Raw genomic sequence first — 127,506 nt, forward strand, 5'->3', positions numbered from 1 at the left:
CCCTTATTTTTGGGAAATAACTTGCACTATAAAATCTTGTCCTGATGCTTCTTCCATGGTCTGTTCCTTCCCCACCTGAACTTGATGCTGCTTAGAGGCCTCCAAGAGCAAATCCTGCATTTGCAGTGCCACAGCACTTGTGTGTTATTTACTGTACCAGTGTTATGCTATACTATACTGGTATAGTAAATACCCAGTTATAACTGGTGTGTTATTTACTTTATTGTACTTCTGCAACATGGTTTTAATGACCTGAAACGCAGAAATATTTCTCTACCACTTTACAAGAGTAATTTTGGTCTGTGGTGATAAAAGGTACCAAGTTTTAGCTGGGATTTCAGCATTGTGAGGTTCACAGTTTGCACATGGGCTAATGCACATGTGAAGATGCAGGATTGGTCTTCCTGGATCCACCCTCAGCTTCCACACAGTGCCAAAAGCAGGGAAGGCTGCTTTGTCAAATTGGAGGGATTTCTTGGGCACACTCTTTGATCAGTATTGCAATGCTGTGATGGCCCCGATGAGGGGAGAGAATGATGCATCTGACTCCATGGATATCAGATGGCTAATTAATTCCTTTATTATTAATTACTTTATTATACTATATTATTCTATACATCTAAAACTGAACCTGCCAAGCACTCAGCCCTGCACACAGCTGCACACTCTGCACTGAATCTTGTGCCTGGCACCCAACAGTCCTGACACACACACACTCTTGGCCCTGATAGGCCAAGGAAGCAAAACACCATCACTTTGGGTAAACCATCTCCATATTGCACTCTACTTTGGCAGAAACACAAGCACAGCAAATGATAAAAATTGTGTTTTCCTTCTCTGAGGTTCCGAGAATGCAAATCTCAGAAATATTCTTGGGAAGATGTGCCCTACATTTCTCATGTGGGGCTGCAGATCAGGAAGCATCCAGCTCAGAACAGCATGCTTTGAACAAGCAGATGAATTTTCATCTGGAGAGAGTGCATGAAAACACCAACCTTGAGGATGCAGAGGGAGCTGATCTCAGCAGTGAGATCTGTGCAGGTGCCGCACACATCAAAAGGAGCATAAACACACAAGAACCTGCTCCTTTTGAAAGCCCGGGAGACTCCAAGGGAATGAGTTATTGTGAACCCGATGCAAACCCCCCCGGCACCATCGCTGCCCCTCCAGGGAGATCCCGGCCCCGCTGTGACCTACATCGCTGTTCCCAGCGCGTTCTGCAGGGCGAGCACGCTGCCCTCGCCTCCCGCAGCACCAACAGCCAGCGCAGCATCATTAGCGCCTCTGGCAGCCCACGGAGCAATAATTGCAGGCATTATGAGGCAGCCACGGCGATGACAGGCTCAGAGGGCAGTGCCATAATCAAGGGAATGTATAGATAAGAACAATAATAGCATCCGGGAACTCGGAGGGAGATAACAAGAGGGTTATTGAAATGTGCTTCGAGGAGGAGGAAGATCAACTCAGATATGAAGGAATTAAACTGGCATTTCTTTTAGTTCAAGTTCGATCTCAGCTGTAATCTGTACATTCAGGGCTAGCTCCAACTCAGACTACCAACAAACACATACACACCCCACTGCTTCACGTAGGGAATTGAGCTAGATCACTTCAGACCTCAGCTGCACTAGAAATATTTTTAAATGTGGATTTATATAAAGTTCCGAAAATATTCAGGAGTAAGTTTTTCTCTGGAAGGTTTTTGTGTTGCTAGGCAAAACTGCAGGAATCATTCTGATTAAACCTTGGACTCAGGGGACAGAACGATGATTTAAATTTCCATTATTGAAATATGTATTTTGTAAGAGATTTTTAAAGCATTGACAATGTTCAGAAATTTTAAAGTTTTACCATACAGGAAGCTACGCATGAGAAAGCAGTAACATCCCTTTAACATTACACCTGTGGCCTCATCAGCTGCACTTGGTGGCAACTTGTGCATGTTTTGATTTTGGGCTGACATACAGCATTTTATGCCAAGCCCCAGAGCCTGCCAGGTTTTGTTGTATCCCATTTGCAGTGGGATATTCTAGACAAACATGCAGCTGAGCAGCATCAGTTCTAGAAGAACCTGCCTTAGAAAAAATAACAGAGGCTAGTTCCTGGGATTTTCTGAGTGCAGGTACACCTCTTGTATGGTCATTTACTGCTTGCTTTCCTCCCCTTCCCCAAAATAAACAGCATGCACTTCAATGTCACATATTCAAATTCCTATAATTCGAATAACCAGGGCAGGACCTACCCAGTAACAGGGCCCAAAGCACAGCTGACCTGAGGTACTGGCACCAGCTGTACCTCCAGGACTCCCCATCCATTTCCCTGCCAGGCTGCAGGAATTCAGAGCCTCTTCCCCAGAGTGAAAAATGACAATCACTTGTTTTTAAAATTTTAAAAGTTTAATAGAAATAAAACGGTTATAGAAATAGTAATATAATTAGAGTAATAAAAATTTGGACAATTAGGATTAGGACAATATGAGACAATAAAAACAAAGAGTCACAGACAGTCCAGGTACCTCTTTCTGGGCAGAACAAGCCCGAAAAAGGACCCACGTTAACAGAGGATTAACCCTTAAAAGCAACAGCCTGTTGCATATTCATACACCTCATCCATGATGCATAAATTCCATTCAAACACAGGATTCTGTCTGGGCAGTGTCAGCTTCTTCCTCTGAATCCTGACGGCGTCTTCAGGGCTGAGCGAGGCAGGAAGAATTAGATAAGAGAGCAATAAATTCTCTTTCTCTGAAAGATTTAGGTGTCCTGTGGCTGCTATCCCGATGCGAGTCCTCTCTTTTAAAAAAAGGATCTAACATAGCACAGTTTCTATTTTAACATTATGTTATAACCTCAAACTCTATTTAACACACTACTTAAGAAAATTACCACAGCATAACTTTTCAACACAACACATACAATATTCATTTCAATAGTTGCGAAAAACCAATCATAAAATCCGCATTTTTCACACCCAGCGCTCGGATTAGCAAGGAGGCTTTTCTACGGCAAAGCCGAAGAGTACGGAAACTGCCAGGGAGGTTCAGAGGAGTTCAGGGCTGGAGTTCGCAGCAGGGGCCGGGCTCGGAGCGCGGCTCAGCCCCGCTGGCAGGAAATGAGTTCTGCGTTCTCCGGGGCTGATGCGCCCAGCGCCCGCCCACGCCCGGCCCCGCGGCCGAGCTTCCAGCTCCATTCGGCTCTTGCCGGCCCCCAGGACGAGCTGGTGGCACCTGGGAGGTGTGGGACAAGCGGCCAGGGGTGCTGCTGGGGTTTTTATTGGAGTTTTTTGGCGCTGTGGCCGATGGCAGCGCCGGTCCCAGCGCCCCCGGTGGTTTCCTGCGCGCTGCTTTCGCTCTTGTGCTCGCCCTGCAGCCAGGGGCTTTCCGAGCTACAGCGCCTTTCAGTAATCTGCGGGGATCCAGCCTCCCAGATGGCAGGGCAAGAGTTTTTAAAAAGGAATATATTGGATTATTTAGGTCAGCGTTAAGCTGCTTGATGCCTTTTGTTCTGCTGTTCCCAAACAGATCCCGTTGTAGCGTTCCCAAAGTGTAACGTGCTGTATCAGAGCATCGCTCCTGCTGAGTTGTCTTAATCAAAACCTCTGACACTGCTCAGGCAAAAATTGCTCCCTATTAAAATAATCTGAGTTGTGCTGGATTTGTGCAGTTGCAGCTCTGAAACAACACCAAAACCAATTTAGTTTGCAGAACCCAGTAGGCTTCATAAAGGTCCAGCAGTGCTTTGCTGTGTCCTTTCTCTCATTTCCTGCTGTAGAGGGTAAGTTACATGTAGAAATGGCTCTTGGAACTCTGCAGAAAAAAGGTAACTGGTATTGTTATGCAGTACAGCAGTAGGCCCACCTAGCTAATTGTGAAAAATGTGTATTTTATGATTGGCTTTTTGCAAATATTAAAATGAATATTATATGTGTAATGTTAGAAAGTTGTGCTGTAATAATTCTCTTAAGTAGTGTGTTAAATAGAGTTTTAGGGTATAACATAATGTTAAAATAGAAACTGTGCTATGTTAGATACTTTTTTTCTAAAGAAAGGACTCACACCAGACAGCAGCCACAGGACACCTAAATCTTTCAGAGAAAGAGAATTTATTCCTCCTTTATCAGGAAAAACTAACTTCTTCCTGCCTCGCTCAGCCCTGAAGACGCCGTCAGGATTCAGAGGAAGAAGCTGACACTGACCAGACAGAATCCTGTGTTTGAATGGAATTGATGCATCATGGATGAGGTGGATGAATATGCAACAGGCTGTTGCTTTTAAGGGTTAATCCTCTGTTAACGTGGGTCCTTTTTCGGGCTTGTGCTGCCCAGACAGAGGTACCTGGACTGCCTGCAACTCTTTGTTTTTATTGTCTCATATTGTCCTAAATCCTAATTGTCCAAATTTTTATTACTCTAATTATATTACTATTTCTATACCCATTTTATTAAACTTTAAACTATTAAACTTTTAAAATTTTCAAAACAAGTGATTGTCGTTTTTCACACTAATTTTGTGTTTCACTATATAATTATAAACATAGGTAGATATCTTCTACAGAGATCTGAAACACTGAACCCAAAGAGCATCCGTGCAGCTCTACTGTGCCAAGTTAAAATTTTCCCAGGGGAAAAACATGTATTTCAGATGATTGCTTTTCCCCTCCTTTTTTTTGTAATTATGTATTTACTACTATAATAATTACTTATTATTTAAAATACATTTAATGCTGTTTCAGATAAAATATGCAGCTTGAAACCAAACATATAATTTGGGTCTTCAAAGACAGCAGTACCAGACTGCTGCTATGAATTATACAATGAAATGAGCTGCAAGGATTTAAAGCTTCTATTACAATAGTTTCTCGTTTACCAGTGATTTTACATATGAAGAGGTGTGTTAACTGAACTGAATGCATCTGTTTACATCACCTGGAGAGCAGGGAGTCCCTTCTGCTTTAAAAGCAGACTCTGTGTTCTTTCACATGACGTGGGAGATTCAGTTGACTCTGCATCTTTTCTGGTGGGCAGCCTGGGGGGTGAATAAAGCAGAGTTTTTCTTGTTTAGTTCAAATCACTGAATATTTGTCTCCAAAGTGACTTCTCTGAGCATTTAAAACAAGGTCTGTCCCTGGTGGTGAAGGACAATTCCCTCAGCTTGCAGGGTGTTTGATGGGTTTTCACAGCAATCTTAATTCGAGTGTGATTTGCATGACGTCCGTTCTCTCCTCCACACATCAACTCAAGGTGACCTCGGAGGGGCTGCACACATCTGGATGAGTGCCAGGGAAACTCACACAGCTGGAGATGTGCTCAGGACCCTTCAGTCCCTCCTCCTCCTTGCATTGCTCTGTCCTGGGACATATTCCTTCCTTGGGCAGTATCCCAGTGAAGAACATTGAAATTAACCAGCCTGACTAGGCAAAGGCATCTGCCATTTCTCATTTGTGACAGACAGCAAAGAAAAGTGACTTTGGCTGGGCTGAGCTCTTCTAGGACTGACTTTGATTCAAGGAAAGCAAATCCTTAAAGTCAATAAGAATCAGAGGATTTTGTTCCATGATATTTGAAGCAAAGACTCCAACTTGTAAAGCGGATTGCAGGGAAATTCCAGCTGGAACAGACTCAGGCCTCATCTAACCTTCATCTCAAAACAAGGTCAGCTGTAAGGTCAGCTGCTCACTCAGGGCTTTAACTGTCCTTGATATGGCATTTTAAATAGGTCAGCAGAACATTCCTTAGTGCTTGTACATCCAGCAATCCCACCCTGCATCACACCACTGCAAACTCTGCAGCTGTTAACCTTGCCAGCAGCCACCACTGCAGGAAATTTGGTATAAAATACATAAACCAGTCGAGATTAGGACATTTTGTTACTTGGTACGTCATGGTGCCTGCCCAGCAGCTTTGCAGAATTGCTTAAATCAAAAGCTGGTGATTGGGAAAAGCCCACCTAAGTCCTGCATCACTGTCCGCCCTCTCAGGGGGCTGAGTTCTCTTGGGGTTGGTGCAGAAAGCTCAGCGTGGCAAAGAGAGGCTGGACATGACAGATGCTGCTCACTGCCTGTAATCCCCTCTGGCAGATGCCAGATGGACAGAGGGACACAAGAGGAACCTCAAGGAACAGCCACACTTGGAACATCCTGCCTAGAATTTGTGCTGCCCAAATCCTGGGAGAGCTGCTGGTGCTCAGGCAGCCTGAAGTATCACAGAACCATGGAATAAGCTGAGTTGGAAGGGATCCATCAGGATCACTGAGTCCAGCTCCTGGTCCTGCACAGGACATCCCAAGAATCCCACTCTGTGTCTCAGCTCCTTCCATAAGGAAAGGGCTAGGAAAGGGTTTGGGTTTTTATTAGCTTCCTTCTGAAGTGTCACTGTGAACTGTTGGTTCTTGATACAAGAAACCTGGCCAGGCACAGACATGGAAATCCAGCAATCAGCAGGCACCAGCAGCCACCTCTGGGGAGGATCAGGCTCCACCTCTGCTGGAGCATTTTCCTGCTGAGGCTCTCAGTCTCTGCACATCCTGACACTGCTCAGAGCAGGAAAGAGCAGCACTGCTGCCAGTAAACTGTCCAGACAATGCATGTCTGTCCCTGAAGAGGTTGTGGGACAGTAGTGGAAGAACCCATCTGCTTTTCTTGGCCTACATTCTCTGGAGACAGATGCTGACAGGAGCAGCCCAGCTGCTGGAGCACTCCTGCCTGCTGCCAGCTCAGCAGCCTGAGAAGCCTTGATAAGGCTCCAAATGCTGTGTGGGGCTTGGCAGTGGTGGCCTGTGACTTATCCAGGCAGCAGCACTCCAGCAGCCAGGCGGGAATCACCACAGCCCAGCCTCCCCCTGTGCTGGGCTTGGTTTTTAAATGAAACTCTGGGTGCAGAGGCCGGGGTGGGAGATCAGGTGTGGTGGATCGTGTGCTGGGTGATGTGGAGGTGGACCTGAAAATTGCAGAGCAATAATTAAGGGATCACTGCTTGTGAGGAGAGCAGTGGGGAGCACAGGAAGGTGAGAAAACCCAACTAGAAAAGGGAATAGGAGCAAGATGGACCCTTAAACAACAAGGTGTCCACACAGTTCCTGGACATCCTCTGAACTGAGGGAGCCTACCAGTTTCTGGAGGAGGGGGAGAGGGACACAGGAGAGATACACTCAGCTCCCAGCAGAAGATTCTACCCCAGGCTCCTGGATTTTTCAGAAGGGAATTTCTCCACAGGTGCATCCACAGGAGCCCACTCCTTGGGTAAGGAGCCTCTTTTCCTTTGTAATCTCCCTGATCTCAAGTGAAATGATGGAAACCTCCTTCCAACAGCACCCAGACCACCCAGCAGCAGCACAGCAGTCAGGGAACTGGAACAAATCCCTTGGCATGAAGAACCCAAAGGCTCTTCCTGAGCAAAGCAGGTCCCCTATTGTCCAGCCACAGCCTGAGAGGGATGAAGCCTCCATCCTCTGGAGATGCTGGTTCTCTCCAGTGCTTTGTCACACTGGGCAAGATGGGAAAGCTGAGGTGGTGCCAGTCCCTCCTGGAGCTGTAGGTCTCCTTTAGGGCTACCAGCATGACCCTTGGCATCTATAGCTCAGGACTTTTTCCTGTTCCCAAGATGCTTTCTTCGAGCCACAGGAAAAGAGGAAGTCCCCTCTCCCTCAGCACCACTGCTGAGTTACTGCTCCATCTGTCCATGGTCAGAGCAGACTTTTAGGCAGATGAAGATGGCATCTGTCCTGCAGCAGGGTGCAACCCCCCAGCACACCCCACTGGGTAGCAGCACCAACATTCACCTGACTAACAATATTTCCTGTCAGCAGCAACCCTCACTTTACCAACTCCCCAGAGCTTTTTTGCCCTACCAGCCTCAAACCCCACTGGCCATGGGATGGTACCACCTGTACATCTCTGTTCTGGAAACATGGGCAGGGGTAGGAGCTCACAAAACAAATTTCTGCTAACTTTGGTTACCTGTGTGTTTGTGGCACACAAAGATGTTGCCTCGTGGCAGGAAATAACTCAAACCACAGAAACATTTCCTTTTCTTTCTTTTCTCTTGAAATTTTAGCAGCATGTTTTGGAGTTAGCCCCTCAGAAATGCAAGTGTCACTCTAAGGTTTGTGCTAGAAAGTAAAATGCATTTTTTTTTACAGGGTGATTATTTAAAAGATTGGTTTTTTGACCTTCAGAAAATTCTACCTGAAAGTAACGCCAAGAGCTGAGCTCAAGAGCCACTCAGTCACTGGAGAAAAACAAAAGAAACAGAGAAATAATTTAATAAAACCCCTTAGAAGAATGAATGCACTTGAGCAAAACCATCACCAACATGCACCAACTGCATATTTGGCAGAACTGAGGCAGCAGATGCAGATTTTTCTTTTTCCCTCAGCAACCATTGCTGTTCAATGATGCCCTACCATCAACACTTTTTGTTTTAACAGATCTTTTGGAACATGACACAGTGTCTGTGCATGCTCAGTAAAAATTTTGGTCCACAGGCAGAGCAGACTAAACACACAGAGTCCATCTGGCTGTTCAGAATTCTCTCATCTGAATCTTTTTGCACTTGAAAAAAGTGGAAATTTTTAATTGTGGGCTTAAGTAGGAGTTCAGACTTATGGATGAAAAGCCTATCAAGAATGAAATTGCTTTGCTAGACTAAGAAAATAACAGATGCTGATGCAAGGAGTGGAAATACCACAAGTTTCTTGTGATATCCCCTATATAGTTTGCTAGGAATATTTAACCTGAGTATGGAAAATTCTTTTAAATTGGACTCCTCACACAAAACTTTGGTTTTGAATGAGACCAAAAGAATCAGATCAAAATCTCTCCATTGCCACAATCTACTTTGTGTTCTTGCATGGATTTTCTTTGGACAAATGTAACAGAAATGTGGGTATGGATGGCTCATGCAGGGAAACTCCACTCATTTCCACTATTTTCTAAGGCAGAGAGGCTGGGAAGCTACAGCTTACAGATATTAATAATTTCTTGACATTTTCCCTATTCCTGTCTTGGTCCAACACTGTCAGTGATCCTTTTGTCTCTGTATCCCACACAGACTGCCAGTTCATAAATCCCATTGTGTCCTGAGACCTTGGAAAGATTTTGATCAGTTTTTCATTTTAAACAGAATCTCCTGTGTTTGGGAACAGAGACCCTGCACAGAACATTTTCTCCTAAAGGGCCCATTGTGCTTTTCCTGAAGCTGGTAGGGTGTGAGCACACACACACACATTACAATTTATTCCTTGGTTCCCACAGACCTTGTTTTTCTTCTTCCTCAGCTCCAGCTATTTTACACCTTTCCCATGACACAGCACAATGCTGGGCGTTGCATCTGGAGGGGATCCACCCTGCCATTTGCTGCTGCCTTTGAGGGGCATTTCCCAGCAATGATTTACTTCTCAATACACAACCATCTGCACAACACTCCAGCCTGAGCATTCCTGAGGGGTATTCCAGAGGATTTTATTTTTAAGCAGTATCCTGGGTGCTGAAGTGCTTGGGTGTTTGTACTGCTGTGCCCTGAGGCTTGCCAGGTATTTTTCCTGCTTGTCCAGTGGCAAAGAGAACATCGAGATGGCAAAAGAGAACAATCCATGGCAAAGAGAACAAGCATTGTGCCACCATCACCTGCCCCCTCCCCTCCCTAGCTCCAGCCACACTATTTTGCCATTTATTGCCATTTATTTATTTTGCCATCAGTGTTTTTGGATAACAACTGAAGGAGATCCTGTTGTGGTGGGAAGAGAATGAGCACACCACCAACACAGGATTGCTTGCAGAGCCCCAGTAAACTCCCAGGGAGGAACAGATCTTCTGGAGCCCAAACCTAATTACTGACAGCCAATAAGCCAAATCACCCTGGCCAAGTGTCATGGTTTAACCTCAGCAGCCAAACAAGCACACACAGCTGCCTGCTCATACCTCCCCCAGTGGAGAATCAGGGAAAAAAAAATGTAAAAACCCCTGAACTCGTGGGCTGAGATAAGAGCAGGTTAATAATTGATAGTGTGACTACTACTGAGGGAGAGAGAAATAAAGCCCTGGGGAAGAAGGGAGGCAGAACACAGCCCAGGCTCTGCCATGAGCTGACAAAAACCTCAACAGGCAAGTGAGGGGATGCTAAGGGAGAAGATTTGGGAAGCCTGGAGGAAAAACATGGATCCCTATCCATGTGCCTACCTTTAAAGATGAATTTAAGGTTTAAAAGACCATGAACAATCTGAACAGTCACCCCCTGCCTCTTTTGAAGCTGTTTTAAGACTAAAATCACCTTGGAAATTGTTCTCCAGATTGGGAAGGAAGCAGTTCCATTAACAGTTCAGTGATGCTTTCAGCTGCTCCAAAGGGCATTTTCAAGAGGAAGAACTGAATTTAACTGGAACATGAAACCTCTATGAAGTTCACAAAATAACAAAAAGACTGTTTCTAAGTCAGTTTGCAATACAGAACCTCAGTCTGTGATGCATCTGTGCAGCACTTCAGTGAAGTTCTCCTCTGGGAGCACTAGCCTTGGCAATGACATTAAAAATCCCCTCTGAGAAAACTTTGTAATGGAAGCATTTCTATTTTCATTCCCTTTAAAGCAGACCTGTAGCCATTTCTATTCTAGTGAGGAACCTCTCCCTAAAAATGAGCTTCCCTTACCTGTTGCAAATTTAGTGCTACTGAAACTCAGTAGCAGGGCTCCAAATTCCAAGGCTTGCAATGGCTGCTCCAAATCTGCACTAGCTGGAGAAGCACTCCAGCTCCTTGCTCAAAAAGGAGCCCTGACTTGTCAGTAATTGTTGTTTATTTATCCAGTGTCTCTGCCTCAGTTATTCCAGCTTTTCAGCAGGTCACCAGTCAAAAAAATAATTTGAAAGAAAAGGTGCTATTTCCTGCAATTCACATTGTATTTTATTGCTTTAAATATTTTTCATAGCTGCATAAAAAATGCTGGGCAGTATTTACTAGATTGTAGTAACTACAATCTGATGGCTGGGAACATTTCAGAGTAAAAAAACCCCAAATTAGTAGTTTTTAGTTACATTATTAGTATTGACTTCAGAGAAGCTGAGAATACTCAGGGCTTGAGCATGTGCAATGTTTTTTGTCCTGATAGGTGAGAGTTATACAGGGAAACCTTCCTGATTTGGGTCTAGTAAACAAATCACAAACCCTTTTGCCTTTAGAGTAACATGGAAGGTAAATTAGGTCTTTTTATTGACTTATTTGCTCTAAAGGTTGCAGGCTGACACTGAGGAAGAGCAATGACTTCATGGCCATGAAGCTGCCCTTCAGCAGATACATAAAATGGAATTATTGCACAATGACAAGGCCCAGATTCCTGGGGGTGCTCAGGGCTCCAGGGCCAGGCTGTGCTGGAGCCTGCAGCCCCCAAGCTCTGCCCCTGCCAGGCTCTGCCTCCACACCTGAACTCATCTCCCTCTGTGCTGGTCAGGTATGTCAAAGGCATGATTTTGGTTATGCAGTTCACCTCTAAAGAAAAAATAAAGGCATAAAAGTGAAAAGGAATGCAGCAAGAAGTTGCAGTAACTTTAAAGTGCTCATTCCCCTTCTCTTCTTCTCCTCTGGCTTTCCTCACACACAATGCTTGGGAACACACAAAACCCAGATGCTCCAATCAACATTAATCGTTTTGACCATGCTAATTCTGCCACCATCTTTGAACCCTTTTGCAACTCTGCTCCTTTTATTTTCAAGGAAGGAATTTACATTTTTGGCTGTCCAAACCCCTCTCTTGTGGAGTCCTCTCATTGCCTACCACTGCTGTGGACTTGTGACTTTACCCCCTTACCCTGAGGTTGCAGTTCCCCAATTCCACCCCTGAGTTAACCAATAAATTGCAGCACTGCCACGTTTTCAGCCTGCAAGTGATTTTGTACAAGCCCTCAAAGAGTGCTTTTATTTCTCTTTTTTTAAAGTAATTACTTGAAAGCTGTCACTGGAATGCAGTGGTTCCCCTCCCTTGCACTGAGATCTGTGTGGAGATTTGGGGTAAGTTTGCCACCACAGCTCCACAAAAGCTCTCCTGACTGCAGAGTACCTGAGAAGAGTGTTTAAATCTTTTAAATCTCTGAAAGATTTTGTTTCCCCCCATGGAACAGAACAACCAAAGCAAATTTTAAGGCCTCACTCAGCACTGCTGCCTCCAAAAATGTCTGGAGCACCCCCTGAGCTGCCAGGTCAGGGAGATCCCTCAATCTCCAGCCTTGCTGAGTATCACTGACTCATCTCTTTAATAACTCAGAGCTTTAGGGTGAAAACAAAAGAAAAAAGGTGACAAGCAGTGGATTCCTTTCTCTGCTGGACTAAGGCCTGCTGAGCATCAAAGCCTGAAGCTGCACCCATGGCTGCCTGCACTCTGCCTCTGGGGACACAGAATCCATCAGGCACTGCCCCTCCCTTGTCCCTGAACTTCCAGTGCCCAACAGGACTGAGCTCCTCACTGCTCCAGGGAGTGGTGGTCACCTCCTCCTCACTTCATTCAGTCACAGAACAGCCAGTCTCAGTTTGCTGAGTGCCTAACTCCTACTCCAAGTCACTTTGGGGAGGTGGAACACATAACCTGGCTCTGTGACTGAGACACTCACTCCCACAACAAGAAGGAAGGTAAGAGTGGGCTATAAAAGGTTCTCACCTCTGAGAATCCAAACACTGGCTGCATTTCTGCCTTCACTCACTCTGAACACAAGGATTTTTCACTTTCCCCATAAACTCCTCGATGAACCAGCTCCATCAGCACTGAACTCCTGGGACCCCTCTCAGCTTCCTACACTGCAGTGTCCACCTGTGGCATGAGAGCCAGGCAGAGCTTTTCTCATTGCTGAGCTCGTTTGTGATGCTCACCTTCGAGGCAGAATTGGCCTGGCACTGGCAGAAAGAAAGATTTCAGCCTAAAAGCCATGGAAAATTCTGTTTCTCAACTTCTCCAGCCACAAGGCTTCCTGGCAGTGACAGCCCTAGATCCAGTCAGGAGGCATTTATGAGTGTGTCTGCACCCCCCTTTTCCTCAGGAGGGCTTTTGGGGCTGGTCCTGCAGCATCACAGGGCTCGCTGAGTTATGTGGGGTCTAAGGGGTTTCACAATAACAGGACTGGGGAAAAAAATGCCAAGTAGCAGAAAATTTACTTTCAACCCAGAGGTAATTTTTTTTTTAAACTTCCTAGCCCTAGAGTGATGGACAAGCCATCAGACTGCCCAGAAAGCCTGACTATCTCAATTTATGGATTCCATCAGCATCCAGAGTAGGTTTAAAAGCTGTTTGTGTTTTCAAGGCTCCTGCAGCCTCATTCATCCCAGCAGCACCCTGCCCTGCAGGTAGCCTGAACACTTCCAGAATCCCCTATACTTTCTCTTCCTGTACCCACTTCCTCACCTCTTTTTGTGGTTTTTTTTTTTTGTTTTTTTTTTCCTTCCCTCTGCCTGTGTCAGCAGGACAAATCCCAGAGACTCTGCAAGGAAAAGCAGTTCAGCACACCTCCAGCACATAACCACAGACAATTTTAGTGCTGAGTTGACGCTGTTCAGGGAATAGCTGGGGACTTCAGTGGTTCCAGCTGGTTGGTGATAAAAAGTTACATTAAAGATGGCAAACATCAGATGATGATGGGAGATCCCTTCCAACTCTACTGTGCTTGAGCAGCTGAGGGAGAGACCTGCAGTCACAAGTGAAAATGTCACACAGGTGACAGCTCTAAAACAGGCTGAGAAGGGAGGAGAAGGTGCTGCCCACCACTGAGGAACAATGATGGCAAAATGAAGCATCTCAGAGAAGATGTCAGCTTGCAGCTGCCACAGCCAGAGCAGCAGCAGAGCCCAGCTGCAGCAGCTGCTCCACATCTCCCCCACTGAGCAGCTGATCAGCAGGACATGAGAAGAACACTCACTGAGGTCCAGGACACCGAGCTCTACAATGTAAATGTTAGAAAAAGTTACATAATGACAGAGTTCAACTGGGATCCAGTCATAAAAGGGAGGAAACTTCCAAAGCTCCTTGACTTTCAGCATCACTGTGACAACCAACCATGCAAGGAAGGCCCTGTGCAATGAAGATGCTGATCACCAGGTATCTGCAGCCTCTTAGGTTTGCCTGAGCTTTTCCAACATCCAGAACCACCCCTCCTCTGCCATATCTTGGAAAATTACATCCATTTCTACTGTACATGTTTTTAATTAAGATTATAAATTTAGACTGACTTGAATATATCTCCTGATGGATCAATTTCAATGGTCTCAAGTGACCACTTCCACTGTGTTCAAGTAAATATTAACAACAGGCTCTTCTGAATGTGCCAAGGCATGGTGTGACAGCACTGATCTAACACACAACTTCCCTCTCCCTTAAGACTCACAGGTAGCATGCAAAAGAAGCCTCATTTCCCAAAATCATTCCTTAAGACAATTAGAGTGATCTTTAGCCTGTTGTTCAAGAACTTTGAAGTGGCCCCAGTTCCTCCAAAATCACTGACTTTCCCCTTTGTACCTTCTCTCCATCACCTCCTGCCCAGCAACAGCCTACAGAATCAGGAATATGTTACAGCCTCAAGAGGAATTGTGAAGTCTTTGGTAAAAAAACAGTTTGGGGAAAATTCCTCTTGCTTCTCATCTTGTTCACCTGCTGAAAACTGAGGGAATCTTCTTGATTTTGCATTTTCTTCACATGACTAGATGTAGAAGACATTGGCAAGTAATATTCAGCACTGGAACTGAGCCCAGTTAAACATTCTGAGAAGAGCCCACGGCAACCCCCACTTTGATCAACCAGAGACCATCTCCCTACCTTTTAATAAACAACTTGAAAAAGCAGCTACCATCCATCTCTTGACACCAGTGGATTGAATTGGTGACACTGTTAGGACACTTAAATCAGAAATGTTTACACCTGGTGCCTAAACACTGCCCCAAGAACAGCAGACCATTTTAGAATCTAGTGATAATCTTATTTTAAAAACCCCAGACCTTTATAACTCACTAAGGCTGCTGCCAAACTTGGCACTGGGACCAAGGTTTGCCAAAAAACAGCAGCAGTGCAGTACAGCCTCAGGGTGTCAAGTGAAGGACATCTGAACAGCTCTGCTCAGGATTCTGCTGTAAGATAAATTGAGGAAACTGTCCTTAGTGCACAGAAACCTCTAATGATCTGCCATGGTAGATCATTGCTTTATTACCAGTATTGAAAATAAGTCATGAACATAAAAGCAGCAAGAGAAGAAGTCAGACTGGCTGCAATTATTTCCCCCCCAGTCTTTCCCTCTCCCTCCATGTTCTCCATGGATACAGAGACCGAAGTGTGTATATGCCATGTGAGAATGTAAATCACATCATACATTTGAAATTAATTTTAATTTATGTACAGCAGTCACCGTTCATGGATGCACACAGTCCCTGCAGTTACATTCTTTATAAGGTTAAGTCTCCACTGTTCTCTACTGCATCTTCTGATGGAGAAACAAAAAGGAGAGGTGGAATCAGGGAGTAAGGAATGATCACAGTCATTAAAAATTTGGGGACTTTGAGCAGTGAATCTCAGAGAGTCTTCTATGAGGTTCCAGAAATAAATGGTGGCAACATGTATGTATTGCAATTTTATTTCATTCGCTCAAACAAAACGTTAGCATGTAAGAAATTTAAAATGACACAATATGATAAAAATAGCAGAGAATGAACTGAGAAACTAAAAAGAAGGTAAACCTAAATGCATGAAAGGTCAACATTCATTAGTGAACAGCTTCAGTCTTTGATTGACACTTGGTAACTTTAAAACAAGGAACTGGAAATCATTGTGACTGTCTGAAGAGATTTCAGCACCAGCACTAAGGGTTTTACATTCAGTTGGTTTGCGGTTGGCTCGGGAGCCACTCGTCTCTAGTGCAGGTTTATCACAGGTCAGGTCACAGTGTTGAGGAAAGCAACGCCCTCCTGGCATTAGGAAGGATCCCTTAAACTGCCCTCAGCTTAAGACATCCGTGTACAAAAGCACAGAACCACCACAATATGGTTTTTAGAGGACTTAGTCACCAGTGAGCAAAGTCATCGTAGCTTCTGCAGTTCATTTTCAATACTGAAATCTCTGGAAACGGTGCAACTGTCAGTAGGTCAGGAAATGTCTACAGTAATCTTTAATTCAATCCAATTTCCTGGAAAGAACCAGTTCTGCAGGTTGGGATTACAGAAAGTATGTGATGTAGAAGCAGCACAAAAAGACAACATCTGTTCCTTTTTCTTTTAAACAGAAATCATGTTAATTGTAGACCAAGGCACAAAACGTTTAGTGCATAAGCCAGTTCCTTGCACAATCTAGAAGTTCAGCCTTTAATTTTGGACCACTTATAGCCATCCATGCTATTCCACTGTGTAACTCCTGAACCCTCCTAGAAACGAATCAAACGTGATTTCTGACAAGGGTAAACATCCTTACTGCTCAAAAGTCTGTGTAAAACAAAAAGCTACATCAACAAAGATGAAAATGCCTCCTCTTGTTTTGAGAAAAACAGTACTTGACAAGCTTACTATGGATTGTTTCTTTTTAATGCCTTCAATAAATGCATGCAGAAAAGTGATGTTGTTTCTCCTTTTTATTAAAAAAAAAAAAATTAATAAATGGAGTTAGGCAATATTTCCACTGTCATCTTCCCTTAGAATCTGAACCTAAGGATCAGGCAACGTTTGAATGGGAAAAAGATTTCCTAGTGAAGCCTTTCTGAAGCTGTTAAGTGCTGTTTTGCTTTGGTGTCCAGCACTCTAGAGAGTCTGCTATTGAAAGCATCTGTGCCACGAATGGAGCTGCCTGTACTTGTAAGCAAATCTCTCCACAAGCTGTAAGTTAACTTTTCTTCTGGATCAGCACAGATTCCAAAGCAAACAGGGCTTGGAAAAATGGACAGTGCAAGGAAAAGGGAAGATTTTGATCCATTTTTTTGTCCAAAGCACTGCAAAGCCAATTTGCAGAATTTTTATTCTACTGAACTTTACCACATTAAAAAACAAAATTAAAAAAAAAATTTACACTTGTAAGATTGAAAACCCTGGGAAAGAGAGAGGTATCACCTCCCCTAAAAATGACTCTCAAATTGTTGAGCACAACCAATAGCATATCATTGCTATTTTTCAGGGTTTGTCTCGTGTGGAGCTGGGGGAGTTTTCCTGTTGGTTTTGAGGTTTTTTGGAAAGGAGGGTGGCAGATAAATCAGGAAGAGAAGGGGCCATTTACTGTGACCTGATCATTCTCAGGTAACTCCTGCTGCTGTGTTTCATTAAACAACCAAATAAAAAAAGGAGTCTCAGAAAAGAGTGAAGCAGAGGGTCATGGTGAAAAGGTGAAGGACAATGCACTTACACAGGGGCATCCTCAGCAACTCAGATGCCTACAACGTTTTTTCTCTCACCGAGAAACGAGTTTGGTTCACCTGGGAGTTTCAGAACCATTACTGGAAGTTATTACTGAATTTCAAATAGAAAACTGAAAAAAGATACAAAAGGATCAAGTACCTGGTTCCATTAACATGGTTACTGATAAAAGTCATGTTTTCCTCATTATTACACATGCATGTAAGATGAAGAAAAAGTGTAGAAAGTAATAAAAATGTGTCACCTTCCCCCTCCCTCTTCCCACATCTTCCTGGGCATAAATTAAGCCTTACAAATGAAAAGGCTACTCTGTGACATGCAATTTCTCTTTTAATTAAAAAGCTGGCTGTGTTGTGTTACATTACAAAATGTCCACATGCATAAATCTAAAAAAAGCCCCAAAATCTACTGTAAATCTACAACATACTAATGATTTACATTTGACTGTTGATTTGCTTTATGTCGAAGTCTTAGATTTGGTAAAGCATCGTAACAATGTAGGAAGGCATCTACATCTTTAAACTCTGGACTGTATTTGCTTTTTTTTTATTTTTTAATTTTCCTAGAAAATTGCATGAAGGCTAACTAGAGAGGCTTCCTATCATAAAAATCCAAAATCTTGATATGTCATCACCGTCTAGGTCACCCTCACTTACAAATATTGCCCTTTCAAAGCACGTGTCTCCAACTGCTCCTTGTCTCGTGAACCGAACTTCTACACATCTGATCTTTTAAATGACTCATGGAAATATCAGATATGATAGGAAGACAAACCTGAGATACATTTGAAGTACAACAGTATAACTTGCTAACTCCTTCATTAATAAAGAAAACCTCTCTGAAAAGCCTTCCCAAGCTTTTCCCTGTTTGTTTTTTTTTTTTTTTTTGTCTCAACAACAAATTCTGAAACATGTGCAATTTTATCTTGACATGAGTAGACTTCAAAGCACTGTGATCTTGTCTGATAGATGTAGGAATTTCTGCATAATCATTACAGTAACTTTAAGAGTCTTTTCCACCCTGCTGTAAAGGTCAGAAAAAAGCTGCAAACTAGGAGGGGAATAGCATTATCACCAGAGTGATGTGTCTGAAGCTTTTCAGAATAGGTTGTTTCTCCCTCCTTCCAAGTGTCTGTCTGTCTGTCTCCGTTTTCTTCTAACAGCTCACAAAACGTAGTCAGTTTTATATCAAGTTAAAGAGTCACATCAGCTTAGTACGAGTCTTTCTATGCAGTATTGGACTTGCTGAGTTCCTGCCTGATAGCTGCAGAGAGACAGAGACAGGGTTAGCAAATCAAATGAAGTATTCTTTACTTTAGGGCAGCAAGCTGGAACACACAATTGACCCCCCAAAGCAGGCTCACCCTGCTCCCACAACACGAAGAACCAGCACCTAAGGCAGCCCCATGTGGCTTCAGACAAGTGGCATTATCAACCAGGCACTACCTTGTTTCTTCCCCTGTAAAATTTATGTTGAAATCTTAATTTTTAGTTCCCACCTCCAGCAAGCCTGTGGGAAACACCACCATTGGGATTTTCAAAGAGATTTTAATTTATTTAAATTTTTTTGTTATTTAAGAGCAGCCTTAGGGTCCTGTTTGCACTCTACTGCTCCAAAAGGCTGTGGTACAACACAGCACAAACAAAACATAGGGAAAAGCACTACATTCTCCTTTGTCCCAAGCCAGCCAGTTCTCTCTACAGTATCAGTTGATGACATTCAATATTTTACCAGCACAGGTATTAGATTAATATGACTTTTTTTCCTCCCCACACTTTGTTTTGGTACATTCCACAAAGCCAAAAAGAACAAAAGGCCCACCAAGGTTGTAAATCATACACAGAGTTTTGCTTAATTCCTGACAGGTGAACCTTTAGGATTATGTTTTCTCAATGATTTCCCTTAAGTACAGAAGACTACATAGGAAAATAGCTTCTGTTAAAATAGAAATGAAAGCTGTGAGACTTTTCTTTGACTCTTATGTTACAGATCAAAGAGGTAACAGAAAGCTGGAAGCACGATTCTCTTCTGAATATTTCTAGTTTTCAGCAGCTCTGGATTACTTAAAAACAACCCACCTACCACCACATGATACTAAGGATAACTTCAAATCACTCCAATACAGCATCACTTCAACCACGCTTAAAAGACACATTGGTGTCAATGTTCCACTAAAACAAAACCCCCAGGAGAGAAATCCCTGAAGCACATCAACTGGAACAGGTCTGGCACCAGTGGTTTGCCACCAGACAAAGAACCAAGCTACTTTTACCAATAAATCACTCTCTGGCTACCAATACATGGCATTTACATTTTAAAGCACCTGCAGCTACTCTGAGCAGCAGCAGTGAGCAGAGCAATACTTACCATCAATGAGTTCTTCCTTTAATTTTGTTAACTCCTTCCTCATTTCATCTAAAATATCCTAAAATGTGTCAGAGCATAAATAACAGATTAGCAAACAGATCAGTTTTGCCACCTGCAAATTTCTGTGGAGAGAAACCCAGAATTATCCCAATACAATTCTTCCCATTAATCCTTAACCCTTCTGAGAAGCATAACCCACCCCTCAGCTTCCAGGTTAATCCTCAAAACCTGAGGCATCCCCAGAACATTATTAGTGCAGGCACAACACAGAACAAACAGTCCCTGGAAGTGCCACAAACTGATTCCTGTAGAATTTATGAGAGGAGAAGGGGTAAGAGTGAGAGAGCTTTGCTACAGGTGAGATGTGATGTGGAATGCAAAGAAAGGAGCTCACTAAACACCACCAGCCAAGAAGTATTCCAAGGGGGAAAAAAAAGGTAATCAAGGTATCAAGGTCCCAGTCCCAGTGGAATGTGATGGAATGAAGACAGAGGGAAGTGCTGTCCCTGCTTGGTGTTTTTTCCATCCTTTCCTCCAAGCTCCTCCAGAACCACTCACCAGGCCAGAAGCCACTTTAGAACTAGCTGTTGAACCAGGACCCAATCCAGAACCATCCAAAACTGATCCACAAACCAACCTAAAGCCAACCACTACGTGGGGACATGGTCTAGAAGCAACTAGAAGCTGCTACAACTGGCTCTAGAATTACCCACTGAGCTGCAGCCTGCACCAGAATCTCTCTCCCCACTTGGGGATGACTGATCCAAACACCCCCTGAAGATCCCTCACCTCCAACTCCACAACTCCCACAGGATTCTTCTGCTCTTGGACTGGAGAGCTGCACAAAATGCAGCATCCCTGGGTGCTCTTCCACCACCAAACTTGTGACCACAGGTGCTCATATTTGATATTGAAACATGGTGGTACTTGTTCTGCTAGAGCTGCCCCAAGGGCTTGGTGTTTGTTTGGGAACAGAGAAGGAAGGAAAGGTTTTCCAGGCAAACTGATTTCCCAGTTCCATCTATAATGCCAACACCATCCTGTGTGTGCTGCCTAATGCAAAAGCAGGAACTTTGTGAGAAACTAATGGGGCTGTCTAAGCCTCCATCCTACAGCTCCAGCTCCTAAGAACACTGACACATGCCTGGGCAAAAATAAAAACTAGTATTTACCAAATCATCAACTTTGCAACTGGCTGACAAAACAGCTAAAAGCTGGTATTGGGCAGCTGCAAGTCCTTATATCCAACTTCCATAGCAAGCTTTTTTCAAGCATTATCCACATACCTGCTTCAATCTGTCATAATCTAGAGCTTCTGACTGTACTCCGTTGGCACTGGGCTGTCCCGTTGGTGTAGATTTTGGTCTGCAGCACAAAAACACATCCATGAGTTACTGGCTGCTCATTATTACAGGACACATAAGAGATTCCCCCATCAAAATTGCTGACATTTGTCTAACAAAAACATAGTAAAAAAAATCAGAATGGAAAACAAAAAAAAAAAATGTTGGGAGTGGGAGGATGGGAAAAATCAAGCAGACCCAAAATACCACACAGAATAGAAAGCAACACCCAAGAATGTTTTCCACACACTGGAAATATTAATTACCATAAGAGTTATTAGTTCAAAACAAGATCTTTCAAAGCAGCAGACAGATTTCACTGTCAGTGGTTTCTGATTTCTTCATAATGGGCATGAAAAGCTGAATGTAACTGCCTGCTCATTCCAAAGAGGGTCTCCCAAGGAAGCACTCCCACTAATGACTGCGTGCTGATGCTGACTGCATGAATGCTGAGCAATCACCCTGGGGGATTTTCAACACTTGACAGACCCAAGCAATGTTATCCAACTCCTCTGCAACCTCTATTATTCCATCAGTTGCTTTCTAAAGCTACTGAAAGCAAATGCTGTAACAGCACCAAGATTTATCAGGTGGCACTTGAGACAAGTTCTAATGTTTTGGACTATGTCATATTTCATGTTTGCTTATGAAAAACTCTCTTTCAGACATCAAAAACATGCTTAGCCAGATCACCTTGCATTTTTAACACAGATTCCAACAGAAGGGGGGTTTTCCTGCCTTTCCACTTCTCTTTCCTGATCCCCTCTTTCATTCAAGGGTAATTCAGACTCATGGACTTACAGAGCTGTGAGCAAAGAAGAGCCTGGATGTTCACAGCATGAGTATCAAGAGAGCTCTCCCAAGAGAGAAATAATTGAAATAATAAATACATTTTACAGCTTGGCCAGCATTCTCCCTCCCTACCTATAAAACTTCAAGCCAAAAAGAAGCTGTGGATAAAATTCCTGACAATTCATCTCAGGGGGTTTCCCTGATGTTTAGAATTATCACAGTATGCTAACTTTAAGGAAGGGCTGAGTATAAAGTAGACTAAGCTGGGTCCTGTTTCATTGCCCATGTATGTGGCATCTCTGGCCTACACTCAGTGTGTCCCTTCAAAATTCCTACACAGGAGAAATTCATTCAGCACTGCATTTTTCTGCATTTGTTACACGAGGCTGCAGACAGATTTACTGCCATGAAGGTGGACAGGAATGAAAAAAGTATTTTATTTCTTTGTTTGTTTTACAAAATCACTACCTTGAGTTTTCATGCATCTTCCCTTACAAGACAGGAGTTAATGCATGAGGAAATTATCCTGTTCTGCTGGTTTTGTTCAGTAAGAGCTGAATGAACCTCACACTAGATTGTCTTGTTGGCTTTTACAACCTGTCAGGAAGAAGAACACTCCGAGTGTGACTCCAACAGAAAAGGGTGCACACATCAAAATGCTGGTTTGACACTTGTTCTTCCCTGGGGATCACAAACCTCAGCTGTAACAGTTTAAATGTAAGCTCCCAGAGAGGAACTGCTAATTACTATTCTTGAAACACGCCAAAATGAAACACACAATCCCCAGAGTAAGACAGAAGATGAAATACTGAGTAACTTGATAGTGAAAGAAGCTGGAAAATAGAATTCACCAGAGAACCTACAGTGTGCACTATGCTATGAAGGCAAACCACAGCTCAGGATCTTTTACAGAACTTTTTATATGTTACAGTGCTAAGTTCACTATGGAAGAGTTCCTTGCTCAAAACCATTCATCAGCTGAGATCTTTGGGCATTGCTGTTTCATCTGGTAGCTGGTATTTAAAGAGTTACTTGCAGTTTACACCTGAAATTGTGAGCCCTGACCTGCTCCAGGCAGAACAGCTGATTTTTTCAGATAGTTCACATACAGTTTCTGATCATTTCCATGGACTGTAGTTCTGTTCCCATGCACTATGGCATGACAGCACTTATCCAACATGACTGAAAAAAATCCTCTTAAATGCAGCTCCTGGCAATGGGTAACAGGCAGTGCCTGCCTTAATGGAAAATCCCAACCAATAGAACACTTTAATTTTTTTTTAAATTACTTATGAGTTTAATATCTTAATAAGATGACTTCAAAGAAAAGCTCTGCACAAACTGATTGCTTCCTTTTATTCATATCTTTAGAACAAAAAGTCAGTTTTACCCACCACAACTATCTACTGCTTCTGTCTGTTAAAAATCTCCACAGGAAAGCTTCTTTATGAACACTGCCCCTCAATCTTGACCATGTGCTCCCTTTTTTCTTTCCAAAATGCAAGACATTCTTAATTCAAACACTGAAACCATAATTAGAAAAATTTCTAATCTCAGGAAAATCTAGCTGTGTTCCTCCCCAAGTTATGCTATTTATTTTTCCTTTTTCAGCCAGAATGCAGTTGTCATTTAGGCAAACATTAGCAACTGAAATTGAGTGAATAAATACATCCCAACTTGGCTAAAGAGCTCTCCCGTGTGGTTTTTCATAGCATTGCCTGACAGACCCTAACACACCTTCAACCAAGCATGCAAAGGAAAGATCTTATCCATGCCAACATGCAGAATACATCACCCAAGATAAGTAGCTAAAAGGGGAACTTTTCATACAAAAAGATTAAGTAATCACCACAACGAGTGCCTTCATGAGAAACAAAGCTGGAATTGGACTCAGTAGTTCTGAGAGGCTCTGGAACACATTTACCTCTGGAAAGCTCTCCAAGCCTGAAGGGTTTCAATGTCAGTACTTTATGACCACTAGAGAGTGAAACTTAAGATTTCCAGCAAAAAAATAGACATGATGTTAACCAACTTGTGAATAAATTCCAAGTAGAAACATTAATTTATGTTTAAATATCTTTAATCAAAAAGCAGATGTGAAAACACACCTTGAAAATTAATTCCTGTTCCTCTGTATCTGTCTGCATCAGTTTTGAAAACCTGCTTCTAAGAATACTAAATCCTGGCATATTCAACAGGAATTTGTATATTTGCAGGTGGAGACTGCCAGAAAACCAGAATTTTATATGAATTCACACCTGGTTCTTAATCCATCTCAATTTGCCTTTGACACCATCTGCTTTTAACCAGTCCAAAAGTGGCCTCAACTGGACAAACAAAATGTGGGGGAGGAGCCTGCTGGTGCATGTGGTGATTACCAACCCATGTAGAAAAAGTCCAACCCTGAACTGGTCAAAGGGGTTGTTAGGAAGTCTCAAATCCCAACAGGATGATACCTGTTTAATGAATCATAGAACCTGTTTTCAGAAGCAAGCAGATTTTTCCATGGAGATTCCCGTCTATTAGGGGGAGAAACACTACCTTTAAAAGCTATTAGAGGTCTTCATTTTGTTCACTTTTAGCACCTTCAACACCAGGGGGTTTCAGCAGATTCAAGAGTTCTACTTGCATGTTTCAGGAAATATTAAAAGCCCACAGCTTAAGTCTTTTCTGTTTGCTCCAAAAAGCACAGGCCTGATTTTAGACAGGACACTAACTTGTTTTAAAATACCTAAAAACATTCACTCTGAGTAACAACAACTTCATCCTCTACCTCTGGGGAAGCTCTGAAGAGAAAACTTTGCTGACTTGCCAGTTTCTTAAGTGTGCTTTGCTTAATCCCTGTGTGTGACTCCCATCCTCCCTGCAGAGGTCAGGAGCAGCTCTCCAGCCCTACCAGGTGAAAAATCCCCTGCTGGCAAAGACAGTGCTAGTGTCTCAAACTGCAGCTCCCCTTGCCTAAACAAAGCTAGTTTAACCAGCTGCTTGCTGAGAGAGACTTGGCAAGTTGGCAAATGCAGAGAGTTAAGAAAAGTGCAAGGATATTTAAGAGAGAATTCTTCTAACAGCTTCTCCTTCTATGAAATTTTCCTCATCCTGGCAGAGCAAGCCACCAACACTGACTAGAAAATTGTATCAGCAGGCCTGAAGTATGTGCTGTGGCACCTTCCAGCAGGTTAGGACAGCACTGGGAAAGAAAACTGACATTAAATAAACACAAGAATTCTTATTTTGGATTAGAGTATATACCCAGGGAAGCTCACACCAAGTTAAATTCTATCTGTGTTTCCCACTGGATGAATGAAGAGAAAAACTTGATGGAGAGAGTGCCCCAGTAAATCTAAGAGATATCTTAAAAATCCTCTGTACTCCTCTAGGTCAGAAAACATTTTTAAACAGACCTCAGCAACCTCTGAATTTCACCAGCTGGAAAAAGATCAGAGAAAGTGGAAGCATGAAACAGTTTACAAAAACCTACTGCAGTAGAACCAAGACTTCAGAACATCCCAGACTCCCCAGAAGAGCTATTGAGAGTTGCCCTACTTATTAATCCCTTTAGCCTATGGATAAGCAATTTGAGCAGAGTATCTACAGCCAAAGGGCCAGGTCAGCAACTGCCTCACACAACATGAACTCTAAAATGCTCTTTAGGACTCCTTACACCAATTATTTCTGTGAAAAGCTCCCCCTCAATGCCACCTTTTGAAGCAGAATCAGCACAAGAGACCTTGGTTAAAGAAGGTCAGAGCTACTGGGGAGGAGGGGGAGAGGGCAGGGGAAAGCCATGGCCAAAGGTGATGCAGTGTTTTGTCACACTGACAGTGTGGCAGAGAGAATACCACCACCAAGGGCACTTGCTTCTTGCCAAAAAACAAAACAAGCAACCAGAACCATGGCTGCAGACACCTCAAACTCCTGGATTTATTCTAGAAGAGAGAAAGATACTGAGAGTGTTTAGTGTTGCATTTTAGAACTGAAGACCCCAAGGGCAACCTCAACTACAAGTGAGGCCACTCAGAGAACAATTGTTTTTAATACTCTGATCACCAAATCTTCCATAGCTGTTTCCAACAGCCAGATTTTAATGGGAATTCAAGGAATTTCAAACACAGCATTCCCAAGTTCAACGTGTTCTCTTGTTTTCTCTCAAGAAATTCAGGTAACTTCCTCAGCTTATCAGGGGTCAGAACACTTTAACCTCTGTGTACACAACACACAGGAATTCTAAATGAACCACAAGCCTTCTGCTTAAAGTAAATGACAATTAAACATACCTCCAAAAACTTGCTAAAGCAGCCATTCCACTTCCTGAAAATGCCTTCCAAAACACTCCCTGCCTACCAGAGCTCCAGCTGACAAGTTACCAAAGATTGGTTGATGCACTGAAGGATGTAAAAAAACCATTTCTATAGTTTTTTAGGATGGACTTTCTAAGATTGGTACGAGAGCTACTGAAAATTGTCACAGAATCAGATCTTACCAAGATAACTGAAATATCCACAAAGGCATTCTGTGAGTGGCAGAGAAATAGAAAGGTCACCTGTTCTCTAGATTTACTACTGAGCATGTGAACTGCAGCACTGAATTTGGTTTCACCTTGCAGGAAATTTCAGACTTCAAATGAAAAATTCAACATTGCTGTAGGCAGATATAGACCTTATTAAAAGAAACTTTTTTGGGTAAAACTTTTGATTTTACTGTCAAAAATTTCTCTTGTTAGCATTCTCCAAAAGTAACCCTTCATTCCTACTTAAAACTGCTAAAAGCAGTTTCACAGCAGCCATTTTAAACCCATAAAGATGATCTTTACTATTCCAGTCCAGTATCTTTAGCAGCATGTGCAACAAGAACAAATGCAAGGAAAAACCAGCTGGTACAAAAAGGAGAGTACCTGGAAATAACAGGTGACTTGCTTCCATTCACTGTATTTGTCCTTTCCCAAGGCTTTCTTGTTAGTTCTGGAAAACAGAGTGAGGAGATGAAAAACTGTCTTTTTCTATCCACTGTGTAATTGATGAGAGGAAACTTCAAGCATCTGGCAACTCAAGTCAGCTGCTTGGTGTTTTGCTCTTTTTATTACATTGCTTTAGCTCTTTCATATTAAGCCACCCCTTTGTATTCATCTGTGAATGCATCAAGTGAGAGCATCCTGGAGTGTCACTGGTCTCCCTTGATCCAGCTGGGAGAAGGTCTGAATTTATTTATTTTGAATTTATTTATAGGTATTTATAGGTCCTGGATGGCTTCAGCTGTGAAACATGGAATTCTGTAACCAGTCAGCTGCAAACACTTGAGGAATATGTTTCTAAGCTAAAGGAGTTTTCCCAAACTCTTAATGATAGAAAATTAATTCAGTGCCAGTTTCAGTGAAGTGCCAGCAGACACAACCTGACACAACTAGAGTATCTTTCAGCAAAAAGAAAGAAGAAGGTTCATTCCTTACAGCTGGATAATGAGAATATCTAAATTGCAGAAGTCTGGCAGCAGAGTCTGTAACCCAGCCAAGTGCAGGCTATTTATGCTAGTAATAAGCCTTAAACTTAATTTTATACACCAGTTTTCAGGACTTGTCCTGCCATAGGAGTTATTTTAGCAGGATTTTAGCTATATCTGCAAAACTGAGAAACTTCTGCCATGGCTGCAGTTTGCTCAAGGATCCTAAGCATTCCTCTAAAACCTGTTCCAGTGATGAGGCTCAGCCTTACCAGAGCATCTCACAGCAAGAAACAAAGAAAATTTTCTCAACTGGAAGGGAATGGTCAAATTCTGAATGCATTTGACATTCTTAACAGGTTTGATGAGGCTTCTTATCATCACCAATTAAAGGAACCACTTCCATTGGTTTTAATTTCCTTCTTTTTGGGCCTGTATTACCAGAAGTGTTCCAAAAGCAGTCATTTTCCCAAGGTAAATGTCCTTTCTGTTTAACAGAATGAAGCAGACTCTCTTAAAAGAAGAGGAAAAAAAGGGATGAGTGTGTGTGCAAACCTTGACTTGTGTGATGTCATTGATTTCCTTGCAGTCTGACTTCTCTAGATGAGTGCCTGTATCTCAATACTAAGTTTGTCAGTTATTTCCATCTGGACACACAACTCCTAGGAGTCCTTTTTATTCCCCAGCCAGGTGTCACCTGGGTTTTGTTCACACCACAGCAGTGGTTAAGGTCTGCACATCATCAAGTGGCTGAATCATCTAGAGAAGTGCACACATGGGCAAGCAATCAGCAGAGGAAGCTGGAACAGACTGAAAGTTGGTGTATTCATTATCCAGTTACTCCCTTTCTGCTTCCACTGCCTTTTGGGGTGACAAGACTGCAGGGTGATATGGCACAGCCCCCTCCTTTTGCAGGTATGTGCTGAGAGGTGCCCAGGGAAACCGAGGGTACAACAAGGTACTACTAAAGGACAGGAAGAGAAAGTCTTGAGAGACAATAATTTACAATGTGAATACATCTGCATGCTGACAATACCTCTTGGCCAACTGCAAAATGTGTAAAATTTCCTACTGACTGTGTTGGCTACACAGCTCCAAACACTGCCTCTTCAGCAGAGGGATCATGGGCAAAAAATTTCAACCCTCTGCATTTATATTCTTTATTCACTTATGTTCTTTTAATCCATCATCTTCTGAACCAGGCCCCATTCTACAGCAAAACCCCAGGCTGTAATCATGGGAGCTCCAAAATTCAGCAGAGCTGACCAAGATTTATCACTAGATTTTAGCCAGAGTTCAGAGACCCAGAGTTCACAAACCTGAGCTACTTACCAGGTGTGCTTGTTGAAGAAACCTTTGAAGATGAAGACTCTGATTCTTCCTGATTAAAATGGAGAAGAGAGGGAATAGGGAGAGAGGAGAGAAGGAGAAAAATAATCTTTATAATCTGTTAGATTCACAAGAATTAATCTCAACTGTTTGAATATTTCAGTTTTTACATATATTTTAAATGGTTCTGCACAACCGTATATAGAAAATGAGCAAGCACTTCACAGAGTAGGGGTTATGTGTATATTGATACAGTAAAGTATAAATAATCTCTTGTACACCACTGGAATCTCTCTGATAATCCTTGTATTGAGTAATGTGAATTAGATAAAATTTCTCAACTCACAGCTTTATCTTCTTTCTGCTCTGGTTCTGTTGATCCCTTTTCAGCAATTCTTCTCCTGTAAGCAGAGACAAAAGTTACCAAGCTCATCATGGCTTTAAGATGGAAGAATGTTGTTTACTGCAATTAAAGGCTTATGGAGCCTCATGAAAATTAGTGTTCTAAGAAGTACTTTCAAAACACCTTCAAAGGCAAAGCCCTCCTGCCAAAGCAACTGTGCAATTTGAAGTCTGCATGCCTTCCCTTACTGCTGCACAAAGGCTTACACAGAAGTACTGGATTACACTCAAATAAAAATGGCTATTCATGAAACACGATCAGCCTCCCAAAGCAACCACGAGCTGCTCTCCATCTGATCCTCAGCCAGCTGCAAGCAGGCACCCCAAACCCCACCTGTGTGATGACTAAGCAGATGGAGCAGAGCAGGAACAGCTCCTCACCTCCTGGCCAGCAGGGCACTCATTTCTTCCATCAACCCACTGCCTCCCAAGGGAAGGGGTCCATTTCCACGGCCACCATCTGTTTTGGATGAAGCAGAGCCTCCTCCTCCTCCTCCTCCACTCGAACTGGAGGAGTCTTCACCCTTCAGAGCACACAAAAAGACAGCACATGTGCCAAAAGAATGAGAGCTGACTTCATGGAACCAGCAAAGTTCACGTGCAAGAAAGGCACATATTGTATTTGCTGGGAATGTCCCGATGAAGGCAGGAATGATGCATCTGACTCCATGTTTTCAGAAGGTTAATTTATTACTTTATTATATTATATTAAAGAATACTATACTACACTAAAGAATACAGAAAGGATAGTTACTCGCTGCTAAAAAGATAATAATGAACTCGTGACTCTTTCCAGAGTCTCGACACAGCTTGGCCCCAATTGGCCAGAGAGTTAAAACAATTCGTACCAGAATCTAATGAAACAATCATCTTAAGGGAAAACAATCTCCAAACACATTCCACATGTGAGCACAACACAGGAGAAGCAAATGAGATAAGAATTGTTTTCCTTTTCTCTGAGGCTTCTCAGCTTCCCAGGAGAAAAATCCTGGGTGAAGGGATTTTTTCAGGGAATGTGAATGCTACAGGCACAAGTGCATGAAGGATGGTATGGGCTGGCAGCACACCCTGTAATGCTTTTTTCTTCATGAATTAAGCCTACCCCAAATACCTTCATACTGCAGTTGACCTTGACCAAAGCTTAGAAGTGGGGACAGGAAGGGGACAAAGAAACCAGAGCTCTATTTACCCGTGAGACTTTCCTAAGTTTGGCTCCAGCGAGTGCAGCTGCTAGTCCAGTTAGAGGGCGATTATCCTCGGCCACGAATCCCGCTGAAAAGCCAGAGGCTGGCAGGGGGGGAGCCGGAGGGGGCAGGGGAACGGGAGGGGCTTGGCTGGGCAGCGGAGGAGGCGGCGGCGGCGGCGGGGGCGGCCCCGAAGGTGGGAGGGGAGGAGGTGGTGGAGGGCCAGGAGGAGGTGGGGCTGCTACTGAAGACTGAGCTGGGCCAGGGGGCAGGGGAGGTGGAGGAGGAGGTGCAGGTGGTCCTTGGACAACACCTAGTGTCAGAGAGAAAACAAAGAGAAGACATTAAGGATTTAGAAAACAAAGGACTTGCTTCCATTGAAAGGGTGGCCCTTTTGCTCAGTGTACGAGACATTAAAACTGGTAAGATACTGGGCAAGAAAACACTGAATTTCAGCAGGAGAGAAGCATTCTTATATAATGTACTAAAAAAATTACACAGTATCCTGTGAGAGATCAGACAGTTCCAGAGACATTGACATGAAACCCCTCCACTCAGGTTCTGTGCTGCAACCAAGAACAGCTTTACACCAGGAAACAGGCAGAGGGTAAAGTCAGGCATGAGCATCATAGCAGGAGGAACAACAGGGTGTGCTCACATGGTGCTGAACAGCATCTCACTGCATTAACAAGCACTGACACATCACCCAAACATCTGAACCCCTGGACTGACCGAGTGCCAATGCTAATTTCTAAGCTGTATGTAAATCTTTCCTTTAAAATAATTCCAGCAATCAACTTTCACAATTTAATACAAACAGCAATTAGTGAGTTAGAAGACTGACATATTTCAAGCTAATGGGAAGAAGCCCTTCTACTTTTTATTTATCATTCTTCTACTTACTTAAATTCACATTGTTATCCAAATACAAAGTGTACTTTGAAAAAAGAATATTCCGATGATCACTGTATTATTATTATTAAGAAATCTTGACATAGACAACAGCTCCACATCTCCACAGATCCTACCTCTGTCTCACCAAAACCACCAAAAGGCAGGAAAAATACTGCACAACTACCTTAATCTCTAAAGGCAGGAATTTCACATATGAGTCTTCTTGGTTTCCTACTCTGCTACCTACTGCAGAAATTCAAAAGCCTGTTATACCCTCCTGGCATCACTCACTGTCCAAGTGCACACTTTTATTCCATACTAGAAGTGAGGCCATTCACTGTAATTCCACTCTATTTTCCTGCTCCCAAAGCAGCTCAGACCTTCATTTCAGACAGGAGGATATAAACAGGGTCCATTCTGCGTGGCTTGTACCAGGCTGCTTATCCCCCAGGAGCCCCTCTGCCCACACCTTTGGAGCTACTGCAGAGTTCAGTACAAAGACCTACATCTACTAAATCCACCTAAATCTGTTAAATCAATATAAAAGCAGGATCTAGGTTAACAAAGACATGTATTACCATGTAAAATGCATTTCTATCATATTGGTGGAGTGTTCATTAAGGCTGTCACCTTCTTAATCAAACTTTTTGTCTAAAGTCTTCTTAGCTACACTGGTAAAATTCTGCAAAAAAACCTGTCTCTCTATATCTAAATACACACATATATATGTATGTGCACACAGCAATGTATCAAAATACAACCACAGCCCAGAAAAAAATGCTGTAGGTGTCACATGGCTTTCTAAATTTGAATTATTCTTCACTGAAGGTCATTTACATGTCCAAGGCCACACATGTGCTCCTCTATGTTGGCTGCCATTAGGAAATGGATGATCTATGAGCTAATGAAGTGGTAACACCACTTCCCAAATAAACCATGACCTCACTGAAGGTCATTTACATGTCCCAAGCCCCACATGCGCTCCTCTATGTTGGCTGCCATTAGGAAATGGATGATCTATGAGCTAATGAAGCAGCAACACCACTTCCCAAACAAACCAACAGTGCAGGGCTTACCAAGCAAGAATGTGACCAACTCTGTTCTCAAAAGGCAAATCCTTAAGAAATCAGGATTTTACTCATGAGAGGCCACAGAACATCAGCTCCTAGGCACAGAGCTCTTGCGTTTCCCTTACCCCAGCAGTGTCTGGCATGAGGATCAGTGCAGCTCAGGAAGAAGCACGGTGCTCATGCCTGGGGGCACTCGGGGCTCTGCCCCTTAGCGCATTAGTAGCAATAACAGAAAGCCTTACCCTGCTGGCTCGGAGCTTCAACCGGCTGAGAGGCTGCCTGCAAGACTGGCTCAGAAGCAGAGGAGTCTCCCAGCACAGAGTTTAGAGAGTTCTCAACAGAGGCAGGGGTAGCTGCAGAGGGAGAAGGGAGAACACTAGGCTTGGATGAGGGAGTCGAGGCATTCGGGGAGTTGGGAGAAGGAGAAGCTTGAGGCCCAGAGAGTGACAGAGGCGGAAAGGAAGGCAGCGGGGGGGGAGGAGGTGGCGGAGGCGGCGTTGGACCTGAGGTAGAAGGTGAAGGAACCGGATAAGCCAGGTTTTCGGGAAGCCCGTTGGGAGCCGTGGGAGACGTGGACGCTTGGGCCACCGCGTTGGAAGCCGACACGGGCAGGACGGGTCTGGGGCCGGCGGCTTTGCCCGGCGGGCTGCTGATCATGACCGGAGGAGACGGGGGCAGGGGGGCGAAGCTGGGCGCGGCCCAGGCCGCCGGCCGCGTGCTGGGAGGCAAAGTGGCCGCGGCGCCCACGGGAGAAGGGGGCCGAGAGCTTTTGTTGACGGGCCGAGGAACCGTGGCGTAATGGGGGAGAACGGGGTGGAAAGCCGAGCCTAGGGATGTAGCAAAACGTGATGCGGAGTGCCTTAGAGGCGGTGTAGGGGGAGTGGAGGTCGGTGGTGCAGAAGTCACTACAGCGTACTCCGGTGTGGCCTCGGCCATTGGCGCTGAGACTGCTTTTGCATATGATGGAGGAGGTGCTGAAGGAGGCTGGCAACTGGAGTATTCAGGAAGTGGAGTGCTATACGGGGAGTTGTCGAAAGATGGAGCTGGACAGAAGATGGAAAGCAGCAGCAAAGGCAGGATAAAAAAGGAGAAAGAGAAAAAGGGAGCTAATGAAGCAACAAAACCAGCATTCGAACAAAATGTAAAAATGTAGACTACAGTTAGTACCAGAGGATTAGGCACAAGTGAAAATACTGTTAGGAAAGTTTTACATATTATCAACAGCTGCTCTTAAATTTTACCAACTCTTTTTGTGCCAACATTTGAATTTACAAGTACGTTCTAGAGAAAGTTTTCTCAAATCCCATCTGTGAGATTGATTGCTCAACCCTGTCTTTTACCAGCTTTTATCTTCTTGTTTGGTTGCAAACTGCAAGCAAATGTAGTGATCTTAACATTTGTTTCAACTCCACTAACAAAACTCTTACCATAGGCAGCAAGTGTCATCTCTCTATTCCCCAGAAAAAGCTGCACAGCAAATATTGAAAGTACTGGGAATAAAACTACCAATAAAACCCTCTGCTCTAAAATGACTTACATAGTATTCCTTGACTTTCACCATGAGCTGACTTATGTAAACTGAGTTTGAGACTGAAGAACAACCAAGCACTTGACTAATGTTCCATAATATTACCAAAATGAGAAAGCTTTCAGTTATCACTGGATACATTTCCACAGGCAGTGCATTATCTTATCTACAAATACATACAACACATTTCACTGAAATGTTACTACAATGATAGATTAAGCAAGGCTTCAGACTGAAAAGCATTTCTCACACTAACATACCTTCTATGTTAACACACTCAACCTGATATCTTTCAGGGGTTTTTTCCCAACTTATGTGATGATAATACATTTGTTGAATAGAGCAAACAATGATAAGGTATTTAGAAAGTTTAACTCATCACACTTCAACCAATGTTGGAGATGCCCAAAATGATTCAAGTTCTTCCACGCAATCAGAGAGTATGGCAACGGAGTGAGCAAAGAATGCAAAAAAAACTATCTTAGAATTAATGGAAAATTATGACAGGAAAGTCAAATATCTTGGACTTCTTGCCATAAAAAAAGGGAAGGAATTCCAGCAAAAAGAAGCCCGAAATACTGACTGCTGCTACACAGCTGTACACCCTTGCCATTTGTTGGTTCTCTCCCACTCCATCACCCAAACACCTCAAGAGCAGTCTGGTGGTAGAACACACTCGGGTTTTGAAATTCTTACCAGCATTTGAAATTCTTCTCTCTCTTTCCCATTCCAACTGTTCCCTTTCCAACTGTTCTTGCCGTTCTCTCTCTTGCCTCTCCCGTTCGAGTCGTTCCAGTCTCTCCCGGTCCTGCCTCTCCTTCTCCAGTCTCTCCCTCTCCAGGCGCTCCTGCCGTTCCCTCTCCTGCCGTTCCCTCTCCAGCTGCTCCTGCTCCAGGCGCTCTCTCTCCAGCCTTTCCCTTTCCAGCCTCTCTCTCTCCAGCCTCTCCCGTTCCATCCGTTCGCGGTCCAGCCTCTCCCGTTCCAGCTCCTTCTGCCTCTGCTGCTCTTGCAACTGTCTACAGTGGTGAGAAAAGGAAAGAGACTAAGCTGCAAAGTGAAAACCAAAAACATCAGGCAACTTTTCAAAGGACAAGGAGATAAACTAATCAACAATCCTGGCAGCAGCCAGAACAAAAGCACAGCATTCGTACCCACCTGGAAGTCTTAATCCTAACATGCCACTTTCCTGAGCTGGGTAATAGTTTTATTATGCTTACAGTAAAAAGAATCACATATCTGATTTCCTCTTAACTAACTGAACATTCTGAGAGACAGACTTCAAGAGGTAATTTACTGCTAATTTACCAACTGATACAATCTTCCCAGTTTGGGATATGGAGTTACATTTGTTCTTTGCATGGTATTTTATACTCAGAGCAGTGAAACAGCAGTAAAATACTCATTAAAAAAAGAAGCACCTCAAATAAATTATGGTTTTTGGATTAACTAGTCAGGTAGAATTTATCCATATTTTATTTTATTCCATATCCATCAAAATGCACACGTGTCCATCCCCACTTGCATCTTAACAGACACACACACAGCTGAACTGGCAACAACATGAGAACACCCTGAAGGCACAGGAAAAATGGACATGGTCAAAAAAATCCAGGGTGCAGCAGCCAAGGAAACACTGCAGGGAGCTGGCAGGGCTTCCAGCTCATGGGAGGCTTTGCAAAGCAAAGCAGAGAGGGGGAAGACGTGAAGAGGAGAAAAACAAGTACAAGCCAGGCAGTGGAAATACCCTAAGGGTAAGAAGAAAGCTTGCAAAATTCTCTGCCAAAGCCACTGGGTTGGCTGAAAGGACTTCCCTGAAAAAAAAAAAAAAAATGCAGTGGGAAAGGCTATATACCACCTGTCTGATCCTTTCTTCTCAACTTGTTCTGTATTTTCTTTAGGGTTTTTTAGGGCTTTTTAAAAGTTATATCTTCCTCGTTGGTTAAAATACAGCTTCTTGATTTTCAAAGCTTTTTCTTCTCTTGGGGATAACTCAGTGATGAAACAAAATTAGGCTGATCCTCCTCCCAGCTGTGGCCAGTATGTTCCTGTCAGTACATGACACTGAAAATGCTGCCAGTTTTTGTTCTCTATTTAATTCTTGTTTCCAAAAAAAAAAAAAAACCACCAAACCATAACAGTTAGAGAGAAAATCTTGTCTACAAAGCACAGATCCATTTTTTCTGCCATGTTTCAGATGCATACTGATGACAGCTTCTCAACAAACACAAAGCACAGCCAGCTCTGAGTTATACAGCAGAGAGGAGACCTGAATTTTGACACCTCAAGCTACCAGATGTGTGTTTTCTATACTATGCCACTGGGCAATTTAATTTGGACAGTCATTGGCAATCCTATGCTGTATATGTAGATTCGTAAGGACAGAATTCTGAAAGGGAAGGGAATTCTGAGGGTAAGGGAAGCTGTTTTACTCTTTTTCATGCTCAGGAAATACCAGCATAACTGCCAACTCCAGTCCATGAACTACTGTTATTGAAATCCATCCCATTTTCAGACCATTGGCTTTCCTTTACAAACAAAAAAAAAAAAATTTGAAATTTATTTCTATAACCAAACAAGTTTCTCTTATGCACAACAAATGGACTTTTCTCACTACTCATTACCCATCAGAAGCAAAAAACCAGTTTTGCTCCTTCACCATTTCCTCCCCAGCCATAAACCAAAGCTGTAAGAGCAGTCACTATGAAACCAGAGCTGCAACCCAGCTTGTTAAATGACTGACTTTTAGCATCCCAAGTCCACTAAAAAGTCTGCTGATTGACCCATACATATTTGGAACAGTAGAGGAGTTCTATAAATATTAAGAGAATACAATACAAACCACAGAAATATTAATTTAATACCTCCAAGAGGTGTTAAAAATATTGTTGATGTTACATTTTTGCTTGTTCTGTACAAAACTAATTTGACTATGTGTTCTTTTTTCCCCTCAGATAAAACCTATTATTAGAGGAAAACAGGGTTTTCATCAAGGCTAACTTCAGCTTGGTCATGTAAAAATTCCTTTTTTTTTTCCCCATAGAGGAGAGGTGGATGCACATGTTTGTATCTAAAAGACTGTTCAGAGCAGAAGACAACACTGACAGACTCCAAAGCAGCTTTGTTTGTCATTCTTTTGCATCCATTTGTCAGAAATGAGCATATTCTACCTAGAAATGTACACTCTGCTCATCCTAAACCTAAAATGTAGATATGGCATTTGGGACCATAAACATTTCACGTTATATTTAGTTTATAATACTGGAAGACATCAATTCCCTGGGGTTTAACAACACATCAAGCAACTGCCAGAAGATTTCTTTTGCTGAAGTTCTTCATTTCTTTACAAAAATAGAAGCTCAATATAGGTCACTCCTCACACAAGGGCAGCATTGCCAAGGTTTTTTTGCAATAAGCCATACCAAGGGTTCTGCCATAATTTCATATTTCCATAAGCAACCTGGAAAGGGAACAGGGAGGTGCTCATCATAAAGCTCCTTAATAATATTTAGTTATTTATGGCAGCAAGGATGATGGCTGATTATAAAGAATTACTGATGGATCTTCTAATTCCAACTAACCTGGGAATAAAACTGGCAAATAAAACTTCACTGAAGAAAGCAGGGCAGAGAGAGGGAAATATCTGCTCAATGAATTTACAAAGTGCTGAACTTTGGGTTGCCTGTGGACCCAGGAGTGAGATATAAGGGTTACAACAACATCCATTCATTGATGTGTCCTGTTCAAAAACCTCAGGCAGATGCTATACATGAGGAAAGGATTATGGAGCAGCACAGAAATAGCACCACCCTGCCTCACAATCCCTGCATCCCTGCTCCCACCTCAAAACAGGAAGAAAATCAGAACTGAAAAGATTCTGAGCAGCAGAAAATTGTTATCAAAAGTACCCAACACCTTCCATCTAAAAATAATTTAGAAAGCTGTAATTCTGCATTCTGGGAAAGACAGTTGGAGCTCTGAGTGATGGGGACACCCATTCACAACAGCTGGGAGAAAAGAGTCAATGCAAGAAATGAGAGCAAAGCTCAAAAGAAAAGAGCAGCCCTGCACACCAGGCAGATGAGCTGTGGAACTCCTTGCCAGAGTGATTCAAAGAAAGAGCAGGAAAAAGCCCACAGGGAAAAAAAAAAAACCAACCCCAACAACCATGGAAATCATTTAGAAAGCAGAAACTCCATCCTGCAGAAGCTGTTGAACCAAGGGATGCCCAGAGGATGGAGAGCAGCAGAGGGAAGCATTCCAGGTGTTTGGCCTGGCCCAGAAGGGTTTGTGTCACAACAAAATGCACCTAAGTGTTTAAATTTAGTCTGAAGCAAAAATTATTTCAACTGGCAACGAACACTATCAAATTATATTGGCCAAATAAGATAAAAGACAGTGAAATAACCACTTTTATCCACACAGGACCTGAATAACAAAGTACTCATTCTTTAGTAAATATTGAGTAAGGCAGTATTTAACTTTTTTTTTTTTTAGGTAAAAGAATCCCCATTTCCCATTTATTCAGAAAATAAAAAGAATAAACCCAGAATTTTTTTGCCAGGAAGAAAGTTAAGCACTTTGCTTACAATACAAAAGCTCTACCAAGAGAGGGCAGCAAAATACCTTGCAAGCATATCTTACACATATGAGATTAAATACACCATTGTTGAGAATAATTCCTCATTATATGTCACTGAAGCCCCCCTTTGTCAACAAAGAAGGAAAAAAAAGAAGCCAAAACAACCAGCAGAAAACCACACCTCATAACTCACTACACTTCTGCTGTCATTTTAGTAGTTTTAATAAACCTTTTGAATGGCAAACCAAAAGGTGCACAGGTCAGATGATCACTATGCCAGTAATACAATCAAGTTGCTTTAACACAACTTAATAAGCAAGGAAGAATTCCATAAGCTACACACTAGATCTTAGCAAGTGTTACAGTTGTATCTAGAAAAGATTAAAACCACATTTGATTCTATATTAAAAAAAAAGGCATTGAATCCCTCTGGCTTTGTTTAGCCAGCATTAGATAGTATAATTTTAATTTTAAATTTTGTCAGAGATCAAAATTATATTAGACAAAAACATGAGCAGATTAAGGAGAGTCATCACACATCAATTAAAGTACCTCTGAATGTCAAGACTGGTAGCTCAAGAACCCTGTGAAAGCAATACCTGAAAATCCTTCAGTCTTAGAAAGCACATCTAGCCACCAGGACAACTTCTGAAAAAGCTAAAGAGGTGCTCACAATGCCCCAGAGAGCTGTCTTGTAGTGAAATGCTTGTTATGCAAAGACAATGTGATTATTCTAACTATTTTAGAAGTGTGACTTATGAAATGTAAGAGCTAATTTCCATGAAATAGCTGAGCCTGCTGTAGAACTGAACATGTCAGTCACACACAAGGTGCTGTTACTCATGGTTAGATTCAGAGCCAAGTTCAGAATCTCAGAATAGCTGGGAGCTCTATCACTGTGACTGCTCATGACACTTTTCTTTGTGGATTTTAATTAGCTTCATGCCAAAAGCATTTTGGGAAACTTCACTTTGGGGTGTTTTGGGAAAGGCTCTTGGTGATTTTTTTTTGTGGTGCTGGTTTTAAATTAGCTACTTTAACACTGCACCAGCTTGTAAAATCATTTCCCCTCTTGCCCTTATACTTTTGTCCAGTTAAGGAGATACTGTCTGAGGATAAAGAATCATATTTACAATACTAACTTGTGACTTAATATGAGCATTAATCCTGCAGTTCTTTGGGCAGCCAAGCAGCAGGAGCATGACTACATTCTTGAAATAACACTTGGGTTAAAAAAAAAATGCAATGAGCAGAATTAAGCACACACTGTTGCATCCCTGCTGGAAAAAATCCCCCCACATTCTGTGATGATGACAATGTTTAGGATTTCTCCTACATGACAACTGCAAAACAGAACTGCAGTTAATTTACTTACTCAGGTATACACAAAGCCTTCCTGGCTTGCTCTTGATCATAAAAAGGAATAAAAATTAAGCAGCCCTGCTGTCTCAGCTCCTGTTATTCTATGAAATGAGCCAGCACCACATGCACACTGAGGTCACTTTCCATTTAGCAAGTAGCACCACTTCATTCAAAGCCCAGTGTGGGTGATGGGTGACTAGGAAGCTATCTCAAATTAATACTATTTATTATTTTTTGATCTGTATTGGGGAGGGAAGGGAAGGGAACAGATGGGTTTTTTAATTTCTGCTCCTGAAGGTGAATGGCTGGGAGATCCTCTGGGCCTTTTGCTGAAGACCTCAACATAGTCAATTAAAAGAATGGAGCCCTCAGTTAATTCTCTTAAAATATGGCCATTACCATACAGGTTGAAGAGAAGACAAAGATCTCAACTAGAATAAGAAACTTCAGTGTTTACTGGTAAAACAATATTCTGTTTCAGAGCAGACTTTATAGCCAGAGGGAATCTGTCCTTTCCTGGGACACTTTCCACATCTAAGCCTCCATATCTTTGTCACCTGCAGCAGAGTTACTGGATTTGTGCAGAGACTCCTTCCACCAGAACCTTGAAAAATGCCTTGAAACATGAAGAAACTCCAATGGTGTCAAAACCCAGAGCTTCTGTCACAAGGGCACCAAGAGAAAAAAAAAAAAAACCTATGAATAACAAACCCAGAGCTGAAACAGTTTGCAAAAGCAAAGAGCTGCCTGCTCTGGCAGGTCACCTTGCTTCCTCAAGTGGAAGTTGTGCTGTACATTCACATAAATCTTCAGGATTCTAACACTAGCTTGCTTTGCTCTTGGCTGTGAGATCAAGCCATTACATTTTTTCCTAAAAAGATGATAGGAAACTGCACTGAGGAGCCCATATATCAACCTGAATAACAGAGTTCAGCCACGAACCTGGAAGGCTTCTTGTCACAAAGCCAGATACATTAAAAACAGAGGTATTTCCATGAACACTACAAAGGCATCTTTGTATCCAAATTCAGGAGGCACTGAGCTGACAGACATTCCAAGATGAACAGAAACTTGTTTGAAGTATTTAATTTGAAAACTCACTGTAGAAAACAAAGATCCAAGACAAAGCCTGCAGAAAACAAAATATCTTGAGGAACAGAGCTGACTGAAGTAATTGCTGCATTGAATGAAGAGGTCAGCTGCAGGCTGATAATTCATAATATTTGACAGCTGTTAGTTGTCATTTATGAACACACCAATTTCATATTTCATTCTTTCTTGGCAGAAAAACTGTGTGTCAAAGCAGGGCATCAAATCACTCAAAGATCAATATGAACACCATCCCTGTTTTGTCTGCCTAAAGATACAAAAAGAAGGCAAATGAGGGAGAAAAAAAAGTTCAATATGTGTATTGAAAGAAGACACCAAAAACCATCACTTGAGTTATTAAAAAACAACTTGGACTTCAAAACATACAATTGAGGGAGATTTTCTGTGTCCCACATGGTGGTTTTTTTGCCTTTTTTTTTTTTTGAAAAATAGTTTCTTGCTTGTGCTGTTACTTTTTCTAAAAAGACAAAGTGTGTCAGAAGAGAGACATAAGGATGACACCCAGAAGGCAGCATGAAGGTTGCCAGACTATTGCTGGCTTCAAGCATTGCAGTAATATTCTGCACTTATTGTTCTGAAAGTGACCATTAAGATAGTCAGTATAAGAAACCAAATGTGGTTCTAAGAAAACACTCAACAGCTTTTGCATCTTTCTGTGCTTCACTAGGGGTTTTTTTAAGTTTTAAAGGCAGGAAATCTAGAAATAACTACAATGCTAAATTTTAAAAGTAAATGTATCACATCAGCTACAATTAAAGCTGGGCTCATCAATGCAAACCAACTGAGTTGTTCAACCTGGAGCCTCAGTGCACCCAGGCTTTTGGGGCTGCCCTGAGCTCCTCTAACCCTGCCTCCAACTGCAGAGCAACAACCAAGCCAGCAATGTTTGGAGTTTTATTCTCAAATGCTGTTAGCCCCAGCATGTGGGCACAGATAGCATTATCTAATCCAACAGTCACTACTCACTAGAACACATCTCACATGATGGCTCTCCTCCTCCCAGCACTGAGTCACTGCAGCAAACACAGCAGCTGGCTGCACACAGGCTACACAACGTCTGCCTGAGCCACAGGCACCAGCACCAGATGCAGGCTGACCTCAGCTCCATCTGAAGCACCTTGTCCTCTACCCTGTGATCACCAGGAACTCACTCTGGACATCCACAGAAGGACATACAGACACAGCCAACCTACTTCAGCCCTGCTGAAACTATTACAGGGGAAAAAAAGATGCTTTGACATGTTATTTTGAACTTAGCTCCTAGCCACAAGCACCAGCACCAGATGAGCTCAGCTCCATCTGAAGCACATTGTCCTCTACCCTGTGATCACCAGGAACTCACTCTGGACATCCACAGAAGGACATACAGACACAGCCAACCTACTTCAGCCCTGCTGAAACTATTACAGGGGGGAAAAAAGGTGCTTTGACATGTTATTTTGAACTTAGCTCCTAGCTTGATTTTTAATAGTTTAATCCTCTGATCATCTTCAGTACAAGTTCAGGAAAGTGTGTCTGTTATGGCCCTTCAAATTTGCAAGAATTTAACTGAGTAATCAAAATGGAGTACCAGCATTAAACTTGCTCTTCCATCTTTAATATTAAATATTTATTCACCACTCCAAAATTCAGCATTTACCACAGAGCTCTCTCTCCTGTATGGTCATGCAAACCTAGTGAATATTTACAATATCTCAGTGCCTACACATTATGTACCATGGAATGAACACACACCACCCCCCAAATTTCATAATTCATGTACAAAGAGAAAATACATCCACATCTTGGAAATTTGCAAGCTGTAGACATCAAACACAGGCAGCCTCCACAGAGAAGAATCTTCACAAGATTCATCTCACAGTCTGAGAATCTTCATAAATAAGAAGTACAGGATGCACCAATAACAGAAGCTCAGCAAAAGTGATCAATATTTAACCTCTCTGCACCTTCCTAAGCAATCTCAGCTGCATAAACTTCACTTTGCATTATCTAAATTAAACTCCTGCTCTAAAACTCTTACCAAGTCAGCTTTATTTTCTGTCAAGTGCTTGACAGTCAGGACTGTTTCTACCTGAGCATAATGCACGTGGTGTCAGAGAAACCCAGACCACACTTAGTCAGCTTGGTACAATGAGCAAGACACAGGGACTCAGAAGATCTGCCAAGTCTGACTGCTAAATGCCAGAGGTTTGTGAAGTGAGTTTATGTATATGCTCTGGAACAGACAATTTCTGCCACTCTGAGCTGTGCTCTGCACCTTTGGTTCTTTCAGCAGCACTGAGAGGTGAGACTGGTTCAAATTATGGTTTGTATCAAACACTTTACACAAGGTGAAAGGATGAAGGCATCTAAGTAACTACATGTATCATGATTTTGAAACACTACACAAATCCAGGTCCTTACAGCTATTTCCAAAGTTCAGGCAGCTTTCTCCTGATCAGTCACCATTGCATGGAACACTTCCAATGTCCATTTGATTTTCCCTGTACACTAATGGGGTCTACAGGTTGGTGGTTTTCCCCTCTAAAAACAGGACACCTACTGTGAACTCTCATTCTATTCTAATCATCAAAATCTGCAATATCATCCAGCTCCTCCTGCTCTCCTTCATTCTCACGTATCTCAACTCACATCAGCAACAAGGACTTGCTCTGTTCAGCAAAACACCAAAAGAAATTTGATTGCAACAGGTCCCATTGGTGCACTCATGCCTGTTCTTGTGCTCCTCACACTTCCACAGCAATTCTCCTCTCTTCCACATGAACTCAAAATTCCTTCTTGGTATCTGTCAACTGCTTTACCAAAGCTTTTCTGCTTTTCTGAAGAAAATACTGTCTGGGTCCAGTTTACTATCCAATGTTTTATCTATCTGTTACCAAAGTCAAATTAACAGGCTTTCATCTCCTTGATCAAAAGGGATTTAAGGTTTAAGAAGAAGCTTTTATGTTACAAGCTAAAAATGCATTAGCTGGAAGTAGCAAGAACTAGGTTTTATCAGTTAAACAAAAATTAGTAGCCAGCCACAATGATAAGGACATGAAGAGACAACTAGAAACCTGAAATGTATCAGGTAGAGGAATTCTAACAGACTAAGGGATCTATTAATGCTCTTGGATCAAACCTCATTAAGCCTAATTTTCCTCATCTCCATCTTTTCAATATATTATCTCAAACTAACAGGACATGAGCTTTCCTGGCAGGAGCTAGATCACAGAAAGACACCTGTACTCATGACATTTTAGAAAAAAGAAGGATCTCAGCAGTAGAAAAACCTACTTTCATTGGCAACTCCCTCTCAGTAGTGTATTCCAGTGAATACAACTGGAACACAATTTCTTAAAAGGGAACACAATAACCAAAAATGTAGAACAACTTGCAACTCCAATCTCATGTCCTGCATGAAACAGAAAAAAGCTCAGAGAACTGAAAGATTTCAAAGCAATTCTATCAATGTCATCAGAATACTGCTTAATGGAAGAGTGGTCTTCTCAACAGATCAATGTTACCAGCAACTACAATTATGCTGTGACCACACAACACCCATTACACCTACCCATAAAGCCAGGTAAGTCTCTGAAAACTTTACTACCAATGGGAAGAAAATGAGACAGGCTAAAAAAAATAAATTAAATAAAAAAAGGGGAAAAGCCCCTTTTGATTCCATCTAAACCATAGCTATGCAAACAATACAATCACATGAGTGGATTCTATTGACCTCTCAAACCCTAAACTAAAATGCCAACAACTCCATCATTTTCAGATGTATCTCAGATGAGAGCTGTGTGCTCAGTTATAATCCAATCAATCCATGTGCCCTTTAAAGAAATCCTACTTCCTTGAAAGAAGCTGTTGGATAAATGGCATGATTTCAGAAGCAAAGGAAACTGGAAGCTGTACATCTGGCCACTATCTAGGGAAAAAATACAGGCTGTGGGAAATCTGTAGAAACAAGGCTACCAGGGACACACAGCCATGGGCAAACTTTTATTCCTTTAAACTACAATAGCTACATTGACACTGAATTGCAGGATTTTCTCTCTTAGCATTTCTACATATGTTTTCAAAACAGCTCAGGAGCATGTAATAATTACTAATTCACAAGGGGGAAAATATTTTACTGTATTTAAAGAACAAGATTAGCAAAACTCAGAAAAAAATTGGTTTAATCTGTAGAATAAAAATCTTTCCTTTGAGTCTCTTAGTAAATAAGAAGCTGCTACATTTGACAGCCTCTGAACTTGCACTAAAACTAAGAATCCTTCCACAGGATGTTACAAAACCCACATCATATCAATACTAAATTCTAGCACAGGCATACACTTTGTTTTCTTTAACAGTATCATCACAAACCAAACTAAAACAAAGCAGATGAAGTATTTAATAATTACAATCCCTCCCAATATTCTGCTGTTGCATTTTCCAAGCCTGCAATGTCTTTGAGTACTTACGAAAGAATTCGGTCGAGTTTTGGTCCATGGCGTCCCTGAAGGGCAGTGGGGGGCTTGTACACCCTCATCATTCCTTACTATCTGTACAGTTCCTCTGCTCCTGGAGCTCTTTATTTATGAAGCAGTGACCATTTTGAAGTTATTTATAAACATTAACTCATTAAATTCCCAAGTGTCATTTTAGATACCAACTCAGTGACTCATATTCCTGACAGTGTATTTACCATGGCTGGGAGAGAAGGTAAATTTACATGCACCAGTAGCACACACAGGCATGCCATGAACTAATCTTGTATTTTAAAATGGTCTTTGGCATTAGGTAACTCTGCAGCTATTAACAAATATGTATGTCAACTGAAGCTGGCTCATTATCAATCGGTGGAATTTATAAACACTGCCTGGCCATCACTCTGACAAAATGAAAAACAACCCACAGAACAAAATATCCCTTCAGTTTTGAGGATCAAAAATGGAAGCTGGAGTGTTTTAAAGCTTGCTATTACTGTACTGAAGTGAGTGCAAATTAAGGAAAATTACAGCTAGCTTCAAGTAGTCCTTGAGAGGGAAAGCATCCACCATGTGCTAGGATTTCTTAAAAGACAGTAACAAAGTCATCAATTCACCAGAAAAAATTACTTCATTACACCTTATGTGTAATCTTGGCCTTATAAAAACCTCAGTTTCAGATGGCACATCTGGTCCTAGCAGCCTTAGAAACTATATCACTGCCCAGTAAGCAATACAAATATTCAAGTAGGAAGCTCTGCAGCAAAATAAACAAAGTAGTTTTACCCAAAATGTAAGGGCATCTAAATCCTTTCTAAACTAGAGAAAAATCTCTGAACCAAAAAAATGTACTTCTGCTGGCAATGAACTAATTTCACCCTTCAATTCCCAATTTTCCCAAGATTCCTGGACACTGGTTATGAAAGCAAAGGAAAACATCAGACCCTGATGGTTGAAGAGCTCTCTTTATTATGCCACTCTTCACTGGTCAGTCCTTTGGCAAAACACTTCTGAAGAAATGTTTCTATTTCTGCCTAGGAAAACCCTGAAGCTCCAAGCCACATAATTTAACTTTGAAATTAGTCCTTCTCTGAGCAGAGGGTTAGACTAGACCTCCACAGGGTCCCTTTAATTTTCATGCAAGCAGATATTTTTCTCCAGCTTAGAATAATTTAAAAAACATTTTCCTGCACTTAACACAGGAGTCAGTTACACACTACTAAACCCAGGCACACCTAAGGAGGGATAGGAGAGCAGAACTCAAAGACAACTATTATCAAGGCACATTTTAAAGAAAACCCCCACCCAACAGACACACATTCCACAAGCCATAGACTTGGCAAAGCCTTTCTCCTGATCCATCACAAACCCCATGTTCCTTCCCACGCAGTAGCATTTATTCCCATTTCTTGCATTCCCTGTAGTCTTACTGCTCCCCACAGGATTCAAGTCTGCCCACACTGCTTTTACCCTTTAGTGAGATTGGAAATGTCACTTGGAGATATGTTAAAAGTAATATATACTTCAACCTTTTCTTCCCAACTATTTACTACTCTCTGCATTATGGTAGTAACTCCTCTTCTTAGAGCCTGAAAGCTGCAAGACAGTTACTACAGAAGAGAAATTCTAGCTTATAGTTAATTGAGCTTTATTATTACCATGTAGTTAGAGGAGTAATGAGACTGAAGAAGCATTTGTGAAATGTTTTAACAAAATTACATGTTCTTCTTAAGCTTAATGACACAGCAGCAATAGTCCTTCCACGGACAATCTGCCTAGCAGCATGAGTAAACACTCATTCCAGGGCTCCATCCTTGTTTCAGGGAAAACAAAACAAACCCAGAACCAGACTTCAAAGAGGACATTGCATTAAATGGAAACAAGTCAAGCACACTGATCAAAAAAGCCAAGCTATAAGAATGCCATCTGATAGGATGTCCTTCACATACCAAAAATTTCAAGAGACTTTCAGAGCTCTTAATATAGGGCAGCACTTATTCTGAGGAGATGCCACTCCACAATGCCTCTCTCAAAAGTATTTCAGCATTATAAATTTCAGATAATGCAGCTTTCTAAAGGAACAGACAGCAAATAAAAATACTAAAAAACACTAATGTAGGACAGAAAAAAAATCAAAAGAAAAAAAGGCTTTTTAAAGTCTGTCAAAAGAAGTGACATAAAAGACTTTTATCATGACAGCAAACTTGCACATGAACACATCAAACAGACAGATTTGTAATGAGGTTCTTGCTATTTGTTCTTAAACAAGGTAACTTTCAGATAAAGTGACTCCTGCTCAGATTTAAGAAGACACAGAAGAAAAGAGACAGACAAGTACGATGCCAATTTTGATGGCAACCCTTTGTTCAACATATAGAGCTTCTTTATCAAATGAATTATTCCTAAATTGGCAATTTGGTTCTGCTCACCTCTTCATAGATATACTAAATACTGAATAGCAAAATAGAAACACCTTCAGTGCTAATTAGACCCAACCTGTTTAAGCACTCTTCCAGTCAGCACAAAAAGCCATAAGGTGCATTTACACCATCAGTCTGGACCACCTCCCATTTATTCAAGGCTCCTGCCCCCTGGATCTGTCCTGCATGTGACCTGAATCATTCCCAGCATCCCTTCAGGAAGGGAACAGCTAATCTCCTGGGAGTATTTTGATGGTAAAATAATCCAGGATTGCAGCACAGGCAGTGTGCTTGGGACAGCCCAAGGTCTTGCTGTTGTCCCTTAGCCCAGTGTGACAGCACTGTCCTAAAGCCTTTGCCATGTCAGACACCCATAACCCACACACTCACCCCACTAAAGTGGGAAGATGGCAGCCACAGAGTTTGTAGAAATTGGGCACTTCATCAATACATAATGATTATTAAAAGGAAGGGGGAAAAAAGTCTTTATGTTCAAAATGCTACAGGTCTGAAAAAAATATCCCACAGGGATAGAAATTGAATGGAACAGCTTAGCTTGGAGAAAGCCCCAGCTGGCCAGGGGAACATAGACCAGTCACTGAGGGCAGCACAGATATAACCAGCAGTGCTCCAGCTGAAAATTAAACTGCTAAAGGCTCCATCAATTTATCCACTAACAGCAGAAAATTAAGGCTTTTTGCTAAAGAATACAGTGTAAAGGCAAACAAGATTTGCAATAGAATGCTCTGATCTAGCACATCCACACTCAGGACAAAAGCCCTGTCATTCATGATGACTCAGTTCTCTGCTTCTGAAACTTCCTTCCTCGCTTGCTGCTTTTTTCGGTGTCAAAAACTAAACACACAGCAGTCACTGGAAAATTAATTAGCCTGGTTGAAAATGACAACAGTGAAATCTCCCAAGGCTTCCCCTCTGATCTTCAACTCTTTCCTGGCATGCCAATTCCAGCTGCATTGTTTGAATGGGTGGAGAGCAGGAACAAGGGACCCAGCAACAAAGTTTTGACAGAGTGGCATTGAAAACTGTGCACATACAAATGCTGCCCTGGTGCAGGAGAGCAATTCTAAGTCCTTGACATTTATTTTCTCCTCATTAAGAGTTATCACTTCCTTGAACTGAACAGCTGTTCACTTTTAATACCATACCTTCTCTGGATTTCCATTTCTTCTTGTGATGGACCATTTTGTACTTGAGAGGGAAGCTGTGAATTCTGTCGAGGCAATGTAGGACCTGAGAGAAAAGACAGATCCTGAATTAATGGTTTGAATTTTTACCATGCAAAAAAAAAAAAAAAAAAAAAAAAGGCACAAAATCAAAGAAAAAGGCCAGCCATCACACATTTTAAGAACTGCTCACTTTTGCTTTTTAAGCCAAACAAGCTCAACAACATAATGCAGCAAATAAAAACTGCAACCTCACATGTACAATGTTACCTCACGCATCCGCAGAATGAATTTATTTCATATGGATGGAAAGGTCTCACAAAAATGCATAACAAACTTTCTGTAGGATGGAATTTGACAAAAGCTTTGAAAAGCACTCTGATTTTTTTTTTTTTCTTAAAACAATGAACAAATACTCTTGGAGGAGCAGGAAAGGCTCAAAAAAATTAAAGCACTCACCTAAATAGAACACTGGAAAAGGGGGAGAAAACAGAAAAAGGAAAAAAACAAAAGAACAGGAGAAAAACCATCAGAACCATACCACCACACTGAGAGAAGGAAGATAAGGCATGTTTCTACAGGTCACACCAAAATTTACTCAGATTTCAGGTCATCAACTTGGATCCAAGACCTTTTCTGCATAGGTAAGCATTGTGTCCAAAGGAATGGGGGCATATTACAAATGTGCAAACTGTGAATTCTGCTAAGCACAGGAGATGCAAAAGGGAAGGTCATGCAAAATAGTCTTCAGCCTTTACTGATGGGAAATTCTGAACCATACAACTTTCAAGTAATTGAGATCTGTATTGTAGAAACAAAAAAAGCTTTACCATTTTAATCACAAATGTACTTACAGCACAAAACTGTGTAAAAAGAAGTGAAGAACAAAGTGTGGAATGGAATACAGGAGACCAAGATTATGGAATTCGTAAGAAACAAGAATTAAAACCTATTAAAACATCAAGTTTTGAAAATGTCCAAGAGCAAAGCAGTGATTTCCCACTGATATTCCACCAAACCAGTTAAGAGTTATGGAGTTGTAATGAGATCTTCCCCCTCTCAAATATCAAAATACAAAATCTTTTCCCATCTGAATTTGTGAAAGTCACCCAAACCCATAAAAAGACCATGTGTGATACACATCAAGGCAATTTGCTTGAGACACAGCAAACAAGTGCCTTGTTTAAAAGCCCTACCAAGGTTAATTTCCTCAGAATGCCACAGTATTGTGTCCACTGTGATCTTTAATCATGAAAATTATAAAAGTGCACACTCTCTATGTACCCTACAATTACAAAAAGTAATGGGACTTAATTGTGGAGGATGAAAGCAGTGTACAACAGAGGTGCTGTCTTCCTGAGTTATTCTTTCAGCAAGCTTTAGGCCCTTATACCTAATGCCTTGATCTTGCTTGGGATGCACTAGTTTTGCTTGAACTATCTCCAAGAGACACTCAAGTAGAAAACCTATAATATTTTACATGCAAAAAAATTTAATTCTTAATTTATCATTGCAGTTAAATGATCATTAAGCAGGAACATCTGCCACATGGCTCATCTGGAAAACTTTTCTGCTTTAAACCTTCTGTAAGACACACACATCCTGCTCTCCTCTCCCCTGTGTGACAGGTGGGAAGCTTTAATGCCCATGACTGCAGCTCCCAGGCAGCTGGGCTATTTGCTGCCTGCAGCAGGCTGCAGCCTTTCATGGCCTTTCACAAGCAGACACAATCCAGCAGCACTGAAAGGTGCTGTAAACACCAGCACTGCTGCTTTGCCATACCCAGCAGAACACTTGGAGTAAGTCAAGGCTCACAGCTTGAGCTGCACACTGCAAGCAACACTTTGAGTATCAGATATGGGATGAAATTCCTGTCTTATTCCTCAGAATGGAACATGCTGACCTGGAAATTAATAATGAAAAACAGAAGTGAAAAGAAACGGTCACAATGTGTCCATATACCAACCAGAACTACTTTGTGCTGAAAATGCCATAGAAATGAAAAGTTCAAGCTTCCACCAATTTAATCTTTAGGAGTATTCAAAAGGCTTTTTTGAAGAAGGCAAGAGACCTTTTCTTATCATGCTGCAGTAGCTGGGTGCAGACCCCACTCTCCAACCTTTTTACCATAATCCTTCTATAGCCAACACCTCCAGAAAGTAAACACCAAACTTCATCTGCTCTGGCTATTCCAACACATCAAGCTGTGAGAAAACCTGTTCTTGCAGCCTTAAACTTTGTTCCAGAGCACTGTCCTGCAGAAAACCACCAATTTATCCATCAATTCTGCACAAGGCAAGCATGAGCAAGCCAAGGCAGCTTTAGCTTGGCCAGCTTGCTCCAGTGATGGGTTTCTTTCACAGCTATGCACACAGAAGAGGAAAAAAAAAATCACCTGCTGGCAATGAACCTGGTGGTTCCAGGACTTCTTACACATTTTTGCCTTAAGGAATTGCAACCTGAGTATACAAAAGGCTTCAAAAAAAGGGAAGTTCAGCTCTCAAGTCATCTGTCCTGTTTTCTCACGAGATTTCCCTCTGCAGCCACCCTGCTAATGAACATTAGGAAGTTAAAGGTACATGCCAGGTGGAAAAGCATGTTTCATCCTAGAAGGTTTATTACAGCAAGCTAAGCCTACCACTTGATTGCTAAAATACAACTGCCTGGGTAGCAGGACAGGTGGTATATTAAATAAACAGGAACTAGCTAACAAAAACCTCTCTCAGAGGCTTCTGAACACTTTAAGATACCTCAGAAACATCAACCCCCATGAGAAATATTCAGATACTGCCTGGAAAAGAACTCTGATCCTTTTACAGAATCAATTTATCTTCAGAAACCAATATAAGCCAAGTGAGAGATGAGGCTGAATGGTCTATTCATTCTGAGTTTTAAAGAAAACCTAACATCTCTCTTTTTCTAAAAAAGCACAGATGGTGCACTCTGCAGCACATTCTGACAGACAGAGGATATAATTTTATACTAATTTGTTCAGCAGCCATTCCAGTTTCAGTGCTTTCTGGTTTTCAGCTTATTTTCACCTTTGCATCACCCTTCCTCTATGACAGTTCAGGCCACTGTGTGCTGAGAGATGGAGTGGCAATCTAACACATTAAAATCTCAGGGAAAAAAGCCTGCATTAAGCATTTCCACCAGCTAGATGACAGCCAGACCTGGTTCTTCATGCAGTCACACAGACAATTAGGGTGGCATCAACATCAGAACACCTACATCACACTGCTGGGGACTGCTTGAACCAAATCAAGCATCTCCAACATCACCCTTTTAAACCACAACCAGAGTTGCAGTTTACCAAACTCCTTAATTTTTTTGGCCCTAACTGGCTGGTTACTTTGTATCTCTGCTCAAAAGCCAAACCAATTTCAGTTGCACAACCCCAAGAAAGCACAACTGGCAAGCTGGGGAAGGAAACACAGGGTTTGTCCTCCCTCAAGGCCTTTTGTTCCTCTGCTGCTTCACTCCTCCAGTTACCTCTTCTCTTTTGGAGTGTCACACCCTACCCCACTTCATTTCATGCCAGCTGCACTGTATGTTATCAGTGTTGACACTGGCTGATATTGAAAATATCACATTCCTGTAGCCCTAAAAAACCCCCCAAGCATCAGCTGTTCAAGATTGGCACAACACATGCCCTGCAAATTACACACTGAGCTGCAGTGGTGTTTTCCTTAGGCTGCACAGGCTCACTTGGGAGCTGGTAACACAAGGATGGATGGAAAGGGGTTTGGGGGGACCAGGGCCAGCCAGATCATGGGAAATCTTCCTCAGAACCTCACATGCCCGAAATCAAGAGAGCAAAAACACACAGAAAACCTCACTCCTATAATTACTGTACTTCAGAGTACAGCTTATTCTCACCCTAATTTTTGACTAAATCTACTAAAGCTGGTCAAATATCACACATAAGAATTTTAGTTTGGGGTAAAGATCTCCATTTTCTCCCCAGAGAAAAAGTTTATATAAACAACTCAGTAACTAAGAAATTCCACCCCTTCACTTCTCAGTATGTTAGTGCCAAAACTAAGCAGTGTTCCAATTATACAGTCTGATATCCAAATCAAAGTGTGACTTGTCTTTTAGAAGTCTTTTCAAAGACTGAAAGTGGACAGCAAATTTATTTATACATTTATATAATATAAACATGAGTGACTGGCTAATTATAATCTTTAGAAAATATTTCTTTAAGGACAGTTGGAATACTCCCACTAAACAAAGCCCACACCCCAGGAAAGAGTTCAAAGCTACAGCCAAAAAGATGTATTTTTGTTAGGGTATATAAGAACTTAAAAAAAAAAAGTGTGTTTAAATGGTTAAAGGTTTTCTGAATGAATGGAAAGCAGGCTTTTCAGAGATTTGTGCAGGAAGCAGTAAGAACAACTGTGGTATCCCTCTTTGATGTGTCTCCAGCTCCCTTCAGAGCCTGTCCTGCTCCAGGCCATGCCAGAACAAAGGCTGGGTTGATTTTCTAACCAGCCTTGAGCAGAACCAAAACCACTTCACTGCTCAAGCCACAGCAATTTATTTAAGCTAACAGAGACAAATTGTCATCTTCAAGTACAGATTTTTGATGCAGTATCATCAAAATACCAATGAGGACAGCATGGGTTAGAAATTTTTAAAACCTAAGCAGATGCACTGAAAGAAACAAAACTAACCATATATAATGCATTGATCATCACATCAGTGTAAGTTTATTTTATGACACATCCCCTCCATAGGTGTTATGGGTTTATATGCAAAACCATGATGGCCAAAAACTAGGGCATTAACTAGTGAAAACATTTCCTCTAGTACCTCTGTTTGGGTGAATCATCTCCCAGCCAAGGCTTCCCTTCCCTTTAAACACCTACTTCCTCACTCACAGCTCCCTTCAGCTGAGTTAATTCACTCATCACTCCAAATTTGAAACTGAACACTTTCCACTTCAATCCACAAGCTCTTGTAACTCGATGGAGGCAATAAAAGGCAATGAGAACAACAAAACTGTTCATGAAAGCACACATGAATTTCAGTAGAGCTAAGCCTCCTATCAGAGCCAGCAGAAGCCCCTATCAGAGCCAGCAGTGCCTTGGAAACCAGGCTCTGATAACCTGGGAGCCAGGCCTGGCTCAGCCCCAGTGTGCTGGGGGACATCAGCAGCTTCCAGTGTCCCTCTGCCATCCTGGCCTGCCCAGGGACACAGCTTCACCAGCAGGGAACTACAGCTGCTGGATGAAACAACAACACCACAAACATAAAGGAGCAAATATTGAAGTTAAATCTGTCAATACCATCCACTGTGGGATATTTAGAGCTCCCCTTCCAGCCTTAGCTGTGCCAAAATTTGTTTAAATAGCAATGTTATTGGTGATGACTGTCACTACTGGGGGATGTGAGCCCAACCAAGGTGTATTTCACAACTATCTTCATGACTTTTATGAAAACACCCTGCTCCCAAAAGGCAGATTTAATCTATCTACAACTTCTACTGATAATATTTTTAAAGACAACACTATGAACCCTCAACTGTAAAATATACTGACATTCCTCTATGTTTGTTAAACAAAACTTTATCCATAAATTAATGTACTTCTATTTGTATTTGCCACGCAGTTTAGACCAGCTACCCAATTTTAATTAAATTCTTCAGGTTGTTCACCTAAAATTTAATACTTTCACATGATACTAATTCTGAAGAACAAAAAAATAAGAAACACCATATGGGCAACCCTTAAAAGTCCGAATAACACTGAAAACTTAGCAACCCTCCCTTCACTTCCCAACACCACAACTCTCACTGATGATGCTTTCAATAATCTTATCTGCAATTACCATGAAGAGGAAATACTCTGTCCAATAAATAGGTAGGACTTCCTGCAGGGTCAGCATTTTGGCACATAAATCAGGATTACCTAATCAGTATCAGCTATTACAAACACCTGGTAACAACCTAAAAAAATTATTTAATCAATCCAACATTTAAAAGGAAGGGAAAAATCTTGTTAGCAAGACCAGAGATATTATCCAACTTTTGACAACACAGGTAATAAAAACACCATCATGTTACTCCTGTTCTGACAGGGAGTGCTGACAGCCTGTTCCAGAGGCTGTAAGAGTACAGGTACAGCATCATTACTTCACTGCTGTAGAATTTTCATTCTCCCAAAACAAGTTTTAGCATGACATGAACCAAACCAGTACAAAGAAAATCACCCCCCAAGCTCCACATATACTTTTCTGATTTCAGTCTTCTGTAGTCTCTCTATATATTCCAATTAGGCATTTCCCAAAGATATTAAATGATCCAACACATTATTTGAGTGCATTCCTCTATCAGCAAGGATTTAATTACCTATCTCTGCTGGAAGAGAAAGGACTGCACATTAATGTACAGCTGTGAATTAAGATTTGTTTATTTAATAACTGGACAACCTAACTTCTAGAGTTACTTATTCAAAAGGAATTCAAAAAACTTGAACCACAGGGGGCTTTTTCCCCTCCAAGGTCAGAAGGATGAAATAATGAGATCTTGGAAACAAAAAAAAACCCCTCTGATTCTTTTTCTTCCTCCCCATTTTCCTATGAATTAAACTGTGATCTAAGGCAACACTAGAACAGATTCACTGAAGCCCTTCATGACCTTGCCTTTATATCCAGAACATTCCAAAATCTTTTCAAGAATCAACATATAACTGCTACAGATTAGCACAAAAAGCATCACAAATCTTACATCTGTGTAATTCTATGAGAAAGAATGAAAATAGACTTATTTACTGTTGTGACATCCTTCCTTCAGTTCTTCTGCTGCTTTCATCTTCTGCAGCAAACGACTCCCAGGACCTGCCCAGGTGCAAATCACACATCTAGAAACCCCACACTTAGTTTCCTATTCTCTTAGCAAGGCTTTCCTGAGGTTGAAGACAGATGCTACACAAAGCAACACTGATTCCAGCTGAACTAGAAGGTGCTTTTTGCAGCAGAACTGGGTATGATGCTCCTTTGTTCCTCCCAACACAAGCTTCCCTTACGTGACCTTATTCCTTCAAAGAAATAATCCATTGTCTCACACATCAGAGAACTCTCAGCTGTCTGATTTCCCTTCATTGAAGCTTTTCTCCCATTCCAGAGCCACTTTGATTGCAACAATGAGCCCTACTTAATGCAGATATGAAAATTTCCTTTGTAATGCAATGCAAAACCTCTGCAGCGAGCTGTCATCTCCAGACAAGACAATTACTGAATATCTGAACACACTGCACACAGCCTCAGAGCCAGAAATCCTCTTCATTTGACCTCTTAAACTTGATGACATGCACTTGTCATTTGATGAAGGTGTCACTTTTGACCATGTCAAACAGTTATTTAATGTAATAATAGTAAGTCTTTCAAAATTTTCCCAAATGAGGGCCAGGAATAAAACCTTGGTTCACTTTTAATGCATTTCTGAAGCAGTGTGGGGCAGGAATCTGCAGTATTTAATTCTTTGAAATTCCAGGACAAAATGCAGTCCTGTGTTGTCCTACTCTTCTGGATTTGCTGGTTGCCTACAATCTGCCCAACTAGCCTGCAGGAAAATAGGGCTTGCTAGTGCAATCATTAAACCAGAACAGAACAAAAATAAAATAAATTCATTTAAATAAGCAGAGTTCAACCATTTGAGAAGTTAGCATGGTTATTTGATCAGCCCTATTACACAGGGGGAGGATAAAATCCTACATCAGCAGAGCATTTGCAGCAGTTTCACTGATAAGGCAGCCTTTGCTTCCCAGCCCTTTGACAAACCTGCACTGTTTTTTTAGCAGAAAGCTGCCACTTGCAGTAAAGCCTTTGCTCTTAACCTCAGAGATTTTCACTCTGCACTCTGAACTCAGAAGGACAAAAAGCCTGTCCCTGTGAGCTCAGCAGAGCCTCAACTCCAGCAGATCCACTAGAGGGAGATCCTAAATTAAACAACCTCCAATTTTGCCAGCAGGCAGCAGAACAGCTGAGGATGCCAACTAAAAGATCAATGACATTTTTCAAATATATGCAAGAGAAGGAGACCATGATTTAATTTTATTTTAAAAAGAGTGAGAGAGCCATGGCCAACACCTGACTTGCAAACCAAGAGGATGTACACAACTTAATCTTTAATATCCCTCAGAAGTCATTTAGATTTCTGTGAACCCTTGCATAAAATTTAAAATTCATCTGCAGCTTTATGAATTTCTGAATAGTATGCTCAGCTAACATTAAAACTGCTTTCCTTTTATGAATAAAATACAACATAAAATAAGCAAGCTAATAAAAGAAATTGCCAAAATGAGAAAGCACAGCAGAAAATAAGGATACTGCAAGAATCTAACTTTAACTGGATGCAATTCTATAATAAAAGGGAAGCTATCTATGTAGGATCTCTTTATTTTTATTTCAGTTGGAGGTTCTATATGCCATTTTGGATACACTGGGAAACACAGCAATTTATTTAAACTAATAGAGACAAGTTGTCATCTTCAAGTAGAGATTTTTGATGCAGTATCATCAAAATACAACCAGGACAGCATGGGTTAGAAATTTTTAAAACCCAAGCAGATAAATTGAAAGAAACAAAACTAACCATATATAATGTATTGATCATCACATATCACTGTAAGCTGATTTAATGACACACACCCTCCCAACACCTTTTCAGAAAGAGTAATTTGTTTATAAAAGAGAGGCAGTTGCAATCCATTTCCTAAAATGAAGAGCTAATATTAGAGCCTCAGAGCCTGTCTAAGTAAATATTCATCTATTTCAGAGATCCTGGCAGGGGGAACCTAACACCAAGGATTCATTTCCAGCTGCACTTTTAAGAAATGATCCCAGCTACAGAGAAACAAAATTCACTGAGCTTTGAGCAAGGAGCACAATTAGTTTGTTTCTAAACTGCAAGCCACTTAGCAACCTGTTTCCATTATTGAAGCAGCATGTTCAGAAAGATACTTCTTACACTGATGCAGGTCAGAAAAATTAAGTAATATCTAGATCAGACAGTGACAAACTTCCCAGTTGATAAAACCTGGGAACACTTGTTGACAGTATCTAACACAGAAATATTATGAACATTTATCTTTAAACATTGTCTGGAAGTGAGATGAGGCTGAGAGAGCAATTCCCTGTGCCTTATTAGGATTTTTTTTTAGAAGCAGCAGTGCAAAACTGTTCATCTGCTGAAACAGTGCTGATGATGTGAAGGTTTGGTTTTATTTCATGCTGATGGAAGCTAGAGCACCTATCTGTCTGTGGCACAGGTGACAGCTCATCTAAAACCAGCACAGCCCTTGGCTGACAGGAGCCAGAGAAGAACAATTATCTCCTTTGCTCACCATTAGCTTGTGATGCAGCTAATTAATGCATTTTGACTTGTGCCTGCTGCTACCACCAAATTAAATTCACAACAAGGAGAAACAAAGTGACAGTGTTGTAATTCAGGAAAAAAGCTTAAAGGTTAACCCAGTCACTTTCAAACATAGTCACAAACCTTAATTTGTGTCATCTCAGAATTGTTGAGAACAAACCAGAGAACAACAGCACTGTAGTCAGCAAACAGGCTGTGGTAAGTCATACACAGTTATGAAATTTTACAGTCATAAAATTTCACTTTTATCCAAGTCTTTACAAACTGAAGTGGCATCTCTCTTTATTAATAAAGTTTCTACTACTGAACAACAGAACAATGCAGCAGCCCACAAACACCTGGCATAAAGTAGCAAGAGAACAAGTCATTAGAGAAACTACAAGCCACAAAATTTTAAAAGGACACAGTGTCTTAACTAAAAAAGGAGCAATGCCAGGCCTGCCTATGTTATTTCATCCTCTCTAGCAGCTCAGGTTCAGTGTTAGGAGGAATTAAATTGAACTACAAAGATGTGTATATGCATAGATACACACTGAAACACAAATTCTTCAAGTACAGGTGATGGGAAAGAACTTGAACCCCTCAAATCTGTGGTAATTACCATCAATCAAGGCTTTTTCATCAAAACAGCACAAACCAACACTCCATATGTTCCTAAATACTGGCTGGGAGACAGGTGATGAAGAGTCAGAATGCATGAAAAGTTTACAACTGAGTAACCCTTAGGGAAAGCAGAACTGAGGGATGCAGAAGAGAAAACACCCAGCTGGGAGGTAGGAGACTGGGAATCACAACTGGGTTATTTTAGCAGGCAAAAAGAAACCTCCTAACTCTAGCTACCATTTCTATTTTGGCCTCCTGTGTTGTGTAACAATGTAAGCACTGCAGAACCCCTCATCCACAGCCTAGACTGATTAGTTTCAAAGGTAAGTCTTTAAAGAACTACCAGAAAAAACACCAACTTGATAAAACCACCTTTTTTGCAGCAGTTGAGACAGCCCTGGTACAGTTATCTACAGCCTCTCTTCTACACAAGAGAAAGAAAACTGGCACACAAGTACTATCTCTTGTTACACAGGCAATCTTTAAAGTTTAATGAGGACAAAAGAATTCTATTTGGTTACAAGAACACAAAAGACTCTTAGTCTCTTAAAAGAAACTCCCTCTGTGTGTGTCACAGTGTTACACTGATCAATTTGCTGTAGAGCCTACCTAGAATATGTTACAGATATCAGCAGGATACTGACAGCCAGGAATTTTTCCACTGCTGTTTTAAAGCCTATGTCACCCTGATCTTCAAACAAATGAAATTATAGACCTGGTGTCTAAATTGTATGTGTTCATCTGAATGTTAGCCCTGGATTCAAGGTCTCTGAGCTAGAAGACTCTGCATGGTAAAAACTGCTAGAGAATTGCAGAGTCTAGAGGAAAAATACCTTCACAATTTTATAATAAACCAGTAATCAGTGAGAAGCAAAAAATACCAACACACAATAGGAACCTGGATGTCTCTAGAAATCCTGAAAAGTATCCACCTTACAAGGTATACATGCTTCTTGGGCAGGTCTTTTTGTTTTGCTTCCTTAAAAAAAAAAAAAAAAAAGGCAAAGCCAGCAGTTTCTGCATCTAATATAGAAATATGTAAATTGATTTACTAGCTAGGAAGTGCAATTACAGAGATGCCAGTTGAGTTGAGAAGCACTAATTAGTTAGACAAAACATCCAAATAATTAAAACACCTAGAGGCTTGCTTATGATTAGAAATAAAACTTACAGACTTTTACACATAAACATTTGAATTTTTCTGTATTTGAACAACCTTAGGGGAAGAAAATAAGTGAAGAGAGTCTTACCAGCTTCCTGTGAATTTAATACTTCTAAGGCATGCATCATGGCACTTGCGAAGACATTGGCATCTTCTTTGCTGCCAAAATTCAGACCATACACTTGCCTAGCATCACGCCACTGGTGGAAGGTCTGTGTTGCCTGATTGTACTTCAGCCCTTTTGGAATGGCACAGTTGATTACCACCTATAATTATTAAAAAAAAAAATTATTTTAAACTTATGTTTAAAATTGCTGTTCTGTCAGAAGTTTCAGTTTTGGGTAGATTTTGTTCCTTCACCACACGGGTTAATTCACGACCCATAATCTGTGAAACACAAGGCTGAAAGCACAAAACATTTCAATTTTAATTCCAACACTGCCTGTAATCAGTGATGGGAATACACAAGGGGACTAATGAGATATTCTGTATCAACTTTTGTAGTTAAAGTGTTCTCACTTCAAAAGATGCAGCCACATTTCCTAACAGCAACGCAGTAACATCAGCAGCTCTGACTTCCAGCAGCAGACTACTGAAACACACATCTGAAACTCAGAAACTCATTTTCCCATGAATTTCATTGGGTATTTGTTAGGTTTCTTTTTTAACCAAGTTATCACCACCTCCCTGTGGCTGCTGCACCCCTTGGCTTGCAGGGCTTTCAGCAGCAGTTTGCTGGATTTGTCCCATGGATCACAGGGTATCATTTGGCAAGATTGCTGTGGCTCACACAAAAGATGAAAATTTGAGCTATTAGGGCAACCATTTACTACAAGCCATCCACTAAGAGGATCCCATTGCACTTGGATAACTATATCCTCTCACCTTTTTCTGCTGAATAGTGGGACAAAAATCCCCCAGATTTACTCTCAGATGAATGCACAGAGACCATTTATTACTTGGAGTAAATATTTAGTAACAAATCACACAGTTTAGGCTTCAGGTGTGTAATAAATGACCAAAAACAGACCAAAAGAATTCTATGAAATGCTGGGAGGGAGGGAAACAAATATAAGAAGCTTTCCCCAAACAAAAGATTAGGTTTTAACCCTATCCCAAGTATCATATGGCAGAGCACATTTACAGAGTGCTAATTTGCCATTCAATCATGATCCAGCAACTTCATCAAGGAAATAAAGATGTAATCCCTGTTACTCCCTTCTCACTCTCTTAAAGTGGTAGATGATCAGCATTACCAAACATCAGAAGGTTTTTTGAACAAAATGACCTGGGGAAATGAGACATCATGCATCCAAGTTTCCATGAGGTAGGAAGAGCTAAAAGAACTGCTGGTGTCTACACAGGCTGCAGCTCACAGTGCAGAGTGGGGGAGAGAAGCTTTCAGGTTGCCACTTTGCCTTAAAAAGAACCAGATGACTTCTGTGTACACCACTAGCCTTTATAAATAGATATCTGTAGGAAGGAATGGCAAAAGGACTATTGCCTTGGGGGTATGCAAAGTGCTTAGATCACAGAGAAAAAGCAATAAAAGTTCTGCTACATCAGTCAAATAACACGATTTTTTTTTTTAATTGGTCCCATAATTTAGCTGAAGCCTTAATATTCTAAATTTTCAGAGATTTCCTCACCTGATGATCCTGAATCTTCCTGCCCACTACTCTGAATGTGTTGTTGCCTGTGTGATGATATATGTGAACTCTGCTGAATCCAGTTGATCCTCCAGCTGGTACCCATTTCTTGTTGGCATCATCGTAGACCATGACAGCAGCTCGTGCTTGGCAGATACTCTGTTCACTGTTAATATACAAAGTGAAGGAGAAAATAAAATTACTTGGGGCAAGGCATCATCTTTCTAGTTAAGTTCTTTTTTTTTAATTTAAAATGCTAAAGCAATAGTCCTTACAACTTGCTGAAACGCCACCTTTCTGAATACAAAACCACCAGGACTTTGATATTTTGCTTATATGAGTTCATTCTGAAAAGCTATGGTCCAGATAGACAGGCCTAACAACTAATAAAAGAGATCAAGAAGGTATTCACTTCTCCTTTTTGCACTTTTTCCCCTTACAGTTATTTTCCCCCCTCCTTTTCCTCACCACCAGCCATGAATTTTCATTAAATGCCATAGCCATACACAAAGCTTGCTGCAAAGAATCTGGAGTTGCATTAGCTTCATACAATCTACACTTCCCAGTGGAAATTACTTCTACAAGAAATGAGAATGGGAGGCCCTTGCACCTTTTAACATATAGACAAGAAAACAAACACAGAGAATAAAGTTCAGCACAAAAATTTCATCAGCTCATAAATGAAACACATTTTGACACATTTTACAACAGTTGACACCCAGATGTAACATTTTTTCCCTGAGAAAAGGTTCTACACATCACCAGAAAGTGCAAATTCATCAGGAGATTGCTATTGGTAGCTAATCCTGATTATGCCAGTCACCTGGAAGCTGAGCTACAGCCTGAAGTCAAAAAGGAGTAAATCATTAATGTCATCATATAAGAAACAGATGAAATCAGACCATACCAGAACCAGACTATTTATTAGGAGAGGAAAGGGTGATACCATGCAGGTTGTCTTTGGGGGGAATGTCCAGATGCAGACAGCAGGCAAAAATAGAAAGGAATGATTTCTTATCAGTAAGTCAGGTTCTGTGAACATACACTCCAGCACAGCCAACATTATAGAAAGCACATGATGCCTGGCTTGCAAGGAATGTGGCCTGCCATTTGGAAAACTGAGAAGGCTGAGGAGACATAGGAAAGCAAAGGAGTATTTCTTCATATTTGCTGAAAGAGGGAAAGGATTCCTCCCCTACCCATTTATCTTGGGGTTTTTTTGAGATTTTTATTGGTTGGTTTGGGAAGGGGTGTGTGTGTCTTTATTGGGGCTTTTTTTTCCAAAGACCATGCTGAATTTCCCAGTATCTTATTCACATCTAATACAAGAAAATTCTGAAGGACATCCAGCTGTTTTGTTAACTTTCAATACAGACATTTTTGAGAAAACAGAATCAATTTCTATCACACTTTCCATGGCATTCTACAAGAGCTCAATACTGGGATGCTCCTTAGAGCTCATGGAGAAGAGAGAACACTGAGATCATGTCTCTCATGCACATGGGAGATTCATGCACAAATGAGGAAATAGGTTCTTAATTTTCAAAATGCACGTGTTCTAACCCCATCACCTATTCAACAACTAAATCAGAATGGGATTATAACCTTTAATTAGGCCACCATTTTTCTAGTTCAATTTAGGAATAATAAAGTAATAATATACATAATTTAAGTGCTTCTTTTCTAAGCACAGTTTATAGCTTAGACTGGAAGGAGCACATCCAAACCAGGAAGACTAAAATGCAAGAAACCAAATTTTGGTACAGCTTTTAGGCATTTTGCAGTCCCATTAAATATATACCACAGTGAAACACAGTTCACTCACATGAGAAGAGGACAGTGCAAGAACCTACTGGATTTCTTTATTTTTAGATATTTTTGGCACACATCTTAAAGTTCAAACCTAGAAACATTCTGTACCGTTCACAAAGTACATGACAAACAGCAGTGGTTTTGCTAAAATGCCTGACAGTAAACTTGGAAAACTTCTGAAGCCACAATAAATTTTTGCTATATTTCAATTTGGATCAATCACAGGCATGATAAACCATAGGTGACAGACCTAGACACTGATTTGGAAGCAGAGCCATGTGGTTTGCAGAGTTCTTGCCAAAAAGTAACTTCCACTCAGTCATGTGCCAGACAGATTTAAAAAAAAAAAAGATTCTATTAAAAATTGAGACTATGATTCTAAGCTAATATGTTCCAATTACAACAGAGGTAGAAGCAGAGAGTAACTGAGTAATGGTACAGTGAGCAGGAGATTTAACAGGCCAGACCATCAAATTTCAGGTGCTCTTATTCAGCCTAAGTTTATAAAACTTCTTACATTATTTTATTTAACATACAAAAAAAAAAAGAAAGAAAGAAAGAAAAAACTATTCATTTTAGAACTATTCAGTATTCGAGTGGCACTCTTCACAAGTGCAAATAAGATGACCTTGAATTTCTGGCTTTTCTTTAACAACTGCTAAACTATTTTTAGTTCCACTTCTCAGGCCATGTCTTATAACTGGAAGTATCAACCAAGTCTAGATCACAACTACTTCATGTTGCATTTAAAAATAAAACAATTTTCATAACACGGAATTAGCCTTATTCATATAAAAATATGAGATCATTCACAAACTTTTAAGAATGACAACTGCAAACAATTCCCAGGTGACCTTTTCAATCACCACATAATAAACCTTCTGCCTTCATTTCATACAAATCCTGTCACTAAAATTTCAGTGTTGCAAGTGTGTAATTTTCATATCCAGGTATCAATTTGAAGGTGACATGCTCCCCTCCTGCCAACAGTTCCCACCACACAGCACTTTGTTTATCAGACTGCAAGAGTAAGATGGAAAAAATGAAAGAAAAGATCCCTATCAGAAAGAAATTAAACCATCACAGGATGCTAGCCTATTTCCAGGGTTCAATAATTATCAGGTGAAAGGGTGATTTATTCAATTACTCTCTCTTAGTAATAAGTTCTCTAAAATGAAGAAAAAAAGAAAAGCATGGAGGCATGAGCTTTAGTGAAAAGAATCTTTAGTTCTGCTCTTCAATGGCAATTTGATAGTTTAGCATCTGAATATAGTAGATTGTACATTATAATTAGACACCATAAAGTATTTAAAAATGCCAAAAAAAAAGGCATACTAAAAATCCATTAACTTCAAAGGGTTACACCAAATCAAAAATCTACACTGTTAGCTCATGACTATCTTTGACAGATCTAATGAAAAATACAGTTTAGGGTTTTTTCCTAAAGATCCACCTTTTTCTAGGAAAATTCTGACTTTAGCATACACACTGTTACTAGAAGCTGAACCAGTCTCTGTATTCTACAATTATATATGAACTTCAGTGCAAAAGGACAAGAGCCAAGTGAATGAGAATGGTATCATTTATTGTATTTCTTGCTTTTCATGCTTATGACACTTCCCTGCTGTACTTGTATAGGGAACAGGTCTTCACCCATCTCAGTATTTATACATAAGCTCCTCACAGTCCCCAGGGCTTGCTGTGACACCTGTGTCCCTCACATGACCTGTGCTAGGATGGTTTCCTTCACTCACTGCACCAGAATCACTTTGGTCTGATCACAAATGCAGATTTTTAACCTATCACCTTACACAGGTGGCAAATACACCAACTGTCTCCAGCTATGTTGCAAGAGGAAAATGCCATGTCATTAGGCCTTCAAAAGCATCCTACTGGGTTTTCTTGCCTATCTACAAATTTTCCATTTCCTGGTGGGGTGTAATGGTTCCAGAAACCATTAGACTTGGATCAGCCTGCCCCTTTTCAATATGTGAGTTGATTAAGGGATGTGGGAGATTGAGCATCTCCAGCTTCACATGCTACTGCCAAAATGCACAGCTGCTCCAAGAACTGATTGCTAGATTATTAGGGGCAGCGTGCTGGGGAACTACAGTGAAATATTAAAAAAGAAAAACTGAGAATTCAGTATGTTCTCAAGTAAACTTACTAAACTAAGTAAATGAAATTACTTGCAGAAACCAGAAAATTCATATGAGGGAAGAGTCATGCAAAAGAAGTGCTTACCAAACCTTAGGAGACAAAGTGTACAAAGCTCTCTTCCCAAAATGTAAAGCTTGACAAATAGCTGGATAAATATATGTTAGGAGGAGTTATTCTCCAGACAAAGATGTAAGGCTCTGATTGTTAAAGCCAGCCATTCTTCTGGGTAAGTCCACCTACAGCAATACCATATAAAGCCAACGACAGGGTGGCTGGTTTTTATTTGGGGTGGAAGAGTGGGGGGAGGTCTGGCACTCAAAAGGCTCACACAAAAAACCACAGTAGTAATGAATCATAAGTATAAGATGATTCTTATGGGAGAATATACTTTCCTCCTCCAGTGATGAGATCATACAAAAAGCTCAAAAACCATAGCAAACTGAACCCTAGCAGACATCATTCTTTTGCCCAGATGGAATGTGTTCATTCTTTCACATCCCAAGTTCTTAAGCTCAATGCACAGTGACACCAATCCAGTCTGCTGACCTAAGCCTTATTTTTTTTCCTCCCTCTCCACAAGAAGTGGATGCTCGGTTTTCCTCCCTCAAGAAGTAAAAAGGATAAACATACTTCAAGGATCAAACTCATATGAAACACAGCACAACTGCACAGAAAAGGTCACTTAAATATTCTAATAAAAGCAAGGGAAAGCTGTGACAGCTCTGATGCTCAACCTTTGCTATTTTTGTCAGTAATGTAACAATGAGGGTTTTGAAAAATTATATCCCATTACCACAGCCTCTGGTGATTCAGGTTGGTTTTTTTTCCTGCTATGCTCTCAATTTACAGAGACATAACAACATGTTCTTAAAATGTGCAGTCTTTGCGGGGCAGAAGGAATGGGAAGAGACACTGATTCATCAAACGCCTGTTTAGGATTTTCAAACCAGTTGGCACAAAGCTAGAAAGAAACTCTAAATATTTCCAATTCTAGCATCTTAAAAATACACATTTTTGAAAAGCAGCTAAATGCTGGTCGAGATATAAAGTTCTCAATCTTAGTGGTGGTGTTTTGCAAGGTAATTTTTCCTGCTTGCTCCTAAACCCCAACTGGCACACCACAGTGAAAATGTGTGCTCTCTGTTTTGCTATTAAAAAGCTAAAACCCAAAACCAAAACAAAATCCCACAGGTACTGTACCACTACTTTCTATTAACTAAATCAGGCACTGTAGACAAAGTTGCCATGTATCCTAAGTTGCTCATCTGGCTTAACAGTTAGGCTATTTTTTAGCATCTTGAAGTGAACACAGAAATATTTCCTATGCCCTCAAATATGCTCCAGACTGAACTCAATTACACAGCTTAATGTTTATTTTTTGGGAGTAGGGGAAAGGGCTTGGCTTTGTTGATGGGGGTGATGTGAGTGAGGAGAGGGGAAGAACTTTGGATTACTTTAGGTTTTTAACTCATAATCAGCTGCTTTAATTTTATTCATTTCTTGAACTTAAGCACTTCAGCCAGAAGAACATCTCAGAGAAGGCTGAGTACAACAATTCTACTCCTCCTTCTGCCAACAAGACATACACACCATCAACAGGACATCATGGAAAAACAGAAACCTTTAGGGCTCTGCAGAGGTGAACACAGCAGTTCAGTAAGTTAAGTTTCTCTAACTCATCCCCAGCTGAAAAGGAAGAATCTCAACTTTCCCTGCATTACTAAAAGCCAGTTAAACATGGGGCTGGCAAGGGAACATCACGTGCTTGGTACAGCAGAAGGAACTAAGCTGTGCTGTGCACTTGTACCCAACTTCAAATGATGCAGCTTGCCCACTCCAACACTTCAGCCAGGACAAAATTCACTTGCTATTTAGGTTTATAACAGAAGACTCAGTTAGGAGCAGCTGATTCATCTGACCTGTTTCCATGCAGATCCTTCTTCAGACTCTACAACCCCCCACAGGACAAGAGTCCTTGCTGATTCCTTCCAGCACACCCAACTCAAACAAGAGAGCCTGTTGGAACAGGAGGTGAATGCAGAGGGAAAAATCCCAGATTGCTTCACTTGCCTGTGCCTGGGAAACTTTTGATTGATAACTGAGAGATTCATTCATCTCTCCCACTTTTCCGTCACTGATAACCGAGAGATTCATTCATCTCTCCCACTTTTTCTTCTCATGAATTACTCAGAATACAGATTAGCTGCAACATCAGAAACCAGCAGAAAATCCTACATGGAAAGTCCTAACTAGAAATAAAACTAGTACTGCTGAGAAGCAGGGGAGACTGAATCATTGGGATTAATAGCTGGCAAAGGAAAGGTGCTTTGCTCTTGGCACAGGGTTCTGTAACACTCCAGAGTTTTAGCTGGTACACAGTTTGCTGAGGACAAACTTTCTTTGCTCAATGAGCATCTTCCACTGAAAGAAAATTGGTTTTCATCTTGTGCATAAAAGCATTTAACATTAATTTAGGAGAAGTCTGCTCTCAGAGCCAGAAAAGTCTCATAAATTTCTTTTGTTGCTATAAATCTGTTCCTTGATGATTTTGCATTTGTAGCTTGTTCCGCAGCAGCAGGTGAATATCAAACAGCTGAAAGAAATCATTGCAGGACATTCAGGCAGAAAGAGAAATATTATTTAGTTTAGAACAGCAGGTTGATGTCAAGTGAAAGCCTACTACTTTTCACACAGAATTCCCAAATTAAAACCCAAAGAAATTTTCTTTACCCAAACGTTTCACATATGCATGTATTTCATGTTTTTATGCAATGGACAAAGCAATTTTGTGTTGGCAATTCAATTTTGTCTCCAGGTTTGTCATATGCTGGTTCACATAAAAATTCACTTATTCCCTCAAAGGAAATCAGAAATATCTAGGAGAGAACACAACAAGTCAAACCAATAAACATTGACTCTACAGAGACAAACCTAAAAAAACCCCAGAAGTATTAATAGGAATTAAGAACAACAGACTGAAAAATGTGGATTTTGAGTAGCATGAAACTAGTTGTATTAACAATGGCTAACTGTACATGCAATATGTAATGTAGGATTAATAAAATATACATATGTGACTAATTTTAGTTACCCTTACATTCAAAAATCCTCTCTGAAGTCCAACCAAAGGTGATATTAAGATACTTCACTTCTCAACTCTCAATTTAAATAGACTGTGCAGTTACCCAAAACCAGATACCAGTTAAGAGAAACAGACACCAAAATCCTTTCATTTACAAAAGTAAGAGTGTTTTTTAAACCATTCCTTCAGCAGACAGAAGGAACAACCATTTGCTGTCTGCTTCCTTTAATAAGTATAGAATCCTGAACTTTTACCATCCATCATTCCAAGCTTGAGACAGAAGAACACGGATATGCTGGAATTCTATATATGCTAGAATTCTATATATAGTAGAATTTTATACACAGATTAGGTCTTTGCCTTGTATGCAAACTTAGTGGTAACTTCATGGAAATACTTTATTAGAAGCCTTCATTATTTTAGCTTGGAGGTAAGATTTTCAATGAAACAACCTGCAAGAGACAAGAGCAACATTTCCCCACTTTCTTCTGCTATTTTCTTTATCTTTTCATCCCACAGAGAATCATGAAGATTTTTTTCCAATAAATATTTCCAACAGATATTTTGAAAAAAAAAAATCAGGACTATACAGAAGCCAAGGATTTCATTATAACACATTTACACTGACAGGGGAAATCTTTCTAGCCATTATTTTTATACTGGTAAAATAAAGTCCTGCATTTAGACTCCACAGAACCATGAAATAAGATAATTCAGTTTATGCTTGCTCCATGCACTCATCCATATCCTTGCTTTCTTTTATCCTCTTACACAGGGGTGTTCCCTTAGACATGGCATTTTTGGTAATTTATCCTGATTTTTTTCCTGAAAAATATTACATTGTTATAATCAAATCCATTTTTCCACTGATTTTTCAAACATAATTCTTCAGGGCATTTACCACTTTGCTTACACTAAAAGGCTGTGCAGAATCCATGCAGTAATTGAAGCAGATTCAATACTGTGGCATCACAAGCCAAAGGTTTTGACACAGTAAAGGCTAATTCTGACTGGGTAGTGATTTTATTCAGCACTACAACAGGAGCAGAAGATTCCTACCATGATCTTTCACCTATCTCAAGACAGATTTTTATCAAAAATCAATTTCTTGGTTTGTCTCTGTTGTCAAAGCTAATGGAAAAAAATCTCTAGAGCAAAATTTGGGAATGAACCAACCTGCAAGCACCAGGGTACCCTGTAATTGAACAAAGCTATCAACCATAAAATCAGTATCTTTACTGAATAGGAACCATCATGATGGATTGTAAAGTTCAAAGCTTTTAACCTGAAGGCCTTAAAAGGCCAGGACCAAAAGCTAGCCAGACATATTAGTCCTACCCTACAAACAGTCTATTTTTCAAGGGTTTGCTGCCTTCTTTGCTGCAATTCCATGAATGTGAGCCCAATATACTGTGGAAAACCTTTTTAAGCAGGTATGAAAAACAACATCTCCAACAACCAGACTGACAGCTGATGACTTCCTGTGAAAAACCACTTAACATCCATACATTTCCTATGTTCTATACATATTTTCACCAAAAAGTGACCTTCTTCTGTTATTGCCTAAGCTTTTGACACATGGTACAAATCACAGCTTTCAGAGCACAGATTCCCCAGGCAATCCCAGTTCCTGAACATGCTGCAACAGAATCCATCATTACATTACCAGCACCACAGATCATGTAACTCATTTTACTTGCAGATAAACAATGCCCAGCTCCTCTTGAACAGCAAGAGAGCAGCGTTTTGACATCACCTATTTAACAGAAGGGCAGCCTCTGATGTAGAGAGCTGTGTAAAGGGAAGGTGGCTAATCTCTGAGTGACACATTCTAGCCCCAGTGTTAACATATGAATATGCAATTCATGGCTCATTACAAGAAAGATTCATTACAAGAAGGAATTGTCTTCCTAAAACTGAATTTCACCTGGAAAGAAAAGCAACTCACTGCCACATTTTGTTAATTTAACACTTGTTTTTAAACACCAGCCTGACATTGACACGAGTGTAGGGCAGGTTGGATTGGGTCTAGGGGGAAGTGTCTGTGCCCATGGCACAGAGGTTGGAACTGGGTGATCTTTAAGATCCCTTCCAACCCAAACCTTCTATGGTTTTATGGATTAATCATGAAAATGTGAGCAGCAAAGTACAAGAAAAGGCTACATATAATTGCCTTGATCTCAAAACCAAGTTTGGTTCCAGAGTTTTCCAGGTTTCTATGAGTATTGCATTGGAGGGAAATAAAGTTAGGGACTCCAGTTTGATGAACTAGATACAGAGAGTCCATCCAACTGAACAGCATGCATCCAACACAGGTGAAGGTACCACGTGGTGACACCATGAGGCCACTCTAACAGCTCTACAGGGTCATCAAGAGAAGTTCCTGCCAGCCTGAAAAAGACAAATGTCATGACCATCCTCCAGCAGACAAGAACCAAGGTTTGAGGAGTCAGAGGCTCAGAGGGGTGCAGGGAGCAGTTTGACATCTACCTGGTAAGCTGTCCCTAGAGCATTTCTCAGGGGGATCAATACCACTACAATGCTGTTTAATGCATTTATCACCAGGAAAATGGGATGCAATGAAAATTCAGCAAGTGGATGTATTTCTGTAAATTGGGATGGACTGGTATGCTGGACAGCAGAGCTGCTGTTTCTGTTTTTTCAGAGGTTTTTCTGTTTCTGTTTTTTCAGAGGTTTCTCAGCAGGCTGGAGAAATCAGGTGACAGAAACCTCAAGAAATCTGGAGGCAAGGGCTAAAACTTGCACCTAGGACAAAATAACCTCAATGATGTAAAAAGTGATTGTCCCTCTCTAATCAGACTGCATCCAGCACACTGTGCCCAATTTGGGCTCCCCAGTAGAAGGAACAACTTGGAGCAAATCAAAAAGAAAACCATTAATGGGGCTAGAGGAAAAGATGCACTGAGAGTGACTTCACAGCTGTGCTTGTTCTGTCTCCAGCAAGGCAGGAACATAATGGCCACTCTCAACTACTCAACAGGGAATTACAGGGAACAAGAGTCACAATCTTCTCAGAAGTGCACTACAGAAAGGTGGGAGATAATCAAAAAGTGCAGAAAAGGAGCTTTCAACCAGGCATGGAGAAGCTGCACCAAGAAATCAGTGAAATACTGGGAGAGGCTACCCAGAGGAGCTGTGGAAACTCCATCCTTTGAGACTTCAAAATTCAACCCAGTCAAGGCGATGGGAGCAGATGAACCCCAAGAACTCCCACCTTGACTAAGACAGTGTGGCTCAAGAAGAAACAAAATTTTCTGAGAACACCCCAGTGAACTGCAGACATAGAAGTACTTTATTTATGACAATTTCTGCCTTAGCACCTCATTTTATTGGAATGCTCTTCCCAAAAATAACAACATGCATTTCACACTTGAAGTTTCAAGCAGCCTCTCCTTCTGTAGCCTTTAAATGAAGATCTTAGAGACTGCTGGTGGTTCTAATATTCAAAGCCTAAAAGTAAGAGGTTTAAATAAACAACATAGTGTTTGTATCACTGATGTGTACTACCAAATAAATGTCTGAATATTTAATAATAAGCAACAAGCCTTACTTCTTTCACACTCTCCTCCCAACAAAACATGTAAGATTGATTCGTGAATTTCTGACATCTCTTAACAAGTCTGTACTACAAAATACTTCAGCTATAAACAGAGCTCTTGACAATCCTGTCCTCATTTCCAAGGGCACCAGGAAAAGGCAAAGTTCTGGGCCTTATTCAAGAAGCTCTAAACAAAGGAATCCTTAAGCAACCCAAGACCTGTCACAGTGTAGTAAGCAAACACTGATGTGTAAAAATTACCCCAGTTACAACAGCTTCCTTGTACAGGAAAATCTAATGAGCATTCTTATGTTGTGCATTCAGCAGAGACATTTATGATAATGTGTAAAACAAAGGAATACTAAATTTCCACTTAAATGCCTCTCTACAGTGAAGGTCTGCTCTCCTCTTTGGGCACAGGTTTCAATACAAATTTCACAAATCAAGGAGAGCTCATCATCATCAAGTTGACACAATCTGGAAGCATTCTGCTTTCACTTCAATTATGGGTTATTTACATTTGCCATTGAATGCAGTCAAAGTTACCACCTATATCGAAATAAGAATTCAATTTTCCTGCCAAACTACTGCATTTACTCATGGAACAGCACATTTTTCTTGTACTCTCCTCTTCTTTGATCCAAATTACTTTTTGGCAAGGCTAAGTCAGTCTCATTTGAATAACTCTGATTTCTTTCCCACATCATTTTATCTCTCAATATCACTTTTTCAACTCCTATTTTTTCACTCCTCCTATACCCTACATATTAGTAATATCCTTCCTGAGGAGGCTGCTCACACTGTTGCTTCAGAAGCTCTTCTTCCAAGTCTGACTGCAAGTCAGTCAAGATTTTAACTTGAAGAAATTCCTGATTCCAACTCATACACCACCCCCCAACTTCCTCCCTTCTTCCAGCAAGGCTTGCTAATACACTTCCCTCAAGGTACTGAGGCTTGCCATTAAAACCTAGTCCCTGAGGTATCATCTCAATTGCACACACTTTTATTAAATGAAGCTTAAATTAACCTATAACCATTCAAACCTGTGATCAGTTTTTCCTCTAAATATCCTTCATGCAGTGCTGTTTCACAATGGTAAAAAATTCTGCACTTCCTAAAGTCTGAATCTTGATTTCATCAGTTAATGACTTTGTTAACAACAAAGTGGTAAAGGTAATATGATCTAAAAATTCTATCACTATTTATACATTTATTTATAAATTAAATGCTTTTTCTGGAGGTGGCAGAAGGATTCAGAGGAATCTGTCCTATCATGCATGTGCTGCTGTAATTCTAGCAGAAGGGACAGGTTACTAATACACTAATTGTTACTTGTACAAGCAACAGGCTTGAAGTGCTCTACTCTTCCTCTCCAGACTAGCAGGCAAAGAACAGCACAAGAAGAAAAAGGAAAATCAATGTGAGAATTCATTGCAAAAGTATTTTGAGACTCAGTGACCCACTTTTAACTTTGAACACCAACAGACGACTGCAGTAACTAATTCAATCTCGTTAATAATTAACATTTACATTTGTGCATTCATTACATCTAACGTTCTGTCCTAGAAAACTGGATGATTTAGATGCACCATGAAACACTGAGTAGAAGCTGTTTGATTTTCCCACAATGTCAGCTATTTCAAGTATCTCTTGCAATAAAAATTAAGCAGAGAGAGTGCAGTGGCAGTAAGCACACAGCCCTTGAACACAAGTGTATCAACACAGATGTGTGCTTCAAACACTTGTTTGGAGGGGTTTTACCCACACAGAGCAGCCAGCACAAATGGACATTTGCACCATCATCTCCATGAGTAAAAACAAAAACTGTTTTTCAACATCTCTCACCTCTCTCATATAGGTCTGTATCAAAATTCTAGCAAAATGGTTACACAGTAAAAATAAAAAAAAATAAAAAAAAATAAAATAAAAAAAAGAAAGAGCAGTCTCACACCAGAGCAGACAACACCCACATAGAAAAAAATTACTAAATCATTATGCAAGGTCATAAAAGTTACTATATTGATCAACATCTTTCTCATGAGCTACACACTGGTTTTTCTTCTTGAGAGCAGCTCCTCTAGTATTTCAAACCTCTTGGCAAAGTAATTATTGCTTCAGACTGCAATACTTTGTTTCCCCCATTTTAGGATGCTTTGCTTGTTAGCTTCTTAAATGTTGTCACTGAGATCTGCCTTCACACCAGAAAAACAGTTACCAAGTTAAACAGTGAGAAACTGTGTTTGCCTTGCTTTCCTGCTCCCAGTTCCTAAGCACTTCAGCTGTCTCTCCAGTTGTTCCCTTTGCTTTGCAAATGCTCATGTTTGGAGACAAAACCTCAATTTTAAGACTCGAAAGGCAACTCTCTTTCACATTTACTTTAATCTTAAATGTGTGTCCCAGCTGGAAACAGGACAAAATGCTAATCTGTTAAACAGTAGGATTTACAGTAACAGGCACATATCCATGCTCTGTTCCATTAAAATACCACCTACCTCTACCCCAAGTTTTAGAACAAATGGCATCACATCTACTGGTGGTAGCAAAAGGAGATTTTATTTCCCAAGAGTCCTTTTATTTTAAACTTCCCCAGACATGACAAATCACACTTTCAAGCATATCTGCATGAACAAATACAAATAATTATTCAACAAATCCAAAACCTCTGCATGTGAATTTCTATCTGTACTTGGGCACAAGACTTGACTCCAGAACAGCCAAAATTTAATTAAAAACATCACTCAGAAGAAAAAGTCTAAAGATTTTTATGCTTTCATATATTATGTTGTACATATAAGACATTATTTTACAAAAAATTCCACTAAGTCCTTTGCACCCAATGGTATTACCAGGTCAGTAAGTCCCTTCAAGTTCTGATAATTTTTTTTTTTTTAAATTTAGGGCAAGGACAAAAGTAGTTCCTGGCTTCCTTTACTAGAAAAACAAGAAAATGAACTTTTCAAAATAGCAATTAGATCCAAAAGCCCCCTGATTTAGCAAGAGTACATTTATTACATTACTATCAAAACTGAAAGATATGTTTAGACATTTTCTTCTAATATTAGTTAGAACTGGATGTCAGCTATTCTATTTCCTCCTTTTCAGGAGCATAACTGACTACACCTTATCTCACCCTAAGAGCCCAGTATTTAAACTGAAAATACTATTACCTTGTACTTAATTTTACTGCTTATCTTTTCTTACCCAAGTTTATTCAGTGAATCATTACATACAAGGAAGTAATTCTCATTAAACTGAAATTAGAAATTCAATCTAGAAAGTAGGAATACAAACAGCCTAAACAGAACAGCAGCTCTAGCCAGTTAAGGCTTTTATTCTGTGGTTTTAAGTATGAAAAATACATCAGAGGAATAAAATGGTAGAAACCTATACTAACCACTATACATTCCAAATAAAAAAAAAATACTTGCAAGCTGCAACTGGGAAAAGAGTATTTAAAAGCAGAGTTATATATTCATTGATTATTTGCACTGATAAATAATTTAGAGGAGAAACTACAACCAAAGGTGAGCTGAAGAACAATTTTGCTCACACTAGAAAATCAAGACTCCTTATCAGCATATCCATTGTTTAGGGTTGTGCTAGCTGCAAGTGCCAGAAAGCTTTATCTGAGCAGGGATTTTCACTGGTTCAGCTAATCCAGCAGTAATTATCAGAAAATGCTCTTTTAACACATAAAGGCAGCACAATCCAGCTGGCATCCAGGGGCCTCTCCCATTGTACAAGACCAGGCTCCAAATGGAACGTGCCTTTCACTGCTCTAGATCAACACTCCAACCATTGTATTCTCTTCCCTCTCCAGCTTTTGGAAACCACCTTTTCCAGGCAACCCTGCCTCGCTGGAACCAGCATTTTAGGATGCTGCTGTCTGTCATACTCATTTCAGGGCTGAGATAACTTAAGATTTATGGCAGAGAACATTTGACTGCTATTTCCAGCCCTTACTCCTAGGCTGGGTTTTTCCAGTGTCACGACACTCTTTCAACAGCTACACTCAGAGGTTTAATCTTTAAACCACACTGGGAGTGTTCTGCAGCTTCCCTCTTCACAGAAACTCTGGGAATCCGACTCTCTAACCAGGGCCTTCAGGTCTGCTTGCAAATAAGGACTTTTGAGGCAGTTTGGGTGGGGTACTTCTGGTTTGGTTTGGGTTTTTCTGCTGTGTTGATGGGCGGTTTTTTGTTCCTTAACTCAAGAATATCTCCATGCTGTAGCACACACATCAGTTTGATAACAGCAGCTACACACTTCACAAGATTTAGTTCTCTTCAGTTGTTACCTGCCTCACAAAAGCCTTTTTTTAGGGAAATGATATACAAGACAAGGGGATTAACACCAAACAGCATTTTCAGACTAGCTATGCATTCATTTCTAGAATACATCATGTGATCAGCTGCTAAGCTAAGGGAAGCAAACAGACTGCACTACCAACCCCAAACAGGTATTTTGCAAGGAGACAGAGGGAAAAGAGAAGTTTTAGTACCAGCTTTCTGCCATATGTGGTTATATGTTAAAACCACAATTCAATTAGCTGGTCCCTGATATAGTCTAATTCAGTTTCCATTTCTGCATATCCAATTGTCCAAATTAATTTCTTAAAAAGCAGGCAATGAAATGTAACGAGAAAATTTGGTTAATGTAATGTGACACAAAGTCAAGAGAACTCAGTTTACACTCTCTGTGCATAAAACAAACAGGTAATGTTCCACAAAACACAACAAGCTTTAAATAGGCTGCAAAAAATTACATACTTTCAACTTTTTTTTCCACTGTGACCTTTTTCCTCCCCTACATCAGCATATTACTTGTGGGGGTTGTTTTGTTTATAGAGTTTATCTTAAAAAGCAAAAAGGTAAACTGCTTGTTCTCCCTCCTCCCATGCACAAAGAACAGCATTCACTGCCTCTATGAAGGACCTAAGGGCTGTGAGTCATTTGTTTTGGAAAAAAGCTCCCAAAGGCTATCAAGCAAGACTGTTGAGATAAAGCCTTTCAAGACTTACATCAGGGTTTCCCAGACACTACGTGTACCAGTAAGTGCAGAGTAATCACATTTTGTCAGACTGCACACTACTTCTGAACCCATCCAGCAGCATGCCAGGGAGGCCAATGTAACCATCAGCTATTAGAAGCACATGCTACTCCATGGAAGAGTTCTGCTGCTGCTGCATCCTCATGCAAGTTGTTCAGAAGCAAAAGCTAATCTTGGAGTGACACATTCTAGCCCCATGAATATGCAACTCATGGTTCATTACAAGAAAGATTCATCACAAGAAGGAATTTCCTCCTAAAACTTATTTCACCTGGAAAGAAAAGCAACCCAGCAGCATATTTTGTTAATTTGATACTTGTTTTTGAACACCAGCTTGACACTGACATGAGTGCAGAGCAGGTTGGATGGGGCTCCGAGCAATCTGGTCTAGTGGAAAGTGTCTGTGCCCATGGCACAGGGTCTGGAACTGGGTGATCTTTTTCACAAAACTGAGACAAGTAGGAAGCAAAACCAAGCAGGGGAGGCTTGGGGTTCCCATTACCACCAAGGGTGAGCAGAAAGCTCACAGAATGAAAAACAAAGCAGAAAGCTGCAGAAAGGCTGCTCCAGGCTGAAGGAGAAAAGAAACCCCAGCAAACTGGTTAGCCACCCCAGCAGCACAATGCTCTGAATTAGCCAAAGTTCTGGTTTGGTTTAAGAACTTTTATTCCAGGCTTCTAAGGCTGCCAGCAACCTAGGCAGCCTAATCAAAGCCAGGCCTTGTTAGAAGCAGTAGTTTGGATGTCAGTAGCTGCTTTCCTTATGGTTCTGTGTCAGACCTACAGCAGCATCTGCACTCAAAGCAGGACAGAGGTTATTTAAATCCAGCTATGGCAACACAGCTCCCTCCACCAGCTGGGACATCAGGCAGTGTTTTTTAACAGCTAATATCTGCTAAATTAAGTGGACACACAGAGAAGTCCACAGGAGTCAGACTTCTCAAAAAAGTAACCCAAAACCAACACAAAAGCACAGGCATTTTGAAGAAAATATTCAAATGAAAAATACAATAACAAGCACCAGCATGCAGTCTTACCTCTTCCTGCCTAACAATGGTCAGAAAAGTAGCCAACACATTATAAGGGAGCATTCAAAGCAAATTGGAAAGTCTGGGAACAGACCAAACACTATTCACAATTCCTCACAAAACACAGCATACAGTGGGAGCCACCAGGAGCACCTGTGTCTCCTTCACCTCAACAGCTAAAGAAACAATTAGAAAAGCCTTCAAAGAGGTAAAGCAGCATCCTGAAACACCTAAAACACTGTTGCATCACATAAAGACATTCAGTTTATGGAACAGCCTCATGGAAAAACAGGCATGTCTTTAATAGTGCAGTGTAAGCCCAGAGGGAACACTTTTATACTGGTTTTTTTTTTAAAAGATAAATAATTGTACTAAGTACAGATGTATCAAAGAATTTCTTCACCTCCAATAAGTAACCAACATTCACACTGCAAGACCTAGTGATATTAACAATGGCTTGGCCAAAACAATCCAAATAGTATTATTACTGCCAAGAGCAGAGGCTTCCTGTTGAGAGGCAAATCCACCTCCAAGTATGAAAAACACGCTCATAAAAACTAAGATTCCCAGTTACCTGTGAATGTTAGATTTACCACTTTATAACCTTTCCTGTGACAAATCCATTGATGAGTAGGTGATGAAACAGTGTGTGGGGGAGGGTGAAATAAAAGCTGTAGCTACAGCTACAGGTCATTTGGGAACTGTTTGTAACAATCTGGCTCAGGTAATGTGGGCACAAACAAGACTACAGGGGAAGTACCACCTTCCTGCCAGGAAAAACCACACAGAAGTGAGAGGCACTGCCTTCCATCATTAGCCAACTTATTTAGGGCAGGGGGGAAGGACTGCATGCTAACTCTATGGTATTGACATCCAGCCATAGAATGCAAAATCTAAAGCATAAAGAACAAGTAACTTCAGTTTGCTTTCTACAAACATGAGCACAAAGAAGCACACTGGGGACTAGAGCAGACACACAAAGTGGGAAAACACTTGGCAAGGCAGAAGTGCATCAAAAAAGACATGGGAGTTAGAAGGTTACAAAATAAAAGAGTAAAGCATTCCACACAAAGGAAAAAAAACCTGAGGATGTACTAATAACATCCCCTATAAACAAGAATAACAGGAAAATTCCTCTAACAGTAACAGCACTGAAATACTAGAACAGACTATGAAGAAATATTGTGAAATCTCACGGAAGAGTCTGAAAAAGTTATTGATGTCAAGATAGGTTTATTGGATTCTTTCTTTTCAAGCTGCTATTTTTGGATCATCCCTGTGCACAGGCAGCCCTTGACCTCACAGCCAGCAGAGCACACCTGCAGGCAGAAGGTGCCAGCCCTCCTTTCTGACCCCTCTGTGGGGAGGGACAGACCCCATCACATGAACCCCTCCAGGCAGTGATGCAATTCCACAGGTATCCATCCCAGGTGAACCCTGGCACAGGAGAGACCAGCACTGGCAGAACAAGGTCAGGATCCAGCAGCAGCAGAGTTACAAAATGTATTGCAGCACTTAGGTGCTGGTTTTATGGCTCCCAGAGCAGCAGGAGGCTGTCTCAGAAGGCACAGAGGAAGAATCAATCAGCCAAATGTATCTGGCTCAGATGCTCCCTGGCCATGGCTCTGCTCCCATGTCTGAGAAACACCCAAGGAGCATGCATAACTTCATTAGGATCCAAAGCTACAGCTCAACTAATTTGCAATTATGGCACCAGCTGGTGGCCCAAAGCACCGTGCTGTGTCATTTGAGCCTCCCAATGTCTGTGGCAGTAAAAAAACCCCGATGACTACAGTGTCCCAACTTCCCTTAACATTCCAGAGACAAAGTTACATGGAGGAAATCAACTGAGCAAGGATCTAAACACTCACTTATCATAGTTTAGGAAATGAGAAATCTTCCCTGAATTCAGAATGTCTCATCAACATAAGTGAGACACAGCTCAGCAGTGTTCTTACTGTTTTTTCTCACACTTCTCCAAGTGATTTTTATTTTGACTTATCTGCCCAGGATAAACAGTCCCTCAAATGCAGCACTGTCTAGAAATGAACCTGGTAAATTATGAGCAGGCATCTGATTAATGCAGAGTCCCAGGATAACAGATTACAGAACAAGCTCTTCATGGTTAGAGCAGAACATTCTGCCTCCTCACACGTGCAACTTCACAACACACAAAGACTCTCAGGTTGCTGACAAAGGAACAAACAACCCCTTCCCACCCAAAAAAAAAGAGGGCAGTGCTTGCATAATAATGATTCTAACTCAGTGTTGCCCATCCGCTGGCAGAGACACTAAATTGTCTGTTTTCAAGCTCAAAAAGCACCGTTTTTCCTTAATATTTCAGACAAGGTATAAGACAAACATTCCAAGTTTCAAATATTACACACGGCAGCACATGCAGAGAGAATTTCTTGGGCAGGGGGGAAGAAAAAACCAGAAGTTCTTCCTGTACCACCATAGGAGGCATTTACTATTCTGAGAACCAGAAACCTGGTCCTCATAAATGATGAGGGACTGTGAAAAGTAAGGCTGAATAATCAACATCAAGTGTTATCTGTTTTTATCATTTCCGGAACCCATTAACCTTTAGCAATAATATTCCTTAAAATGAAACAAAATGAAACCAATAAATCCCTAAATGAAATCAAATTAATCCCCAAGCAGTCTAGAAACAGACTCCTAGTTACAGTTCCCAACAATTTTTAATATAGTAAAATAATAATTTTGTGTTTAGTATTATTCTATTTAAGTTTCAGTGGTTTCAATTATTAAGGTGCCTGGTGAAACTCATTCCACTGTGGTTACTCAAATGGTATTTGTTCCAGCTGATAAGAATATGCAAATTTTTTGGTCAAACAGTCTGGATCTTTATCTGCTTCTTTTAAAAATTCTGGATTACAGATGGTTTTACCAAAGTCCTGAGCATGTCCAGCTTCTCTCCATGTATTGTAGATGAAGAGCTTTGTACAGCTCACGTACAGCTTTGCTGTCTGGAGCATCTCCCTTCTGAGGAAAGGCAGAGGGAGCTGGGCCTGTTCAGCCCTGAGAAGAGACAACACAGAGGAGATGTCAGTGTCATCAATGTCTCAGTATCTGAGGGAGGCTGCCAGGAGGAAGGATCCAGGCTCTTCTCAGTGATGCCAGGCAACAGGACAAGAGGGAATGGGCAGAAACCCATGCACAGGAAGTTTCACCTGAATGTGAGAACACACTTTTCCCTGTGCAGTGCCTGAGCACTGGAACAGGCTGTCCAGAGAGGCTGTGAAGTCTCCCTCACTGGGGATATCACAAGACCCATGTGGACACAATCCTGTGCCATGTGTGCTCTGGGGTGACCCTGCTCGAGCAGGAAGGTTGGACCAAGGGACCCAGTGCTGTCCCTTCCGACCTGACCCGTGCTGTGAAAACATTCTGTGGCACTGAGGTTGTTCTAGAAACCCAAGGATGACAGGCACCACAAACATCTCCAAGTGCCTGGTAATTCCAGCTATGGCAATTTGTGGCTGCTCACCACCTCCAGACATGCATTAGCTTCTCAGATGCTGCAGTCCACATTTAAGGCTAATTTAACTTCCATTATCAACCACTTCAGATGTTTATCCTCCAGCTGCTACTACTTCTGCTGGAGCATTAAGTGACAACAAATGGCCAAGCTGTCAATCTTACCAATGTCCCTGAGAACTTGGTATCACTTGTCCTGTGTAATTCTAGTGTCTGGGTAAATTCTAACACCTTGGGACAACTCTGATAATTAGATTCAAACGACCTGACCACTGAAGGCTGAACAACTATTAAAACATTATTCCTAAAAAGAGAGTTTGAGAATTCTGGGCTTGTGGTATTTGGTGCTGGTTCTAAAATCAGCTTTTGCTCTCTAAAGGTCCAGCCCCTATGAGTGGTCTTTCATGCCAGGACCATAAATACCCATAAAGGATAAAGAGGAGATGATGAACCTTCTCTCCTCCTTTTTGTAACGGATTGGTCTGAATCTGTCTGCAAAAAACCAGAGAAGAAAATTGTGTAGGAAAGTTTGCATGGATATTCTCTGTGCTAGAATCAGGTCGGTGCTATCCATGCTCCCCTTTCATATACAAAGTGACATTTTTAGAAATACTGCCTTAAAGGAAGCTTGGAATTAAAACTTGCACATATCAGCAAATTTGTATTTTTGAAAGTCTTGACTTCAGCATATACAGAGAGGTTATATTTTTAACCAACTGCATTAAAAAAAAAACCTGTCAGACAGTACACAAGGTCTGTTTGCAGAATGACTGCACAAATTCCTGCTCTGTGCATGCCATTTGACTCAAAGTGCAATCCCAAAGACAACAGGTCTCTGTTTTTCACATACCAATTGTTGGCTTGAATCAGTGAATTCATTGTCTGAGCCTGCAGGACCACAGCCATAATGTAATTTAAATAAAGTTCTCATTCCCCAAACTTTTACAAGTACTTTGAATACTTTTTGGTATCATAACATCACTTATTACTCTAAAGCAGCCTCCAGACTTGAAAACTATAAAGCTTTGTGAGGAAACAAAACCCACACTACAGAGCCTCACATGCTTGATTCTGAGGCCTTTTAAAAGAGCTTTTCCATCAAGTCCTATACTTTAAGAGACCTGCACTTGGTTTCTGAAGGTTCTTTAGGACCAGAAGGCAAAGCACTGACTTCTCCCACTGTCCCACATTTCAGGGGGTGCCTGCAGAAACAGTGGCTTATTGCAGAACCTGCAGGGCCTCTCCTGGCAGCCAGGTAACACCAGGGTGTGGCACAGCAGCCAGGACAAAAAGCTCCCTCCAGATCCTTCTCCAGCTGATAACAAGCCTGCAGGGTGCTTACAAAGGAGAACTGCAATACACCAGCCCTTCCTCTGGAGAGAAAGCCACAGCATTATTGAATTATTATTGAATTAATGCATCCTGCAGTATTAAGTGCTGTATTCTAAGTTGAATTTACTAGATTAAGCCTGAATTTAACTCACCCAAAATCTCTATGCTTACATTCAGCTAACAATCCCATGTCATCATTTCCATTTTCATTGGAAAAATCTTTATTCCTGCTTAACACTTTTTGTTCAGTTCCTTTGCTGTGCACAGGGGTGTAGAATCCCAACAGCCAAAAAATGCTGTTCTTTGCAAAATTTATGCTGCAACAACAGCCAGAATCATGTCTAACCTTCATCAATATTCAGGTCTGGGTACTCCAGTGATAAACCAAGTGATTCAGTTGTAACAGCAAGTATCTCTAGACAACATTTCATTATCAATTTGCTGAAATTTATTGCAGTATTTTTGGATTTTAATCTAGGTTCTGTTTTTATTCCCCTATGAAAGCAATTAGCAGAAAAAATATTCATTTATTAAATGGCCCCAAACAAACAGTGAACGCCTTTTTAGAGTTCCATTTCCTAGGACAAAAAAAAAAAAAAAAGAAAAAAAAAAAAAAAAGGCATGTGAAAAAAAGCTATGTTTAAAACACCTAAGTACACTCTGATTTTTGCAGCTAGCCATAAGCAACAATACTGCAGAGAAACAAAACAGCTAAATACAAAGGTGGGTCTCTTAATTGGATCAGAGAGGTAATGAATTAAGTTCATAACTGCTTTTAAAGGAAACACAAGGCAGAGGTTTTCTGTATCAAAATGAATTATCCACCTTAAAATGGGAGTTCAGTTTAAGTTATTTGTAAAGGCAACTCACTGTGGTCAGCAAATATCCTCACTAGGTGTGATTCCAAGAGACAGGACAAGTAAGGCCTTTCCTGCATCATTCACTGTTCCATTTTACAATCCAAAAGAACCTAATTTGGCCTAAATTTAAATTACATAACCTCAGCTCCTTTCAATGGGTGTTTTACAACCGTAAATAAAGACAGCTTTTGGTCCTGACATGGAAACATCATTGAATTTTGAATTAACTAGAACACAAGCACATTTTCTTATACACAGCTACATTCTCTCTTCACAGCCAGCATCTAACAAACAAAAAAATAAGAATTCTGCTGTAACTACCTGCACCTTCTGAGTGCACACTACCTGTGTGAAGGTTTTAAACAGCATTTCGGATTCCCCAGAACAAATCAGAAACTCATCAGTTTCTTGCCTGTACTTCAACACTAGATTGTTAACCTCTTCAATACCTAAAGCCCACAAAATTTCCACCTTCCATCACTGAAAAATTACTCCTACTGCTGTTTATGACAACCGAGGATGTAAGAGAAATCAAGCCCAAAACCTTCATTAGTGTCAGATTAATACTTAAAACATCCAGAATGGCTGTGTGAAAATTCCTGGAGTAATTCACAATACACAGACTATGCCAATCCACAAATATAAGCAGTATGAATGCAATGGCCAGCATACAACTTAAAAGAGGAGTAAAGCATTCAAGCATTTCACTAGACTTGAACCATAAAAGAGGTGCTGGGGGTTTCTTTCAGTCAATATTTCTCTTACACTGAAAAACTTCCATCAGAGTCACAGTATATAGAGTGATGCCACCATAACTTTCTTCTGAGGTCACCATGCTTCAGTTTTACAACTCTCATATCAAGGAGATAAAGGGAAGGCAGGTTAAAGAGCCAGCCACTACTACTGCACCATAAAAACCGACTGACTTTTCTCCTGACATACAAGGGTCCTGTGAATTTAAAGTTTAAGGTCTTAGAACTCACATTCCTGAATTACAGGTTCTAAGCTTAAAATTTTAATAGTCCTCTGTGTCACAGGATTTCTACGCAGTTTTCTGTGCTTTGCTCTAAACACAGCTACCTAGGGACAGCTAAAAAAAGAAAAAGGGGGGGAAGGAAAAAGAAAAACAAGCAAAACTGACCTGTAATCTGAGTAATGAACCAGGTACAGCAGCAGGACAGTGACCTGATGCAAGGAATAGCAGCAGGACAGCCCTGTTCTTGCTCAGTGTAAATCACACACAGGAGCTGAGCAAGTTTCAGGCTCTTCCCTCCAGCCACAGAAATTACGAAACACGCGCTGCCTCTGTGCTAGACACACAAAGAACACTTTTATAGAAACTGTGCCATAAAAATATTACACACTGCTAGAGCAATCACCAAAGTAACCTGTCAAAAAATTGTCAAAATGTTTAGAAAGATATTCCCTTACTAGTGCAGACCTTTATTTGCTAAAAGGAATAAATTGGAAGGTGCTGTTTGGATACTCTAAACTCCTTCATCTGCATATCCACCTAATCCACACTGAGGAAAATTAACAATGCCCTTTTGGAACATGATTGCTCCTCCTTTTCATTTTACTTGCAAAGAGATATATTCACTGTACTGTATTGCATACCATAAACCAGGCTGCTTAAAAGAAACAGAACTCACAATGACAGGGCAAAGGGAAGCAGTTGCAAATTTGAACTTCTGATTTGACTTCACCTAAATAAATCCCTACCACCCTAAAGGTTAAATAGTTACATACAAAAAGATAGTGAATTTCTGGACTTTGTTGCTACAGGAAGTTATGGAGAGAGATAAGATCAGCAAGCTACAAAGGAATTTAGAGGAATTCATGGGTAACAGGTTCTTAAAAAAAAAAAAAAATAAAAGGAATCCATAGGCATGTTCCAAAACACCTCAAAACAGACAATGGATTCTAGGGTGCTGGCAGAGGGAGAGGAAAAGAGATCCCCACGGGGCTGCTGGCAATTTCTGCCAAGCAGCTTCTCCTATTGCTGCTCTCCAGGATGGTGTATGGGACTACACTGAGCAGTGGTCTGCCCCAGCAAGGCACCTCTCCAATTTCAATGCTACTCTAATATTAAAATCTCTGCAGTTCACACAAAGCCTCCCTCCATGGGCAGGGAATCACAGAATGATGGTATCTGTCTTGTTTAAATTACACATCCTGTTTTCTTCATCTTGTTATCAAGGCAGTTAAATCTAAGATAGGAAGCAAAGTCTTTGAGATAAAAAGCCATTTGCTATTGTTTTAAGTAGTCAGAAGGAAGTCCCAGTTTAAATAAACAGCCACTCTGCCCAGGGATCACCACTGGGGAAATGCTGGCAAGCTTTCTTTGTTAATCTGACATTAATTTTAGATGTAACAGCTTTCAAACCTATTTGCATTATTTTATAAATAATCTACTGCTACACTACTTTTGATATATTTTTATCTAATATTTCATAACAAACCAATGAACCTAAATCCAGTCCCTACAAGCCCTGTTCTCTGGTTATCAGGAAACTCCAGAAAAGCATTGCTCCATGCCCCTCTAAGAGCAGGCTGTCAGATGGAAGGAATTCAGAAAGCACAACGCAGAATGAGACTGAATTTGAGACAACTAACAGATCTGTGAGCTCTGTGAAGAAACTGTGAGGAGTTCAACATCCAAATTTTGTGCTGAAGAGAAAATAAAAGAAAAAAGAGACGATGATCTCAGCAGCAAAGGAGCACGTGTATGTGTGCTAGTGGGGCTGGTGTGTTTACAGACAAGATGTGCCAATGTTGCCCTCATTACTATCACACACACAGTGTTTAATCTCTGTGGTAAGGAATTATCCAGGAAAAGAGCTTAGACTTCCAAGAGACACTAAACCCAACGGGAAAGCTGAACACAGTGAACTTTACAGGCTTGCAGGGAGACACTGCCTGCAGTCCTCTGAAGAATTTTAAAGCAATCCCAACTACATAAGTTATGATCTCCCACATGTCAGCTACTAAAAGGATGGGAAGTTGGCCAATCCTATCACCTTTAACTACTCAAGACTGATACAGCAGCAGTGCCTGGCCAGACCTGCTGCAGAGTCAAAAGCGAAAAACAACTCCAGCTCTTGCTTCAGCTGGAGAGCTAACAATAGATGCAGTGCATTCCACGGATCAAACAGAGCTGCAAATCATCCCAGCATTTTTTGCCATGGTCACACGGAGTACACAGGCTGTCCATGAAGTTTTCCCCAAAATGGGGGAATACTGGGGGAAGTCTTGAGGATTCTGTAGCCTGCAGCCACTTTTTAAAATGGCTTTTTATACTATTATCTCTGAATATGAGCAAATATTCAGAAGAATCTAAAGTGGTTTGAGCTGACCAAGCCTTGCCTAAACCAGAGAGCAAGACATTCTAAAGCTAGGAAACAAAAATTCTCATTTTTAGACAATGACTCGTTTTGCAAACAAGGCACATAAAAGATCTTTTAAAATGCAAAGTAAATTTAGGATGGATATTTCAGTTACAGTTTGTCCAGTCAGTCCAAATCACAGAAAGAAAACCCCTAAAGATCTCTAGAGGAATAAAATGTTTTGAAAATAATTTTAATTGACATTAGAAAAACTGTTCCATTAACTTCAAAATTTTTAGGGAAAGAATGGCAAAAAAGCAGGTAACTGTTTCAGACAAAAATTCTGCTTCTAATTTCTGCAAAGCTTGCAATAAAATACTATTTTAGCACTCATCAGCACTTAGTGAAGCTTAGACAAAGCAGTGATCAGGTAAGCCTTCATAACAACATTTATTCTGACCAAGCATAACTAAATTCCAAACCCTTGAGCTAAGTTATTGGTAAAACACAGAAAACAAGAAGGATGGCTAAATGCATTACACAAGCTTGTAAAACACCCCTACCAATCAAGTCCCCTTCACCCTATTACATTTTTTGGTATCAGCTTCACAACTGCTGGGCTATAAAGATGGGGATGCTCTGCTGCTCATCCCATCAACAGGTATCTGTCACCCTACAGTAATCACTTGGAAAGCATCCTTGGCAGAAAGCTGACAGAAAGGCACTCACTGCCAAATGAACATTTGTTTCATTAAGAATACCACTGAGAGAGGTTTCAAATGCAAGCATCTATTTCAGGTTTTCACTTGTGCCTTTGCTGGCCCCACTGGTTAAGATGGGAGCAAAAGGCAGTGCTTGTTTTTTGGCTCCTGATAGGAAAAATGACCACTTACCTCACATCTCTGGATTTTACCTAGAACAGCAAGTTAAGCTCTCTCTGTACATGGAATTTGCTGGATTAAAAGCTGGGCATTCTCCCCACTCCCACTCCTCTTCTGATCTCTTCTGCCATACTGTCTGTGAAGCTTTTTAAACCTAACATCCAATAGGGAGACCACCAGCCTGAAGTTACTCCTGAAGATACTCAGCAGTGTACAGGAGATGAAAGGAATTCCATGGAAAGACCATAACTACAAATAGCAGCTTGTTGCAACACAAAAGGAAAGCAAAATGCAAAGGTTCTCACATTTTCAAGCAGTTTTGCACACACAAGTGGTGAAACTGTCTGTTTTTAATAAAAATTCAAATACTTTCAAATAGAAGTCAATAATCCATGATTACCAGTTTAAAAGCTTATCCCCTAAGTGTACCAAGTAGCTACACAGAAAATGAGTATTTGATAACCCAGTCTAGCAGTATTTCCAACACTTCCAGACAATTATGAAACACAAATAAGCTGTGTACAAAGGAGACAAACCACCTGTCTCTTCAACTGGTATTTTTCCTAGGTGCAGAAGCCAGGAGCACTGCTAATTACATCTCAGCAGAACTATCTCTCATGGTACAAAACTTCTTCAAGCAGAGATTTACTTTCAAGTAAAACATTTTGTTTTTTAAAATTATTATACTTATAAATTTTATAGTGTAGAAGAACATACTATAAATCCCAAAACACTCTCTAATGCATCAAACTTCCTTAAAGGTTTCTAAACTATGCAGATCCCTTTTATGACAATATACCTCATTCTGATGAAAATATGGAATTTCTGCTGAAAGTCAGAGCAAATTTAAGATTCAGTAGAGAGCAAATGAAAGATTCTGCTACAATCTACTGCAGCAAACAACAGCCTGAGCCAGGCTGAAAGGATTTTCATCAGGTGCCTGCAACACACTGGTACCATGGTAAAGGAACAAAATTTGAAGCACAGTGCAGTTGTGTAACTGCAAAAAGAGTTTATGGTAAAAAGAGGGTTATTCCTGCAAAACCAACCTCCTGCTCTCTTTCAGGCTATCATCAACAGGTTGTAGCCCAACATTTTACCCCAAGAACTGGTCCACCCTGCTTGGATCCCAAGAGGGAATCCTTCACAAAGGAGCATTACCAGGGGAGCTCACACCACTCACTCTTTATGCTTCAGTCTTTTCCCTGCAGTACCATCAGTGATACCACAACAGATTGCTCCACACTGCTTTTTACAAAGCTCATCTTCTCAACTGTGCAAAAATTTGCAAGCTACAACCATGACTGATGACTTTTTTTTTGTATATTTTGTGCCTGCATTTACTATGTACCTTCTCCCCATGAGAAAAGCCTGAATGTCACAGCTACAAGCCCCAGCTTTCAGGAGACTGCAGTTGTTTGGCTTACACTGAACAGATACAGCTCCAAGCTGTGAAACTCAGCAACATTTTCCACAAAACTACGACATTTCAGCTGGTGCTCAGAAGCCCAGCCCATGGAGGGATGTCACTCAGAAGCCCATGGCCCACTGTTAAATCCAGAGCAGTGTGAGGTTTGCCATGGGGAAGGAAGCAGGCTGTCATGTCCATAAAGAGCCTATGCTTAACTTCAATCACAACAAAAACACCAGCACAAACTATTAGTAAAAATCTGCTAAAGGGTAACAACTGCATCTTCAATGCCACTTATGAACTAATGATGTCAAATAAGTTAAATTTCCTCCAGTTCTTCTGGAGTTCTACACTAATTACCACAGAGGGCAGATGCTGTTCTTGACAGCATTCAGGGCATTTTTGTAAGAGATGTATACACAAAATTCCTGTAAGGAGAGCAGAAGGGAGCTCTGAAAACCTTATTCAGACACCAGATGCTACACTCAGAGAAAATATATCAAGTGCAGCTTTGCAATGCCTGTGCTGCAGCAGAACCATGAAGAGATGGAAGAGTATTCTCACAATCAGGAGCCCAGAAGAAGATGCAAGCAGGGTAAGAATTCTGACTAATATTGGCATACTGGAAGAGTGACAGAAAAAACAAGTTCAGGTCTATGTTTAGATACATGCCAGTGAACAGATGCAAATCAGGACATGACAGATGGGACAACAACCAGCCTTAGCTTCCAAATGAGGGGGACCAAGTGGAGAGTAATAACTGGCAGGAGGTCTTAAAAACTGACCACAATGAGAAATTAATGAAATTGGTGAGCTCAATGTTCAAAAGACTCAGGAGAAACACAAAGCCTCACAAACACTAAAGTAGCTTCAGAGAGAAAAAGCTGGTCTGTATTATCCATGGTTAGTGGGTATGGAAGCCTTAATATACAGAAGGAAGATTTAAATAATGTAGTGAGACAAAACCTCCAAGGATAATTCAGAATAGGAAAAAGTTTCACAATAGAGGTGATACCATCTCAGGTTAAAGATATATTTAAATGAGGTGCCCAAACTGCAACCTAGAGATCAGAGCCTGCAGGAAAAATCTGTCTGCCAGGATGGTCTCTGGCATCATTTTTCTCTGGAGCCTCCAAAGATTTAGGCAGAGAATGTGTACAGTTATTTTGAAAAGCTGTTCCTTGCTGCTCAGAGGGTACCACAACACCTCCTTCCTTAATAACCAGGCCTACATCTGCCTTGTAGCCAAAACTCACAAAAGTGACCCATCTCATCATTTACTGTAGAGCAGGTGCACGTCCATTATCTAAAAGGAGTCACTGAAGTGGATTGCCCCAGTCAGGTGAACATCACCCACCTTTTATCTGTATGGTAAAGGGGAGATCAACTTAGCCCAATGCAAAGCACCTTCAGAGAGAGCCACCAGGTCTAACCCACACAAAGCACTAGGACAGTGAACAAAGTGTTCCAGTCCTGTCTTAAAAGCTGCTGGATAACTATTGATGGATGTTAAATGGCTGAAGTGAGCAATTCTGATAAAGCACAGTACAAGGAGGTCACAGATCCCTGGAGTTTGGGTTCCTGGCAAGAACACCTTGCTGGGATCACACTTGGTTTCCTTCATGTGCATGCTCTACTAACAGGACAAGAACTCCCAAGAGTTACAGTGATTTTAGGGAGCACATGCAGCTGACAATCTGTTCCAAATCTTCCTGCCTTTCAAATATCACAGCACATTATATTGGGCCTATTATTTCAATTTCTAAAGAACATGAAAAATTACACTGGATTCTGGTTTAAAAATAAACTCCAAAGTTTAAAAAAAGTACATGAGTTAAGAGCACTGCAAAGTTCTGGTTGCTTATATATAAAGGAAGGAGAGACTTGCAGTTGTAAAACCATTAAAAAGTCTTAGTTACATACTTACTCCTCTCACCCCTCCCACCTTTTTTCTCAGACTGCCTCTGACTTTGGATAGATGAACTGAGGAGTAAACGAACAGCTAGTAGGTTTCTTCATTATTCAATGTGTAGTGACGTTTTTTGCACATTAATCAAAACTCGTTCTGAATACCAAATTCAGAAGTTATTCACAGTTTAAGCACAGTGTCATAAAATATAGCATTTGAGAGCTTCAAACTTGAGCACAGCTTCTTTTTAAGAAATTAGCAAAAGTTGGAAAGTAAAGGAGAAACAGGAAAGAAGTTGTTTCCTCCATGGGAGGGCTGAAGCACAACAGCTGGTGCACCCAGTCTTCTGATATTGCTCATTTAATCCAAGATGATCTAGGAGCCTTTGTCTTCAGTGGCCATCTAGGATTCTCTCTGCTTTGAAGGACTAAGGTAGATGCTGAATAATTTAATGTTTTGACAGATCAGGCCCACAGTCTTAAGTTAGTCAGTAAGAAAACAAGCTGGGACACAGCTAATGAACACCCCTGACAACTCCCAAGCAGCACCAAAGGAGAGAAATTCTTTGAAAAACAAGAAGCAGTCAGTGTTTGCAGAAAACACTGAGTCCATGAAATCATCTTACCTTCAAGCAATTCCCTATCTCATTCATTAGAGACTTTCCAACCTCTGCAACAGAGAAAGACAAACTGAAAAACAAACAAACAAAACAGAGCAGGCTTCAAACCACCATCTCTTTCCATCTGCAAACCAGAATCCAGGCTCTGTTGCAGGGGAGGAAAAAGGAGCATAAAATCATCCACATGCTCCAACATCCTTTTTGAGATAATTCTGCATCTGGTGTATGCATACAGGTATAAATTAATGACCAAGAACGAGCAGGGTAGTGTCACTGCTCACATACACACAAAGACTGTATTGATTTCTTTTCAACAGCCAAACAGAACTTTTGGACCACTGGTATCAAACCTAAAAGATTTCCCCCAATTTAATTTCAATTTGGGGGGAAAGATGATGGATAGCAAAAGCTGATTGTTTTGTCATAGTCCTATTTATAGCAGCATAGCACCTGAACCTAACTTTTAAAAGATCTTTGTTCTACAATCAGAGTGTTTCCAGAACATCCACTTTCTACTCTGAGTTCCTTTAAGATTTACCTAAGCAGCCTGCCAGCACACTACTTAAAACTTACAGCTCAAATTTCCCACCTTCCTGGCTATATTCTACAACTTCTCAATCTACACACTAAAATAAGTTCAATTCATTGAAATTACAGATTAAAATATTATTTTCACAATTAAATTTCATTCTGCCTCCCTTCTCAAGGAGTAAAGACATTTTTACAAATTCCTACAGTTTCATTTTTACAAATTCCTACTGTTTCCTGTGCCAAAAGGTAGAACTAAAACAAGCCATCACAGCATTAAAAGTTACAAGCAGGTTTTTTATTCTCATCAAACAGTTGTGCAACAGAAGCAGAGAACTCTCTTCCCAAAACAGAAAGCAAAAAGGCCCCAAGCATCCCTGTCCATGTATTTAAATCATTTCTGTGACAGAGCTCAGGTTTGATCTCACCAAATGCCCTAAGAATTTTTTTAGGTTGCATCAAGTTCTCTTTGTGTACACAAATGTTTTTTTATGGGGCCTGCTTGAGAACAGGCACAGACTCCCTGGCATTGAGGTCTGAATTAAGCATCAGACTCCCAGAAAGGCATTTGTGTTACTAAAGGCTGCTTGCTCAATGATGCTTTATAGATTAGAGACACCCCCTTGGCAAAACAAGCAAGAGAACAGTACTGAGAGGTGTTTTGAATCTTTTCCTAGCTTTACTTCAACTCTTCCTTTTGGTCTCTGCTTTATTAATTAAGAAGCTACACATAAGTACATTTTCTATAGCATTTTTTTTTATTAAGCTACTTTCAATTCTGTTTCAAATTTAAAGAGATGTTAGACAGCTCTAAGAGCAAGGAACAGACAGTATTTGACCTGCTAATTTAAATATCTACCTTAATTTCAGCTTAGATTTTGTGAATTGTCCCTCAAAACCCACATGCAAATTCAGAAAACTGACTAAAATAAGATGATTACATAGCATAAACATCATGCCTGAGACACAATGCATATGTTACAAAACCACAGCATTACAAATCCTCAGCTTTCCAGTTTCTGTATTTCAGACATCTATACTGCTTGACAGATTTTGAAGCAAAGATCAAATTAACATCCTCCTAGATTTCAAATATTACTTTTGCCTTGTTTTCCACTACAGAAGACTAACTAGATTATAAAATAATGCCTTACCAGATGTTGTCATTTGTCCATTACTTAATTACTGGTTCCAGAGCCACAGAGGGTAATTTTCCCAAACACGCTCTAAACATTTACTCCAGAATCCATTGAAAGCAAATGTGCAGAATTCAGATGCTGAGACTAGCTGGGTTTAGCACTAATGTTAATATTCAAATATTAACATTAAATCTAATAATTAAAAATTAACCAGATACTTTGGTTTAAAGATTCAGACAGTGCCATCTGCATCACATATAAAGGTTTTCACAATTCACAGCCCAATCATCTTTTTCCCATAGAACAAATTTCTCCCTTTTGAAGTGTTAACATGTTGCTTGGCAATGCCATCCCACCTCGGGGAAGATAACCACCAGCCCTTTTTTGTCTGCTTGGAAGCCTGATTGTGTTGCACAGGTGTCCCATCCATGCAAACAAAGAGAGGCTCTGCAAGTGCACTGACGTCACCACAGCCCCAGAATAGCAGCTCCAATACACATTTCATACTCCAGTGCTACAGGAAACCAGAACCATCCCCTCCTGCTAAAGTATAAAATGAACGGGCACAGATATGTGCTGGGAATACCAATTTAATATATCCTGTACTAAGTGACATTCTGTTTGTTGCATAGCAACAGGAATCTACTGCAGAAAAACAATATGGAACTTTTTTTTTTCCCCCCCACTTGCCAAGCTACAATTAACCCCAGTCTTCCTGAGAAACAGAACATCCACAGCATAAACATCACCTTTGTCACCAGTCCACCAAAGATGCTACCTCCAGCATTTACTCTGTTCTGCATTAAAATGATTCTGTGCATTTAAGTGGCTGGAGGGTAGGGTGCTGCCAAGAGAAAATTCCCTGCTGCAGTGCATATGGCCAGCAACATCTTAATTCTTTAGTACTGATTAAGAAAAAGTTCTTAGATACACAAAACTTCCATTTTTAAGCATGAAATACTTTTGTCATTTCACAATATTTGTCGTGCTACGTAAAAAAAAATTAAAGCACTCAAATTCTGAAAGAAAAGCCTATGGCTTCATTTCCAAATGGTTTTGCTTTGTTTTGTTTGGGGGATTGGTTTTGTCTTACAAAATAATAAAAATGAGCACCTACCCAAACTACTTTGAATTTAAAATGAGTTTATCTTCCGATTTCATACGAAAGTATGTACAGTTAGACTCTGTGCCTCTTCATGGGAAAGTTTTCTGTAAGACAGTAAGAATTGCACAAGATTTCCCCATGTTCCCAAAAGAACAAGAAAATTACAATCATTCAACTGGCTGGAAAATTGATACATTGATACATTATAAATTACATAAAAATATGCAGCAGCAAACTGGAGAGAATCCCCTCTCAGGCTTTTGTTTCTTTGCTAGCTCTTTCTTAAACACCCTCTCCATTCCAAGGCAAGACCAGGCTAAGCTCACTGAGAGTTACAACCAAAATACTGATATGTGGGCTTTGGGGTGAGCCTAGTCCCTAGAGGCACCCCAAGCACAGACACACTCAAGGCCCAGGAGGTTAGCTCAATTCAAGACGAAAAAAAGTGATATTTCAAAGACATGGATTCAAAATCTGGTGAATGCTGAGACTGGTGCTACAGAAATCACCAAAGCTGCAAGCATTCCTCACATGAATAGGCTTCATATCAAGGTTTTCTTCTGATTGTTGGGGCAGGGAGCACTACAAGAGGAGAGGTCTCTTGCTTTGCATCCATCTGCCCTAAGAAAAGGAGGCATGGAAATTCAAGGCAAGATATCCTGGATACTCAGAATTAACTTATCATTACACTCCTCTGTCCTGTGGTAACTGGGGATTTCAACAGGGAAGATAAAATCCTACTATTAAGTGTTATTAAGCATTAGTCATGTCTAAAGATGCAAGCCTTGCAATGCAATCCACTTCTATCCGCATCTTACAGATTTACTACACAAAAGTCACACTAGTGACCAAGACAATGTCTTCACAAAAATAACAGACATATGCTCTTTAAAAAAGGCATTCCAAGCATCCTTTTCCCCCAATGGCTTCCAGTAGTCAGATGCTTCAAAGGAAAATATATCTTGATGCTTTACATGGAAACAGTGACATTTGAAAAGTATTTTCAGGTTTACTTTCTGACATTGCTCTCTGCAATGCAATCTCAACTTCCTTCATGCAGACATCATCTTTGTAGAGTAATACAAAAACAAATTGCAATTCAAATAGATCCTACAGCTGCTCACCTGTTTTCAAGCACCCAATTCCTTAATCTCTGAAATAAGAATTACACCAAATGTTGCTACGAGGTCAGACATCAAAACTATGAGCTACCTATAAAAAAATAAACCACACAGTAACATTTACCTGTATCTGCAACGTGCCTGCAACAATCCACACAGTACAAAATCTCCACATGGTGTCTCCAAATAATTGAGCAACTTTCTGAGGAACTCAGCCCTTGGATGTGTGAAATTGTTCAAGTCCTGCTCCCCACCACTGCAGCAGGTGATCTAATAAAATATATTGCTTCTCCTTATAAAACCTTTGTCATGTTCATAAAGTTAGAGCAACACAGCTACAGCAACAGCATTCATAACCTGCAAGGCAACCTTTGTGCTTGCCACATTGCCATCCATTTGTGGATTTAGCTATTGTTGGAAGCTATGTTCCTGTGACAATTCCAGGAGCACAGACCTGTTCTATCAGTGACTAAGAAAGGTACACAAAATAAAAGGAATACCCTTTGCTTTCAAAGTCACCTTTACAGTATTCCAAAGAAGAAGCCTGAAGCCACCCTATTCCCCCAAACTTTGTGAATAGACTACTCAAAGACACTGCCAGAATACAAAATCAAATCCCTGAGTGCAGCAGTCCAGATTTCTTCATCTCACAATTAGATGCAAGGTCAGATGCAAAGTGCAGCAGAAATCATTCTGAGGATAATTCATGTATGATGCAGTTAACACAGCTGATCCCCAAACCAAAGGCTACCAGACTCATCACACCACACTGTGAAACTAGAACAAAGAACACCACAATCCTTCAGACTGCAGCATGAAGATCTTGAAGATGCAACATCTATTTGACTGACTTCTTTTATGTGTTTACTGCTTTGGTCTTCTTCCTCAATCCCAAAGGAAAAATTTTCATCCAAAAGCCACTACTGCATTTCCACTCAAAACCCAAGGAAACCATTGAAATGGTACAAAAACCTCATTGTCAATTACTCTCCAAAACACATAACACTGAAGAAGCAGCTGAACAATTTGTGCTTAAGTTCAAACACTTACTACTCAAGTGTTCTAATCATTCATCTCCTCATCCTCCTACTCATGATCAGACACAGGTTCCCTCCTAGTTTTCCAAAATGGACCTCTCTCCTCAGCCTTCTCTTGGTGAGAACAACACTGAACTGAAAAGTTCAGTTTTCCCTCAGCCCACAAACAGCAGGCTCTAACCAAGGGGGAAAAAGAGACTAAAGACAGAACTACTGGCTCCAGACTCAGCTTCAGACCTGACGGTCCATATCTGACTGGAAAGAAGTCCTGTGTTCCAAACATCTTTATTTCATATCCATATATCAGACACCTCCTGCACCATCCTCCTGTTCTACTCACACCAACGTGATACAACTAAGTAGATCGGTGTATAACAATAAATTGAAATATAACATAATCTCTGACCATATTCAGAGATTTCTATCAAAGCAGAAGTATTCTCAAGTAGGAAAAAAGTACCTTTAAACATAATTAAAAAAAAAAAAGTCAGTATTTCTGCTAGAGCAGTACATATTGAAAATCAAACCATACCTGTTCTTAAGTAGCACATTCAGTGAATAAACTTCCATATACAAATGGTAAACTTCAATACTGTTCCTTTTCCTAGTGCTGTCATTCACTATTCTGATCTCAGCCAAAATTAGGCTCATTTGGATTAGGTTTCACTGTTTGGTCAGACCATCTATTTCAGACAATAGGCAACTATGTTTATTCTGAAGTTGTGAAGTTCATTTACCATCATCCACAGTAGACAACTGCAGATTTCTAAAAACAGGCTTTGCAAATGCATTCAAGAGCACAATACAAATTTTCTAGGAAAGCTTCATTGTGTATAGTTTTAAATACAAATCCAACAAGATTTAAAAACAAAAAAAAAATCAGTTTTATTAAACTTAGGCTGGGTACTCTTAAAGAAGAGCCAGCATTGTTTAATGGACTAAGGCTTGCCAAATGGATCATACATTTTCCTCAAATACCAACAGGAGTTCAACACAGGAGATGTAATAAAAGGTGTACACATCACTATGCACTGTTTATAGAAGACTCTTTCATAGAAGCTTTTAAAAGAAGCAAAGGACAATGAGATTTTTATAGAACAAGAAAACACAGGGAGAAAACAAGTTTTCAAATGAGTAGCAGTGTATAGTGTTCATTGTAATGCATTATTGACATGAAAAACATACACTAGCTAGAAAAGGAAAAATCTTGCTCATCTGGAGCTGGAAGCTTGGAGCCTGAAAAAAGCCACATATTCAACATCAGTTATTGGAAGAAGTAGTGATTTTAGGCAGCAATACTACCAGGTTCAATGTCCAGATTTACTCAGAGCATATGCATAAGTCACATTTGCAAAGCCAACCAGAAAGCTGAAAGGAACCTAAAACTACCAACCACCTCTTTCCACCAGTGCCAGTAAAAATACCACTAATGCAGCAGTATTGAAAGTTTTGTTGGAAATACATGAACTACAACAGAGTCTTAAATCATCTTTCCATTTAGTACTTCCATTCTCAATCCCATATGACAAGAAAAAAATGCAACTTAATGGAAATCTCCACAAAATATAAAGTTCTAGCAGACATGACCACTTACAAAGACATATTGGTCTATACAACTGAAACAGAAAAAAGTTCACCACGAGCCAGATGGGACCACAATAGAACTCTACCTTAACCATATGCCCTTCAAAGCATTTCAGTTTAAAAGCTGCTTTCACTGTATAGTAACCAGCAATAAACTGACAGCAGTCAGTTAAACTACATTTTAGGAAACTGCTTTAAGGACACACATGGAAAATTTATTTCCTCTAAATAGAAAATTTAAATATTTCTTTGCTTGCTATAAAACTACAACTAATGGATAATATAGGTCTTAGCTATACCAATGATTACTCTTTAACAAGTCTGTTTAATCCCAGGTTTTAAAAGTTCTTCTGTTTTGAACTAGGTGGCAAATATACTAGAGCAAACAACCTTGCCTTACCTTCTGTATGGAATTTGCAGTAAGTATAGATTACTTTGTAATCCAGTTCAGGAAACAGACATTTCAAATTTGTGAAGAAAAGACAATGAAAGAACAATTTCAAACAAAACCTTTCCAATTGCATTTGTGCTGCACACTAGAAGTTTAGAGTTATTTCTGGCAGCACACCAGTCCAGCAAAGTAGCATTTTTGTATCACCCTCTGGAGTGCAATCAGTTTCCACTTCTTTCTCCCATACTTCACCTGGTGTCAGCACCTTTCTTTACCAGAATTTAAAAAAAAAAAAAAAAACAAAAAGAAAAACCACACAACTCACACACTTAGCAAAGAAGCAGACCAGTTTTGGACTTAACTGAAATTGGTATTACTATTCTTCTTTTACATAAAACAGCTTTGCCTGGAGAATTTTCAATATGTGAAACTAAGAGCAGATTATTTCTTTTGCCTGAATATTGATGGTGTTTTCTTTTAATGAGCTTTGCCTAAAGATTACTCACAGAGACAAGAGAGTTGTACTTCAATTCCTCACATTAACTTGTGCATTGATTCCCAAAACATGTGCTTATTACAAGCAGTTCAGCTGGAAAGACTAATCCGAAGCAGACTGACACATCATGTCACATCCCACTGAACAGCCCTGTGCTCTCCACCAGGCTGTCACCAGAATTTGGGCAGGAGACCCAGAGAGATGTCACATCACCTCCCCAGCAGCAGTTCCACAAGCTCCCATAAGTGCCTACAGAGCCATAACATCAGAGCAGCACATAACACCATCACAGGCTGGTAAGCACAATATCCCCATTCTCTTCTGGATAACTTTTAACATTAGTCATGAAACAGCCACAGTGAAGGAGACTTGTAACACATGACAGCAGGGAAGAGGTTTGACAATTAGAAGGACAATTTATTTGGAGTATTTGAAGTAAAAATCAACGTATTCCTCTGGATCAAGTATTGCTACAGAGCATTTTCAAATCAGACTCAATTACTTAGATATACATTTTTATTCCTCAGGTTAGAAAATCTGAAAGGTAAAAAAAGGTGGTGCAGCTATTTCTAAAAGGGGAAAAAGTTTCTGTATATTATTCAGCCAAAAAAAACCTCCAGACAAACCAAGCTCTTCTCCGAGTTTGTGAGAACCCACGGGAAGTTAGGGCAGGAGAGGCACAGCAGGGACACAACAGTGGCTCCTCACTTGCAGGTTTAAATACAGACAGGTACCAAAGCAGCTTCACTCCCACATTAATCCCAAGGGAGATTCTAACAGCCCAAGAACACAAAGTAGTTGTATTGAATTCCCAAGGACTGGCAGGGCAAGGAGGGATGGCAGAGCGAGGCAGGCACCAACAAATACACAGCTGACAGTTCAGCAAGGCTGATGTGACTTCAGTCTCTGCCACATTTAATTTGAGCTATGATTAGAATTCAAATTTTTTTGAATTTAACACAAAAAGCACATATCTTCTGCTCCCTCTCTACACAACAGCACTCTTAAAACCTAAACATGCCTGGATGTTTAAAGAGCTGGCACATGGATTCCTCCACTGCTGAGTGGAAGCAGGCATGAACTGTCAAAAGAAATTCTAGATGAAAGGTCAAAGCAAAGAAGGGAATAATATCTGTTTCACAAAATACATTTGCTCTCTCTAGTAATGAAAGCAAATGACTCTATCCAGTGGTTCAAAAACCTACTTCTATAACAGTTCCACATGAGCTGCCCTGGCATGGCAAGGAGCAGCCCTCATTACAAAGTATTTCCAATCACATGCCTAAGGCAGCGCCGGGAGACGTCACTTAGGGCAAAGCATCCACTGAAACAGGTGCTGGGAGAAAAATGTTTCTGCTTTTTATGGAAGTGGAGAAAAAAGGCTTTTAGGCTAGAGTGGCCTGAAGCAGGATGCCAACTAACTCGGTCTTGTTTTCTGACCTCCAACAGCAAACATGAAACCCTGAACCAGAGTCAAGAAAAAACTTGTACATGTCCTTCCAGAGAGCATTCCTGAATTATACACACTCCCAGACTGTTTCTAATTTTTAGAGGCTGACAACATAATTGCTAAGATGGTCATAAATAGCTTTGTCTAAAAAAATGGATTCTCATTCCTGCACTCTCCATTCACAGGGTAAATTTTCAAAGATTTATACTTTTACTATCAAAATAATTCACTAAACTGTCCAGAGGCCTTGGGGGCAAAACAGCTGTCAGATCCCATATCAGGTGGGCAGAAACAGCCTGTCCAAAAATTACTTGCAACTGTCACAAATAAAGTGCAAGCTAAAGACCACACTTCTATCAGACAGATGACTCAGTCCATCTGTTAGTATACTTAAGAACAAGGAAAGTAACCTGAATTTTTGTATCCACCTGAAAAAAAAAAAAACCTACCCACACCACCAATTTTTCTCTTGCGATACAAGCAATTTTAGGAACTGTATTGCTTGCAGTTTTGCATACCCAGTCTAATTTAACTGCCTGCTTGCACTTCCAACATTTTGTCAAATATTTCTTAACTAAATTAAGCTTCCTATTTCAAATACACCATTCGGGCAAGTATTAAAACTAAAGGCACAATTCCAAAGAGTTACCTTACGTATCCAAGAATAACTTAATGTCAGCATCAAATTGATGGCCTTGCTGCTGTGCTGTTTTACCACCTTAAATAACTGCAGTTATTGCAGCAGCCTGAACTGTACTATTGTCTCTAATAATGCTCTTGTGTACCTGCTTTCCTGGAAACCCCAGGAAATGTGTGTGGGTTCCTTCAAGTATTCCCAGTCCTAATAGAGGTACATGTTTTGTTACTTGTGCTGTGGGCTTTCACTCAGTAAACAGTGAGTATGGTATTAAGTTTTCTTAGCACAACACTTAAAATACAACAAAGGCTTACCAACCCAGGCATAAAAAATGCTGACTTTTAAATAATAATGTGAAGTGCATTCTGTAGCAATATATTTGAGGAGAAAAGCTGCTGATTGTAAGTAAATGGAAATTTCAGTGTGGCTTAGAGACCACAAATTTAGCTTGAAAACTCAAGCTAGAATAGGACGTGACTTTTCAGAAAAGACGAAATCTATAGTAATTTAGCTGTCTGCCCTATCTAAACATGGAATGAAATTCACATATATATGAAGACTTGAATTTAAAATTTCTTTAAAATTCTGTTTCTTTCCCAGTTCTTGGGAACTTGGGTAATGAAACCCAACTAAGCAGTCTGCTTTTTGACCAGCACACTAATGAAAAACAATTCTTTCCCACACAAAGAAATGGACATAGTAATCCCAAGAGAAGGCTGTACAGTATGATTTTTAAAAAGTCAGTATCTTGTAAAGCTCATTTATTTTTATTGGAGTTAACACTCAAAATGAGCCTGATATGCAAAAAAAAAAAAAAATTCAGTTAATTTTCACTGTAGAATCTCAGCTCTAGCAGCAGAGTTGTGTTTACCAGTTTCTGTAACACAGACTTCAACATATGCTACAATAAAAGTCTGTTCACACACGTTCTCCTTGTACAAATACGATGGGAAGTCATGCTTTTACTAGAACAGGGACACCAAACTCTGCTGTTACCTGCATCTCCACCACGTTCCAGCCAGCTGGTGAATGGAAACTTCACTGAATATGCCCATTCCTGGATACCTATTGTATTAGAAGTGCTCTCAGGAAACTGGATTAGGGGCAGCACTTCTGTCAGCTAAGCAGAGTACAAAGAGAGCAACAGGTGTCCGTGGGAATCAGCTGTTTACCTAGGGCAGGAGACACAGATACACACAGCCCTATTCAAGCTGGCTCCTGAACCAAGTAACTTCATACTTGGGCTAGACCATTTAACTGGGATATTTAATATTCAGGGATTCTCTGCAACCTAAAACCCCCAACAGATGTTATTCAAATAGCATATCATTTCAATTTGAATACAAAGCAGACTTCTGCAAGAATTAATTCTTGTGTAGTGCCGGTGTTTGTGCCTTACAGAACTGCTGATTATTTGAACATTCAAAGATGCTCTTCACAACGATGTTGAGTATTATCTGACAGAAGGAAAATCAGTTTGCTCTTTGGTAACCAGTTAATCACCCAGACAAGACACAAGATCTTAACACAAAATCATCAGAATTAGTTCAGGCTCATGATGGCTGAAGAAAAGCCAAACCACAGGAGAGACAGTGAGGGTGTTTCTCACCCCCCCACCACACCCCAGTTCATCTATTCATTTTTTTTTATTCTTTGGAGCACCAACTGCATACTTACCTGCCCAAGAGCAATTACAGAATGCAGTTTACTCATTTCACGAGACCATCAATATCGTGCCAAAAGTATATTTTTAGTATGAACTGCTAAGATTTAACAGCACCTGCAAACACAGGAGCTGTATATGAAATGCTGGTTGCCTGTCCCATCTACCCTATCACTCCTCACCCATCAGACCTCGCCCTGACCAGCAAATGCACATTAAAAGTCATTGCCTGAACAATATACAGCATGAAGATACTGTTTAAACATGTTTCAGAAATATACCATCAACCATAGTCTAAACAAGCCCAAAGAGACAGCAGAGCAGTGAAAGCTTGCCATTGTACTGGAGTCGGACCAATTAAACAAAACTGAGTGAGTTTAATAGCGCCTCTATAGAGAGAAAATACTTCTTTAACCACATCATTTTTTCAGCCTGTGTACTTTAATTGGTACAGCTTGTTTCTTTTTTTCCAGAGGGCTGGAACCAAGCGTTCTGCAAGTCAGTTTCCTTTGAAACACCCCACGACCACTCATCAGAGCAACCCTCCAAATCACAACTGCATCTCCCCCTTACCAGCCTGATGCTCTCCAGGCACCAGTGGGCAGAAAGCTCCAAGGGCAGTAATATATTCATTTACCTACATTTACTCACTGCTGCAAGTCAGCCATTCAAACACCTAAATAAGCAACCTAAGGGTAGGTTCAACCTAGACACTTTCCTGTTGTGCTGGTTGAGAGAAATACTTGTGCTCCCTCCAAGCTGGCACAAGTCCTAGCACACATACAGTTACACAGTGAACAGTCTGGCTGCTCAAGCTCTCTTCACTCAGCATCACCAGCACAATTCAAGCACTTTTTGCCAGCACGAAACCCAAACTTCCATGGGGCTTCCCAAGATATTTATGCCAAGCCTTGCTCGATTAGCAGCATTTCATTGTGCTAAAGGCTGTCAAGATAATTAAAAAGAACATCTCTGCTTAAAGGTTCTGGATACAAACTTGTAGGTTTTCCAAGCTGTAACTTTTCGTTTGCAGGGTATCTGACTTCTACATGAGCACCACGAATAACTGAAAATAAATTATCACAGGACAAAACAAAGCTTAAAATAACGTAGGACATAAATACCTACAGTTAACAAAGAAAACTAGAGGGAAATACAGGAACACAATTCTAAACAAAACAGCAGGGAGATTGTTCCCATGCTTCCCGCTGCAACGCTACCCTTTCCACTGAAGGTGCACTGAAAGAGGGAATCCTCGCAGTACAAAGAATTTTATTAGGATTTTCCTGTAATTGACAAGGAATTCTAATGGCTCGTCAGTTTTACGCAGCAGAGGGAATCTGCCGACTTTGATCACGCAAAATCTTGCCGGACCTCTACTCCAAAGGACCTCACGACTTACAGTCGTGTCTTTAAGACAAAGAACGTTCATATCCAACTGCAAGGCAGACAATAACTTCCAGGCGAAAAAAAAAAAAAAAAAAAGGAAAAAAGGGAAGGCATGAGCAACTCGTTTCCCCAGCTGTCTGAGAGAGGGGCAGGCCTACAGGGAGCACGGCGTCCCCGGGCAGCCAGACCAGCGCTCGGCCACCGAGCCGCATTTCTCACCGGGTCCTGCACCAATCCAGAAAGGAGATTATGGAAACAGAACAGGCGCTAAAAGCGAGTTGGGGGGAGGATGGCGGGGGGAAGGGGGGAGGCAGAAAATCGCCTTCAAATGAATGAGCCGGCGGGGAGCGGGAGTTCCCGGCGGGAAGGCGGCAGGCACCCACCTCCCTCCCTGCCGCCCCCAGCCGCGGCCACCTCTGTGTTTACATCCCGAACCTCCAAACGCGACACTTCCCCGGCTGCCGAGAGGGGGATCCCCCCTCCCTGCTTCCCCCCCGGCGCCTCTTTATTGATTACCGAGGGAAAAGCCCAGCTGCTGCTGCAATGCAACACGCGCCGGCTGAGGCGGAGGGAAAGGGGGGAGAAAAAAATCACCACCGGCAGAGAAAGAAAGGAGCCGGGCGCCCGGGTCTCACGCCGTGCCCGGCCCGGGGGAGGCGCCGCAGCGGGGCCGCCCCCCGCCCCGGACTCGGGCCCCGCCGCCGCCCCCCGACCGCAACTTCGCCGCCGCCGCGGGGGGACGGGGACGGCGGGCCGCCCTTCCCCCGCCGCCACTAACAATGGGCCCTTCCCCCACCGCGGGGCTCCCCTCGGCCCGGCCCCCTCCCCCGCCGCCGGCCGATCCCCCCGGCTCCCACTGCCGTTCCCGTTCCCGGCTGTGCGCCGTCCGAGCCGGGGGGCGCGGAGCATCGCCCCCCACCCCGCGCCCGCCGCCCGCTCCGGAGCCGGCCGCTCACCTCATGGTGCTGCCCGCGGTCGGGGAGCCGCTCCCGCTGCCTCGCTCCCTGCTGCGCTGTCTCCCCCGCCCCGCTCCGCCGCTCGCCGCGTCCCCGCAGAGCGAGACCCCCGGAGAGCGAGACCCCCGGAGAGCGAGACCCCCGCCCGGCAGCGCTGCCCGCCCGCTCCGCCGCTCCCTCCGCCGCCGGGCCGGGCCAGACCACCGCGGGGAGCCGGGGGTGGGAGGGGACGGGAGAGGTGGGGGAAAGGGGCGGGGAGGAGCGAACCACCGCGCGGGAAGGGCGGGGGGAAAGGAGGAGGAGGAGAACGAGAACGGGCGGGTGGGGGGAGCGCGGGGGCGGCCGGAGACACCGGCGGGGCCGCGGGAGCGGCGGCGGCTGGAGGTGCGGGAGCGGCGGCAAGCGGGAGGGAAGAGAGAGGGAGGGAGGAAGGGGCGGGCGGTGGAGGAGGCCGCGCCCACCGCCGCGCTGTGCCCGGGCGGCTCGCTGGGGCTCGGCGGCCCCGGCGCGGGGTGGCGGGGGTGGAGGGACGGGGCGGCCGCAGGTGAGGCGGCGGCTCCTCCTCGGGAGAACCGCCCGCCCGCGGCAGCGTCTTCCCCGGCGGCCTCGGGAGTCGCCCCGGAGTGAAGGGGCGGGATGGGCTCCCGGACAGCCGTGTCCCGGCCGGCGGAGCCTCCCGGCGTGTGAACAGCTCCGCCCGTCCGCTGAGCCTGCCCCGCTCGGCCCCACGCTGCCCGCACCGGGCTCTGTCCGGCCGCAGTCCTCTCCCGATGCGGCGGTGCCGGTGCGGGAGGAACACGGAGCCCCCCTGCCCGAGTTCGGCAGGTACCGGCAGGCGACAGCACTGCGGGCAGCGGCTCCTCGGTGCCCCGGGAAGCCGGTGGCCTAAGCCTTTCTCAGGAATTCTGCAGGAATGTTCTTTCTGCATCTTTCGGTAGCCCCGCGCCTGCCCCAAATGCGAATTTACGTTCTGCTGTCGGTACCCGCAGCGGACCCAGCGCACTGTACAAGTAACTTTAACCCCGCTCATGTTCGGCTCCTTGCTGTCAGCTAGCGAGTGAATGCCCGTTCTCTTTCGTCTCGGTTAAAAGTGATGAGCAAAGTGTCTTTGCAATTCCCAATGTCGTTAAGCCATCTTGGTGCTTTTGCACCTCCAATTTCATTTTTCCCTAGTGAATACCAGCGCTTTCTAGCGTCTAGTAGTAAAAATATACATGAGAAACAAACATCTTTTTTATAAGTGTCTAGACTTCTAGATATAAAAAAAGAAGATTTTTTTTTTAAAAATATGTATTTCTGATGTAGGTTCCACACATGTAAGGGGATTTTACCGTGAATCTCAGCTATTTGACACCACCTCTTCCCTGATCACTGAGGCAGTCACTTTCCGTCAATTAATGGTGTCAGTAGCACAGCAAGAGATTAACTAATCAATGAGAAAAAAAATGGCCAGTTGTTAGAAAACACTAACTTGGGAACAAGGACAGGCTCTAAAACTGAAGCTAATGAAGAATAGTTTAGTAAAGAAAACATGTTTTTACTGGCAAAGGGATGATGTCAATGAAAATGTTGCAGTAGAGGTGAATCACAAAATGCAGATGAGTAATCAGAAGAAAAGTGACATCGTGATCTTAAAAATTGTGTACCTCTGTCAACAATGTAAAGACTGTCTGAAAAAGGGACACAATTGAATCTGATAAATAAAATTACTTTAATTGCTTTCAACAAATGCTGAGGACTCTAATGACTGGCAGTGGACCTCAGTTCTTAAGGCATAATGAATTTTCTAAGATCTGGGCTTTCTATCACCAGAACATCCTCCAAATAAAAGGATTGGAAAGAAAGCCATTCTGGCAGTGAGAAGTCTCTTGAAGGCAGCCAAGCAGAAATGTTAAAATCTGTATCTATATAAATACATCTAAGATGTATGTCTAATGGGCTTCAGCAGGTACATCAGTAGAAGGAATGGCAGAGACAGAAGAAGGAGGATTTTGTTCAAAGACACCAGTTGTTCTACAACAGAAGAAAAATCAGGATTATAATGTGTCTGTCCTGATGCAACTGTCTGGTCTTATTAGTCAAACCTAAAAGAATTTTGACTGTGACAGGTATATAAAAAACACTGAAAGTATGCCTGGGCTCCAGGTCTGCCTGAGAGGGAATGAAAATAGCCAGAAGCTTTTACTCCTGCAAAATAACTATTATCGCTATTTGTGTTATATTACTAGGTGTTCTTAGCCAAATCAGATATGGTCATAGCTGGATTTCTCAAGACCTACTCAGTGGTACAATAGAATCTGTAAAAATGCCAGAAGAATCATTTTGCATGCTGGCATCGCAGATGTCACCAAGTGCAAAGTCATTTTGGATGCTAGCTTAGTCAAAAATCCCATTGAATTAATCTGTAACAAAATACTAAATCTGCAGTAACTCATATTAGCAGCTACATGAGAAGGAGAGGAGCCAAAATTATATAGGGCAGAAATCAAATTATAAACGTTGAATGCCTCTTTCTTTCCAGGTCAATTTAGTGAGGTTATTGTCAAGAAATGAAAGTAGTCTAGCAGAAGAAGGAGTTAGTGTCATGTACATGTTTATGGTACTGAATTATGCATTGAGAAATCTGCCTGCTCTCGCAGCAGACTGCGTGCTCCCAAGCTGCAATAGCTCGGTGTGTCCTGTGTCCAAGTCACTTGGTGTGACCCTGCTGTCACCTCTCTCGCTGACAGGACCCTCCAGCAGCACAGCATGGGTGTCAATGCCCTCTGCATCCTCTCCCACTGCTCTCCCTTCTACTGGCAATGACCAAACCAATGTGGCAGAAAGCCTTCTTAGCTGGTGGTGTCACGCTAATAACCTGAGGTCCGTGACAACCCACGAGGCAGAGACATGTAATGGTTCTTCTACTCAGTGTCCAAGTATTGTGCTCATGCCCTTCCTCCTCTGGATCCAAGCAGCTCAGAATACCCCAAAACCACTTTGCACTCTTCCCTCCTGCATTTTCTGCTGCTCAGCTGCAAGTTAGGACTGGAATTCAGGGGCTTTGAAAAGCTAAGCCAGCACAGGTTGAGCAGTATGGTGTGCCTCCTCTCCAAACAGCCTGGCGAATGAAGGCTTGCTGAATGCTACAGAAATGGCTCACCCAGGCATAAACCAGAAGAGGATGTGCTCCTGTTTCCTATCAGCCAAATGCAAGAGGCTTGGCAGGCTACTCCTGAGTAAACCCAGCAGATCCCATCACATCTCATCAGTATGGATCACCCTTGATATAGGGTCATGAGGAGGATGCATGATGTTCTAATGTTCTGGAGACATTCAGGGAATCCAAAAGCTTCAAAAAGCAGAGTAATCCTTTCTCTTACAGTGAGATTTCTTCCCCTGTCTTCTCTGAAATGATGTCCCACTCTCCAGTCTTTGTTTCTTCAGAAAGGAAAAAGTAGCTGAGATCTTCATATGTCTTACAAAAGTCAGTGTCCTAGGACAGCAGCTCATATGCAAGATTACTTTGGCCTTCTTCAATGACTGTAAATAACATAATGCAGGATACAGTCAGAGAAGTTTCTGGAACAGGGGAAAGAGGGTTTTTTTCTAGTGGTTTTGGCTTTTTGAGGGTTATTGTTCTTTTCACTTAATACATCCAGAGTTTTGTTTTTGACTACATAAGAAAAGATACTTTATTTCACTTGTTTGGATTATTTTCTATAGAACTAGTATAGAAAGAAAACACAATTTGCTATATAATAGAAGTGAGAGAGTTGCAACAACAAAGCCTGAGCTTTCTCTCCAGAGGTTGTGAAGGGCTTTCCAAAAATGGTGGACTAAAAGAAAATAGCTCTGACAGTGTGTTTCTGGTAGCATTGAAGATTATCAAAACAAAAGTGAATTAAGTAATTGAATATATTTTTCTCATCAGTGATTATGTTAATCTAATTTATAAATACATCTTTTGCTCTGGACCAGACACAGAGCTGATGCCTGAACCAATTCTGTGAGGTCATGGTTAGTTGAACAAAATGAAGATCCAACTATTATATAGATAGTTAAAGTATATTGGCTAGTATAATTCTTCCTGTCCTCTTCTTGCTTTCCCTCAACCCCAAGTCATTTTCAATTTCAGGTTGCCATGAGTCAGCCGACTGCTGAACTGTTGCATAGCAGACCATTAAAGGAAATGCTTTCAACTAAAAACTCCTTAGTTTCATTTTATTTATGAAATTACACAGTTTTTCCTAACTGCCTTCTGGGGAAGGGGGAGTAAACTATCTCTAAAATTCTCTAGGAATGCTAAAATAAACAATTATTGGCATGACTCAGCAGATAACAACAACAATAGCCAAGAAGGTCTTTTCTTAAAGGAATAATATTTTTATTCTGTTGTAAAAAAGGCAAAAACAACATCACCAGCAAAGGAAGCAAATCTTTTGCCATCAAACACAGTTCTTTGGCTCCAAAAGGTGAAACCTGGTCTTCCTACCAGCACACCCTGCTCCTTGTTGTGCAAGTAAACAACTCCTAGATCTTCCATCAGGCACCTCCAAAGAGGAATGAAAACAGCAGCTGAAGCTTTCTGCTGTGCTTCTTTCCACCAATGTTCCTAAAAGTGCCCCCCACACTATCAAATAGCACCAGCACATCAAACCACAAGCCTCTGGAGATGTGAGTGGGGAGTATGGCATGTGTCTTTCAGGCTGTTCCCAGTAGACTCAAATACTTAAGTGAAAATTCCTTGTATAAAAAGGGATTGTTTTTCCCCCTTAGGTTTACCATGAAAAGAATTTGTATTGTGCTGCAGGCTATTCAGGGAGGGTTGAAGTCACTTTTTGTGTAAGTACTGTCTATCAAGTGTAAATCGATGTGTTGTGTACTTAGTGTAAAAATGCTTTTCTGACACTCAGATAAATTATGATTGTTGTTTTGACCCTAGTCTTTCATTTGCCTCCACTCAGCTGCTGACTTTTGTGGTTGCTGAGATGAAATGTTGATTTAGGACCAGTGGAATTGACCAATCTCATCTCTTCCTTTCCATCTAATTTTATACTCTTATCCCCCTAATAGTCTTATTTGCCACCACTCTGCATTCTTCTTGTGCACTACCAATAAAATGTATTCATTATGTCCTTCTCTCTCCCTTGCTAATGTCTTAGAACAAATTGTACTCTGCTGCTTTATCTTTTGCTGGAGCAAAGTCAAGGCACAAAGCTGGCCCAGGATTTGGTCAAGATTGTTTTGAGCCATCTTTTCTTACAACTCTAGATGAGTTATTCTCTGAGGTCCTCAATCACAGCCAAGGATTTGGACCATTATTAATTAGTTATTATTAATAATTGTTAAGTGCCTACAGTGCTCTTGTAGCATAAAAAAGGGCAGGCTTCTTGCCTAAAAGAGCTATGTATGGGATGTCTACACTGCAGTCTCCCATGTCCAAGCCAGCTTTAAAATATTCAAGTATTACTTCTCTTACTTACTCTACCTTAAAGTGCACTGAGCTCTGCAAGCAGCTTCTACAACCCCAGCTGAGCTTTGACTTCACCAGAGCACGTTCACTGCGCTGTACCCCTTCATCCTGTCTGAGATTAGGCAGGCAGATGCCAAAGGTGGAAGCCTGTACTGAATTTCACCAATTTAACATTACCTTGCACTACCCTGGGGTTATTTTACTCTGACTCCATTGCAAATATGCTCTGCATTTTGTCCATCTTTCTCCTTTCTCCTCCCTTCTATTTTAGATGAATGACAACACACTTGCTATTGCTGGTAAGTTTTCATTCACTACAAAGTTGGAATAACTTACCATGGAAGTACTGTCCCACTTATAGATGAATGACAACACTTTTACTATAGCTGGTTAGTTTCCATTGACTGCAAAGTCAGAATAACTTGCAGTAAAAATAATGTCCTGATTATAGATGAATTACAACACTTTTCCTATTGTGAGTGAGCACCTGTGGATTGCAAAGCCGTTAGTAACCTACAATACAAATATTGTTCCAAGAAAGGTTGCAGCTTAGTCAGATGATAACCTTTTTAGTCCTTTTCCAGCACTGCAGATTCTGCTTTCTGGCAATAGCTATAGCCAGTTCCATAATTTGGATTTCAAATTTAGTAAGTGATAAATCATGCATGAGACCCAAAATATACAAAGCAGCAGTTGCAAAAATATTCTTCCTCAGTATTTTAGAAAGAACATCACAAAATTTTTTTGCCAAAAGAATTAATGTTTCTATAAAAAGACATGTGAAGAAATGAGCTCTTAAGAGATTACAACGTTAACACATGCCATTATTATTACTATAACTAGCTAGAAACTATTTCAGAATGCAGATATACTCTATAAAATCAATGAGAAGGAATTCCTTGCAACTGGCCCTAAGTCACGCTTACAGGACTAGGGATCTCAACCATAATCACTCTCTGCTGAGTATTTATTTATTCTCCACTTCCTCTGTTAGTTCATCTCCCATGTGTCACAAATACAACCACATAAACAGTGATGGATTTTCTCCAGCTCCTTCCACCCTCAGACAGCACAGAACCACCTCGTAGCCTACTTCCTGTGTCACAGGTTTATTTCTAAACAACTCATCCTGAGTGTTTGACACTGACTGGAGTGCTGCAGTCAGGAATTCAGCTACTACGGTCAACTGAGTGCTTTCCAGGAATACCACTCATTAAAGAGTACTGCTGGAGACTCTACATTCAAATCCTTGCTGGTTAATAAGAAAGGATTCATATTCTGGAGCGTGTAAATAAGCAGAGGTAGGAAAAGACCAATAAAAATTCCCCATCAGGCTTTTTTCAGAGTTTTCAAAAAACAGCCTTCTGCTATCTGGAACACATTTTACTGTCAGAAGTTCTTCTTTGTAAAAGTTTCCTTGTTTCTCCTAGGCTTAACTGTGTCTAGATGAATTCTATCTTCCCTGATTTTCTTCTCTTCTAAATAGCTGTAAATTTTATCACAGATTTCTTCAGACATCAACTATCCCAAAAATATCAACTGCTCTCTGTCACCAAACCAAATTTTTCATTGTTCCCATAGCTCACTTTCTCAAAAGCTTCCACTGACACTTTGTGGTTTTGTTCTAAGCTCCCTCCCATGTCCCTAGTCCTGGGGACAGGGGCACAAAACTATTCTTTATTCAAGGTACAAACAACTGCTCTTTGCTTCTGAACATGGAAACAGAAATCATATTTCAAGAGACTGTTTCCACTAGAGTTGTTGTCAGTCTTAAAGATTCTGTAGATTTATAAGAAAGGACAGGTAGCACCAGCTGGAGACAGAATGATTTGTAACCCTAAGAGATGGTCAGACAATAATTTTATTTAATTGTCATGACTGGTTGAACATTTTTAAACTTCCACTTGTGAATAGAGGTTGCTTTGTGCAGGGAAATGGCTCTTCTAACAATGATCCATTCATTCTGCTGTGACTACACCAGTGGGTGAAGGGGAAATGCCAGCTTTGCAATGCTTTAAATTATTATTATTATTAAAACAACTGTACTAGGGTATTGGCACATCTACAAATAAATAAAACCCTTCCACTGCTTATCTGTTCATGGTTTAGAATCATCCTTAACTGGTAGCAGCCATAACCATTAGCATCTGATAGGGTTGGTATATTCATAAAATCATCAGTAAAACCCTCCAAGAGCTCCTGGACAAAATCAAACAGAAAAAGGAAGCCTACAGAGGATGGAAGCAGGAACAGGTAGCCTGGGAGGAATATAGACAGAGAGAGTTGTAGCCAGGGATCAGATCATGAAAGCCTGATGGAATTAAACCTGGCCAGGGACATCAAGGAGAACAAAAAAGGCTTCTATAGGTACATTGATGATCAAAGAAAAACCAAGGAAAATGTGGGCCATCTTCAGAAGGAAATGGAAGAGCTGGTTACCCAGGTGGGACATGGAGAAGGGTGAGGTCTCAATGATGTTTTTACCTCCATTTTCACCAGCAGGGGCTCCAGCCACACCAGCCAAGTCACAGAAGGCAAAGGTGGTGACTGGGGGAATGAAGAACCACACAGTGTAAGGGATGAACAGGTACCAGAGCCTCTAAGGAATGAGAAGGTGTAAAATCCATGGAACCTGATGAGATGCATGAGATGGTCCTGAGGGCACCAGTGGATGAAGTAGCTGAGCCACTATCCATCACATTTGAGAAATCATGGCAGTCTGGTGAAGCTGGTGGATAAGGAATTGGCTGGATGGTCAGTCTGCAAGAGCTGTGGTCAGCAGCTCAATGTCCAGGGGGAAACCAGCCATGAGTGCTGCTCCTCAGGGGTCACTGTGGGGACTGGTGCTGCCTAACACCTCCATCAGTGACAGGGACTGTGGATGGAGTGCACCCTCAGCATGACTGCTGGGGACATGAGCTGAGTGCTGCTGTCAGTGTGCTGGAGGGAAGGGACACCACAGGGACCTTGACAGGGTTGGGCCCACGTGAACCTTATGAAGCTCAACAAGGCCAAGTGTAAGGTTCTGCACCTGGATCTTGGCATCCATCCCTGGAAAGTGTTCAAGGCCAGTTTAGGTAGGCCTTTGAGCAACCTGCTGTAGTGGAAGGTGTCTCTGCCTAAGGCAGGGGGTTGGAACTAGATGGTCTTCAAGGTCTCTTCCAACCCAAACCATCTTAGGATTCTGTGATTCTACAAATATGAGCTGATGTGTTGGTTAAAACACGTTCAGATAAAAATGCTAGGAAGATAAGACACCCATCTCTTTCCACAAGAAGTGATGGATAAGGTGAAAAATACACAACTGGATGGGAATCTATGCAAGGTTGCCAGCCTGCTCCTAGAACCCAGCAGCAAGGGCAATCCTTGTGTGCTCCTTTGGAGCAGTGGCTGAGAACAAGAGCAGGAAATGAAATGGAATGAAATGGGGCTTCAGCAAGAAGGTGGTGAGGCTACAATGCTAAAAAATTGATAAAACCCTGCATGAATCCATCAGCATTTGTCCTGAGAAAAGAATCCATCAGCATTTGTCCTGAAAAAAGAACAAGTCATTGATCTACAAAGGCAGGGAATGAATTTTTTTTAAAGGAATTACCATATAATCATGTTTCATAGACATTACTCTGAACATAACAACATTACTCTAAACCAAATCCAGAGAAAATATAATACCAAAGTCAGTCTGCCTTTGTAGAGGTGGGCTTTGCATTAATCAGTTTAATTTTGGCTTTAAAACCAAAGGAGGCCAGTTACTTACTCTGATAAAGCTGCTGTGCATTGCCCTTCCATCTCTTAACTTCATCAGAAAAACTCAAAAGGAGTTTTAAAACAGACACATTACAAGATTCATTTGACAATAACCATCATCAGCTTCACATTCTTCTCCATAATCTGGAACAGATGGAGTGTCCAGAGGACAGCTGAAAGCAGACATGTGCCTCCTGTCCCACCAAAGCACAGGGATTCCTGCCTCATAATGGTCCTTTCAGGTTGACTACACTTGTGGTAACTCAGAGCAGGCTGGAAGCTGCTGCAGGATTTGCTTGGGAAGGGAGAGGAGTTAGGTAAAGCTCAGAAGATGAACTAGCCCAGGGAATCACAGGAGGATTTCATGCATCAATCAGATCATGTTAGGTCAAAGCACACCACAAGAAGTGAGGCCTTTGAACCTGAACAAAATAGGACTAAAAGCATTGCTTTGGAATCCTGGTCTGTGACTTCTACAGAGATGTAGGAAATTTCACCCTAATAAACAAATTCTGGTTGCATTCATATTAAATTAAATAAGAAAGAGGTGCTCTTGCCTCCACTTACATTCAGATCACTGAGGAAAGCCCAAAGCTGTTGATTTTTTCGGGAAGATCAGCCTGGTGTAGGCTGCAGGAAGGTCTTGGACACAGGAGTCCTTCTTGAGCACAGCTAAATTCATGAGCTTTCTCTATGAACCTCTTCATTTGTAGCATTTTCAGGCAATTTTTGGAATGGATCTTTTAAGTCACAGAAATAAGCAAGTGACCCTTATTATCACTGCATTACAGCCTCAGCCAGGACAGCAGTGCTGGTTCATGTGCTACACAAGTACCTGAGCATGTTCTCTCTGTGTGAGTTAACCTTTAACATAAATCAGCTGAGACTCCAACCCACATAAACTGTGACCTTACAACAGGGCATTTCTTCTTCCCTTCAGTTTCAAACACAGCAGCTCATCTTTTCATTTACATGAAGATCTTTTACATCAATTACAGCTGAATTTTATGCTATAATTAAGATCCCTTTGCACCAAAAAAAAGTGGTTCAAAATGCATTAATTAATTACATTAAATAAGCACACAAGAGACTGCCTTGCATTTTTTGTTCCTCATCTAAGAATTCTGTGAAGCCAGCTGCAATTCACCAAATTGCTCAGCTTCACAAGCATTTCTCCCTCAAATTCTTAGACCTTTTGGACATCTTACTGGTTTCTCTGAGGGCTCTCAAACAGCCAAAAATGTGTTTCTCTTCCTACATCCTGCTGTGTGTACCTTTGCTAAATCCTTCACGACAGGTTTTCCTCAAAAGCTGAGATTTTTCCATAGCTGAGGTTTTACCTACAATGTTCTGCAGACAGACTCTCCTGAGATGCTGACCTCACTTGTTACATGATTCCTCTCCAGCTACTGCATTCTTACAGCAACTGTACCAAGGAGTTCTGGCTGGTTGGAAGAACCAGGGAAAGGCTTGTCCAAGTGTATTCAGGGGACTTAAATGTAACAGCAGAGACAATCCTGTTAATCCACAAGGCAATTTAAAAAGTTCCTCCTAAGCACCCAAGATTTTATCTTCATTGTCTCTTCTCCTTTATTCTGTAAAAAAAAAGTTGTTTAATGTTAAATGCATTTTATGGCTGTGACAGATGGGTATAGAAACTATGGAGTAATTGCAGAAGGGTGGTTATTAGTAGAGACAGACAGAAATGCTTGGTTGGAAACAGTGATCTTCCATAATTCATCAAAATGCCAAGATTGCTGAATATTCACTTCAAAAGATTCTTTGCTGCTATTTCCCTTTACAATGGGGTTGTCCAAATGGGACTATTGTGCAGAATTCTGATTTCTGCTGTCTTTAGCACAGCTGAAGAATCCCCATGCCTTTGCAAAGCTTCCTGGGAATCTTTGTACAAGAAAAGAGAAGGGTTGGAAGCTATGACCATGTGAGACACAAATCATAGTCCCCATTCAGAATACCTGGCTGGCAGCACCCAAAAGGCTGGAGGATGGCTCTGCTAATGCCATGTAGCATGTTCTCCCTCTGCACTGCCTGCTTAGCTCCTCTGGGATGGAAGGAAAGATAATGGCAGCCTTTGGCTTCATGTCTGTCATTGCCATGACACTTCCATACGTTCCCTTCAGCACTGTGTATGTCTCCCTTCACCTCTCAGCAGCAGCAGCAGCAGCAGCAGCAGTTACTCCACAGGAAACATCTCAAAATAAGCCTTTCATTTGAGGAGTCTGCCAAAATGAAAACACTTTTAGAAAGAGAAAACTGATCTGCTAAACAGAAATAAATCTGAAATTAACTGAAACCAAAATCACATGTTTCCCCCCTACGCCCCCACCCAGGTCTCTGGATGTTGGGAACCTTAAGCTCCACTCTGAAGCTAAATTAGACTTGCAGTCTGAAAACTGACCTCAGAGTCAAACTTTGGTGGCTTGAGATAATATGTTCTCTACTTAGATATAAATGCACAACTTTAGATCCCCTGTACTCACAAGTTGTTTCCTAGAAACAAAATCTTATGATTTTCCGTTCAATTAGATTGTGTATTTTAATTAATTCTCTAGTCTTTCTCTGGAAGCAAATCATCAAATAGAAGAGACATCTGCACTGTTCTAATTGACTTAAATAGAAATAATGAAGGTACAACCTTTGGGTTGATTGGACACCTGGATTATTTCTCACTGAGAAAAATAATACATCTATCCACAAGTAAATTTTCAGAAGAGAGAGTGTGATAATTTCATCAAAAAAGCATTAAGATAAAAAAGTGGGCTAGAATTACACATATTTACTGAGTAGAGCCTCTACTCCATATCCTGTTAGGGCTTCACTTTGAGGACTGAAGTGAAACAGCAACAGTTTATTTCTTTTTGAGATTTCTATAATAGAGAAGAAAGGAGGATCTGATCCATTTATTTAGCTATAGACTATCTAGGAATTCTTCTGAGTAAAATACACCAGGATTTGTAGTTATCACCTTTATTCCCTCTGGCAGAAATAATTCCACTTTTTTTTTTTTTTTCCCAGAGGCATTGGGTTTACATTCTACTAAAAATGATCAAGCCTTTGCAAAAAAAAGAGTACCTTGAACCAATTTTTACAGAATACAGACCATTTACTTCACAAGATTAAACTCTTGTATTTGGAATTTCATGTCCAAAACAAAAACCTTGGGAACAATTCCCATAAGGATTCATTTAACAAGCTTCATTATGTGGAAAGGGTATAAAGCAACCAAAAACCTAAAATGGCTGCTCTGCATTATATTGTTCTGTGGTTGCAAGCATGATTTACAACAATGCATTTTCTGCCCTTGTTTCTTTAGCTTAGTGCTGAATTATAAATGAACAACTGGATCCTGGCATTCTTCTAGCTCGAAAATAAAATTAACCTGTTTGAGGGACACTTTTTAAACACATTCAGTCAATGAATTCTTTACAATGGAAATGTTTTATTTGAAGAAAAAAGACCCCAACCCATCTCAGACCTTTCTGTTTTGCTCTTAAACCAAGAGTAAAGATAGCTGTATGTAAAACCAGGCCAAACAGTTCAATGTCAACTTGTTTGATGCAGTTTAAGTAACTGTGGATAACCAATTCACAAAAAAGGCAACTGGTTTGCTTTGGCTTGATTTGAATTTAGACATGCAGTAAGTTTGTCCACTGATGTAGGTATTTGACAACATGTGAAGTCTGCAAAATCACGTTCAGTCTGCCTGACAACATGAATCTTTTTGTCTGCTCAGCACTTGTGGTCCATATCTGTTATTAAATAATGTACACAAATGCTGCAACAAACGAATCATGAATAATTACTGAGCATTTTTTTAAACAGATGATGCAAGTCCCCGCCTCAGGGGTTTGCTCTCTACCCCCAAAATGGGCTAAAAAGATGGAAAATTATACACAACACCAGAAATCAGCAGGGGTCTGGCACTGCTCAGTACTAAAAGCTTGAGAGAAGACATTGGTATGAAGGAAGAGGAGGCAGAAGTGTGAAGTTCAAAGCCAAGAGCACAGTAACACCAAAAACCATCCAAGTTTTACTTTCACACTGGGTGTGATCTCAAGACCTGCTGGAGGGAGAATCACCAGTAGCCAGTCCTTGCTGTATTTCAAGCTCTGTCCCAGCTAGACCTGAATGTTTCTCATTAAACAGATGCATATCTAGGAAGGTGTGACCAATCTAAGAGATGCTGTTGTGCTTTGTGTTTGCAGGCCCCCAGCTGGGCATGGAGCTTGTCCCTGTGCCTTTCCAAAAGCCTTAGCATGGGGCTGTGAGTGGCTCTGTGGGGCACTCCCAGGGGTTAAGGTAGATTGGTGGAGAGGACTGTCCCAGCACTTTGCAGCCTCTGACCACAGCCACCAAAATAGCTCTGGAGCTGTCAACCACAGCCCTGGGGAACAGGGAAGGTTCCTCAGCTCTCTCCTTGTATTACAGGCCTGGATTAGGCTGATTTAGCCTTTTTTTTTTTTTTTTTTTGTAAATAAGGCATCAGGATCTGCCAACAACATTCCTCTCATTTTATCTGATCTCATAAGAATTATTTTTAGTAAGAACTGGTTTGCCCTGAAAGAAAGCTATTCTCTAAAAAAAGCTTTGTACACTTAAGACATATGGGACAGAAGGAAGCCTGCATCTAGCATTGCTTTTTTCTTTCAGTCACCAGAAAAACCCTGAAATTGCCCTTTTTAGCAAAGAGAAAAGATAAATGGGTTCATTCTGAATCAAAAATAATAGATATGTCTTGTGCCATTCTTGACAACCTTTTCTGAAGTCTCATTAGTTCACAGAACATGTGCACAACTCCTACCTCTAAGAAATCTACACAGGTGTGATTCCACTGAAATAACAGTTGAATAGCTGTAGTAGAATGAGAGCTATTTTTGCCACTTCTCTCACCAAAATTAATTGAAATAGATACTTTACAGAGGTAGCAGCAGCCAGTCCTCCTTTCTGACAAGCTTACAAGCACTGGAGACATTGCTTGGGGTCATCATACTCTGTATTTTGGTGCACAGACTTAGTGAATGGCATGCATGTTATGCTTACTAAGCTACTTTGGATAAACATGGAAAAAATCTAGTGGTGTAGTCGTCACAGACCAAAACGGTTTCATGTGCTATGTGATTTGAAGGGAGATTCCTTTGCTGTGTGTCATTTACCTTTTATACATTGCTGCTGAGCAGTATTTCATAACCATTCATTCTCTGGATGCCCACACTGACATTGTTATATACATACAGGCACAAAAAAAATGGGAACTGCGTGTTCATACTCCACATTCTGATCCACAAACAACTTTATTACTCTTTACCATGTTTGGGAACAAAGGCAAAGGGATGACCTATGTCTCACAGCAGAGCAATTTCCTTCTCACACTTGGAAAACAGAGCTCCTCTCTTTTACATATGGTTTATGTACACATGCATAGCCTTGGGACATCAGGAGCTGGGGAGAAAAACCTCACATGTTTCATATGTAAATCAGTGGCAGCCCTGATCATGTGCTAAATGATAAATAAGCTGGCATGGTGGAGTCAGCAAAAAACTTTCAGGCTTTAATTTTGAACATCATTTCTCAAGCCATTATACTGCAAGTCATAAGGATTTTTGGTTAGGTTGGGCCCTGTCATGAATTAACTGTTGGCATAACTGATACAACAGCAAACAGCTTTGGAAGAGAACTGCTTGTGTCTCTCTGGCATAGAGCACAAGACCATTTCACTGATTCCTGCCTTTCCTGGCACACCTGGAGTGCACTCACTGTGCCTCAGTCTCTGGGAATTTCTTGAATCCATTGACACCATGGGGAGAGAATTATGACATTTAGGATTGAAGTTAATGTGGGATCTGGTTTTCCCTCCTGTCCCCTGTGGCACTCTGAAACCACCCTGTGATGCCTCTGTGTCTCCATTTCTGCCTTCATGGTGATAATCTCCCCATCCCAGGAAGTCTGAGAGCCTGTAAATGTGTTTAATGTGAACTGAGGTCGTTGCTTGCAATTTTCAAAGCAGATGTAGCTATTTCACCCAGGAGGTTGTGACATTATGAATAATAAAGATAAGGTTTCCTGTAGCTGAGGTTTTTACACTCTCCATTTAATTCACTGTTTTCTTGCTGAATTACAGTATTCCAACATTAGCAAGTACTAATGATGACAGCTGAAAGTTACACTGCTGGGTATCCAACTCATCTCAACACTTTGGAATAAATCTAACCCAAGTAACCCAACCAAAAATGAAGGATACTGTATTGCCTTAAAAACATTCACATCCTTTCCTGTAGTAATCCTTACCCTGAAGGAGGGATGGATCACAAATGCTGATGTCAAGGAGGCAACTTTTACTGTTCCTTTCAGAAGCCTCTCAGTTAGAGCAAACCTCTGCCAATTGCTTTTCAGTCATTCAGTAAAGAATGGGCAGGCTTGGATTAAACTTGTGTGCTGTGACAGAGAGCAGGGTGGAAATGAAGGGGGAGCAGCCCTGTGACAAGATATTTGGGGTATCTGGAGTACCACAGAGCTGGGAAGCAAGGGAGCCTAGGATGAGGTCTAGAAAAAGATCTCTCTTCACTCTCTCTTCTGAAAATTTTCTTGTGGATAGATGTATTATTATTCTCAGGGAGAAATAATCCAGGTGTCCAATCAACCCACAGGCTGTACATTCATTATTTCTATTTAAGTCTAGAATTCCTGGCAGGTGGAATATGGCAGTGGCGGGGACTAAAACTTGAAGCTGAAAGGGGACTGAGAAACAGGGATGGAGACAAGGAGATGTAAGGCTAAAAGGTCTAAACTGGGAGTGTAAGAAGGAAAAGCTAGAGTAAGTAGGAGTTGAACACTTCAGAGTTGTGTTAAGAGCTGACACTGTGCCTAGATGAGTTCCTCCTAGAATCTGGAATAGAACCCAAAATTTCTGACTTGTATATTTTTCTATTTTTCCTACTGAGATCTACTAAAAAAAAAAAAAAAAAAAAAAAAAAAAGCCTTTTCTCCTTGCAGCCTGCCCAGGGATGATACACTACTGCACAGTGAGAGTTGTCCATGAACCTCTGCTTCAATCTGTGGATCTGGAATTCCTTCCAATGAAACAAATGCAACTGAATGTAGTAACATGTGAAAGGAAACCAACTTTCCTTCCTTAAAAAGCTAAGAAATTCTTTGATATGCCTGTGTTTGTGTATATATATGCACACACACATAAAGTAGTGTGAAGGGAATTTGTGATGCCTTCAGAAAGCAGGAAGTACAGGAATACAACAATTGGAGCTCAACCATTGCTCATCTGCTCTGAGCACTTCCATTTTTATCCAGTCTATTTCTTCCACCTCGTGCAGAGGTTTCTCCAAGTCCTCTGGTGCTCCTCAGTTACTTCAGCCTTTTATTCTTGGGAAGTGTTTGGGTGGTGGTAGTCCCTAAGTCAGAGATCCAGTCTGTTCATGGACTGCTTCACCATCTAAAGAATCTGGACTGCAATTCCATAGCTGGAACTTTTCACTGCAGTGCTCAAATAGAATTCAACCAACCCCCAGCTTATCTTGCTGTTCTTCCTACTCTTCTTCATTTTATTTTTTCTTTGCTTCTTGGTTTTTGATTTGGTTTTTTTTTTCACACTTTTTCAACAAAAAATGAAAGCATTCTGTATTTCTTCATAACTCTTTTCCTTTCCACCTCTTCTGTTTCTGTGCTTCTTTTCCACAATTAGCTCTTTTTTTTTCCTTCTTCATTTTTATTTCCCTCTACTGTCACAAAGAATGAAGCTTGAGCCTGGATCTTGCATTATCTTTATAATTATTTGAACCTGTATTACGTCTTCAGACCACCACTATAGTGAAAAGAGTTAAAACATTTATATTTTTAATTTTTTTTTCTATAAAAACTGATCCTAGGCAGCCTTCCAATTATGATATCAGCCTTGTAAAGTTTGTCTGAATTTGCTGACATCCTGAAGGAATGATCTCAAGAGGTGTATTCTCCTGGCTGAAAGGGCCAGCAATGACACATCAGTCAGTGTTAGCCTGCCCACAGCTGATTATTTTGGGGGTTGGAATGGTGCAAGTGGAGAGAATGGAGCCCCCCAAGAGGCAAGATCTGGAAACAGCTGGAATAAAGATGTGCAGGAAGGATGAGGGGTTAGGAAAAGAAAATCTAAGGAGAAAAAGGAGGAGCTTAAGAGCCCAGAGGCAGAAGCAGCAGTAGCCTGGAGCTGAGATTTTCTGAGTGTGATGGAGAACAGGAAAATAAGAACTGACTAACTTTTAGGAACAAAGTAATTTTAATCCATGAAAAAGCCTCCTGGTGGTATCAGTATGAGAGCCAGGGATAACTGGGGAGATTATGATGAAACACCATAGCCTGCTTGCTTTTCTCCTCAGCTCTGCTCTATCATCTTCTTTATCCATCCCTATTTTCCCTGCCTAGACCTGTCCAGCTCCTACAGGAGTTAACAAAGAGCTTTGCCACCAACTCCAGGAGGAGCACAGTTGTGAATTATTGTAAATTGAGGCCAGCCTTGGCAACAGGCTCACAGAAGGGCCAGTTCCACATCAGGAAGCAGAGGATGTTTCACTGACAGTGTTAATGCACTGTCGAGCAATAAAACTTCTGGTTTCTGGCATATTTTGGAGCAACATGACAAAAAATTGCCGAATCCACAATATTATCCTACCCACAGTCTTCTACTGACCCTAATTACAGTTCTGTTGCTCAAGCTATATAATTTGATTTTCAACAGCACACCAAATAGGGAGGAGCTCAGCAGTTCCCAGAGTGATTGCACAGTTTGCTGGACAAATGTGTTTTGCTTCTGGTCAGGACTTAGGTGAATAATTAATTAGGAAGTTAGATGTCCAAACATGTCTCCAGTAGGTCTAGAGAGCAAGAATAGTTAGTTAGGGCTGGCATGCCTGGATGCCACTCCAAATGTTGAAAGTTGCTAGTAGCTCTTTTCTCTAATGGCAGGTGGTAGATCCAGAGGAGGCCACAGTGTTCTTGCACTTTCATTCCAAGTGTAATTTTCATGTCTTCAGAGATAACCAAAGGACTAAGCACCATTGGTGTGGTGGCACTTGGCCCTCATGCATATGACAACAAAAATAATGCTGGAAAAGGAGATACTCATTTTACTCACCTTGTGTATCTTGTTTGGACCTTAAAGCATTTTGCCTTTCTCTTATTTCCATTCAGGTACATTTTTGTTTATTTTGCCATTGAAGTCCTTAATCTATTTTTTGTCTAATTGTTGTTGACACACAGCTGTCATACACCACTCTGCCAGATGTGCATTGCTGTGGTTCAGTCAAGAGCTGCCACCCTCAGCTAACCTGTCCTTCTGAAGAAGCCTTTTCCACCTGATGCAGCAGAAGTCTTTGCTTCCACCCCTGCAGAGAGATCAGTGCAAACCCAGTCAAAAATCCAGCTGAGGTGAATGTAAGCAGACAATCAGGCTTTCCATGAGGAAACTGAGGTGTGACAGCTCAGGTTGCCTGGGTGACAATGATGTCCAGCCAAGCAGCAGGTGGGAAGCCAAGGCAGCCACTTCTGTAGCTGCTGCAGCAAAATTCACCAGAGCTCATCTCTCAACATGGAGTCATGTTCTTGGCATTAGTGGGAATCTTCCTCTGACTGAAGGGAAAAGTAGCAAGGGACATGATTTTAGATTGTTGCTGATTTTGTTTCGCTTTCAAAGGCAGCAAGATTAAAATTTGAATTCTAATTATGTGCCTTTTTTTTTAAGGCACAGCAGCTAACTAATTCCCATCAGTGCTTTCCCTAAGATCAGAAGCAAAGTTGTCACTAAAATACATTTTTTCAATTCCAAGCCAGTCATATAAGTACAGTGCCTAAGATGAATCAGTTCAATGGTGCTCTCATTCCATGTTTAATAATAAAATAAAACAAAAAACTACTAATGAAATCCCAAATGCTGCAGGGTATTGAAAACTTCAGACTATTGTCTGAGCTTGCACTCTGACCCCAGCTGATGTTTGTCTGCTGAAGCACAGTAAGCACATATGATATTATAGAGCAAATAAAACACACAATTAAGCCAACACATTCAGGCAGAAAAAACTAATGAAAGGTTTAGCTCTTCTCAAAAATAATGTGCTCAGTAGAAGACAATCTCTTGGAGCACGTGGAATGTCTTAACATAATACATTTCCATGCTTAGATTTTCAAAACTGCAAAATACAGACATTTATAGATACGTGTCTCAAATGTAAAATAATCTTTTTGGAAGGAGTAGACAGTATCTTTTTCTGACACACTGAAGGGGAATAATGTTCATTGTTTATGCATTTGCTCAAGCAGTGGAATTTTGCATGGCTAAACTTCACTTCATCAGATGTATATCAGTTTAAATTAGCTCAAAATCCAACTCAACATTCATTTTTAGATCACAGTCTTCAGAGGAACTGATTTATCAGGATGCCTAAATCCAGATGCACTACAAATAAGTCAGGAAAGACAAATAAGCCTCTTGGCATAAAACAAATGAGCCGGGGGGAAAAAGAAATGTGAAAAAAGGAACAGCTTAGGGAAAGCAAGAAAAAACCTGCCAGTGGGAAGAATGCAGAGTTTCAGATTCCAGACACTACCCCACTTGGATTTCCTCGTGTTCTACCTTCCCTCCAGCCCTTCCTTTTTTATTTTTATTCTTTTTCCTTTTTTTTACCATTGCCTTCTGGACCACCTTCCCCACTTGCAGCCATCAGCTCTCCAGTTTTGCATTTGCATTCTGTTTTACATCACATCTCTTTAACAAACCTTATAAACCATTTGGAGTGCCTGAATGAGAACAGTTTGGAAGGACCAAAAAGCTTTGGGCATGCTCTGAGCAATGGCAGCTGCCTGCCCACAAATACAAAAACAATCACCCCAAGAATAGGATCTTAAAATGAAAGGCAGATAATAGCAGACCCTTATCATCCTTCTGTCAGGTATATTGGCTTGCTGATAGTAGAGTGAAGACTTTGTAGAAGGGGAAAGTTTATATAAGAGGAAAAAGTGAAGGAAAATTGAAATGTTTGTATGATACCAGTCCTGTCAAGAAACAGTGGCCAAGTGTTAGAATTACTAACCTTTGAGAAATTGGGGATTAAAGGCAAAGTACTTCTGGCCAGAGACCAGGCTTCCTTAGCTGGGGAGCAGCCCAACAGAGAGAAGTCCTTCTTCCTGCATAAACTTTCCGCTGATGGTGGCTAATTAACCTGGTATTTGGTTAAAAATTTAACATATTTGTCAGATCTGACTCAGTTCTTATTCATCACTATTGAAGAATGCAACAGTGTCTCATTTCCATCCATGTTCATGTAGTCTGGCTTGTACAGAGAGGTAAATGAACTCAGAGAAGTTAGATCTCAGATCATGCAGAAGAAAGAGTTTTATCAGGCAGCCCTGAGTGTAAGACAGTCAGTGCCACATATATTACCATTAAACACTGTATTTCATTTTGCTCCTTTTGTTTCCTATCAGACTCCCTAGAGGCCTTAGTTTGTATTCATTCACTCTCTCAAACGTCTTCCCAGATGCTCAAATCCCACTTCTGTTATTGCAGTTTCTTTTAAATTTGTCTGGATCCCTTGTGCAGAGTCAGGACTTTACTGTTCCTTAGCTCAGCATTCCCCTGGCTGAACTCCAGCTCAGGTAATTATATCCAGAGCTCTCTCTGACTTCTCTCTCTAGCTGCCTTTGGAGAAGTTATTCTTCCTTTTCTTTTGCAAGCTGCTTTACAACATTGCAGGTCCTGGGAACTGATGGGATGTGTATTTTGGAGAGGCTGTGCATTATGCATTAGGGGTGAACCAACACCTTCCTCAGTGGGACTGAAAGTACTGACACAGCTTCCTTTCTTTTTCATTTCAATGCTATTTTAAGTGGGCAGTTGTCACACCAAGCAGAAGCTGAAGGACAAAAATTTGGTCCAGATGAATCTGTTGTTGCTATTCGCATGTGGAGACTTCACCCTCTAATTTCCTATTCTGAATCTAGCCTGGATTTGTTCAATAGCTGTTCAGTGGCTTATGTCACTTGAGCTGGTTGTCACAAGATGCTCACAAAAATAGATTCCTCACTTATTGGGAGAAATATCAATACAGAGGCTAAAGAGAGAGCAAGTACTGCTAGAGGTGATGCTGCTACATCAACCAGGAGGCAAATTACAAAGCAAAAGCAGTAGAAAACTTAATCTTGCAATGCCTGTCCAATCCAGCAGTTCTTTCTTTCTTCTATTTATCCAGTGCTAGGGCAAAGACAGTTCAGGGTATCCTTTCCAATGAAAAGGATTCATACAGAATCACCACGAGTCTAAAACATTGAGAAAAAATATTTTCCTTCTTAACTGAGAAGCGTGAACCATAAAGTTAGGCAAATTTCAGAAAGGAAAAGAGATACATAGTAAAAAAAAAAAAAAAAACCACAAAATAAACAATTGTAATTGATCTCCTTACTAGACACTGCTCATTTCCTGCAGGATGTGGGCACGAGAACTGGCTGCAAGTACTTATGCAAGCTCATGTAACTGCTCACTGCAGTGCAGTTCTTCCAAGGCAAAGAAAAGGATCTTCACACATCAAACAAGTAAAGTCTGATCAATTCTCACTCCCTCACCTTGGAGGAATTTGGGTTGTTGCTATCAGCAGAATTTTAAGCTGTTCTCTAGTCTGGGCAGAACTGCTGCACTCAG

At 41.1% G+C, this 127,506-nt stretch overlaps 1 protein-coding gene and 1 long non-coding RNA gene across 8 annotated transcripts; both read right to left on the reverse strand.

Annotated features, from left to right (window-relative positions):
- Positions 1-2,386: 2,386 nt before the first annotated feature.
- On the reverse strand, positions 2,387-3,156 carry LOC132325760 (uncharacterized). Its single transcript, XR_009486006.1, has 2 exons — positions 2,916-3,156; positions 2,387-2,695 (listed from the first exon to the last, which is right to left on the reverse strand). It is a non-coding gene; the product is annotated as an uncharacterized LOC132325760 (long non-coding RNA).
- Positions 3,157-15,567: 12,411 nt separating this feature from the next.
- ENAH (ENAH actin regulator) lies at positions 15,568-106,111 on the reverse strand. Of its 7 annotated transcripts, none has more exons than XM_059840685.1 (15): positions 105,611-106,111; positions 61,587-61,752; positions 60,026-60,203; positions 48,776-48,860; positions 34,381-34,700; positions 32,399-32,509; positions 30,198-30,505; positions 29,390-29,532; positions 28,953-29,007; positions 28,610-28,658; positions 26,736-26,802; positions 24,301-24,363; positions 20,996-21,074; positions 19,710-19,767; positions 15,568-18,605 (listed from the first exon to the last, which is right to left on the reverse strand). In XM_059840685.1, exons 1-15 carry the CDS (start codon positions 105,613-105,615, stop codon positions 18,568-18,570), a joined length of 1,725 nt encoding a protein of 574 aa, XP_059696668.1. In that variant the 5' UTR covers positions 105,616-106,111; the 3' UTR covers positions 15,568-18,567. The 7 variants fall into 7 exon arrangements, with proteins under 7 accessions (XP_059696668.1, XP_059696665.1, XP_059696670.1 ...); XM_059840682.1 differs by having other exon boundaries at positions 32,399-33,199; XM_059840687.1 differs by lacking the exon at positions 32,399-32,509.
- Between the last annotated feature and the right edge of the window lie 21,395 nt (positions 106,112-127,506).

The sequence above is a fragment of the Haemorhous mexicanus genome, chromosome 3 (assembly GCF_027477595.1).
Source record: "Haemorhous mexicanus isolate bHaeMex1 chromosome 3, bHaeMex1.pri, whole genome shotgun sequence".
In the NCBI taxonomy this organism is placed as follows: Eukaryota; Metazoa; Chordata; class Aves; order Passeriformes; family Fringillidae; genus Haemorhous; species Haemorhous mexicanus.

What these genes read in the sequence shown, in the direction of transcription:
- ENAH (XM_059840682.1), bottom strand. An exon ending in ATTAAATTCACAGGAAGCTG is followed by an intron (nt 48,861 to 60,025) that starts GTAAGACTCTCT and finishes CTTTTCTCTCAG; the next exon opens with GTCCTACATTGCCTCGACAG. An exon ending in TTCTTCAACAAGCACACCTG is followed by an intron (nt 26,803 to 28,609) that starts GTAAGTAGCTCA and finishes TCTGTTTTCCAG; the next exon opens with AACTAACAAGAAAGCCTTGG.